This window comes from Tyto alba, unplaced genomic scaffold, assembly GCF_018691265.1.
Source record: "Tyto alba isolate M040663 unplaced genomic scaffold, T.alba_DEE_v4.0 Super-Scaffold_29, whole genome shotgun sequence".
NCBI classification, from domain to species: domain Eukaryota; kingdom Metazoa; phylum Chordata; class Aves; order Strigiformes; family Tytonidae; genus Tyto; species Tyto alba.
In genome coordinates, this window is record NW_024881303.1 from 1,550,867 (window position 1) to 1,695,045 (window position 144,179).

Consider the following 144,179-nt stretch of genomic DNA (forward strand, 5'->3'; position numbering starts at 1 on the left):
GCAGTGCCCGGCTCTCTCGGTGGCGTTGGGCCCGCGATGCTCTGGCAGTGCCTGGCAGCAGGGACGCGGTGCAGGTGCCCTCTGCATCTACCCCAGCAGCGCCGCCTCGGGGTTTCCCTGGGAAGTGGGAAAGCCACTGTTTCCTTCTAATGCTCTTGAAGATTTCCTATGTTAAATATTATTACCTATTGAAAATAAGGTGTAGACCACATGTTATGTTCCCTCTCCCACAGCTGAAAGTGATCTGTTACTTTCAGAGGTTAATATTAGAAATACCCAGGATTTTTATTTAAATATCGTGATGATCCGTTTGTATTCTGAAATCCTGCTAAATGCTTTTGACCCAAACAGCTGCAGTGAAGTGCAACTCCTATCTATAGCTATGTTGGCTCCTGTGTGGTGGTTTTATCTTTATCTGTGGAAAACTAGGTATTTTAACGACAATGTAAATGGATCAGTGTGTCTGAATTTATGTAGATTGGCTGCCATTGGTTTTATAAATTCCTTTACCTGCTTGCCCCCCTTTTTGTTTGCAAAACATGGAGGCAGAGCTCTGCACAGGGCACTCCTTGTGCTGCCTTTGTTTGCTCCCTGTGCCGAAACAAGCCCCCGTGGCTCGGAGCAGCAGGCAGCCGGCTCCCGCACGCCTCGTCCCGCGGCTCTGCTGCCTGGATGATCGTGGCTGCTCCCGCAGAGCGGGTTTTGCTCTTGAAAAGCCGAAGGAGCAAACCCCGTGCCACTGTTCAGCACTAAATGGGGACAGGAGCGTCTGTGACAGCTTGCCCGTGGAGCTGAGGGGCTGGGGTTTGGCTGGGGCGATGCTGTGTGGGGCGGCGGGCCTAAATTAAATCAAAAAATGTATGGGGTTTAATTAATTTGTGTTTCCTGGGGGAGGTTGATAAATGCTAATAAGTGCAGCTGGGAAATCATGTGTATTTCTCTGCAGTCCTGGATGCCTCGTATCATACACGACTGTTCTGGAAGCACAGTAACTGTCTGCGTCTCGAAGCAGAGCTTTGTGGATTTTTGTGCTGAAATGAGCACCTGGGCCTTTGAAACACAGGTGGAAGGGAACACGGCCATCTTATTGCTGGTTTTAGGTTTTCCAGGGAGCAGTAGGGTGCCTGTATTCTGCAAACAGTTACTCGCAGCACAGTGTGGCTGGTTCAGGGAGGAATTAGGTGTGTGTGTGTGATATACACAGCGTGTACAACTCTCACTTGGCGTCCGGGCTGCTCACATGCTTTTTCCTGTTTGCTTGCATGGAAGCTGCTAAATGGACTTTTCACCCCTTCCCATCTGACTGTGCAACCACCCCATCCGTCCATCCCGCCGTCGCTGTGCCCCTGCCCAGTGCTTGCAGGTGTGCTGCAGCACGGAGAGCCGATTGACTTGTCAGTCCTTTCTGCTTCGGCAGTGTGAACTCCCCGCAGAAATCCTGGGCATGAGGAGACAGTCCAGTGCAGCTGGCTTTATTTATTAACTAATTCTTTAAATATCTTACTGCCTCCAAAACTGGATCCTTCTGCTTCACTTTGTCCAGGTGACCTCTCTCTGATGCAGAGAGGATGGAGTTTTCAAGCCATTTTACATCTTTTTTTTTGTGAAGGAATGGATGCATATCCACCATGCAGGCATGCAGAAGAGAGCAGTGACAGCTTTCAGCTGTCCTTCTTCTTAAGCAACAACAGACATTTTACAGCTGGAACTAATTTTACCTTAGTTCTTTTACAGCTCCTCCCAGCCATTTAAATTGTGGGTGTATGTGAAAAATGGGATTTGAAAGAAACCCAAAGCACTGTCCCTTCACCTCACCCGAGCACTCTGGGCTGCAGCCGTTGAACTTTGTGTCTCCAGACGACTGTGGTTTGTGCGTCATCTTCAAATGATCAGGGACTGCAAAGATGCAGCTCAGCCAGATGAACATCACCCCCTTTGCCTTCTTGGTGTATTTGTGTATCGAGGTTTGTCTGGAATAATTCCTGGATTATTGGCCTGGAACTAGTGCCAGAGTCACCTGTAATGCTAACAGACACTGAGGTGCTTCCAAGCCGTAACACTGATGTGGGGTGATCTTGTTAAAATTTGAGACATTAATTTCCAAAGACAATATCCTGAAAGAAATTAGTGTGCTGGAGTAGCTGGCATGATTTTGAGAGAAGGTTTCTCCATTCGGTTCACTCGGACTGAGCAGATGTGCTCGCAGGTCCCAGTGGGCACCTCCAGCCCTCCCAGACTTCCCCGAGGGGGGTCCGCTGAGGCAGGGAGCTCTTGGGGTCTGTGTGGGCCACGCGAGGGCACAGGAGATGAGACTGAGGAAGATGTCTTGGCAGTGGAGTTTGCGAAAGTTCCTGTTTCTTCCTGCACAGCTCCTGCACTGGGGACGGTGAGCCGGGACGCTGGCGGGGATGGGAGCGAGCGGCAGGTTGTGCAGGGGATGGGGCATCCCGTGGCAGTGCCCCTGAGACACAATTTCAGTGCTCCATCTTAGCTGATGGCAGGAAGGGTAGAAGGGAGGGGTGTGTGGCACCATCCTCTCTGATCCATACCATCGCCTTGGCTGGATGGGAGCGCAGGGGGTTGTGCTAAGCCAGCCTTGACCGTCTGTGATGCTCGTGCCACAGGTGGCAGAGCTGGTGCAGTTTGCTTCTGAAATGGTCATTTATCATAACGGAGTCGGTTTTGTGCTAGGCACTAAAAGGCTGGATGGGAATTTTTGGTGGATTTGGCTTCCTCGGGCATCTTAGAGCAGTGGCGTCCCTTGGAAACGGGGTGCTCAGCGGGGACGAAACGCCCATCCAGCTTACTGGGAATGGCATCAGCGTAGTCTCTTCAGGGGAGACGCAGGACAGTGTTAATCCTTTGTGTCCTGACACTGAGGCTGACCTGAAATACTCAGCTCTGGTCATAGCTATGTTAAAGCTTCATGACCAGCTTTGGAACGGGAAGCTCCGCGGGAGGAACGCGGGCAGGCAGCAGCAGCAGTCTGGAGAACTCAAAGCCCGGAGGGGTATCGGAGGGCTCATCCTTGTGGCCTGTTACAGTGACTCCGCTCTCAAGTATTTAAATCATTCAGGTGTCACCTCCAGACCTTGCAGAGGCTGGGCGGGCTCGCTGCAGCTTCCCTGTGTTGCATTACCGTGGTGTGGGCACACACAGCCAGCTGCGGAGAGGAGCTCCCCAGCAATCCTGAAGAAAACAAGAAGTCTGAAAACACCTGGGGTGGTACATTTCTCCTGCCCTCCTCCTACTTCTCTGTTTTACCTCCGGTCCTGATGTGAAAGTGCTTCTTTGGAAAAATAGAAAGCAGAGGAGAATGGTGTGATCTGGGCTCCCTGCTTTGCTGTTCTCTGTTAGGGAGTTCAGGTTGGACTCTCAGCGAGCCCCAAGCACATACCGCTGGGGTAGCTGGAGCACCCAAACCCCGCCGCGAGCCCTGTCTGGCGGGCAGCTGATCACCACCAGAACCAGGGTTTCAGGCCGGGGTTGGTGCCAAGAGGATGCTGTGCCACGCTGGGGTGACGTGTGGCTGTGCTGCAGGTGGCACTCGTGGTCCTCCTGACAGCAGCCACGCTCCGGTGCTGGCAGCACCCGTCTGCACCCACCTGGGAAGGAGCTTTGGCACCCGCTGACCCCGGAGCCTGTGCGAGTGCTGGGGCTGCTGCCAGGGGGGCTGGCTGCAGCCTCCCGGCACGGCTGTCCTCTGTGCACACTGACACGGCCTGCTCTGCCTCTGTTTTGAAGATTTTTCTCTTTGTGGTTTTCTTCTCTTGAATTTTCCCAGTGCTTGCCACGTTGTTGCAAAAAAAAAAAAAAAAATAAAAAAAAAAAATGCAAGCATTTAAAATTAATGCAGCCTTCCTTGGTGTAGGGTGTGTGGGAGAGCAGTGCATGGTGCAGTGATGAGAAACGGGCTGAGGAGATGAGGGATTGCCAGAGAAACTGCTGTGGCCTGGCCTGCCCTGGGACCCCTCTACCTCCACACCACACGTGCTTCAAGGGGGATTAACTCTTTAACTGGCATTTGTATTTTGCACATTGCCTCAGCAAGCTGTTGGGGTGATGTTGGGTCATCTTTCCCTTCTGCTGTCCCCAAAGAACTCCTTCCTTAATCGTGTAATCATGCCGTCCCTCAGCACTGAGCTTTTTGCATCTGTCTCCAGCTCATTCTTCCCCACCATGGCTTCAGAGTGGGCACGGGGAGCTGCTTTTTGCTATTTCTGGCCTGTTCCCCTGTGCTCCGGTGTGCTTTCTGGATCACAGACCCAGGGAGGGTCTGCTCAGAGAAGAGATGGCTGCTCCAGCGTGGAGGCTCTGCCTTGCCTTCTCTTCTGCTGAAAGAGCTGGATGCAGAATTGCTGGGCTTTTCATTTTCTGCTGGCAAACAGGTCCTCCTTTGCCTTTTGTTCCTCGCTTCTTCCTCCATTTCTCTACGTAGCCTGCTCTGTGCCTTTTGGGAAAGAGCCTGTCCTTCTGAGAAGAAACAGAAATACTACCTTCTCTTTTTGTTTATCCCTAGCCCTTCCTGCCATTCACAAGGAACGTCTCTTGAACTCAGCTCCTTTATCCACAGGACTTGCTACTACACGGCTGAAAGTCAAACAGTCCTGACCTGGTGTTGGACAAAGGTGCTCAGAGCTTAAGCCAGGAGTTCCAGCTCTGGCAATGATAAAGTACACTAGTGAAAGTCGTGTTTAAAGATGGAGTGCTTTTGCTGCTGGGAGGGTATTTACCCAAGCTGGAGGTCTTCTGGTGACCTCTGGTGATGATCACCTGAGGAAGCCAGCAGGGTCCTGAAGCTTTCCTGGTACCGAGCACACAGTGTGTGTCATGTTCCATCCCATCCCAAGTGCTGGCCACTTTCTGAGATGAAAGCTGAAAAGCAAGCAAAGAATTTATTCCTAAAAGGAAAGTTGTCCCAGGCCCCTTCTGGTGGCAAATAGAAACTCTGAAGCATGGGATTAATACAACGTTGTGCAAAGATATAACAATTAAGGCACCCTCCAACCCTTACTCGGTTCCTCAAGGTATTGGACACCTTAAGACTTGTGATATAAGCTTTCATTCCTTGCTCTGGCATCTCTGCTGTCCCACTGCAGAGCTGTGGATGTGAGTTTGACAACCTCTGCCTCCCAGCAGTTTGATGCCCAGGCCTCATCCTGTGTTTGGAAACGCAGAGCTCCTCTCCTGTGAGGCCTGGGGGCTTGCTTGTCATTTCCAGCCTAAATTAATTCATGACTAATTTATAGCTGTATGAGGTTTGTCCCACTATTACACTTTTCCCCTTCTCAGATGTGTTCTCTCTCTCGTGCTTCCTTCACAGAAACTCATCCAATTTCTTCCCAACCGTTTCATTAGACACACACAAATTAAACTGGGATAATCTTTATGTAAACAGCTTTCCCCCTCTTTCTTACCCAACGCACAGTGGACAGTGAGTTCTCGGTAACACGCAGGTGATCACTCGGTGCTGGTGGGTGTCTCTGGCCAGTTCACGTGGCTCGTGTCCATCTCCCTGGGAAGGACCCCCCCGTACAGGCTGCCCAGGGGTGAGACGGTGGAGCAGGGTGGATGAGTCCTCAGCGTGCAGCCCTGACTACCTGCTCTGCATCCAGCCTGATCTTACAAATCCTTCCCCGTGATGGGGTTAATTGACTGCATTGTGTCTTGAGAAGGTAAATTGCTGACAACAGCCCCATTTAAGAAATGCTCAGAAGGCAGCAAACAAGCAAGTAGGTAACTTGGCAGTACTGCTTCAGCCTCAGAAGATTTATAGCAACTAGAAATTGTTTTTCGCTATTATCTGAATATAGAACTAATCATAGTTTTATTGTGCTGTAATGGAAGAAACTGTCTTAACGAAGGCCCTTCTTGTTACTACCGCTGTTAGACCTTGAGCTATAAACCACTGAACCATCCCTTCATTAATTGTGTTAACAACCAGTGCAGCTATGGTAATCGGTCCTATAAACATACTCCAGTTTGTTCAGAGTGTCAGCCCAACAGGGCAGTGGCTGCGGTGTGTTTGGACGCTTCTGCTGGGGTTGGGGGAGGAAAAAGCCATTTTTCCTCCTGGCAGCTCTCATCACTGCCATAACTTCCAGTCATCAGCATTCAGGATGTTCTCCTGGCATATGATTTATACCGCGGCTTTAGAGAGTGGGATTGGACTTGGCAGGTGCTATTCTTGGGGACAGCTAGTGCCATGTTAATAAATTTCAGGAGCCAAGGCAGCAGAGAAAACAAAATCTCTTTAAGTTTGTGTAAATTTACAGGGCTGGGTGATGGTCTCTGTGGCTGCTGTATGCTCCAAGGAGAGGGGAGACTGTGCTTCAGGCTGCAGGGAGCTCCAGCCCCACTCTGGGTGCTGCAGCAGCCCTCCCTGGGATAGCACAGTGCTTTTCTGTCAGGCGGATAATGGCCATCCTCACCTCAGAATGCTCGTAGTCCCATGCAAAAGCCCCACCAAGGGTTTAACAGGGCTGAATTTTCTTTGGGAAGCCGGACTTGCTCCTTTGAGAAAACAACCGCCCAAGTTTAATCCCCCAGGAGAGAAGTATCTGTGAGGAGTCGCTTTTAAAATAGCTTATTCCAAGTTGAAGCATGTTCTGGGAGAAGGTGCTGGTGTGTGGCTGGTCCTGGGTCTGCCCAGTGAGCACTGCTCTCCTCCCGGCCTGGGCAGGAGCTCTGCGTGACCACCCAGAGCCAAAGGCTAAGGGACCCCTTCGAGTGGTGTCGGGGGGGGGATCCTTTCAGCCTGGGGTGGGTGGGAGGGTAACGGGGAGATGAAGAGAGCTTTAACCTCTCAGCAACCATGAAGCAGAGCAATTTCCAGAAAAAGGACATGCGTATTCGAAAGGCAGCAGCAAATGCTGGGAAGAGCAGCGTGCCCTTAAAGTCAGGGAGCTGGGAGCTGCCACAGCATCATAAATCTCCTTGGCTGCAGCATTACAGCCGGTATTACCCCGTACAGAGGAACAGCCCGTGCTGCTCTCTATCCCTCCAAGCCCACTGCTTGTGTGCACAGTGCCCCGTAGTGATGTTTGTGCTCTATGTGCCAATAAAAAGCAAGTCAGCACAGCTTTTGTAATGCCAGGAATAATATTTTACCAGTGATATTGTTGTACTATGCAACAGTTATAAAATTTAGCATCTTCCTCAGTCTTAGATGGATTAATTTACGTTCATATCTGAGGAACACGGGTTTGTCAGGAAGGCAAAGAAGAAAACACATGGTTTGGCCTTGAAGAGTTAGCCAAGGGCAAGCGTGAGCATCGGTGCGGCACTCCTGGGTGTGCAGAATGGATGTTGGCTTTTGTAGGATGCTCTGAGTAATGGGGCTGGTTGTCTTTCATGGGCCTTGAAAGCATATTCCTCACCAACACTCACTGCTATGTGGGGAAGAAAGTAATGTGATGGGAGGTAGGAGGAACCCAAATGGCACCTACCACCCTCTGGCCCACCAGACCTTGATCCTGCACTGTAGTATGGAAATACCATTGCACAAAGATATTAAAAATAGTTCACGTCATCACTGCGTGATGGGCTAAAAACTAAGGGTTGAGCAGTTCCTGTGCCAGGCTGTGATTTCTAGCAGCATGCCATGTGCATGGGGAAATGCTTACCTGGGCAGCTGTATTCTGTGGATGTCTGCAAAACTGTCCATACGTGAGTCTCCTTGAAAACACAAGATTTGCCATATGTGGAACAAAATCACATATGCACAAAGTGAAATATGGATGAACGTGATTTCAGAAGGCAGCGTGCTTTTCTGCGTGGGTCTTTCCATCCAGAAAAGGATTTTTCTTGATCTCAGTGCTTGCAGGTTTTGAATGCAGAGCCTGAGGAGCCATAGCCTCCCCTGCAAAGCTCCCCGATGCCGCTCGGGCTGTGTGAAGGTGCTTGCAGCGTGCTCTGTGCAGGACAGGGGGGAATCTGCTGGCGGAGCAGGTCGGAGGTGGCACCTGTAGCACGGCGAGGCCACCTCTGCTCCTACCAGGGTTAGTGTGTGCGTGGAGGGGGTTTTGTGGGAGGCTAAGGGCTGCTGAGCTGAGCTTTAGGGGAAAATCCCCACTGATGCTCACAGCCCAAGTGCATGTGAATGTATTTTGAGTGATGGCGTGTTGCAAAGGACGAGGAGATTAATAATATCCACATCAAACAGGCCCTTGTTCTGTTGTGGCTTTGCTTGGGTGCATGTCCAGTAATCATTTTGCTTTCTCCTATATATACTTTTACTCTCTTGTTCTAATATGCATAAGAAGTCTTTAAAAAGTATATTGCTAGAAGGGCCTGATTGTCATCTTGCCGGACTGGGTGCCAGACCCAAGTCATGCCTTGCTAGGAAGGGTTTTGCAATGGCAGCTCTGCAGAGCCCAGTTTCACTCCACACCGCTCTTGCTGCGTGATGCGGCGCTGCAGACAGCCACCGCGCACCCTTCCAGCTGGTACCGTGGCAAAATGGGTAATTCAGCAACTCTCACGTGGCCCCTGCTTGTAATGAAATCAGGAAGCAGATGAATTTCCAGCACTGCTGTCTGTAGAGACATCCTGAACAGCTCTTCAACTGATGCGTCTGGTTTCTGTTCTCCCTTTGCTCCTCCCAGACAAAATTATCTTGCAGCTGATCAAAGTCACAGAGGTAGTACTGAAGCCAGAACCTATCAGATATCACAGTTTTAGGTAGATACCTAGATTAAATCTGATTACATTTTCTAAGAGTCATTTTTGCAATGGATCCCACATTTCTGAATTAATCCTGTAGTCTGGAATTCAGGGTACGTACTGAAAACTTGTGTTATCTTACTCTTCTCTTGAAGGTCAGTAATACATTAGTAAGTGTGTTCTTTTGAAAATAGGCTTTAATTTTCCCTCTTCAACCTTTTGATTGGTTTGACATTTAAAAGGGTAGAAGGTAATTGGGAGGTTTATTATATATTTCTAATACAAGATGAGAACATTTAAATACCTTGGGTAGAAAGTGCACACAAGAAAACAGACAGCTTGCTGGGGAAGAAGGAAACAGCAACCTTTTTCCCTACCTCAAATAAAGGAAAGCTGTAAATGATTGACAGCAAACCGTAGTTAATAAAGGAAAAACTGAATCATAATTTATGAAGACTTGTTTTCTCTGTTGACTATAGTTTGCTGTCAATCACTTACTGCTTCTTATTTTAGGCTGGAAAGAGATGATGGGCTTTCTTACTACATAATCTGTCCATCTTGCGCAGTGTTTTTGTAACCTAAGGAAATTTTTGTTTTCTTTTGATCCTACACTTAAAAGAAATCCATGACAAATGCCTTCCTGTGATATCCTAAACTTCTGAATGCCCATAAATTAATGAGAGTTTGAAAGAGAAATAGAACCTAGATTCCATAATTCCTGTGTGCATATTTCAATAGTTTTGTTTAATTATATGAATTAAAATTCATGTTATAATTACAGCTGGATGAGGAAAACCTCTAAAGATCTTTCTTTGAGCTTCAATGAATACAGACCCAGGAGTTTGAAACTCCCTCACCTGATATATATGGTGGGGAGCTCCTGGGTTACCGGAGCGGAGTAAGCATGTCACTTGACTTTGGCATGGAGATTTTAATTTTGTGAGTTTTTCTGAGTATAAACCACATTGACAGTTCCTCTTCAGTGCCTTGGTATGAGAGTGAATGGACTTCCAGGAGATAATGGACCAGGTTAAAAAAGTAGATATTTAACCGAACTGATGTCATGTTCCATTTTCTTGAACTTCTTGAACCATCTCTGTCCCTTGGTAATATTGGTAGGCTGCTCCTATTTAAGAACAGAGCGTAAATGCCACCTGCAGCTACACACAGGCTGGAGCAGCAGTCCCTAAGCTTTACTGGGCCATCAGAAGCAGCAGCGCAGGGGAAATGCTTTTAACAACATCATATCTTGTCCTCGTGGTTTGAAGAAGCCAAACAGTGAAGATCAGCGTTGGGTGGCTCTCGCTGGCGGCGTATTGAATCGGGACATGGGAACTATTGAGAGGGAAGATACTTGTGGCTGGAGAGGTCTGTCTTGATCTTCAGAAGTCTAAAGCATCCCTACTGGGAATTACACTGGGGTGTCTGCGTGTTTAACTTTAAATAGAGGGTTTCTGAAACTGCAGACATGTGAGCAACAATTCTTTTCTCCGTCATGGTGTTGAACATCCGCTGTGACAGGCAGCCTCAAATCAAAAGCGCAAGTGGTTCTGTCTCTGAGCTTTGGTGGTGGCAAAATCTGGATCCCCGTTTAATGGCAGCGCAGTGTGAGGACTCCTGCCTGCCTTGGCTGCTCGGATGCCTTCTGCCAGAGTATAAAAACGAGCTGGAGCTGTCTCGGCTGTCCCTAAGTGTTAACAGGGGCTGCAGCGGTGCTCACAGCTGAAGGACGCTCGGGTGGCTCTGATTACAAGAGGTGCCACGCCGTCCCGTGCAGCGCGTTCGCAGCCCTTCTTGCCTGAGGCGCGCGTTCTCCGTCCCCGTGGGAAGCGGGGCCCTGGCCAGCCGCCCGGGCTCGGCAGGTTCACTGAGGTCCCACCCGTGCTGGGAGCCACGAGGCTGGGGGAAGGTCTGGGGATGGGGCTGGGGACAGCTCGGGAAGGCGGAGGAGGGTTTGGAGCCCTTTGCCAGCGGAGATTTCGCAGGTCTGGGAGAAGGTGGTGGGGCAAAGGGGGAGGATTTCTCCATGCTTGAGGGGAAAGCAGCTGTTTCTTAAACATTTTTTTGATACAAACCCTGTTTAGTTTTGGATCCTTATTTTTCTTACAAGGTTTCTATCTCCTTTTCTGTCCTGCAAAACACCCTCAGTACCACCCCTAGAATTCCTGGGGTTGCTTAGAAGCAGAAATGCCATTTACAGGTCAGAAAGATTATGTTTCTAAGACTCTTTGGCAAGCCCTTCCTGATGATTGTGTCTTACACGGAGCTGTTGCAAGCTAGCAGGATGATCTCATGCTGTTCTCTGCTCTTTTTGGTACTGTTGCTTGAAGGAAGTGCTCTTCCAAACGCTTGCCTTCAGCGAGTGCTGGAGCTGCAGCTCTAAACATGCCAGGCCTTGCCACGAGGATGCCATGAGCTGTATGGAGCATCTCAGGAGAGCACAGATCCTCTCTCTCCTGTGTTGTGCCTCGCTGCTTCCGTGCTGCCGAGCAGAGCGTGGTGATCTTAGGCAGCCACGCAGCTCAGAGTCTCAGCCCTCACTCGGAGCTGTTCTTGGCAATGAGAAAAATCCTCATTAACTTCATCTCAATTATCATCCCAAAGTTTGGCTTCTCCTCCGTGGCTTCTTGAAGCTAGACACAGAAACTGCTTTCTCTAGTATAGTTGTCGGAGCGCTCCAGATTTCACAGAACCATCCTTCACTGGCCTCTTGTACCCTTCCATCCGCTGTGCCTGCCACCTCCTGGGCAGCACACAGGGCGATGAAAGTAAGCAATGGCATGAGTCATAAACTGGCAATATTAAATCACAATGAATTGTGAAATGCTCTCTAGATTTAGTAGCACAAGAGATGTGTTTCTGGCTTGCCACATGACTTCTGCTGTCTTCGTTCAGCCTGTTATACCTGCTCGCTGGTGCTAGTCTCACTTCAGAGGTATCCAGCAGGAATAGCGGGGTCAGATGCTGCTTCTCGTTCCCTTCCTGCAAGGAGAATATTCAGAAGATGCCAAAGAAAGGTAGAAAGTAGTGAGAGCTGTGGTGTAACCTTTACATCCATGGGTAAGCTTGCCCCTGCACCTGACTGCATGCACTGCGTGTGCAGTCGTGTTGAGCTGAGCAGTGGGTGGGTGGCACAGGTAGCTGCACCCTTTTCCTGTTTTCTGAGCTCAAAACGCTGTGTCGGTGCTGCTGACTGGTCTGCCGGCTTCCCAGGCAAAGATCGCGGGGGCTGTCCTGGCTGTCAGTGGGGTTTGGAGTCCACAGGGATGTGATGTGCCTGGCGTTGCAGTTTTCATCTCCGAGAGCAGAGCACGTAAATTAAGAGAGGCAATCAGGGAGCGTGTGCCTTCGAACAGTTTCTGCTTCGCTGGTGAAAGAGGTGACGAATTAGAGCTTGAGGCGTTCACTGCAAACTCCAGGTGTGGAGGACTCTGATTAAAAAAAAAAAAAAAAAAACCAACCCAAACAAAACCAAAACACTCTGCCAATGACAGCAAATTCTTAGTCCCATTCTAGCAAACCTGCCTCGGTGCTCGCTGTCTGTGCCCAATCCCTGGCGGTGCCCGCTCTGTCCCGGGTGACATGACTGATCTGGGCAGCCCAGAGTAATGTGCCCCGGCAGTCTTATGGGCAAACATCGGAGATTACTATCGAGGAAGAAGAGTAGTGCCCTCTCCTGCTGAAGTTACAGTGCAGGTGGAAAAAATGAATGGGGAAAGTGAGAAATAGGAAAAAGCAAAAATGTGTACTTGCACAAAACCCCGCTTAAAGCCGGCTGTGGAACAAAGTTTCCCTCTAGAAACAAAACCACCGACAGCACGATGAGCTGTGCGAGGAGCTGTAAAAGCTCACACCCCCGTGCTCCAGCCATACCCAGTGGCTGTACTCCTGCACGGGGCTGGCGTGTCTCCGGGCTGTGGGGGCATGGGGGAGCAGCTGACCCCCCGAGTCCTGCCAGCAATGGCAAGAGCAGCTGCAGCACAAACCTCGCTTTTCCTGGTGAGGAACCTTAAATCCTGACCTAGGTGAACACCAAGTAATTGATACGTTTCTTTAGGATATCAGGAACTGCTTAAGAAAAAGAAGCGCGTTGCTGAGGGAGATCTGGTGCAATCTGAGATGGATTTACTTAAATATAATCCAGAATCATTAATAGAGAATCATGCTTGGTAAACAATTCTGCCTTCTCTCTTTTGGTATTTGTCTGCCAGGCAAATACGTTCAGATAAAAAGAAAAACAGGGTCCTGGATCAAGTCTCAAGCAAACATTGCTCATTATTGATTGTAAAGTTATAGATAATGCTTCAGTGGATTTTCTTTTCCTTCTCTGAAGCAGTTATTATGACAGATCACTAAGTAGATCATACAGTTGTTTGGGCTGGCAGGGACCTCAAAGCCCCCCCAGTGCACCCCCCTACCCCGGGCAGGGCCCCCTTCCCCCAGCCCAGGGGGCTCCCAGCCCCGTCCAACCTGGCCTTGAACCCTTCCAGGGAGGGGGCAGCCACAGCTGCTCTGGGCACCCGGGGCCAGCGCCTCACCATCCTCAAAGTAAAAGAATTTCTTCCTTATATCTAATCTAAATCTCCCCTCTTTCAGTTTAAAACCTTTACCCCTCGTCCTACCCCCACCCCCTGATCCAGAGTCCCTCCCCACTCCTGCTTGGCATGCTCCCCCCACCCTTGCTGCATCTATCTTGTAGCACGAGGATAATTAACCAATGAGGCTTTGTGGGTAACGAGGGGAATTTTTAAAGTTAACCTGTGCTCCCAGGGGAGTTGGAAGGGGCAAATAAAATATCCCTTCTACTGACCTCACTCTGTGTCTTGAATAGGTGATTTTGTTGTATAACAACGGGATTTAGAGGTCAAGTGCTGCACAATGATGTGTGACTGCACCCGTTCCAAACTGACCTGTCACTTGACCTTATCTATACCATCTTTTATTCATTGCTAATATATTTTCGAGTGACAATGGAGGGTACCACAGGAGAGGTCTTGGGAAGAGGTTGGTTACTAGCAGAGCTAAGCAGTGAAACTGGGATTTGAAAGACAGCTCCAATTCCCAGCTGTTCAGGTACAAGCTCTGTGTGCCGCGTTAGCCTCTGTCTCTCGGTATGATACTTACCTCTGCGACATTTGATGCTGTTTGCTGGCTGATTTTTGGAAAAGACTTATTTTGCTATGTCTACAGTGTGACATATTAATGCTAGCTTACCGGTGAGTCTTGCTTGTAAAGATACCTGCATTAAGAGAGTATTTGTGCTAACCTGTAAAGCTAGGAATTTAATTGTCATAGAGAGAAAATGGCTCTTTTAAAGTGAAGAGAGAAGATTATAGAAGATGGCATCATCAGCTTCAAATAATTGTTGTTTTGCTAATATTTGCCTTTAGAAGATGATGTAAAAGTTTCTGTCTTAACAAATAAGCATATCCTATACAACAAGAGTGGTATAGGAAAGTTAATACTCTCATTAAACATTTATATTGTTGCTTCTGACCAGAAAAGACAGAGTCAAAAAATACTGGCTGATGGGTTTACAGTAACTAATTCAGCAAGCCCTGGTCAGATTGCAGGGGGATTTTAAAAATGCCTTTTTCAATGTGCCTTCCTGTTCTCATTGACTTTGCCTTGCTGGTGAGATGTGCTGTAGTGAGAAGGGCCCTTGAGTTACTCCCCACATACTTGGTTTTATTTGGACCTCTCTCCTCTTGCCTTCTATTTGCTGTGCTCAAGACATTTTATTGCTCACGGTGAGAAATTTCTCTCCTCTTACTTGTTTTTTCCAGGGGTGGCTTCTGTGACGATGCCCATGGCAGACTGTCTGGTGCATGCCTGCAGGACCCACCAGTTTGGGAAAAATAGAGGTGCCAGGCTAGACAGCCCAGTAGAAATAAGCATCTTGATGGGATAATTTAAAACATTTTTGTTAGGAATTGCTGTGAAAAGGGAGCCTGGCTCATCGCAGGAGCCGCCTGGTAAGCCAAGGCAACAAACCCTTCTGATGCAAACGGCAGCAGCATGTGTCTGAAGTCAGATGGTGTGAATCCTTTTCTGTGAAAGCATGCAGGAGCACGGACAAATCCCACTAATAGCTATTAACGTTCTCTTCATTTTAACAACAAAAAAAAAATCCCCAGGAAGATTCAATGTAATTATTCCTATTGCCAGGTCCAGCCTAAGTAGAGGCTCCCCTCTGAATTCCTGTATCACTCCCCAGAGTAGGCTTCCCAGCTGCTTTGCAGGGTAGAGCTGGTGGAAATCCCTCTCACCGCATCCGCAGAATATTCCTGTAAAACCTCCAGCCTTAAATTGCGGATGTTTGACCGAGGATGATTCCCCTGGGTTACGGCCTCAGCTGGGCTGTGCGGGAAGGCTCTACGGCAGGACAGACTGCAGGATCCTGCTGCCAAGTAATTAGTGTCACCTTTTCACACTACCTGGAATTTTGCACCGCGCGTTGGTGGACTGATAGAAACAGACAAAATGCATCAAACCGTGATTGGTTTCGGATCCATTCCTGCTAGAAACAAGGTTAATAAATTAAACATTGCAGGCTGTTTGATTTCTTTCTTACAGTATATTACTTATTGAAATCACTTACACATGCAGACTAGGTCTTCGATTTTTGTATGTTTGCCAGCTTTTCACCTGGAAATATTGAAAGTGTCAGCTTCACACACCAAGCCTGGTGTGATGGAGGCTGTGAGCAGCACAGCCCCCACTGTGGCTGTGGAAAGAGGCATCCTGGAGGTGCTGCTGGGTCAGCCAGCCTCCACGTGCTTTGCCTCCTGCACTGGGTCTTGGTAAGAGTCCTGCCGACACAATACTCTCTTCTCTCTCTGATCGTCTTGTCTCATTTCTGAAAGGCTCATCGCCGAGGGGGGAAATGCTTGCCCAGTTTTGTTGGGTTGAGAAGAGCAATTGGTTAATCCCACTAATACTCTCAGTCTTCGCGTTTGGCACGCATGTCGTTCAAAATCATACGACAAAATGAGTACTGTCTTCTCTTTTTTAACGGGGATCGGCTATTCTTGAGTCAGAGGAGCAGCAGGGACTCATGCCAGAATTATTGGCATCCTACTGAGGACCCCTCTGTCTCCCACGGTGGTCCTCAGTTCTCTCTTCATTTAAAAGGATTGAAAAGACAAAAGGTCTTTTTTTAGGTATTGGGTCTAAAGCTGGTTGAACTCACTGGACTCAGTTGGCTAGATTTTTTTGTTTGTTTTTAATTTCACCCTATGTATGAAACGGCCGTTCTTGGGGAACTTCTGCTGTGCTACATCTGCCCATAAACTTCCTCAAGAGTAGAGTCTTGAGTTTTCCTTATAATGATTAGAATAAAATGGAAGTTTATCAACTCCCATTTTAGGAGTAGATAAAAAAATTCAATCCTGTGCAATTAAAGATTTCCCAAATAAATCTGCTTAATCATTGCAGTGCTTCCCTCACAGGATGACGTTAGTTCTCATGGTGGATTTGCTGTTGCAGGAGTGCTTCCAAGCTCTGCAGAGGGATGTGGCTGATGCTGGTACGTGGGGTGACTCTTCTCACGTGAATGCAGTCACTCCAGGGACAAATCTGGCTGCTAGTGGGTCTCATGGGAGGATTAGTTCCTTACTGAGTCATGTATTATCTCAGAGTACAAACCTAACTGGTCTTTTATAGTTCTTTGCACTAACACCTGCAGATGTCTGTGCCAGCATGGGGCCTTGTGGCTGAAATGCATTTATGACATTTGAGCAGGCCTGTGGTGTGAGTTCTGTGGGTATCGCACTTGCAACCATACAGAGCCTCTGCTAAGACATCTCAAGAGAACAAAGTAAAGCCAACTCAGAGGATTTCCCGTGGGGTTTATCCACTACCGGACAGCCATGGGCCGATAATTCTTGCATGAGTCCCTGCTGCTCCTCTGACTCAAGAATAGCCGATCCTCAACTGAAAACTGGGAGGAAGCGAGGAAAACACCCGACTCCAAATCCCCCGGACAGTAATTTACACAGAGGAGCTCTTGTCTCATGTAAAGACAGCAAGGTTCCTGACTTGCAGATGGAAATCATGTCATTTTTTTTGATCTGAACACGTAGGGTAAATGCCATGCCAGGTTTGGAGTGGAATGGTGAGCATTATGGTGGTTTCTCCACAGACAACGGATGAGTTTATAGTCCAGCCTGTACTCAGAGAGCGTCTGTGAACTAAGACTGTGTCTGGGTAAAACTAACCCAGAGCTTTGGGGGCTGTCGGGAAGCAGAATGAGGTCAGTGTCTTCGTGCAGCTCTGCTCCAGGTAGCAGTCATACCTTCTAGATATTTAACAACAGCAGCTCCTGATTTGTCTTTCTGGTGAGTGCAAATGAGACCTGTCTGGCTAAAGCCGGGGGAAAAAACCAGCCTCATTCATCAATGAATGTGTCTGTTGTGCTGAGTTAGTGGAGGTGCTCCTTTAAGAAAAGCATCTAGAAAACTTTCTGCCTGCTCTCTCATTCTGTAGTTTTTGTGGATAAGGGATCTGAACACCCTTTAGTTGGCTCAGGAGGAATTTCTGTTATTACCATCGCAGACATAATGACAACATTAATAATTTAGTTAATTTAGCAGACATGCATAATTATTATTTCATTCTTTTCCTTATCTGAAGGATACGGTCTTACTTTTTATTAGTGCTGGTGATCACAGTGAAGATTCTGATATCAGGTGTTTTTTGAATAAGTAAAGATATGCAGATCATGGAACATTTACCACTTGGTAGTTTTTGTGATTGACTTTTTTCATTTTTTTGTTGTAATAGAGAACAATAAAACTAGTCTAATATGTCCTGGTATAAGCCTGTGAAATGTAGAGTTTATTGAGATTTCTCTGTAGTGCAAACAGGGGAAGTTTATAGGCTTGGAGTTAGACACAAGTTCTGTGTGCTGCCTGCAACTGTGTGTTTTCTGTATTAACAGCTAGATCAAAGATTATCGTGTAGCTAGTTAAAGTATTTTGAAGGCTTCTTGGCCCTCAATAAGATTTTTTTATCTCCTTAGTTTAATAGGAGACCAGTCTGAGAAGCAATCTGATTTGGATTTGGCTTCACCTTTGTAGTCATGCAAAATAAGGTGATATCAAAAGCACCTGTTCTGTTTTGGGGTTGCAGCTAAAACAAAGGTAAGTAGATCCCATCACACATCTGCTGTTGCTGCCGTGTTAATTGTGTTTCTGTTTGGGTGCATCAAAAAATCCAGGCTCCCCTGTATGAAACAAGTCCAGGGACACTGTGTGGTTGGGGCTGGGAGGAGGCCTCGGTGTAGCCCCTGCCTCCTGTAGAATCACTTGAGCGAGATGAATTTGGATCAGTAAGAGGAATCATCTGTCTCTGTTTTACCACTTGAATGCTCAAATACTCAAACCTTCGCATGCACTCTCCTCTCGGAGCATAGGTTCACCTGCGATTGAGAAGTGGATTTGAGATCCTGCATTCAGAGCAGCTGTGCAGCCCTGCTTTGTCCGTTCTGCTGCAGGCTCCTCAGCACACGCAGGCTGCCAACGTGCATGCCCAGCACCGAGCCCCATGGGATCCCGCTGGGGCTGCGCGGGGCTCCTGGTGCTGAGAAGGAAATACAGCCGTCAGCGAAAGCTGTGCGCTCTGCCTGGTTTTGCTAACGTGCAGATAGAAATGAGATCAGCCTCCTCTGCTTGTCCTTGGGGGCAAAAACTCCCAAACTGAGCCAGGAGCAGAGAAGGTCTGCGGTGATGAGAATGGGTGCCAGCTGGTTTGCTGCTGCCCAGCTGAAGTTGCGAGGGCTCGTGCCTACCTGAAAGTGCCTGGCTTACCTCTTGCTGCTGTGTCCTCTCCAGTCAGCCACTGCTCAGCACCAGGGCATGGGGGGAGGCTGATACAACCTCCCCTGTCTTCCTGTTCCTGTCCTATGGGGCCACCATTTGTTCCAACCACATATACATTTGAGAAGTGACTGGCTCCTTCTGCTGTGGCCGTGAGTGACTCAGATGGTTTTGTAGGTCTTAGACTGAGCTACAGCGAAACACAGCAAACTGCACGAGCTGTATTGTGAATCTGTTAATTCTCCCCAGGTGCTGCTTCCATAGTCACACACCAATGGGGGAGTCACTTCGCTGTTGATGGCTTGAAGTTGGTCTGCAAAGGAATGGCACGGAGTCAGTCTTCTGATTTTTCACAGCTAAACAGGCAAGTGGTTTATCTCTCTATTCCGAAGTTAAATCCTTATTCCAACTTTCCAGCTTTGATAGAACTCAAATCTCAAAAGGCTGAAGGTCCCAAAAGTCCTCAAATGTCATTCTTGAAACTGCAAAGACCCACCTGCCACCCAGCAGCTGCCTTGCCCTGCTTTGTTTGGGGTGCAGAACTCTCAAAGGGGTTGTAACAGTGCTGGTGGAATGTCCTAAAAACTATGCTACAAAGTCCTCCTTCCTCTTGTGGCTTCTCTTTGCCCATGACTTGCTGCATGGGGCACAGCAATTTAGATGTTGTGCTCGATATCTTACATTATCTCATTCTTGATGTCTGAATGGGTTTCCAAATCCTATGTTCCTTATGGCCCTTTGTGCTAGTGAAGAGCTAGTGCTCTTCAAATATGCTTTGGAAGTCTCGAATCAATTGAGGCTATCACCCAAAAGCATTCGATAGCCCAGACTGGCAATGCTGATGAATTAAAGCAAATAATGGTATGTGCTTCGAGTGTTTCAGTGTCACAGCTGCTCTTGTAGCAAGGGTCCTGACGTTCACGCAATTCCAGACTCAAGGACAGGCAGAAGATTTATTTATGTAACCCAGATGACACTTGTCTTGGAGTTTATTTTATTACTCGGTTTTCCATGCTGCATGAGAAGCTCATTTTTAACCTATTTCTGTTGTATTCTTCCTTGCTGCAGCATCTCAGTTGTGCTGATTTCTTCGTGTTATTTTTGGCTGTACTTGTGCAGGCAACAAATTTTGCTGTCATGGGCTTGGTTTGTTCCACCAACAGTGGCTGTTTTACCCTTGTAAAAGCTGTAGAAATGCTCATTAAATCCCTTCCAGAAGTCATGACCAGCAAATGCCCGCTGGAGGCTGAAACTTAAAGTCTGGAGCTGGGTGCTGAGGCTGGAAGTCGCTGGACAGAGCAGCCTCCATGAGTCTGGGCTTTTCTTTCTTGCCTTTCTTGTGTGGGGCTTCAAATGCCTTGTAACTAAATAATTGGCTTTGGTTTTCAGGAGCAGGGAAAATGAAAGGGAACTGTGGCTGGGTAGAAGAGAGGGTGCCCTCTTACTGCCTTGTGCTGGAAGGCTGCAGTGCCAGTGGTGGGTGACACTGGTTTATTCCCCTCTGAAAAGGCTGTTTGGCAGCACGGTTACTGCTCACTGTGAGTCTTTGCCGCTCAGGAAGCTCCGTGATGGATGAGGACCCCATTGCTCCAGTTGTGTACAAGTAAGGAAAAATGACAATCCATTTTGCAGAAGATCTTCCATCTCACTGTAAAATCACAAGCAGGCTGGAGGAGGAAAAAGATGAGATGAAACTGTGGTGCTCCGCATTGCGGTAGGACTTGTTTCTTGAGTGCTGCGAGTTGCGCGGCACCAGTTTTCCCATGCGTGAGAGTTAACCGGAGCAGCTGGCCTGCAGATTGATTGCTGGCATATACCGCCAGGGTTTGTCTTGCTCTCCCACGCCCCACTCCCCGTAACGTCTGACTTGTCACCCTCAGGTGTGCTGTCCTCACCCCACTGCAAGGGCAGGAGGATCTCCAAGTGTATGACTTGACTTCGCAGATTTTCCTTCTCACCTGGCAAGGGACAGTCCTGGTGCGGGTGGTTTTCTAACCCGGCTCTGTGCTGAATGGGGCAGCGTACGTAGGAAATAGTGGTCAGCCGGAGGTGCTGGGACTGTGGTAGATTCCTGGTCTGTGGGCAGAGGTTTCTGACGGCACTGTGTTTCAAACAGCAGTGCGGAGGTCGCGTGAACGTGCATCTCCTCACCCTGCATTTGTGGATAACAGCTTTAACCCTCTCAGGTTGTTAGAGAGGTCGGGACATAAGGTTCGTTTGGCTGATGGGATGACGAGCAGGTGTATGCCAAAGCATTAATCCATGAATCTGTCTGCTGCTGGTAGGGAATACTTTAAAGCAAGGGAAATAATCTGTAATGGGGAAATCAATGTCCCCTCATACTGAAAATACCCTTCTTTTATTTTCCTTTGAGTTCCTACAAAAACAGCGTTAGAGTTAGTACTCTTTTGATCTGTGATGTGAATTAATACTAATACATGTGGCTCTGGCATTTTGCTTTTAAAATCACCGTACATCCAAACGGTGCGTTGTTGCTTCTGCCTGTGATTTCAGTGACTGATTAAAAAATTCATTGCAAAGGATTCCCTGGAAAGATGCATGCCTGACTAACTAAGCATCTTTGGAGACATTAAAGAAAAAAATTGCTCTCTAATGGAGGAACACAAGCTTTATTCTGACCCTTGTGGCTTTGTCACTGTTTTGGGGCTTTATTGTTGAAAAGTAAGTATGTTCTGTCACTTCACTAAAAAGGTTTCACTTGGTTTCCTGGGAGTTTTTCTTCTTAACATATCTTTCTGAGGAATTTGACAGCTGAGAAGTTTTTGGAAGCAGATTCAAAACCTGGTGCTCTCTTGCTGGGAATAACCTCCTGAAGTGATGGAAACAGTAGGAGGTGGAATTAATAATTCCCTTCCATCCTGCCCTTTCGAGGTGAGGCAAGGCGAGGGAACTGGAGCCACGTTGTTTTAGTCTTCAGATTCAGTAGTTTGGCATCAAAGCAAAGCTCAAGATAACTTTCACCACTTTGTTTGGCATTAATTGGTTTCTAGTCTACCATGGGAACCAGAGGGAACAGATTAAATCCTAGAAAATGGCTGACAACAAAGCCTCCTCCTTAGAGGCACGCAGAACAACGGCATAATCCGCTCAGCCCTCGCCGTGAGCTCTGCGGTTCGGTGTTTGCTTCCCTCCCTGTGGGTGTTGGATACGATCGTCAACATTCTTGGTCTTGCCAGAAAAAGTCCTTCATGCACTTCTGAGTGGCTGACTTGGTTTTTGGGAGCTTGAATTCATCTAAATCAAGACAACGCTTCTGAAATGATGATTTCGCTGTTTTCCATGCTATTCAGCAGCAACTCTGAGGTGAAGAGTTTTAAATTGCTCGGAGCAGTGTTTCCAGCTTCTCTTCAGAGGTGGGTTCCTGCTCCCTGTTCCACTGAAGGTCTAACTTCACATTTATCCCGGAGGGTGAGTCCCAGGAGCCCTTCATCTGACCAGGTCAAATCTCTGCTGCTCTCGTGGAGCAGCACGTCCCAGCCTGGTGCCCTCATCCCTGGAGCAGCGTGGCTGGGGAATGGGTTCACACCTCTCCTGGCCTCTAGAAATTCCCATCCTTCTTCTTGGAGAGCCGGGCAGCGGTGGGCACATCTCCTCTCTGGGCATTGCTGTATATTTAAGAAAAACCAGGTTTTGGCTCAGTTTAGTGTAAGAGCAGATGGCTTAGGGGAGTGATCAGGTGGACAGACGAGCTGCCAAAGGCATTGGGGCTGAGGGACAGAGCTTGTCTTGGCTTTGGAGTCACTGATGGGAGCTGCCACTGGTGCCTGGTCCTGCCCTCAGCAGCCTGTTCCCAGCCCCTTCCCGGGGGTTGTCAAATCACTTGGCTCCAGACGCTGCCTCTAACCAGGGGGGTTTCTGCATCTGCCTCTGTGCAGTGGAGCTGGAAGGAGAATGTCTGCATTCCTTCTCAATTTAAAAAAAAACAACCAACCAAACAAACCAAATCCAGGTGCAAAGCTCCAGCGCCGGCGCAGCTGTCAGAACACAGGGTGCTGGTGTACTTTTACATGGCTCACCATTTTGTAGGCTGGTAGACTCACTGCATTCCCAGGTTCTCTCCGATGACACGGGAAGAATTTACAAAAACAAGCATGTCTGTTGGCAAAATCTGCAGTGCACAAAAAGGGAAGGGTCTTGATGTTGTTTGAGGTTTTGGTTTTAAGACGGGAAGAGCTGCTTCATGTAGGGCCCAGGGAAGACAAAGCACTCCACGTTTTTCTCTGGGGGAGCAGATGCCCTCGGAGTTTCCTCCAACAGCCCTCACGGCGGCAGCTCTACTTAGAGCATCTTCGTGGAGCCCTTCATCACTGCGGGACTTGTGAAGAGAGTTACATCAGTACAAACCCCACAGTTTCCTCTTTTCCAGTGACAACAAAACTTTACTTCACCTCCGCACTGTGTCATCTCAGTCCCAGACTGGTATCCTGGACTCTGTTATCACAACTAACCATGCGTGGTTTTTCCTGGAGCTGAACTAACCAGATTAGCGGTTGTGTTTTCGTCCCTTCAGCTGTGACCCCTGGCATGGACTGGACGAGCTGGCAATAAGGCTTTCCCAGCCATAATGAGCTATCTGTAATGCTAACCTTCTGTGGCTTTAGCACTGATTAGCAAAAATCAGATATATCTTCCTTTATTATGGTCAGTGCATGTGTTATTGATTAGGTGGGGGACAGCCTTTGCCAGGGAATTTCTCAGGCTTCAGGACTGTTGGTTTCTTGGTCTTGTGCTCTTCAGCTGGAAATTATGCATCTTCTCTTCTGAATATTGCTGGGATATTATGTTTGTGTTATGAAAATACAGGACCAAAACTAGTTTTTGTCTTTTTAATATGAAGTCTTCTACCTGACAGAGCTTCACATTTGATTATTACAAGGCAAAATGACTGGAGTTTAAAGCCCTACCCTGTACCAGCACTAACTCGCTCAGTATGCTGGAGAGGTCCTCAGAGGGTTTGCAGAGATATTTTTTTTTTTTTTTTTTTTTTTTGTTTTAATGAATTACTAAAATATCCAGGAGGCTCTTCTGGAGCACTTATTGAGGATAGGTATAGCCAGGCACGTTACTATTCCTGATAACTATCTCTACACTTGTGGAAACCAACCAAAGCTTATACTGAAGTGGATGGAAAAAAAGAGAGTCTTATAGTGCAGTCTCAGGTTCCCAGATTGGGCCAGACGGAAGAATGTTAATGAGTAAATTAGTTAAGGGGGTGACTTCACCCTCATTTAGGCACTTAGAATAAATGTTGATGTCTAATTTCAGTTTCTTCAGTATCAAGTGCTAGTTGCTAAGGGCTCTGGTTCAATAGGTGTTGAATTTCCCAGGGTTTTGCTTGCTTCAAGAATTCAGTTGGTCATTTTAACTTTTTGTAGTATTTAATTGATGGCTGAAAACCCCAGCGTTTTCTACTTTGTGAAACTAGATTTATTCATTATTTTATGTACTTACATTAAAGAAAGAAGCTCAAGTGTCTACTCGACGATCACTTTGTTCTACCATTTTTTTTTTCAACAGTATTGTATGGATTTAACTAGCCAACAAGAGCAATATGTCCTCTTTTTTTTTTTTTTTTTTTTATTGTCAAAAGGTTTCTTGAACTGAAAATACTCCGGAAGATGTGTTTGAAGGAGATAATTGTGTGGTAGGGAGTGCTTACCTTCACCCTCCCTACTTTGCAGGGACCTCACCACCCTTGTCTCCTCTGCAGCAGGTGTCTGCATTTTTGTACTCTTTTAATTGCATATTTGTTTATGGGATTGCTTAACTGCTGAACTGTTAGCTCTGAAGAGGTTGGCTTCTGTCTTCTCAGGGTGATTTTTCTACCTCCTTGGCTCCTTAGCCATTCCCCTTCTCTAATGTTGTAGTTTAGCCCCACAGATGAAAGGTTTGATGTGATTTTTTTTTTTTTTTTTTTTTTTTTTTGGGGTAGCTCCTTCCTATTGATCACGCGGGCTGCCTCTGCCCCAAAATCAGATGCAATGTGGTCTAACAGATGGCACAGGGCCATTCCCACCCTTTGTTAGCAATTATGTGGTCTTGAAGCCCCTGGATTCTGGAAACGAGAGGCTTGCAGAACCGAGGGAGCTCAAACGGCATAGAGCGGGGTCGCTGTGCGTGGTGCTGCCGGCGCCTCGGCTTGCCGTGCGTGCCAGGCAGAACGAACCTCAGCTATCGTGCCTGTTGACAATTTGGGAAGAAAAGCTGTCAGAAATCAGCAGTCTGTGAGATTTGCTACAGGACTTACTGCACTTTCTGGAGCAGGTCCAGGCGAGCGGTTCGTTACCTGCAGCCTGACACTAGAAGCAGATTCGGGAGGTGACGCGATGGCCTCGGCGTGGAGGAAAATGTGTCTAGTGAGAGAGATTGGTAGTGTCTGAAACGGGTGCATCAGCTTAAGTGCTGGGAAGTTTGGGCTTGTTTGTCCATTCTGGGGTTATTTTGAACGATCTGAATCAAAGAAAATTCTGCGGTCCTTCTGACAAGTAAATGGAAGACCCGGATATAATGCGAATGGTTATTTTAACAGTGACCTAATCATCGCCTGAACCTTTACATCTGCTTTACTTCTCTGTTTATATTTTTATAGGTGTCTCAACAATGTTGAAATGCACGTGTAAAGCTCATGTAGAGAAATGAGTGTTACTGGACAGTTTTATATCCCTTTGCAGTACTGTAATGGTTCTGTTGCAGGTACGTTTACAAGCAGTTTATGCAAGACACAGCTGAGGGATGTGGAAGTAACCAACTTGCCAACCCATAGGCTAGCACGTGAGTTCCAGTGTGAGGGACAGTTTAGTACCAGCTCCCTGACTAACAAGCGTAAGATCTTCATGACTAAGGTGATGGCACCAGTAAGGGAGCCAAGGGCACACCAGCCTCAGCCCCCAGCCTCTTCCTGTGTCCCAGCTGCGCTGCAGTCTGTGCAGGCACAGGGATGTTTATCTGTGCTTGGCATCTCTTGAGGTTCGCAGTGTAAAGATGTGTGTCACGGAAAAGCCTCTAACAGCAGGCGTGCCGGGATGCCGGTACGAGAGCCAGCACTGGGAGCTGCTGGGGAGGAAGGGGTCAGAGGGACCCTGGGTTGGCACAGCACGAGCTGTTGGGCTGCATCTGAAATCAGCCCCGGTGGGACGGCTTCCTCGGGAGAGGTCAGGAGACCAACCGGTTTGTGACCCTACAAGCGCTTCACGGATCACTAATTACACTTGTTTTTGATAGACTCTCTCTTGTGCCCTGATCTGAAAGCACAATAAGGGAAGTCAGCAGCAGCATAACGACAGGAGCACTGAAACTCCTTGGAGCTGACGGGTGGATTGGGAAGAGTCTGTAACAAACCGTGGTGCCTCAATGAACCTTTCTGGAGAGGTTTTTCTTTTTTTTCACATGCACAGAAATTGCCGGTGTCCTGATGCTGAGACCATGGGTCTCCAGTGGGTCAGAAGGTCAGACTTCATGGGCGAAGGCTACTAATACCTTCTTGTTCCCAGCAGTTGTGGCCATGGGACCTCCAGGCTGGGCAGGCTGGCAGGAGGTGGTGCCCGCCGTGCCCAGGAGCATCACTCACCTTCCAGCTCTGCATCGCAAACAGTGATGACAAACGGTGTCTCTGCAACAACGCTGTAGCCAGCCAGCCCTTCCTGGAGGGAGTACGTTAATGAGCGTGTCTACTTTTACATTAATTCTGACAAGATTTACTGGAGCTCGTTGCTCTACAAGTTCCCCAAATGTCAGCAGCCACGAAGGCCGGCGCGGCAGCAGCGCTGAGGGAACTGCAGCTCCCGAGGTTTGCATGGCCACCACGGGGTGCAAAACCCTTCAATAAAGTGAGCCGGTACGTCAGAGCCTAGAAGTGGCACTGCTATTGATTTAATGCCAAAGCATCAATTTGACAGGGTGTCTTCCTTTATAGGGGTTTTGAAAATAGTATTTTGAGAAAACAAATGATAAGTATGAAGCGCACGGATGACAGACCCAGTGCTCTTCTCTGGGATGCTCCTGATGGCAGTACCCCACGTGGGGCTTGGTTTTATTTTGAGTTGCTGGGTGAATTTCATTCCCACATCTTCCTTTCCCCTCTCCAGGCTGGAGGTGGCTGGTAAACAACATTGGATGGCTTTTGATCTGCTCTCAGTATGCCAGATGCATAGGGCAGGGCTCAATTTCATGAAGCTCTAACATCAGCCTCCTTTTTTAAAGAAAACAGCCACCTCTAGCAAAAGTTGTACACACTCTGCTTTCTCAGAAATAAATATAAGCAGTGAGCTTTGGAATCATTATGAAGTCTGTACGTGTTGCATGGAGTTAAAAGCCAGGTGTCACTCCTGTCGTGGTTAAAAGAAGGACTGTTGTGAAATTCAAGGGCACTGGATGTATCACTGAACAGTTCCTGGTAATAGCTTTTGGGAACACAGTGTTAGGTCTGTAGTCTTCTGTTAGCTACCTAGAAATGTGACACTCAGCCTGGGATAAAATACCCTCTGGCAAAGGCTTGTTTGGTTTGGATACTAGGTGTGCTTTCAGACAGAGTGAGCTTATTGTCCAAAGCCCCGTTTTAACCAGAATGATTCTGGTGATATTAAAAGTAGTCCATCACGGAGAGATTGGAAATGAAAACTGCAGAGTGAACATACACTGAGTACAGTTACTACCAAGGCTGTGCTGTGAATCCAATATAGGTAGTTTTTCAAGAGATGGGCCAAAAATTTGACAAAGCTTCATTCAAAGCTGGTTTACAGCAGAAGTTATGAGTAGAGGTGCTGAGATCTCTGCAAAGAGACTCTGGGAGATCCATGGTCTGGTTCTTTGGTGTTTTTTTTTTTTTTTTTTTTTTTGTATTTTCCAGCTTAACATAAGCTACTGAAGTTGCATCTTATGTTAATTTTCTGCAAATCTACATCGCCATGAAATAAATGAGGCAGATTTTGGAATAATTTGTTCAGCTGCTGTGATTTTTAGGTTTCCAGTTTTGTTCACTGAACAAATTCTTAATTATCTCAGGGCATTTGAAATGCTCTACAAATCTTTCTGCTGTCAGGCTTATTTCTGTGAATAATGTACAAGCCTGTCTCCTGGGAGGCTATCTATATTTGAAAGGTTTACTAATGGGTCATCTTCTTTACTGTACATATGCAGATTTATAATTTATGTCAGCCTTTCAGGACATGTGCCTGACTCTGGAGCATCCTGGCAAATGTCGCTTCCAACGCACTGCGGCGGCGGCTCCCCTGTCTCTGCGGGTCTGCTAGGGGAGCATCACCCAGGTTTATCCTGAAAATCCTTGGTCCCCCCGTTCCCCAAATTAAACACTGAAATGTTGGGGTGCTGTTCCACCTGTGAGCCCAGGAGGGAGGATTAGGAGCTGACTTGTTAAGGGACCAGCACAGCGGCATGTCTCTGTAAGACAGCTCTGTGTGTGTGTTACTGGTTTCCTTTCACTAGCCAAAATGGTTTTGTTAAGACGCCTAAAGTGGGAACCCGTCTCATTTCCTGTAATTAATGTAACTCAAAATAAGTATTTTCCACCTAAAGCCCTGCATGTCACACGAAGAGAAATGCTCCTGTCCATATTTCTGTTTTGCACCAGGGACTGCAGTTTGCAGAGAGAGGAGAAGCGCTTGCCAGCCATTGCCACGCAGCTGTGTCTGAGGAAGAACAGAAAATAACCAAACCAGCAAATCTAACATTCAATAGATGGTGTTGCAAGTGTCTGGGCTTTCACAACACAAACACACACACAATGTACCAGGAAAGAAGGAAGAAAAATACCCTTTTATACCAAAATTAGAGTCTGTATTATCCCTGCAGCTCTGAGCGAAGAGGCTGTGTGCCATGGCAGGACACCCAGGTGTTCCCTCGCTGGCAGCATTTACCCGTGAGACCTTTGCAGTCTCTTTCTCAGCCTGACTCACACACCTGAAGGAAAGTTAATATCATTTTTCTAAAATTCCCTGTCCTAAGGAGGAGGCATCCGGTAGCTCAGCCCCTTCTTCTGTTATAAAAATAACAGTTAAAAAAGATCTGAAATGACAAACAACAGCAAACCAACAGGCAAATGCTTTCTGTTGAAAAAAAAAAAACAAAAAAACAAAAAAACAAAAAAACAAACAAAAAAACCAAACCAAAACAAACATTATTCCCAAGCTGTGTAAAGTAACTATTTGATTTCTGAGGGATGCTGAGCTGGGACATCCTCCATCTCTGCCCGGGTGAGCGTGGCCAGGCTGGGACATCGCCATCCCTGCCACACTGCCAGCAGTGATTCTTTGGGAGGTTTTCAGTGCAGGTCTGGATGAGGCTGGGAGCACGTGCTGTGCTTGTCGGTGCTGAGAGGTAGCGATTCACAGCAGTGTTTTCTCCACCGCTCCCCGGTACCTGACGGGGCCGTCGGTGGCTTCTCATCTTGCCCTCGGACACCGCTGTTGGCTGAGCCTGCTCCTCTCCACAGCATGGGAGGGTCTGGCTGCAGAAATGCTGGGAGCAAAAATCAATGCTCTAAAACAAAATTATAATATCTGCTAATTGACCTTAATAAAAAAAAAAAAGATTGTAACAACAAATGCCAACACTGCGGTCCAGATCTACTCTCAGTAAAGGGCTGGGTTTCAGGTGGGGCATATTCCAACTGTGTGTTTAACCTCTAAAAACTGGGGTTTGGGTCTCTTCAGGACCCGGGGGTCACTGGATACCTGTGGCCGCTTTTTATAGACATGACACATCCCAGTATTTCTGCGCTGTGTTTTGCAGCTTCCCCTGACCACAGGGAGCATCAGGGCAAGCGTTGTACATAAAGCTGCACGTAAAGCTGGGTGGTAGCCAGGTCCTAAATACTCAGCTTGAGAGACAGCATCAGGAGTTTTCCAGGAGGGGTGTCATCGCTTCGGGGTACAGCTGGACAGAATTTTTAATAACATTTTTGTGTGTATGTAAATCGTTCTCCTGTTTTAACTAGCTGTTGCAGCATATGTTGCTCTTAGAAGAAACTTTATGTCACTAAATCTCTGAACTGCTGTGGTACTTCCCTGCAACCAACCACCTCTCAGGCAGTGCTGTTACACAAGGACCTGCCTAAAAGAAAAAACAAACAAACAAACAAACAAAAAAAAAAACAAAGAACCACAGAGAAATTTCTGACGCTGGCATGTTTACTGCACCAAAGAGCCTGCCTCTGGTATAGGTTGGGGTAGATTTACTGTACTTTTCCGATTACTTTGTGATTCATTGCCTTTCTCAGTGCATTTTGTCATTTACAGCAAGTCTTGCTGCCGTCAAGGCTGGGCGTTAGCGGTATCTGTTTGTACAGTGTGATGTGGGGAGCACCAGGGGCCGTGCGAGGCAGCCCGCTCGCTGGGAGCTGGCTGCGGAACCCCCCACTGCTCCTTTCTTCTTGTTTTCTGTCATTTTGGTGGAGGTGAATGAAGGCTTATGGTCGTTGTCTGTATGTATTGAACAACCTCAGTCTTCCGATGGGATCGAACACTATTAATGGCCAAGGAGCAGCCGTGCGTGCTGGGGATGCTGCTCTCAGGGGGATTTTAGACCCAGTCAGGAAAAGCTGGTTTGCTCTGGGCCCCGAAGCGGGGAAAAAAATCTGTCATCATAACCTTGTGAACCGGTTCTGCTATTAATGCCCAAAATATCTCCTTTTAATGGATGTTTAGGGGAAACCCCTTCAATAATGGGTCAGAGAAGCTAGAGCAGAAATACTCGTTTTCCTTTCTCTCCCTGCAGATGCTTTGGCCGAGGGGTCTGTGCTGCATGCGGTGGCTTTGGCTGGGCTGGGTAAGAGCCTGCAGGTGGAGGGGAGAGTTACGTTTGCTTGCTTTTGTCTTCCAAGTTTTGCCATTCTCACCTTTTTTCACCTCCCACGTGTGCCCCCGTGCGTGGTGTGACGGGGGGAGCATCGAGGGCTCCGTCCCATCGAGGAGAGCGTGCCAGAATGGGATCTGTGATGCAAGGAGCCCCTCACTCCCCCCTGCTGCTCCGAGCCCTTGTGATCGCCAAGTAAGTAAATAGTAAAGCTTTCACAATGTTTTTTGATCGAAGCAATTGGTATAATGTAAGTGAAGAGGAGGGTTAGCCTGTATTGAGCTTCCTCCCACAGTGATTACGGCGATCAGTGGGGCTCTGGTGTCACACTACCTGGGGGCTGTAAAGTGAGGGAAAAAATACTTTTATGCTTGCTGTGTCTCCGTAGATTCAAGAAGCCATTACTGAGTGCACATACAGAATGAATCAGCAGATACATGGTGTATATTGCCTTCTTGATGGGCTTGCCACTCATTTGGTGAGGAAAAAACCCTCACGCTTTCTTACCAAGATAAAAATAAAGCTTAAATGATCCCTTGGCTTGGTCTGGGATTCATGGATGCGCTGCAGGGGGGTGGTTGGGCTCAGTGGCAGGACAGGCTCAGCTGTGTGAGGCAGTGCTTGCAAACTCAGGTGTAAAACCTCTCTTGGCTGTAGCTAATCTAAGGTAGTTCCTTCAATAAGGGTGAAGCTGAGATTTCACCTAGCTGTGTCCGCGACTCAGGAAGAAGTCTAGAAGGAGGGTAGAAACCAGCTGGTACTTTCTCATCTGTTTATTGATAACTTCTGTTGAAAGGTGAAAGCCTGTGTAGAGAGGGCAGGGGGTTGTTAATGCAGTACCTCAAACGTGTTGGGTTGGGATCAGACCCGGCTTGCTGACAGCTCGAACCCAGGAGGTGGTTGTATGAAAGGCTCTGAATGGTCAAGATGAGCTCGGTGAAGGCAGAAAGATTTGGGGTTTTTCTTATTAGAAATACAAAAAAACTTTTAATTTTGCAAGGCTTTCCTACTGGCCTTGTACAAACAGACAGGACGAGTCTTGGGTGTCTGTATTTGCCTGGCGCTGCTGAAAGGCAGCCCCCTTTTCATCACCTTGGGAGGAGGAATTGGCTGGGCACTGCTCTTTAGCGGTGTCAGGAAATCTCCTGTTTGTATGGGTCACTCTGCATTTACCAATGGTTATGAACCTGTTTTTATTGTCAAAGTGTCTTAATGCTGCAGCTGTTTTTTTCTTTAATTAATTCAGGAGCAAGAACAAAATATAATTGCCTGATTAAGAGTCAAAGCACTCTTGAATTCATCCCCATCTCTTCCGGTGTCAGGTGTGAGGCTCATTATTTTCTGAGAGGAGACTCCTGTTTAGGCTAATCCAATGCAATTAAGCATGGATCTACGTGTAATTTAGATAATGTAGGACTGACACTACTTTTTGATGAAGCTCTCCATCAGCATGCTGGCCTCCATTTCAGTATAGATTCTGTTAATAAGTAAGGTGTGCCTTGGTCTGTCAGTCAGATGTTATGGATTGCTCCCTCCTCACTCCATTAATTTCTTGAGCTCAGCATCCTGTTTCCTGTAGCCAACATCCTGCCACGCAGCGTGAAATGCCTGTTTAATTAACCAATTACCTATACAGTGTTTTTCACAAGTTTGTTACGTTTTGGGCTGCTTATAGCGGATACAGAAGAGTTTGTATACTTCTGTGAGTGTTATTAATTAGAGTTAGATATGGTGTTATATTGGACCGGCACAAAACCGTGCATTAATGGTATTGCAAAATTCAAGCTCGGAGGAGCCAGAATTAAGTCAAATTAAGTCTAGCAAGAATAAATGGCCAGGATTAAATCAAGTCATGCAAACCCCTGATTTAATCTTTAGATTTTTCTGGGACGTTGTATAATTCTTGTGACCACTTATTATCATAAAGACACGGAGGGTTTTGGCAGGGGTGCGCTGGGTTTGGCCCCCTCCGTGGGTGCCCAGGCTGGCCGGCGCTCCCTGAGCAAGCAGCCCTGAGCTTTTTTCCTTCCCCTGCCCCCCAGGCTGCTCTGTGGCGTTCTCCCATGGGTTTTTTCCTCTTACAGAGATCCGTAGTGCCCATCCAGTCCCTCACTGGCAGCCCGGCCATAAAACAGGTTAAGCTGGGCAGTGGCATTTATTTTTAAACTATAAAATAACAGTAATCTTCCTCAGGAACTTCTGATGGCGATCCTGTTATGGGTGAAATGAGTACATACAAAAAACTCTGAGTAGGGAAGCTCAGCCTGTGTGGATGCTGTTTTGCAAAGCTCACAAGTGACTGACGACAGCCTCCCCAGCAAGGTACCATAAATTCAGCCCTAGGTGCTGCTGCCATCACAAGGCTTTCTAAAATCACAGTGCCGACATTAAATCACTAAACTTAGCACAAAGAGATTAAAAACAGACCCAGAGGGAATACGTACGAGTTAAATTTGTCCTCTAATTTTATTCTAATTCTCCATGTGATTGTGGGATGCGTGAACCCACACAACACTTTTGAAGCTCTTTGATAAAATGTTGATCTAACATAATGGGACCATTTAACCCCCAAATTATATTCAGAATAGTAAGCAGTTAATTATAGAAATGTCCCTAGCTTTTAATTAGCCTTTCTGGGCAAAGATGATCCATCAGGAAGCCTTGGTCACCAATTCATGCGGTGACCTCCTGCATTATGTGCCAGCAGAAGCCCCCCAGCCCCGAGGGGGGAGCCGCGATGGGGCTGCTGGGATGCGGTGCCCTGCCCTCGGCAGGCTGCAGCCTGACCCCAAACCATCCCCAGATTCCAGCACAAAGCTTGTTAGTAAAATAACACTAATAACTGGCCACAAAATAACTGGCCACAGTTCAGAACCCAAACAGGAAGAGGGTTGATATGTTGGAAGAGTGGGCATTCAAGCGGTGAAGGGAGCTATAACCAGGTAAAATGTAGCAAAATAAATTATATTCCCCAATAGCATTTTAAAACTGCTATTTAATTTTAGAAGGGATTATAATTCGATAGGCAGTAACACACAAACCCCGTGTGCGTTGGAATGGGAAGCCTTAGCAGTGCCCTTCCTTTCCGGGTGGTTTGAGGAGATAATCTGATTTTGAGGAGGACCTGGGGCTGGCGTGTGCCCCGCTCCTTAGGCGGGATGCGGTGCTCCCTAGCAGGCTGCTCCTGCCAAATCTTCGCAGGACTCTTTGGCCAGCCTGAAATGCAGCATCTGCCCGGAGCCCACGACAGCCACGTCAGTTCTGCGATGGAGAAGGCCGTTGCGTGGGGGCCGATGATGTATTGCTTCAGAGCAGGAAGGGGAATTTCTTGTAGGTGAGGGCGGAGGCTCTGGTGGCATGAAATTCTCCGAGGCTCTGCTCGCCGTGGTGCCGTTTGGCAGGTGCTGAGAAATTGTCTTTTGCACAGTAAATATCTCCAGCCTCTGCTGTGCGGTGCCCGGTCCTGGCACCACTTTGCATGTGAAATACCCCCATTACCCTTCAGTATTTCAGCTCTTGAAGCAACAGATACACCTCTTGCAGCCAGAGGATGACCTGCCTTCCAGTTGTTATTTAGATCACATTCATGTGCTGGCCATAGTTATAACCATCAATCTTCCAGCAGACTTCTGCAGGTGAAATGTTTCTAATACACATTTTCTGAGGACTCCAAACCAAATAGCCACCTGAGTCTGCAAAGAGTAAGGCTCAGTATATTTTGAAGTGGTGCCGGGCAGGTGTAATTCCCATGCCCCGCCAGCCCCCTGATCCCCACAGAGGGGCAAGGGCTGAAAGTTGTGTGATCTACGTGATGCCTTTCCTCGCTCAATCATTTATTTTTAAGCGGCCTGCCGCATTCGTGGAAGGGGTGAACGTGGCAGGTTCTGGGGGAGCCAGCCGTGCCCCGCGCCGCAGTGGCTGCGCACCCCTCCTGCGCTGTAGCTGGGATGAAGGTTTTGGAGTCCAGCTGCTGTTCGCTGTGGCCTCCCCCTGTTAAAATATCGTTTGAAAAATTTGTTTTGCCTGTTCTCACAATGCCTAATACCTCCCAATATTTTATCATCACTGAAATGGCGCTTAGCTGCCTGTCGTGCTGGCTTGCCATCAAAAAAGCAATGAGCTAAACACCAAAGTACACAGAACACTCCTGTTGAAGAGCAGGATTCGTGATATTAGTCTTACGTACGTACCTTCTCCTCTCCTCACTTGTGCTGGGCTTTGCTTCAAGGTGTCAGATTATAACAGCACTCTCGTTTGCTGTCTGTGTTTTAATAGTGGTAATTGTTTGCTGTGTGCCTCTGGGGCCCTTCTCAGCAGTGGTGTTGTCACGGGGCTGTGGCGATGGCACCGCTCATCTCGAGAGGGAAGGGGGAGGAGAATGAAAATGCTGAGGGGGATTCAGTGCCGGCAGAGCTGTAACTGTGCTGCGGCTTTTCAAAATTCCCTCCCGAGACGCTTCCTCGGGCACCCTGCAAACCTGGTGGGCAGCGAAGCGGGGGGCAGGCCGTGGGTCTGACGGGGAGCAGGGCCCTCCCCACTGACCGTCGAAAGGAAGGTGACTTCCATTCTCATGGATGACTGCACGTCTTCCTTCTCATGGGTCTTTGGGCACGCATTAGCAGCACACTGTCATTTTAGTGTTGTTTTTTTTTTTACTTCTCTTTTGTAAACTTCTGCCTTCTCATTGTCTGTGACTTTGTGTCTCGTATTCTCTCTACTTCCCATCTTTTCCCTGACTTGGAGCTTCTAACACCATCTTCTTCCACTGTGGCCTTCCCTGTCCCTTGCTGGTGAGCTGAGGGAACCCCTCACCCCGATGCTGGTGCCATACAAGTCTGCCTCAGGATCTTGTGGTGTTGACCTTGTGTCTGAACTAGCCCACGCCTCTGATCCACTGGCTCGGCTCTCCCACAGGCTTTGGAAAACCTCCCCGTCTATACTGGTGTATTTCAGAAAACTGGTTAGTTTAAACATCATACTTTATGGTTTTCTTCACAAATACAGGGGCTGGTGATGCTATTTAAGACACAGGGAATGGGCCCACCCCGAGCTCAGCTGTTGGAGACCTTCATCTAAGAGTCCTGCTTTGCTCAGGGTGAGTTTCTGGCAGAGCAGGGCTATACACAGACTCTGCTCCGGACCGGGTGCCGAGGACTTGACCACTTTCATCACCCTTAGCAAACCCAGAGGGAAGGCGTATGGCTAAATCTCAGAGCAGCACTTTGAAAAATGTGCGAGTGGAATAAAAGGTAGTGGGGAAAATAACGTTCCATGCCTCTCTTGCTGCAGTATACCCAACAAATGCCAATTTAACAGGAAGGAAATGCAAGGTTTAGCAGTTTATTAGTGTGGTTAAAGACCTGCCACACCAACTACTTTATCTGAACATGAATGACAGGCATTGCTGTATCCACACTCAGCTCATGTCTGCAAAGAGGAGATTTAAGGATGGATTAAAAGCTTTTAAAAAATAACATGTAATATTATTACAGACCTCAAATCAATACAAGAATAGATTCTCAGGGAAAACATATTAAGTGATGTCCACATCTGGAAGTCCCTGAGCAGTTAAAGTTCCCCAGCAGTGTGGGGCTGAAGGTAAGTCCCAATGCTTTGATTTTTCCAGCCAGCACAAACAAATCTGTGCTGTCTTCTTTCCATGACACCGGTGCATCTTGCCACCAAGCCTCTTGTGCTTAATTTGACCTGTGCTTCTGGTCTGTAAAGCTAGCCTTAACAGCTTCCAGTTCTTCTGGGGCCAGTGTAAAATGGTTTTGATCCCTTGCTCAGACTTTTAAAATTATCTCAATTTGTCCTCTTAAACCTTTCTGTGATGTTTTTGTTATAATTCTGTAACCCCACAGAGATCAGTATCATGGTGTTTTTAAACCAAAGAAAGTGCTCAATCTTAATTTAGTAGCAGGGGCTTGGAGCAGACTGCACTGACGGCTCTTTGCTCATCATCTTAATTTCATCGCTGAGCGCTACGTCTGCCAGCCACAGACCACACTTTGGCTGGGGTCAGGCAGGTTTTTTTTGGTTAGGGTTTGTTTTGTTTTGTTTTGTTTTGTTTTGTTTTGTTTTGTTTTGTTTTGTTTTGTTTTGTTTTGTTTTGTTTTGTTTTGCTTTGTTTTGTTTTGTTTTGTTTTTAAAGCGTTACAAAATGTTTCTCAGCCACCAAGACCTGCCTGATTTTATGTAGCTTGTGAATTCTGTGTCTGAGACTGCAGCGATAATTTTGGTGGGCTCCAGCGGCTGTGGGAGGGCAGAACCACCGAGCTGCTTTTGGCAGTGCTGGTGTCCCACCAACCCATGGGGTGTGATGCAGAGCTCGAGACGGGGCAGGTTTTACGTGGAGTTCATGTATTGGGTGGATTTTATCCGGCAGCTCTGCCTCTGTCCGGGGCAGGCTGCAGCCTCCAGCTCTCCCCTCCTCCGGCTTCTTTTTCACGCGAGACAGCATGGCATTTACCAAACCTCTGTGTGTACTGTCAGTGCTTGGTATCTTCCAGCGAAACAGCTTCAGGACGGGACACAAACCCAAAGGACTCTGCAAATGATGGGAAACTGGCCTTGAAAAATTTACCTTTTTGTGTGTACAAGTCAGTGAAGGTATGCAGATGCATGACCAGTAAGCATGTTAACTTGCTCTGGGATTTGCAGGGAAGTGAATTTACAGGGGACTTTTAATGAGTGCTCCTCTTTGGTAAAACCAAGCATAGGACGCATTTAGGATGACTACAAGAGGCTTTATCATTTCTAGGTTTCTTTCTTATACACTTCATTTATTAATCTGTTGATTTTCTATGTTCAGAATAAGTTTATCTGCTTGCCCAGTGGTGTGATGTCCAACACTGGCATATCTGAAATTAATTCAATGTTCATGTCTGCATCTATCGGGCTCTGGCCACTTTGCAAACACTCTGTAGGTTTGCAGACTCTCACTGCAAGTTTTCTTGTCTGAAAGACAAACAGCTACTGTTTGGTATTCATTGTTTGATGTTTCAGGTACTTTTGGGGACTTCAGATCTCTGAGTGCTCATTTGAGGGGTTTTCTTTTTCTTTGTCCAATGTTCAGGCACTGTCCACCTTTCCTACAGATCATCATGAGCAGGATGACTTATTTCTTGTGCTCTTCGTCTTGCCACAATACTCATGAGATTAATGCTGTGTCTGATTTTAGGTTGGCTTGAGTTTTCACCCGGTATCTCATCAAGGATTCCTACAACGTGAAAATGGCAAGGTTGACTCTTCAGCCTGAGATATTTTACAAACTTGCCTGAATTTCCACCTTCCCTTTATACAGATCTAAACCTTACCTGTTGTAATTGATGCCTTCCTACGGAATGCAGCACTGAAGCTCATGTAACACAGCTCTGACGTTCACCCTTTCTGCCCGAGGGAACCCAGAAGCTGTAAAATCCACGCAGTGTTTCTGAGGTTTCTGTTGCCGGGAGCAAACCCGCTGCCTGCGGGAGGGAAGCTCTGTCGCCTGTTACCCAGCATCTCCCACGTTTCCAGAGAGCCCACTCACCCGGGGGGTTTGCCTCTCTCCCGTTCTGCAGGCAGCTTGGATTTGTAGCTCAGTTCACTGCTGGTGTCGGGAGTTATTGGGAAGCCACTTCAGCCAAAAAGCATACCAAAACCTGCCTTGTTAAAGCCACCTGCTCAGTAGCCTCAGGCATCTTTTCCTGAGCAAAAATGTATTTTTTGCTTTGTGTCTACACAGTAGTGGGTTAACAAGACAACCACAAACAAAACTCAGGGGTCTTTTAGGAAATGAATATCTGAGTCAGTCCCCAATAGCTCGCCTGAGTGCGTGGGCTGGCTCGCTCCACGGCTCCCACTGCATTGGCACTGCAGTGGCAGGTTGTGTTCTCACTGTATTTTTATAACCTTTTCTGTCTCTGCCTTCCTCCCTCTGGAGCACTTTCTCACCTGCTGAGGTATTCATAGGTTTTGGCCGTTTACATCCATCCTGTCACCTCCTTGTGTTTACAAATGGTGGCTTTGGTGCTTTATGCAGCTCCGGAGGTTCACAGCGGCTGTAGCCACTGGCTGGAATGATTGCAATTATTAAAGGCAGGCTGTCGTGTAACTCACGGCCCAGCACAGCGCAATTCAGAACCTCCACCGCAAGCAAGCAGCAACTTTCATTTTCTCTGAAAATACGTGTCCTGGTTTGGGCTGAAATAGAGTTAATATTCCTTTTCAGGGACTAGATGAGTGCTGTGTTTTGGATTTAGCTTTGGGTTTGGTATGGGAAAATGCTGATAGCACACTGATGTTTTCATCTGCTACCGAGACTTCAAGGACCCTCCGACTCCTCGTGTTCTGCCCGTGCGCAAGGGCACAGGGAGCAGGGAGGGAGCACGGCCAGAGCACCAGATCCAAATTGGCCAATGAAATATTCCATATCATGGAACGTCATGCTCACTATATAAAGGAGGGGTGGTTGGGAAGGAGCTCTCTCTCTTGCTTCCGGGATTGCGACTGCGGGATCTTGGTATCTCGGGGTCGTTGGCCGGGAACGGGCTGGGGATTGGTCAGCGGGTGGGGAGCAATTACGCTGTACATTGCCTGTTTATATATTTCTTTTTGTTTTCCCCCTATCATTGTTATTGTTTTTGTTTTATTGCCATTATTAAACTGTTCTTATCTCAGCCTGCGAGTCTCCCTTCACCCCTCTAATTCCCTCCCCCATTCCCAGGTGGGGAGGGGCAAGGGAGGGTGACCAACTTTGGGGGTTGGTTACCGACCAGGCTCAAATCACAACAATATGTTACGGGAGCAGCCGCAGGCGAGGAGGTATTCGGGTCCTCAGCACGTGAGGGTGTGCAGCACTCCGCTCCTCCCGAGGAGCCTTTCTCGCCCCCAGGTCCAGTTATCTGTTTCTGCCATCCTCCCCGCTGATGCTCGGGGGCAGGATGGCTCAGCAAGGACGTCCTGGGGACTGGGACCCATCTCCACACACACCAACATTTGGAGCATTATCGCTGGCTGCCCCAGCTGACAGCCTGGAGCTGTGCTCTCTCTTGTGTGGACTTTGAAGTAGCACTGAACCTTACCCCTTTGGGCACATCTCCTCCTCCTGCTTACAGAAATAGTGTCTCCAGAAATTATGTTCTGTTCATTTTTTTTTTCACCAAAAAAAGCCATGTATTCCTAAAGGGACACCTACCCAAAGCATTCTCTTTGGCTCAGTTGTCAGATTATCTAGGAGCAGAGTGTCTTATTTCAGTTTATTTTGATTGTCTGTCTTAGCTATCTCTTTTACTGGGGGGGGATAGAAGGGCCTGATAGTTTCCATATTTCATCCTGAGCTTGAGGCTGCTTTACTGGGTTGGCTACATTAAAATGTCAATTCCTTCAGTAATACTCTCAGGTGGAAATCAGCCCCTTTGCAGCATGTGCTCAGCATGGGTTGCACTTGGAAAGGAGCAGAGCAAGGTAAAGAATAATTTAAAATGTCCTCCTGTTTTTGAAAGTCATACGTGGATCTGGAATGTTGGATTAGATAGCTGTGTTGTCTCATCTTATGCTGCATCAGCATTACCAGTACCAAACACTGAAACAGAGGTGCGGGCTTTTTGTGTTTGCAATAGTAACACCGTGACCATTAACGTTGCCCTGAAAAGCTGATCTAGCAGCAGCTTCCCATGAAAACATGGGGTCTCTTGTTACTGATGCCCAGGGCGATTTGATGGACGAGCAGATCTCACGGGAACTCCCTGCGCTTACGGGCGGTTTTGCTTCTGTTTTATCACCATAGTGCACAAGGCGTGGATCGCATTCCCCAGTCTGTCCTGCGTGGCTTGCCAATTAAATCTTTAGTACCAGTAAATGAAAGCGGGATTCAAACACCCTCTTGGCAAAACACCCGCAGGAGCTGAGCGTGCATGTGGATGCTGTTCTCTGAATATTTTTGTGGCTGATCTTGTCGCTGTGTCAGAGAGAGGAGCACTACCAGAGATCACAGTCTGGCTGTGCCCGTCCCTTTGCTTCCACGATGTAGCTGACCAATGTAGGACCGTATTAGAGCCAGTATGGAAATGTCATCTATCAGTACGTAAAATATGCCCAGGTGTTTCTTGGTGCCTTCTGCCTTACATTCACTGCATTGGGGGCTAGTCTGGATCAACATGGAACAGCATCGTATTGGCACACTTGTGTCCAAGGACAAGAGAGATGTGTCTGGCTGTCCTGCAGATAGACTGGGGGCTGTTATATAGTTACTTACAGCAGTTTGGCTGGTACGTGCTCAGTGGAGAGTCAGGTTAGTCACATAGTGCTTTATTTATTGATAACATTTCAATCCAAACTCTTTCTGCTGAAGGATGCAGTAAATCCATCCACGTTACCCCGGTGTGATGAATCTTGGTGTCTTGCCTATCAGCTGGGAGCCAAGCTACACCTCGTTTTGAGACTGGATTTGTCACCTTGGCTCCTTCGCTGGGGTGACAGCTTGAACAGGAGCAAAGCGCTAATCCAGAAGTGAGGAGGTGACAGGAGATTTATTTATCATAATCCAGTAGCTGGAGGCCACCAAGAGGTGCATTTTCCCTAACCTGTGGTTTAGGTAGCAGAAAGCTCTGTAGCTGTTAGCAGTCGATGACCAGCTTGTCCCAGCAATTTAGGGAGCAGGTCTTCTTCTCCAGGGATGCAGTGGAAGGAGAAGTGACCTGGCTGTGGCACAGAGCGAAGGGCTGGCCCAACGCACCAGAGCTCATCGTTTGGAACTCTGCGTGGCTTGAAATTTGGTTTGAATTTCAGAATTGCTTCTGGAAATGTCTTTACTGAGCGTTGCTCAGTCTGCCCCGCGCAGCCCTGCCGCGCACAGCCCGGGTGTCCCTGCAGCAGTGGTGCTTTCCACAGCCAGCTCCGTGGCTTTGGGCACTTTATCCCGAGCAGTGGAGCAAAGCCGCCGGCACGAAGCCAGAGCTGGAGCTGGTCATGTTTGAGGCAGAGCTGCGATGGGGACAGGCTGAGCAGACTTCTCTGCTCTCCTTTCATTTGCAGATTGTAGGTCACAGCAACAGTTTTTAAAGGCTTACTCCTCTGTTTGATGAGCAGGTTGTGTTCCCAAAGGGTCGTGTCTCGGTGCTGACATGGGCTCGGCGCTACTCGACCATCTTGTCTGAACCAGTGGAAAAGGAAGCAGAGTCCCAAACAGCAAGACATGGACCAGCCGCTCCCTCTGAGAAAAACACTGGGAGCACTGCCCATTTGGGTAACATTGCCGACGGTCAAGCTGGGACAGAAAAAACTCAGCCAGGATTGTCATTGAGCCAAAAGCTGTTAGGGATTCAGCTGGGGTCAGGTGAAATGCCAGGCTGCTCAGAAATCCCCTGCTGCGCAGCGATCTGAGGTGCAGGGCTTGGGGATGTGGGGGTCTCCTGTGGCTGCCGCGCGCATGCTCTGCTAGCAGGAGTTCTTCAGTGTAGCATTGTGAAGAAGAGAAGTAAAAAAATATCACTTGACAGCTGAGGGAACGGGTTAGGGAAGGCTGCGATACTACTCCTGGGGTGACAAGTAGCACTTGTCACTGCCATAGTCAGTGCCGTCCCGGTGTGCTCCCAGGGGCTGCCGGCTGTTGAACCCAGGCTCTGCCTGGAAAACCACAGGAGCCCGAGGAGGGCAACTCAAAGGTACAAAACTTTTAGTTTGGTGAATAACTTTACCTACTGATTCCATTAGAGAGTATGATAAGAATAATGCAGAACAGATACGATAGGATTCATGGTTACTCTGATATGAAATGTGTGGGAATGATGATTATGTGAGTACAGAATGAAAATAAAAACAAGTGCGAAAGAAGAAAAACACTTATGTGAGATCAGCATTGGAGATTCTTCCAAATACATAGGTAGGGGAGCTGCCTGCTGGGGAAGAAACGTGCTTCTGTTCAGCAGTGCCCCGAGAGGAGGCTGCGCATTGGCAGATGGACAGGCTGCAGGAACGGTTCAAAGGGAGAAATACAGTCTGGATCCTGACCCTCTTTTTATGTTAAAAATAATTTTTAAAAATGCCATAACGTATTGGACATGACCTTAGTGTAAAAAGGGTAAGGGCTTCTCCTGTCCTTTTCCATGTGGAAAACCCAAATTTATCTGCTGTTTTATGACCAGAAAGCTTCCACTTAGTCTATGTAAAACTAAGGTGACCTGAGCTATCTGTGCTAAGCTGTTACCGTGATCTTGACTTTCAGTTCTATTTTTAAGCATTCAGATGCACTATTTTCTGTTGTTCATATTCTAATCCCTGCCCTGGCAGAGCTGGGATGAAGGGCTGAGTCTCCACTGGGTAGCAGTTTAGCAGAGTTGCAGGCTGGGAGCAGGAGAGCTTCTTACCCATGCTCAGTCTTTTTGTCCTGATGTCTCTTCCCTTTAATTGTCATTTGAAACACAAGCAAACCCACAGTACAGATTTCGAAGGCAGTGACAGGAATAACCCCGTGGAGGTGGAGCAGAAGAGCTCTGGTACCGGAGAGGAACCAGGCAAACTCTCCTAGTTTTGACTCCAAAACCCTTTTTCTTTTTTTCCATACAGCCAGTCTGGTTTTCTGGTTGTGGATCTGTGCCAGTGACTTTGTGCTTTCAGGGATTTTCTAAGCAAACTGAACGAACTATCAATATTGCTCTAACAGAACATTGGTGTTTATCTCTGCCTCTTAGGAACACAGATTAGATTACCGAGTTTAAATAAAATACTGTAAACTCCTAGAATACCACTAGCAAGTGTGGTTTGTGTTATGGGGGTCGGTGCTGGCTCAGGACACGTTGCTGTTACGTGCCTTTTGTAGGCTGGAGCAGCCACTACTCATCTTTGGTTCCGCGTTGTGCCGAGCTCTCCTACCTGTGCAGGTGAACATACAGCACATCATGTAACAGACTATAACCTGTAAAAGAAAACAACAGAGAAAAACAAAAGAAAAAGAAAATCAGGGCTATATTGCAGTCTTCACTGATAAGCTGGAGACACGTACCAATGGAAATTGAAGTCTGTTGGAGAATGGCTCAGAGACAAGGGTCCTGAGCCCACCGAGCAGTTGTACGATCAGAGCCTGCTCTAGGGGCTGATGCTGGGCCTCACTAGGGTTTGCCTGCAGCTGCTCGCAGCTGCTGATACAGGAGGAATGTCAAAGACGCTTCAGCCCTGTGTACCGTGGTGTGTCGAAAACAGGTTAAGGGGAATTGGGAATAGTGGTCTGAGAAACCCAGTGGTATGGTAACAGTGGTCTGAGAAACATTGTGTTATGGTACCGTTGTGTATCGAAAACAAGTCAAGAGGAATTAGAAATAGTAGCATGAGAAACTTAGTGTTATGAGAAGCTTGTGCTGTAAGCAAACTGCAAGTAGGTGGACCGTGCGAATACGACCTTTAGAGCTTAAGCCAATCAGCTAGTGACTAGTAGGCATAATAATTATCATTGTCTGTATAAATATATGTACCCTGGACCAATAAACACACATGTAGATTGATGCTCTGCCTTCCACGTTGAACCCATCTCGGCGTGTCGTTCGTCTGCGGCTCTGCAAATGTCCTCCTAGAGTAGCAGCCAGGTGGAATAAAGCTTCAATGGGCTACCCAGTACAGAAATTCCTCTTTCCCCACTATGTTTTCTGCGGAAGGAATGTCTTTATTTATTGAGCCAGCTGACAAGAAGTACCAGTTAAAATTGGGGCTGGGAGGATAGCTGCATCTACTGTGATTCCCCAGGAGCCTGAAATGAGCCCTGACACTACTGAGTCTCTGTCATTTGGATCTGGAGGGAGGGACCAAAGGCAACCAGCCCCTGCACTGAGACTTGCTACATCCCGACCACAGGGACGTCTTTAATATCATCCAAGAGCCTGTCAGAGATTTTTTTCCTCTAAAACAAAGGTAGCGAGGATTCAGATAAAATGAAAGCTTGACCGAACAGTTTACGTTTCATACGCCCATGCTGGTTTTATCTATGTTTTTGGTATCTCTCGTAGAAAATAAAAATGTTTTTTAATGACTCTTTTTTGCCATGGGATTAAGCAGACCACAGTCTTAAAAATCACATGTAACATTGCAAAGTGATGTTAATAAAGTTTTTGGCTTTCTGGACTTATTTATTCCACCGATGTTTAGAAAATCATCAGAATGACTTATTTTCATATTAGATAGGATCTTGTGAGGTGTTCTGACATGACATCAGGGGTGGTAGCGGAGGTGGTTATTCCATAGCAAGGGTAGTGACATCAGTGTGTGTGTGTGTGTATGGCAAAGTCATTTTTATTTGTCTGATAGAAAGGCATACGACTTTTCCAATTCTAGACTCTATTGCTAACTAGAGGAAGAATGAGATAAATTTTTACCTACCTTTCTTGGAGTGACGTCCCTTTTGGTTTTAGCAGTTGTACTCCTAATAATTCTTTGTATTTCGTAAAGCAGGAGAGGGGCATGTCTTTGAAAAGAGGTGCTGTACTACTCAATATTGTAAAACGAATGCAGCTGAGAGAGTCTGGCTCACCTGGCTCTTGAATTTTGTTGAGGAGGAATGTGGGCTGGAGAATTTCCCACAGCTGGCTGGAATTTGCTGAATTATCATCATTTTGGCCCCGTAGTTCAAAGCAAAATGGCTCCAACAGGGTCCTTACCGAAGCTCAGGACGAGTGCTCTCTGCCAGGTATTTTCTAGCTTTTAACAATTACCTCATACAGAATCTGTGGCCAAGTTACAATTTTATTTGTGCTGGGCAGCTCTAACAAACTTCGCCTTCTGATGCCAGCTCTTTTTGAGAAAAACAATCAACTTGGTTTCTGTAGAGGGAGATGGTTTTCACCCATTGGCTTTGTTTCTAAGGGTATGGAAAATCTGTGCGTTTATTACGTAAATTTATTTATACATGTGTAACTTTATAAATACTCATTATTTCATACTGAGGGAACTGCCTGGTTCAGCAAGTGGGAGGTATGTTATCCCTTAGGGTAGATATTTGATGGGGTTAAACCTCCCCGGGCAGCCGGTGAGCACTGGAGTCATCCGATCTTTTGAAGTCTCCGCACATCAAGCAGGAGGTTTCTGGCAGGCCTGCTCCCAGCATCTTCCAGGGGCTCAGGGACTGGTGATGTGCCCACTGCAGTACAGGCCCTGTTCTTTGTGCTGAGATTTGAAAAAAATCTCTTCTTAAGTAAATAGTGTTTAATTTTGGTATATCTGTGAGAACTCCTACAGGTTCTTGTGTATTCTTGGCAGCTTTCTGTTTTTTCTATTTTTTCCCTTTTCTTTTAAGCCAGCAATATTTTTAACTTGCTGAATTAATTATATCAACAAGTCAGTTGGGCTGTGCTAGGTGATATTGGGTGGTGACCCCTGAGATAAACCAGGAGTAACTAGCTGGCATGCCTAGCATCACTTCATGGGGAACCCCATTCCTTTTCCAGAGCCAGCAGTTACCCCGTGTCTGGGCTCTGCACTGTTTCTGTCAGCCACGACACATCTCTAATCCGATCTAAGATTTTCTGTGAGAGCTGATATCTTGCCACTGGATTTGAAATGACTGTTCCAGGTTTTTCCTGTTCTTTCTGACAGTTTATTACAAGCAGGAGGTAATTACTTACAACAGTTTTTGTTGTACATCATCCCAAGAAACAAAATATCAGAGGGCTAGTAGAAGGAATGACATACAAATTTACTGTGAGTAATGTTAATATAGCAGATTAACTTTATAGTGGGAAATACTTAAATCTTCTGGATTGTGGTCATGTTTTAGCCAGCTGTGAGGCTGCCTGAGCAGCAGGTGTGGTAAAGTGAGGCAAATAGTGTAAAGATTTAAAATGAGCCTGGATTACACATGGTTTAGTTCTGTTTTGGTTTGGCTTTGTTCTGTTTTGGTTTGGTTTGTGGTAAGCACAGAGGGACAGGTACAGCACACTGACCAGTGTTACCTTCTACTTTTTAATATTCATGTACATTCCACTTACCAGCTCTTCTCTTAACCATTCAACAATGTAAGTGACATCTCCAGTGTCCTTTGTCCTCCCTTACTATGTGCATGTTGTATGGCTTTAGGTGAATTGCTAAAAAATTTTATTCTCTATCTGTACAATAAAAAAGACTTTTTTTTTCCTAATTCTTAAGTGCTAAGAAAAGTATGAGCTAAAGGCTGAAAGAAAAATATTAGTGATATACGTAATAAAATTTCTAAGATCAAATTGCAAGCAAATGAAGCGCAGTGCAATAGTATTTGAACTGAACAGATCAATGTCTTTTCCATGGGGAAAGCACTCACTCTGTGTAGGAAGGCATTTGCTGAGATCAGAACAGTGTTTCCACCTTAGAAAAAATGTTGAGCAGTTGACAATATTTAAATAAGTTAAAATACTTTTCTATTCCCAGTTGAAATCTCAGTATCTTAAATATCTTTACTATCAGCAAAATAATATGATAAAGTAATGGTGCAGATTGCTTCCCTCTTTTTGACCATTTCAGGTTTACTTTGTGGTTTTAATTACCTCGAGCTTTGAACAAAAAAATCTATTTTGAACTGAGAGAAAAAAAATCTATTTCAACTGGGGATTTGCTCAGAAAGGAAGGAAAAAAAAAAAAAAAAAAAAATAATATAAGCTTTTTGGACCTTACCGTTTTCTGAGAAGTGTAATTATGGACCTGAAGAACTTGGGCAACTTGGCCAATGTGCAAAGGAGTCATGTAGCCTCCCACGGTCCGTGCAAGGACTTCCCTCGCTGGCGAAGGGGCTGGCCAGGGTTGCATTTGGAGGGGCCGCGGCCGCGGCTCCTTGCCATGCGCTCTGTCTCTGTCTGTCGTTTCCTTTGGTTTCAGGTGGGCAGTGACTGCTCTGGGTCAAGCTCTGAGGATAGTGTTGGGGTTGGGCTATGCAGCGTGGTGCAAGGGAATTGAGGGGGGCGGAAAAAGCAGTATTTTCTTGTTTTCTCTGAGTGTGACCATCTTCACCACATCTAAACTGATCCCACTGGTGCCCCTAATGCCTCAGCCTGGAATCCACTTACAGTTTGGGAGGTTACTCTACATCATACAAGCATGACAGGGGGTTTCACTAATAAAATATGAAGAACATACATGTTATTTTAATACACAAATGCGCGATTATGACTTGATCGCAGCTCAAGGATTGCGTGTTCTTAATGAAGTGAATGTTGTCAGTGTGGGAAGCAATAAAAATGAAAAAAGTTACAGAACTGAAAATTTAATATATATGATAATACACATAAATCTATTAGAAAAAGTAAAGCAGAATTAATTATATTCCAGTACCCAGAGGGTGAATAAAAATGGTAAAGAATTAAGAAATAAAAAATTCATACTGTAATTAGAATTTGGCATACTAAAATTAGAGAAGGTGTTTTCTGATAACATCCAGAATCTTTTCTAACAGAAAACAGTGATGGGAGCAGGGCATGTTAATTATGCACCAGAGTCTTAAGGTATGAAACCTATACACAAGCTTGCAAAGAGGATTAAATATCCAGTTAGATTTGTGTGTAAAAATTTTTAATTTTTCCACTTTTTATATCCGTATTACATTTAAAAAAAAATTACAGAGAAGCACAGCAGTGCATTATTTATTTAGGCATTTAATGAATAACAAAGTAATAGCTCTATACAAAATGTAGGTAAGCCAAGAAATACTTTTATCATACCCTTATATATCCACAACATTAGATAACAAGCAGATGTTTTACAGGGGAAAACTTGCTACTGGATTCCAAACGAGCCAGCCCTTGGTGTGGTGTTTGCTACCTGCTGCCTTCCCAGCCCACAGGGTCAGGTCATGGGGAAAAACACATGGGTGGTTGTGTCCCGGGCTTTTTGGTTCAAATAACAGCAGGTGATGTGACTCTGTCTGTTGGGATGTATCCTGCTATAGCAGGGGGGTCTTCCCAGCCTCTCCTTTTTACCACACAAGGTTGAGCAAAGCTGCGGTGGTTCTGCCCTTTGCAACTCACTGCAGCTTACTGCAGTTTTTAGTTTATACTATTTGGTCATCCGTTTCCCCTGCTCAGCTAATCCTTGCTCCTGTGCAAGAGCCAGCTCTGCTTGCTGTCAGAGCTATCCAGATATTGGACTTGGGGGTGGATCTTCATCACTGTCAGCTTTGCCCAGGCTTTATCAATGCCTGAGAAGAGTTTATCAATAAGCGTCTCCTGCCTTGTAGGGAGGTCCTCTGGCGATTTCCACCATCAGACTGCTGGCCTGAGAAGGCTGTCGCATCCCGCTCGGACAAGGGAGACAAGTGACTTACATTTGTAAAGACCCAACAGAGCAGACAACGGTGAGACAAGTCTCAAAGTCCAGGCACAAACATTTATGAATTTCCCACAATCTACTAATTGGATACACAATAATTGGCGAAGTATATAATGAATGATGGGAAGCGATATTGTATACCTTGTGTTACTTAATGGCAAGAAGGGAAAAGGGGGAAAAGAAAGGAAGAGAGATAGAGAGGATAGAGATCACTGGTCCGGGGTGCTGCGCTGGTCCTGTCCGAGCGCATCAGGGTTCCATCCATCCTGCTCCTTTCTCTCTTGCTCGCTCACTCGCTTGCCTGCCCCACTCCTCACCCCCCCCCAGTTTATACACACCTCCCCTGGGCCCGTCCCCTGGCCGACCCCCACACCCCATGGCTGGGGAGGGCTAAGGGGCTTCGTGGGGTGATGGAACTGGCGTGAGCTTGTCAATCTTGGCCAGCACATTCAACTGTGAGGTGCGTTTGGTGGCTGATGGAGCAAAGGCCGCTCAGGGGACCGATGGCCCTTGGAGCTTCACCCGCTGCGCCAGAGCAGAGCCGTCCTGCCTTCCCAGGACTCCCTCCCCCAGCCCCCCCCGGGCTATTCCGTTCACCGTGTCGGCCCCAGACTCCACATTATTCCCCCCGGGACTCGAGTTTCGCTGTTGCGAGTGTTTGAGGCATTCCTCGGCTCGGAGGGGCTCCGCTCCCCCCATCCCTCGGCTCTTTCCCGGGCTGTTGCCCCAGCCCCTGTTTCGGGGAGTCTTAAGCTGGCTCTCACACTGGGTCCGAAGCTGAAGGAGCCAGGAACTGTAGTCCCCCTTCTCATGTGTTCACAACCAAACGTTGCCCTGGGGATAGGGCAGTTGACGTTGGTGGCATGGAGTGGCCTCGCCGATAGTCTGGCCTGGCCTGCAGCCGAGGGCGAGGCCCTGACCCAGCGGGACCAGTTGGGTTCCCACCAAGGCTGGGCAACGTGTGTCCATGGCTGCCTCCGGGCTCGCTCTTCAGCGGTTGGGTGCAGTTTCTCTTTTAGTTGAGTCGTGCATGAATAAACGCCAACAAACGGTTAATTAGCGTGTTTCATAAGTGTGGGGCACCCTGAAACACTTCAAGGACATTTTGGGGAGGCATTCCTGTAAGGTCTCATTCTTGTGGAGGTTGGTAGGGAAATCAGGGTTAGGGGACGAGGAGGACAACTGCACTGGCTGCTGTGCGTTGGAGAAAGGTAAGGCAAAAGCAGCTGCTTTGAAATATTTTGGCTTTTGATATAATGTAGCTCTGATTACTGCATATTTGCATGCCTGAGCAAGATATCAGTGATACGAAGAGTCAAAGGTAATAAACATCTGTATTTGCATCTTCCACCTCTTAGTTAAGTAAGAGGTAACAGTAAATGATGGGAGATGTGATGCAGAGAGGTGTGAAAATCCCCACCCTAGATTGAATTGGTGCTCTGTAGATGGTTTGCATACAATACAAAATTCGAGTGCTGCCAAGAACTTACCCTGATGTTGGGGTTTGGGTGTGGTTGATTCTGCCCTGGGGTAGCAGGATAAATTGGGTTATATCTCAATCTTTTCAAGTACTAGCACCTGTGATTTAATGGCATCTTAAAACCACACCAAAAAATGAAGTCTTGGGCTAACCTGAGTTGATTCAGCTGGTGAAAATTGTTTGTAATTGGTGTCATGTAAGCTGAACACATGTTGGTGTTATGAGCTGTAGCCATAGGAACCTAAAATGTAACTTATCCTCTATATGGGGATGAGTTTGTTTTAGTGTTTGCCTAAATACATTTAATTGTCATCTTGGGAGCTAATTGGCATCCAGAATGAAGATGGTATTTGATATATAATAGGCCTGATACATGATTAAGAAATCATACAGTAATGATAGTACTATTAGCACTGATATTAATAACTAATGTTATAATTAAAGCTGCTTCTATATGATAGGGACAAAAATCTTCAATATTATTTACAAATATTAATGATAATAGGTGGTGGATGTGGTATGGAGAACAAGATTACTGTTGGAATTGTAAAAACGTTTTGTTTTGATGGGCGGTGTCTGTTCTTACATTAATAATTAGTCTTTTGTGAAGGGTTGACGGGTGACGGTGGCAGAGCCCTGGGGTGGGGAGGTGTTTGCTGGGCCCGAGATGTCACTGCCGTGGTTCGGGGCCAGTGGTGGGACGCGGGGCCCTGTGCCACCCTTGTCTGCAAGGCAAGAGGGAGAGCCTTGGCCCCATGTCCCCCCGGGTCCCTGCGATCTGCGGCACCCTTCCTCCCACCCGCTCGAGTGCACCCCAGCACTTCCAGCCTTTGGTGAGGGTTTCAACCCACTCCAAATTTATGATGGAAATAAAGTGCTTTCAAGCAGTTATTTTCAATGGAAACATTAATTGTTCAATTACAGTAATTATAATTGCATGCTACCGAAGTACTTAGGAAGAGGAGACTACTATATTTGCTAAAGTAGGCAGCATCTAACCATTAGAAAAAGAAATTAATCTGAAACAAAAAGCATCTTCAATTTAGGCCCACCTCTATTTAAAAAGACTCTTTAGGACTCTCATGTAGCTCCCAGAAGAGATTACCAACACAATTGTTTTTTGCATTAATAATCTTTCCAGTACGAATAATCTGTTAATGGAAGCAGAAGAGCACCAGAGGTTTGGTCTAATCTGACTTTTCTCCTCCCAGCCTCGTGAACTGTGCCCGCTCTGTGCTGTGCCTGGACCCAGCAGGACACACTGGGCCAATGTCATTTTCTCCGTGTGCCCTTGGAGCACAGCTGTGCTCCCGTTCTTTTGAGTTCCCCCCAAATTTTACTGCATGTGTTACTGTGCTGGATGTTGGGCACTGCGGCGCGCGTGGGAAGAAAAGTGGAAGATGAGTGTCCAGGAAACTTTATTTCAGTAAGACCAACTTCACACCTGCTTTTATTTCCATTTGAGTTGGTTACTGCAGGAAGGAGTGTCCCAGACAAGCTTTTTTCCCAATCGTATTGTCTTCAAAGGAAACAAATTTTCTGAAATTAATTCTAATCTGGTAAACGGCTGTGTAACTTGTACAGCACACCTGGGAAAATGGTGTAGGAGATTCTGCACCAGCAAACACTTCCAAAATAAGTGTTGAAGAGGCATCTTGAAGTTTTCAAATAAAGATATTCACTCTCTTTCTCCTACTATCCACATGGATGATATCATGTTTTGCTAAGCAGTAGTTTTTAAATAAGACCAGAATACATCTGGAGAACATTTTAAAAAAAAAAAAAGAAAAAAAAAGTGAAAAATTGTATTATTACAGCAAGTATTGTGTTGTCTTTCTAAGAATCACATAAAGAGAATAATACTTATCTGAATGTAATTGAAACTTTACATCACGGAACTGGTCTTTAAAGCAACCGTTGAGCCAGAGCAGCTTTGCAGTAGTGGTTTACACTGCAAGAACTGAGAAAATATCTCCAGTTAAGCACTGCCCTTCAGAAAATGCTGCATCCCAAGCAGGCTTTTCAGGAGTGTGATGGTCCTGATGATCTTTGCACCACAAATGGGGAGTGATTCCAAAGAGAAACAGACTGTTTCTGCTCCGAGTTCATAATTTATTTTGCCTTCCCACTTTTAGATCGTTGGTGCATGTAAAAAAGGCAGCTTCAGCGAAATGGGAGACTAGTTTGTCCTTGATCTCTCAATCTGGATCCTCAGGGGAGAACAGTACAGCTTCCAGGAGAGGCCTGGAAATCAGCTCTTAATGCTACTGGAGATGAGATATTGAGGTCAGTGCCAATATTGCTGTCTGATGCAGATGTATAGACCATATATCAGAGTCCTCCATTGACATTCCCTACTGCTAACCCTTTATAGGGATGCTACTGTTCAAGGAAGATTTACCTTTGCTGAGACACCCCTTTGTTTAATTACATTACCCTAATTAACTGATCTTGAAAGTTGCCCCCTCTGTTTCTTACCTGAAGGAGGACTCGAGGGGCTGTACCAGTTGCCCAGGGAAAAGCTGTTTTCTCTCTGTACAGGGTGGCCCTCTCTCCTCTGGGCTGTCCTGCCATCAGGGCGTTGGGGAACAGGGGTGGCCAGTGCCGGGCAGGGAGTAATGTTGTGGCAGGTCACTGCTCTGCCATAGGTCAAGATGACTTCCTTCAGCACCACTCCTAATTTCTGGTGAAAATGTAATCTCTATTGCACTTATGCCACCTAAAAAAAAAAAAAAAAAAAAAAAAGTCATCTTTCTATTGAACTTTAAAAGTTTTAAAGTTCTCAAGAGGACTGCATTCCATGTGTCCCTTCAGGTACCATCTTCTTAAAATAAGTGTTTTATCATCCCATTGCTGTCTCTCCCTGTATCTACAAACACATCTGGTTTATGAAATGCTTGTTTGAGAGTCAGCTCAACAGAAGATACTGACTGACTGGGGAGAAACAGAGACGACACAATCGTTGTGTACTTCTATAGTTTCCCTGTTTGATCGGGATATTCTTGATTATTTCTGCTGTCTCATACACCCTCCCCCTTATCAGTAAAGTAACAGGAAGAAAATTCCCAGTAAAGCCTGGGAACCTTCTCACCTTGCTGCCTGTGCTGAAGTTTCCAGCAGCCTCGGCTGCGCTCAGATCTAATACAGGTGAAATTTCCATTGTTCCCAAAGTTACTGTTCCTTGCTGGCTGTGCCCTTATCATAAGCCATCGTCTTCACCTCCCTGTAACCATGTTCTGCCTTGTTTCAAAAGAATCTTTCTCTTGAAGTATATTTTCTCCTTCTTAGCTTTAGCTGGGATGAGGAAGTGGGAGCCTGTGTTGGAGAGAGGGAAGGGTTTGCGCATTTTCCCCTTTCATATTTCAAACGGGGCTCTCTGCTCTGCTGCAGTTGTTCTTTGCAAGCCTCAATCTCCACAATGACAGACTGCCATGCCTTCCCCGAGGCTGGCTGCGCATGAAGACTTTGAAGAATACAATGAAAGAAGGAGGGTATGTCTAAGAAAACAGTTTTATATTTTTTTTCTGTAGTCCATAGCCAGGATTTACCATGGGTGATCAATGAACAAACTCAACATGCAAATCAGGCTCTTTTTTTTGGGTGGTCTCTATCTGATTGCTGTCTCCAGGAGTTGTTGACTTATTTATTTGCTAAACACCTAACGGTATATCCCGTGTGGTGGGAGACACAACCAAAGGGAAAAGCCCTGATGTTGCTCCAGGAATGCTGTGATCCTTCCAGTGGTTTCCCATTAATAAAAGGAGTGCCGTTTCAGGTTGCTGCCAGCCTTCCAGAGAAATAAATGCTCATGTGGTAAAATACGAATGTGCAATGCATAGTCCTCTAATTGCTTGTAATGCAAATTTGAACAAAGGGCAATACAAAGACAGCAACTGTATGAAGCAGACAAGAGCTGAAGCAGTACGATAAGGAGCAAAGGAAGAATCGAGACATTATAGCAATTCTTGTAATACTCTAAATAAACATCTGTGATATCTGCATGTAATTCTGATATCAACAAACACTGGAAGTGGAATTAATGTGAGAGAGGCAGAGATCCCTGCAGCTTAGCTTTCCTGTGGCGGCAAGTGTTGGGAGCTCATGGTGCCGAGGCTCAGGCAGGGCTGGGGTCGGAGGGAGCTGTGGAGGGAGAAGGCAGCTCCTGTGGGTTTTTTTGCAAAGAGCACATGATGACGAGGGGCCAGCAGTTATCTGAAGTGAGCCAAAGCAGGTTTCTTCTTCCTCATTTACCCATCGCTGGTGTATGCTGGTGGGACCGCCCTGCTCTGGCAGGCACTCTGCCCTAAACCCAGCTTTGCTTCCAGTTCTCCCAGGCAGGAGAAGGCAGCATGGCCCCAGCTGTGGTCTCCTCCTTCCTCTGACTATCCATGGGTTTCCTTGGAGGCAGTGCGTGCTGTCCCCTGTCTCTCCTGTGCTGTGCTCACGGGACATGGCGTCATTTACCCAATAGGGTGGAAGAACAAAGTGTTATGGCTCTGAAGTCCTCACATTGCTCATGAATGACATGGAGGAAGACAGAGAGCAAGGAAAGCAATTTTTTCCAAAAATAGGAAGAAAAAGAGGAGATGCTGAAGGTGGGGCTGTGGCATAGATCAGAGGGATGAGCTTGAAGTTGTGTCCTAGAGGAAAGAGGTATATGGAGATGAAAACCACCAGTAGGTGGCAGCAACGAATGGTGGTGAACTGTCATTTCCCAAACTGCTTGAGTCACAGGGCTTGAGGATTTCTGGCTCTAGACAAGCTCTTAGTCTCTTGTGGTAGTACACCTCCATTTATAAATAAACATTAACTGAGAAAGGATAGATTCCCAGTGTCCTCTCTCTGAAGTTCAGTGTCTTAATTTCCATTTCAGAGGGTGTTTTTCTTCCTCTAGGTTGCATCTCAGTGAATACTCAGCCCTTCCAACAGAGCAGAGAGGTTCCACCAGAGGATGGTGGGAGTCTTGCACAGACCGATAGCTTTCTGTAAGTCTGTCCAAACGAAGATGCTGTTTTTGTCTTAGCTGCCTTTTGTCCTTGGGAGTGTCCGTGTGCCAGGGCCAAGGCTGGTTGTCTCTCTGGTCGTATCTGATACCCGTAACTGAACTACCTCTGCTCCAACAAGCCAGCAAGAAACCTTTGCCTGTAATCTTCATGAGGGATCTCCCATGTCCTGAACCATCTGCTCCTCTGCGGATGCTGATCTGAAGAAAGATAGGCTGTAGAGAGGAGAGTGTGGGAGAAGATAAAAGAGAAAAATTAAACCATTTATGAAACTTTCATCAAAGCACTGTTTATAATGCTGAAGGGAATGCCGTCTTACCTTGACACAAACTTCATTCACAAACTAGACTTCATTATTTTTCAGCGTTATTTCTGAAAGACTTTGTCAGCAGCTTGGCAACTTATATAGACAAGCTCATGATTTACTTTCTTCTGTGACTAATCAAAATACTAAATATGGGCGTTTATGTGCCTCATATCATCCTGAAGTTTTGTGCATGTAATTTAAGTTTGACTGAGTAGAGAAAAAAAAAGTAATAAATAGTAACATTAGCCCTGCTATTCTTTCCCTATTCAGAACAGGAAGCTTCTCAGACATTATAGACTCTCTAAAATGCTGCTGAAAAGTGAACAAAAAGCCTGAGATCAAATAACTTCAGTAGAAGCCCTTTGAATGATTCTGAAAGCTAAGGGTGAGTGTTAACATCATTAAATTGAGTCTGGATTTGATTAATGTCTTAGGAACAGGGATCCAGTTTCCATCCTTTCACACAATTTGAAAAGAGTGTGATTACCTTTTGATTTTGAAGAATAAGTAATTTTGTTTACTGGCAGGGAGTAAAATTGCATAATCGTATGCACATGCGGGTACATTTCTGTTTGCCCTTCAGCAATGTCAGGGGGCTGCGTGAACTCTGCTCCTCGCTGCAGAGCTAGTGCAGCGATCGCCGTTACATTTCGTGCTACAATCCCAAGTAAAATGTATTGCACGGTTTAAAAAGAGAATGTGGGGGGGCGTGTGGTCCAAACAGAAAATGCAAACGGAAGATGAAAGAAAGAAGCAAGCCCTACCTGGTGGCCAGAGCGTGGGGACTCCCTCATGGGCACAGTCCTGCCGAGATGCCAGGCTGGGCCTTCCCTTTGGCCACGGTCTTTGGCGGCTGCGATACACCAGTGTACGTGTCTCTTATCAGTTGCAGCTGGTTAGTAATCCAAAAAAATGCCTGATCCTCTATTCACACGGCGCTTGAGGTCATGTGTCAGTGATTGAACGGAGGCTCAAGGCACAGCCACGGTACAGGACTATTTGTGAGAGCAGGACAGGCAGCCCTTCTCGCCCATGTCGAGCACAGCCCTGAGCAAGGAGGGCACAGCCTGTATCGAATGGGTTTTGCTTTGGAGGGACACAGTTCTCATCTTGATTTTTCCTGGAGGCACTACATGTCCGGCCATGGTTTCTGTCAGCAGGAAACCAAAGTTTTTCACAGGCAGGTTTTATTTTGGGAAGTGGGTACAAAAGGAGTTAGGTGCCCAAATAGCTTGTCCCGAACCTGGCACCAAAATAACATAAGCATAGGGATAAGGATGATCCACTCCCTCGTATGATTTTGTATAGATATAAATCAGAGTCCACTCAGTATTTGTGTTGATAAGCATACTTACATGCAGTGTATACCAACAAGAGTGCACGCTTCTATTAACTAGCAAAGCACACAGCTATTTTCTAGTTTCAGTCCCTCATTATCCTTTATGACAGAATCATTGAGGTTGAACAGGACCTCCTGAGATGATCTAGTCCAACCCCTTGCCCAAGCAGGGTCAGCTGGAGCAGGTTACCCAGGACCACGTCCTGCATTTGCTGACTGTAATTCCTGTCGGCATACTGAGCGTGTAGATGGTAGTGGTTCCCAAACTATGTTCTGTGGAACATTTATTCTTCCTCAGACTTTTTATTTGCTTTCTGGAAAGAAAGCAGGTAGCATTTGTTAGGCCAGACTTGTTTTGGTTTCCAAAAGCTGAAGCAAGAAGAACTTTCTTATTCTGTTTGATTAAAAGTAACAAATATGTATGTGTTCTATCCTAAATATTTTATGGGGAAAAAAAGTTATGTTCTCTTAATACTCACGTTAGTAGCTAATACTGGCACAGCAATTCTATAGCTGCCCACCATTTCCCGCTTCAAATGGGGCTTGTGCTGCTGGAAGTGTTAAAAGCATCTTTGCTGAAACCCTGCACACCGTCCTGCGGGACACGGTCGGCGGTGCAGCGAGTTCATTGCTGGCCACAGACCACTTCCACAGGGAAACGTTACTGGCCAAACTGGAAAGTGAATGTGGGAGTGGAGCTCTTCTAATCCAAGTTAGGCCCCCGCTTTCTTCCTTCCTGTCTTAATCCAGCAAAGGCTGACCTTTTTCCCCCAAATAATGAGTGACTTTGCAGTTTTTCTGGTGAATAGCAGGGTGTGAAACCTCCAGCTGCTGTGTCCATGCTGCTGTGCAGGACCACAGATCACCTGAGCTTATTCTTCTGAGCAGAGACCATCGCTGGATGCCAGAAGAGCAATCAGCAAGGTCAAGCATCCCAAGCAAGGTCTGTGTATTACTGCTGAGTGAAGAAAAACTGAAATCATGGGTTTGGATGGGATGTTGAAAATGAAAGATGCTGAGGAAAGACTGTGAGACCTGAGCTGATATCTCTTCTGCCCATGGGGAGCAACAGGCCACCTCCGAGGATGCTACGATCACTGGTGGGTCGGTGCTGCTGGCAGGTATCTGCATCTTCCCAGGGGTTATAGTGGGATGCTGAGGATGCTGCCTTTCCCACTCAGCCTCCCCTGCCAGCTTCCCAAAGCTGCCTGAGAAGAACCCAGGCCTGGGGGTGCACATCTTAACGTACTTCCTACTTGTCTTAACCTAGACTGGCTCTATTCTGGCTTGTGTGCCTGGAGAAGGTCTTGGGAGTACGAAGGATATCTTCTCACTAGGAAATGGTAGCACAGTGGCTTTTGAAAGAACTGTATTTCTACTGTAGAAAATGCGGAATTCTTAATTTTCCCTTTTGGGTAGAGTTGGGTCTGGTTTTTACTTTCTAGCAGCTGCTCAAAAGTATCTTCAGTAGCTATACAGATGGTATTTACAGCTACAGATGCTTCGCATCAAGAGTCCTCAGTCCTCCCTGGGGTTGGGCCCAGAGAGACTGAATGCAAACCCAAGATGTCATTCTAAGACTACATTTCACAATGCATTGACAATCCAGGGAGACTTGAAAGGCGGTAACATGGTTTCACTGTTTTTGAAAAACTGCAGACATTTCTATTAGACAGATGCTCACAGTTCTGCAAGGCTGGACACTTTTATTCTTTGTACTTTCAGACTTCTACATAAAGGCTAGTTCCAGCACAAGAAATAACAAGAAATTGCTCCTTAAAGAAGAAAGGATAAAGCAAGATAAAGAACTTCAAAGCAGATACCATTACTATGTATCTAGAAAGAAACAAGAAACTACGAGGCGGAATCTGCTATTTAAATCTGCTAAGATTTTCCAGGGAGAACACATTTATCTTATCGACAATGGGACTGAGCAATTTCCTAGTTAATGTGAGTGAAATATCCAACAAAAGACAGGGGCTTTAATAGGCAGACTTGTTGCTTGATAGTTTCAGATCTCTACATGGGTTCAGCAGAAAAATATGGTTTATTGTAAAATGTATAAAACTGAAAGTTTTATGTCACCTTAGGAAACTTTCTAAAATACTTTGTTTCTTCAAAGGGGATCTGGAAGTTCAATTGAAGTTTAGAGATGACACAAGCTCTCATTTGGAATTGGCCTCAAAGTCTTTTTTTTTTTTTTTTCACCAGTGGTTTTTAAGACTCTTTGACTAATACAAAACCTGTAATAAATTAATCTCCATACACTGTAGTTATAGCGGAATGAGGAAATTAATCTAATAACTAATCAAAAGCCCTTTGGATGTAGAGAAGGACACTGCAAGTACAACTGTAAAACTTTTTTTTCTTTTCTCAGTTCATAGTTTTGAATTGCTCAGAGTCACAAAACTGGTACTTGCTTGATCACGAGGTCCCACTAGTGCAAAACTATAGACTGATCTGTCCAAGTGCATCACCAGCCCCATCCAGGTGTTAGAGAAATCAAGTATTTCTGGGTTACCTTTTTCTTCTTCTTAACATCAATCTGTGTACATAAATGAAGGCTCCTTGGGTAGAGTCATGTTCAACAGCTGTAGCAAGCACAACCAACAGATCATGACACCACCACCAGGGAAGAGGTATATTTTAATTTAGTAAAGCATGCTAAGGGCAGGTTCTACCGTCAACTTCATTTCTTTGCTGGGTCATTTCAGATGTGACCATCTGTCTCCTGTGAGAGCGCTGGAGCTGAGTTGCAACAAGCTGGCTGGAAGAGTAGTTTGGCTGCGGCGTGTGCTAATTGGGAAGGACTGGGGTAATTTGGCATTCTCAGTATGACACTTCAAAGACCAGGCATGAAATAGCACATAGTTTTTAACAATGAATGATTCCATGATGTGTAACAGCAAAAGCTTCCTCCAACTTGGGCTGTGTATCAAGGGAAGAGCAGGCCACTTAAATTTATAGGCAAATCTCTCAGCAGTATCCAATATTTCCCATGACTCTGCCGGGGGAAACCCTGCAAGAGCAGCCAGAGCTCAGCGCCCAGGAAAAGTGCGTGGTTGCCTGGAGAGCAGGCTGTCTCCATTCACTCACGGAGCTGCTGGGAGCCCTGTCTCCATCTCACCGCCCACCCCATCATGTGTGAAGCGTGGCGAGATGCTGCACCTTTTTGTTGGGTGCTTCTACAGGCATTGCTTGGGTGAGGTGATGCACAGGAGGCCACTTGCAGTGCGGGTGTCAGCTCTATGCCTTGAAGTGCACTCGTTGATGGGAACCAGTAACTTTGACACTTAACAGGGCCCAGATATGCTTAGAACCAGAAAGCTGGAAAAAGCCAGAGAATTCTCACAGCAATACCAACCATGAGGCCAGCCTGCTCGTCTAGTTGTGAAACTTTGGGGACCTGCAGTGCAGCTTTGCCCCTCAGACATGGAAGGGGAAAAAAAAAAAAAAAGAAGTCTTTCCCATCCTGGGGAAAAAATAGAAAATAAAAGCTCAGTGACAGTTTTGGAAACAAACCAACCAACCATTTTATAACCTCTAAGAGCTTTGGGTCAAAATGGTCACAGCAGGACTCTGCAGTTAATTGGCAGATGGAGTTGTCTGAGGAAATTGCAGAGGTAAAGGCAGATGGAAATGCATCTCACTTCATGGCAGCAATTTGCATCTTGCAACCATTAGTGTCCTAATGCTACATCCTCCTCTAGGCTACAGGTCATACAGTGTTTGCTCTCTGACAGCTATTGGCACATAATCCCGAGTAATTCAAGTAGCTTAATTTTGTTAATGGTTTTCCTTTAAATTAAAAAAAAAGAAGGAAAAAAGCTAGAAGGGATGTTAGAGGTAGTAGGTATTCATCTGTAGCGTGCCTTCATCATTCATACTCTGCTGCAGCAGGTTCAGCTTTGTGAAAGGCACCTGAGTGAGTCCTTTCACGTGCACCAGCATAAGATGGTGACAGAAAGGCACCTTCTTCCACATTGCACTGCTCACGTAATTTAGTAGCATCTTCCAGCCAGATCTGAGTACTAACAGTCCTGGTCTCAGCTGGGAACGAGTTAATTTTCCTTCCTAGTAGCTAGGACAGTGCTGTGTTTTGGATTCCATGTGGATTTGGGATGAGAAGAATGCTGATAACACCCCGCTGGTTTCAGTTGTTGCTGAGGTTTCCAGGCCCCTCCACCTCCCCGTGCCCTGCCCGTGCGCGGGTGCACAAGGAGCTGGGAGGGAGCACGGCCAGAGCACCGGCCCCAAACTGGGCAGTGAAATATTGCCTAGCATGTAACGTCGTGCTTGGTATGTAGAGGAGGGGTGGCTGGGAAGGAGGGGTTCTCTCTCCCTTCCAGGATTGCAGTTTTGGGATCTTAATGTTTCAGGACTGCTGGTTGGGAATGGGCTGGGTATCGGTCAGCGGGTGGTGAGCAGTTGTGTTGTGCATTGCCCGTTTGTACTTCCTATTACTGTTATTGTTTTATTTTATTTCAATTATAAAATTGTTTCTATCTCAACCTACAAGTCTCCCCATACCCCTCCAATTCCCTCCCCCATCCCCTGGACAGGGGGAAGGTGGGCGAGCAGCTGCATGGGGTTTGGCTGCTGGCCGGGTTCAAACCACGGCAGTCTTTTTTGGTGCCCAACATGGGGCTCAAAGGTTTGAGATAATGACAGATCCGATCAGAGTGTGTCATAACAAATTCGTTATAAGCATTCATTGTATTGGCTTATCAGTTGCTTGTCATGACACTGATCTATCAGTTCCTAGAGTTGTGGATTTCATTCTTACAGTTGTGCTGTGCATCACCTCACTTGCTGTCTACAGCCCCCATCCTGCTGCTTGCCACCGTGGGAGCTGCATTAAGATTTTTGCTTCTCCATACTACATTGCACTGATTTATGGCACAATAAAGTTGTCAGTCCTGAGATTAGCCCAGTGTTTATGGACAGCATGGTTGTCACCTCTGTACTTCGGGGTCATCTAGCAGATTGGGTTAATAATTACACCCTTTACCTTTTCTCCTTGGAGAGAAAATCCACGGGGGAGACACTGTCCTTCCCCTTCTCCTCCAGGCTACTTACAGTAGTGTTTGAGAATTCGTGAAACTTTGAATATCCTTGGAATGTTGACACTAATGTGATCATCTTATTACTTGGAGCCAACATGTCCCTGCATGTGATTTAGGTTTTGTTCAGGGTTAAGCAACTATTTAAGAGTATCACCTGGAGATCTACCCCAAGGCTGGAGAGTTAAGAGTGGCTGGGGGTGTGGGACAGCATGGGCAAGTGACCAGGACAGTGGGCACCTCCGGTGTTTTGGAACTTCACCACTGAGCAAGTGCATAATTCTGAAAAAGTAGTAAAATATTTGGGAAAAATATGCTGTCACCCTGGTAATTTCAGAGCAGCAATAGATGCTGGACAAGCGTTACAGTGCTCATCCCAAACACTTAGTGTTAAATGTGGGGTTAAATTAAGACCATTAAAAGAGCTCATCTTCTCTGAGACTTTATAGAACAGTGGTATTTTGTGAGGATTTGAGGAACTGTGAACAGTAAAGCAGTGTGGGCCTCTCTCCTGCTTCCTACATCTTGCTCACGGGCGAAGGAAACACAAAATGAAAAATTTTGCTTTGTGCAGCCTGTTCACCACAGCCGTGCAGATGGCCTGGCGGGGGGCAGTGGGCAACCGGCATCTCTGTTGCCCATCACAACTCATTTTTAGCTGCCAGGGACAGTCCAAAATCTCCAGTTCTCATACAGAAGAAATTGAAAGGTAAATAGTTTACCAAATTCAGACCTTGATTCTCTGCTGTTCCATCCAACTGGAAAATTCTGGCATGTGTTTTCTGAAGGGAACTGGTTGCCAACTCTCATTTGTGTTTGCCAAGCCAGCGAAGTGTTGTCCTTCCTCTGCTCAGGGAAGGATGTGCTGCCTTTGCTCCTCTGGAGTTGCATGGGACATCTCACAACCTAAAGTCCTTTGCAGCACTCAAGGAGTCCACCAAAACCTGGCTTCTGCATGGGTTTTCTTTTGCTTCGTGGTTTTCTACAGCTGATTTCATGGGCCTAACAAGGCAGGTACACTTGAAAAGCAGTTTCTGTTGGCTGTGGTCATACCTGAGTATTTATCCTTACGGAATTACCAGCTGTATCCCTCTGACATCTCCAGCCCTTGCTGGCTGAACTCCACTCGTGGTGGTAAGCTGTGGCCAGGCTGCTGGTGTTGCTGTGAGGATACAAGGGCAAAGCCTTGTGGGCCCCTGCGGATGTCCCGCTCCCATCCCCGGTTTACAAACAAGATACAGCAACAAACCAAATCTTCCGAAGCACTGGCAGAATATTACGTCTCACTTGGTAGATTTAGCATGTGACTTTGCTTTGTGTGAAGAGCTTTGTGTTTGTTCAGAAGAAATTAGAAATTAACTATTTAAAAGTTTTAATTCATTTTTTTTTTACACCCCCGTGCCTCTTCTCCCTCCATCACTGCACTGTGCAGCTGTGTGCAGAGAACCACAGTGACAGTAATAACTTGTCTTCGTACTTCTCCAGTGCCTTCACCGTGACAGTTTTCACACCTCACAAGCATTAATTTATTGGTGGTTTATAGTGCCCCAAAGTATGCTCAGCACATTCACAACACGTAATTAGATGTATCTACCTCTGGGGAGTCTGCAGTTGAGCGATGCAGTTGTGATGTGGACGTATGTGCTCCTGCAAGGTGAGACATCGTAAAAGCCTCCCTGCCGTGGGCTCCGGAGGGCTCAGACGGGAGCGGGTGATGAACCGACGGGGCTGCAGCTCCACTGCCTCTTCGCCTGGTGCGTGGAGCAGTAGATGATCTGACATGAAGTTATAACCCATTGATGTTACAAGCCAGGAGTAAGATTTCCCTCCCTCTGCCTTTCTCCCAAGCTGTAGCAGATTAGAGGATTTGAGTCCTGTGCCCCGCAGTTCTAGAGCAGCACTCTGTGTTTTTTGGACATGCATGACTTTTCTGGTAGCTCTCAGTGCCTGTCTGTCATCATAATGTTATATTCCATGTTACTTGGCAGTGCTGGATCACTGCCTCTTTCAAAAGCCAGCCTGTATATTTGCCAGTTTTTATATCTGTCCCGAAGCATGAAAAGCAGCATCTTTTAAAGTGGAGGTTCTGCATTGCCCTGACTGCTCTGTCAGCATCAATTATTTTTTCATCTAACCAGACCCCTCTAAAATCCTGTTTCTGTGCAAAGCTTTTACACCTGCTGTTATAAAGAATGTGTTTGCCAGCTGGAGTTCAGGGAACTGAATTTCAGGTTTTTAGCCTTGCACAGCTTCTGCTGTGACCTGCAGTCCTTCTGCCGCCGTTCAGGACAGGGACCTTTTCCCAATTGCTTTGCAAGATTATTGATGACATTATGGATATGTCATAGACCTGCTTTATTAAACACCTTCTTTCTTTTCTTTAAGGCAATGAAGTGCTAATACAGCTTCTTTAAGATTATTATGATGATAAACAAGATAGTGGTAAAAAGTATGTAGGAGTCCGAATCTGCAAAATGTAAAGGGGGTTGTGGATCACAAACTCCCTTTTTTTTTTTTTTTTTCTTCACAAATTGAAATAAGTTTCACTTCCATCCCTGCAGGCGGAAATCAGCTTGACCCAACAGCTGTTTTGCAGGTGTATGGTGCAGTGCTTTTGTTCTCTGTATTTTTGGGTTTGTGTTTGTATCTCACTGTAGCTCATGGGGATGGCTTGAGCCCTTTCTTTAGCTTTCTGTGACTGCTTGGCTTGGTTCCTCTCATCAACACCAACAAAAATCTGCTGTCACTCATGTTAATGCGGGGATGCAGAGAAAGATAAGATTTCCCAAATTTTACCGTCATTTTGACTGAATAAATTGGTATCTCTTTGACTTATTCAACCAACTTTTCATAAGTAGCTTGTCTAGCCAAGGGTTGCCACTGTCCAGTGGGCAAGTGGCATCAAGCTGATGGAGCAGCTGACAAATATGATGTTGGACTCAACCCCTGGCTGGTATCATCCCTGAGGATACTCAAGGGGAAGCTGGTCTCATTTTTTTCAGTGATATATAACCACTTCTACCTCTTCTGTAAATGTGAACCTGTTTCTACTTGCTTGTAGATTTACAGTTCTCTAGAATTATAATAAAATTTACAATCTTGTTATAAAATACAACCTTTGTAGTATGCTAAACAGATGTTGGGCACTTGCTGCATAAATGAATTTAAAAATATTTAATAAACTAACTGTGTTTAGATTTTGAACTAAAGAAAAATGTTGGTTTTGATCATAATCAGTCACGCATGTTTCTAGCAGTGTACATACTACACTGCTTGCAGAGGAAGCCTACTTATAAAATACAATTAACCTTGCAATCTGTATGTATAGCTCATAATTTTAATATAATGAGGTTAAATATTAATTTGATTAGTGGCATTGGAATTTCTCAGGAATGCGCCTCCTTTATTTTACAACATTTATGGAGTTTGCAGGTGTGAAGTATTGCAAGTATTCAGAATAAGCTCTGAATGACCTCTTATTTGAATTTAAATCGTGACTGAACAGGGATTTTAAATGTCAGGATGGCTGTTGTGCTAAAATAAAGAAAAAAAAAAAAAAAACCCGCGGCATTTGGAACGATTGAGGCCATCACCACCATATTTCTACCTTGGGCAAGTGAGAGTGAACTTTCCATCAGCAGAGCTAAACCAGGGGCTGGGGAGAGGCGCGGGAGGAGCCGCTGTCCCCGTCCCTGCAGCTGGCGCGGAGTGCCTTTGGCCATTGGCCATTGGCCATCGGCAGAGCAGCGAGCAGCCACCGCACTGCCAGGCAAACCCTGCCCAGCTCCAAGGCATCTGCCGCCGTTTCTGCCCTCTGTTGTAGGAGCAGAGCAGGAGGCACGGTGCGAGCCCTGCTGCCTGCAAGGCGCTGCTTCCTATGGCTTTCCAGACACCTGGCCGGTGTATTTAGGGCCTGGCAGTGCTAGCCTTTTGTTATGGCCTGGACTGGGAGCCCGGTGAGTTGTAAAGGTTCTGTGAGCCCCTCGGGTTAAATTAAGGCGAAACACCACCAAACGACCAGTTAAAATGTTTTACTTGCGGTAAAAACAACTTAAACTTGGAAAAGGATAGGAAGCAATGGGGTCTTTCATAGATAAATCTATAAGAAAAAAAAAGAAAGGGAAGAAAAGAAAAAGAAAGGAGAGAAAGAGCATCCAGATCACCACCCCGGGTCCCATCGTTGTCTCAGGTCTGGTTATCTTGGGTGCTGGGTGCACACACAGAAAAGGTTTTTGTTGCCTTATAAGTTCATCTTATCAGCCGATTTGCATACCAGACCAAGAGAGGCAGGTATTTGGAAACTCATTTCCATGAGAGACGAGGTGGTCTTGTTCCCTCCTACCACCTTTACTGCTTCCTCAGTTTTTTCTTCTTGGGTAATCATCCAGCCTTTAGCTTATCAGCCTTTTTGGCCCAAACATATAGTTTCGTTTGAGGCTTATCTAATGAATTTGGCACTACAGCAGCAGGGAGTGGAGCCGTGCACCCTTCCATACACTCCTCCTTCCCTGGGCAGCTTCCTTAGACTGATCACAAAGGCCACAACTTGTCCTTCAGGCTTTCTGTGTTGAGGAATATTTGAGGCATTAGCTCCTTCAGTTCCTTACACCTTTGGGGTTTGCAAACAGATTTGCTGCTCTTTGAGTTTCTGCTGGTAAAATCTTGCTGCTAGTCCAGAGCAAACATCAAAATCCTGTGCTGTAACCCTAATGTTAGAGAAAAGGGCTTTTCTTTTCTTCTTTTTTTCTTGAGTAAGGAGGGTGACTGCAACCAGGATGGGGGATGAGAGAGCTGCAGCAGCACAGCGGCGATTCTAGGGGAGGATGGTACCTGGGTCTTGAACACCACGTGTTGTTTGGAGCTGGTTGACTCCTACCAGGCTGCATATTTGTGAACTATAACTGCCCTGTCCCCGTCACACGGAGCCATGGGCTTCCCTCCTGCACCGCAAGGGAGAGCAGAGCCTCCCTCTGCCACACATCCACATTCCTCTGCCCCACTGGATGTGGGGTGATTTCATCCTGAGCAAAAATAGCACAGGCACTCGCTGGGTGAAGTCAAGGAGCGGAGTTAGGACATCAAATGATGGATGAGATGCACGTTAGGAGGAGACTGCAGTTCTGAACTGGCCCTTGAGCTTGTGAATGTAGGAAAAGCACAAGTTTAGCACAATGCTGTGAAGAGGTAAACAGTTTTGTCATTGTTTTGGTCACAGGAGGTGATGGACAGGAGTCCTGAACCACCCCCTCGGTGTGTGGCGGTGGTTTCTGTTGTGAACAGAAGAGCAGAAGACTCGATGTTACTGGAGGAACAGGGAGCAAGCAGAGAAACTTTTTTTGAAAGAGAGGTTGGCGACCGTGTCAAAGTAGGGGCAGGATTTAATAAAAACCTGGGAGTAAAACATCGCTGTTAAATCGAAAATGGGGCATTATATTCCATTCATTGTATTTACAAATTGAGGAAGGAAAAATAACTGTGAATAGTGGCCTGGGTGGACATGCTGGGGTGTAAACATTTAGCACATAGAATTGAAGAAACAGCATGCCCGGGGGGGTGGTTTTCATCAGAAAATGATGCTTTTAAAAAAATGTATAATTAAGAATTGGTTTGAGCATTTTGTGAGTCAAATGTATTGTATCTGAAGTGAATTTTGAAAAATTAGAAGTAATAGATATGTGAACAGGATGCTGAAAGTCAGGGAATCGAAACTGTTGACCCAGTGAAATGTAATTGAAAATTCAAATCAAGAAGTAGAAGGGAGAGAGAAGCCCTGGTGTGATGGGTGGCCCTGTGGAAGGGTGGCCTTTGGGGGTAGGGAGACCTGGGTGCTCCCCAGGGAAGTGTCTCCGTGTGTGACTAGGGAGTGCCATACTGACACCTTTGGTTGTACCAGGAAGCCATAATTGTTTTACTCCTAACCACATCCCCTAAAGCATTTTACATGTTGAGATGTTAACTGGATTTGAAACTAAAATTTCTACAGTCAAGTCAAGAAGCCTGAGATGAAACAAAGCTGCCCAGTTTGTAGTGGGAATGATTGCTGTCAGTGCAAAGTAGTGCTTTATATTTCAAGGTAGTTTGTTATGGCTGGGAAAAACCCTGACAAATCTACATTTTTTAATTACGTGTGGCCTGAAAACCCCAACGGACACACTTTGTATTCAGAGAGATCTATAAACACTGCTGTTTGCGTGTGTAGTTTTTCTATAAGACTTTAGGGGGAAAAAAGTGTGTAGAATTAATGTTTGCCTTATTGAAATGGCATTTACATGGATAAACATGGCATTTTCCAATGGAGAAGTGATTAACGACGAGGAAATACAACCTATCTCTGCTTATCCATTTTGGATATTATTGATCTCTGCCAGTGGGTTACCCATGACTGTGCTCACTTGGATGCAAACCTTCTCAGTGCTCACTTTAACAGCCTGTTTATCAATGATAGGATCATCAATAACTACATGAACTGTTTGTCTTATCATCATTTTCTCCATAATAATGAACCTTTAATTTTCTCTCCTCCTATAGTAGAATCATTGTGAAGGTTCAAAGCTTACATTTCAACTGTGCTGTTGCAGTTAAGAAGGCTATTATTCTTCATAAATTGCTCTACAGAGCTATTAATGTGCGCATCTACTACTCAGAAGTAATGAGATAAAAGAAGCTGATGGGCCCAGGTAGGGAAGGTGGTGGCGTGTTACGATGTGCGCTCTGATTTCATTATGGGAACCTCTTGTTTGTCATTTTCATGAAAAGACTTGTTATAGGAAAGGTGAAAACCAGGAATAATTAACATGGTCCTCTATAATAGCTAGATGTTGACTTTTTTAATGACACTAACAAGATTTCTTTAGTCCGCTGTTTGACAAGACAAAGGACAAGATAATGCGTTCTCCTGGGAATTCAAGCTGGGTGAGGTGGTATCGAAAGAAAATTGCAAGGAGATGGGTTTCCTGACATCTCAACCTTTCCAGCCTTGCCTACAACGGGGACGAGACCCCTGGGGAGCTGACGGCGGCACTCGCCCTCCTTTGAAACCTCTACTGTATGTGGTTTGCCTGGTCTGAAGCATCATGAACTGTTAGGGTATTATCTGCTGAGACTTCTCCTTCCTCTGTTTAATGCATGACCTGAAACCTCGCTAGAATGTGGGCATTTTGTTTCTACTTTCTGTTTAAAAGAAGTTTAATTAGTCATTTATCTCACTGCATAATTAGAGATGCTATTGCCATTGTCTGGACTACTTCTATCTATGTCTGAGAAATCATCTGTATATACACTCACTGCCTTTAAACCATTATTAATGACAAGATTTATATAGCAATATTAATAACCTGTCCCTTTTCAATCATTACACTTTTTGGACTTTGAAGGTTTGGCTCTGATGAGCAGTCTAATAAAAGGGCATGGGGAAATGTAATTCACTTATTAATAATTTGTGATGTGCTCTGCTAAGCATCTAAAGATCAAGATCTACAGAAAAGTTTTGAAAAAGAATCCAAGCTGTCACTTGATTTTAATCAGGAGCTGAGACACGCTTCGGGGCATCTTATGAAGAGAACAAAACCCACGTGCTTCCTGTCTGCAGCACTGCTTTGTAAAATACCATAGTGAAACCCAAACTAAACTCCAGCTCCCTCCAAGGAACCTCAACCTCACAGTTCACCGCCCGGGTCTGGATTTGTCGAGGCAAAGAGGGGTCCTCATGGGCAGTGCAGCTCCTCGGACCTCAGGGGGAAGCTCACTGCAGACAAATTTTAACACAGCTTCAGTTTTGGTATTGTTAATCGTTATGAGGTACTGGGGCACACACTCACCTCACGTCTGTGAGCGGTGATGCACTGCAGCTGCCAATGCCAGATTCCCCCGGGGAGAGAAATTGGGCTGTACCCCCGCGGCAGCATGAGGTTCTGGAGGCTTCTCAGCTCACTTTTCATCTCCGGTTGCATCTTGGGTTGTGACTGCAATAAACAAACATATTTGTTTATTGTTATTAGTATTAATTCTGATTAATATATGTGCATTCTTATATGAAGCTGGTGAAGGGTCTGGGGCACAAGTGCTGGGAGGAGCGGCCGAGGGACCTGGGGGGGTTTCTCCTGGAGAAAAGGAGGCTGAGGGGAGAGCTGATCGCTCCCTACAGCTACCTGGAAGGAGGCTGGGGAGAGGGGGGGGTCGGTCCCTTCTCCCAGGTAACAAGTGATAGGACAAGAGGAAACATCCTCAAGTTGCATCAGCGGAGGTTTAGTTTGGATATTGGGAAAAATTTCTTCACCAAAAGGGTTTTCAAGCACTGGGACAGGCTGCCCAGGGCAGTGACTGAGTCACCATCCCTGGGGGTATTTAAAAGATATGTAGATGTGGCACTTAGGGACCTGGTTTAGTGGTGGGCTTGGCAGTGCTGGATTAACAATTGAACTCAATGATCCTAAGGATCTTTTCCAACCTGAATGATTCTATGATTATATATATATTCTTACATACATATATAGGCAGATGATTTTCCAGTACTGATTAGCTGGGGGCAGGGAGGGTGCGAAATCTTGAAAGTTCAGCATTGCTCTGCTGGTACTTTTGGTAGAGAAGAGTACACTGCCAGGGAGATGTGGTGGATGTGAGAGCCTGGAAAAATGGACTTTGCTGCAGTTTTTTAATAGGTTGAGTTTGCATTTGTCAAGGTCCCAAAAGGGATGTTGCAGTGATCAAGATGAGAACCCTGCTGGTAGTCCTACCTGTGTGGGTGGATGTGAAGAGCTGTAATTTAGAAAGATTATTCGAGAGAAAAAAAGTGAGCAAGAATTAGATGCTGTCTGGGTATGAGTGCAGCTGAAGATAACAGCCTGTTTTATGGACTCGGGGGAGAAACTTTACGCAGTGACTGTGAACAGAGTGTTTAGCAATCTTGGAGGGGCTGGTGGGACTAGAGCTGAAGACAGGGCTGGGGAGGTGCCACCAGGACAAAAGCAGAGGACAGATCCAATCCAATATCTGGGCATGTGCTTATGGGAGGAGTGGGAAAACCAGCATGGAGAGGGGAAGGAGGATGGAATGGGATGTTGTCACAAGCTGGGGAAGGAGGATTGGGCTGTGTCACAGAGATACATGGCAAGGATGAGCAAATGTCCCAGGCACACCAATCAGGGACTGCAGAGCCTGGGAGGAGTTTGGAAAGGCTCTGCCTGTGCCCCCGGTGTCGGGAGCTGGAGGAGCAGGTCTTCTCCTGGCCAGAGAGGAGGGAGAGGTGCACAGGCCCCCACGGAACGGAGCATGGGAGGACCTGCTGAAGGCATCCTTCCCAAGAGTGCTCGGGTCTGAAACCATCCTGTGCCATCGCTGAACACAGGCACATGGAGAGAGCTCTTTGGAGCTCGACTGTGCACTGGAAGAGCTAACGATCCACGTAAAGATCCTTAATCCTTTTCCTCAGGGCAGCCTCAAAAATTCTTTCAGAGAGGCTTTTGCCATGATGAACTGACCTACAGAGCAGCGGAAAGGCAGCCGAGCGGGATCCATCGCTGACTGCTACACAGGCTGCTGGTGATTTTTTCCCTTACGGAGGATGAGAGCACCGAGCCAGAGACACTGCGAAATGGTGGGGCTGGGTCAGAACGGTTCTGCATCACTCCTGTGCCGTGCGGAGCACCGAGCTGTGGTGCGTCGCGGCGGGACAGTCACCAACATCCGCGTTGGTGCGTAGGCTTTGCCCCCCCGAGGGATGACAGTATATCAGCTTGCAGCGCCAAACTGCTCCGGAGTAATCAGAGTCTGTTGTCGTGGCTGAGAAGTGTGGTGGGCCCAGGTATTTCGGTCATAATTCTTGCGCTATCAGGGAATAACGCTCATGGAACACAAATTACCGCTCACAAATTAAAGTGGAAGCTAATAGTCTCTGTTTGAATTAAATTGCCTGAAGTTCAGTATTAAAGAGCGCCGTCTAACCCAAGCTATCATTTTATTTAAAGTGCTCAAGCAGATGCATTTCCATATCAAGATTTCTCTGTCAACTTGATTGCTTGTACTATTATTTTTTGTACTTAAAATGGCTGCAAATGCTTTCTCCGGCCATTTAGCATAACCAGGCAGTGTCCTGCCACAGCACTGAGCTATAAATGAGATGGTGGCTTCTCTGACTATCTTGTTGATTTTATTGAGCAGCTAATCAGCAAGTAGAAATGCTAAAACCAGCAAACTGCAAAACCAAACTGTGTTTCATTTTGTGTAGACGCATGCATTTGTTTTCAGAACTTTTTGGGGAAGCAGTGATACAGCTGGCCTCCTCGAGTGAAGGGAGAGGGGTATGGTCGGATTTAGAGAGCTGTTTGCAAACTGATTTGTGATGCACACACTGGACTTACTGAAGGGTGGGTTCATAAAATATTTATACATCTCTTGCTAGCAGATTCCTAATGTGTAATTTGCAGGTCTTTACTTTTCACCTCCCAACCACAGCTGCCTGAACTCCAAGCAGAGTTCAGTGGCCATGGGGACTTAGACACTAAGTTTTTGATCAGGGTCTGTTCATACCATTATTCATAATGAAGTACAGTTAAAACTGAACATAACTGAAGTACCTGGTGAGCTTGCACAAAAACAGAGACTTCACTTAATGGTTTGTCAATTTTATTGTGGTATCATAAAACTTCTGCAAAAATGATGTGCAAACTGTTGTCCATAGGAAGTGGGTGGAAGAACATGCTTGGGTCAGCCCTGGCTTGAGCTGAGCACTGGGATGTGCATTGAATGATGCTGCTCTAGAGTCATAACTCCTGGGTTTAACATAAGGGAGGTTGTTATACTTAGGCAACTGCCAAAACTGAATTATGCTACTTGTTATGTTTCTGATAAGAGAAATGCTTTTAGCAAATTTAATTAGGGAGCTGCAAACTTTTTTGAAATTTAAATTAGCTCATTGACAGCGAAACTAGAAATTATATGTGAATAGATTACAGCTTGTTTTCAAGTATTAATAATTGTTTTACTGATCCAAAAATAATACGGTTTGCGTTTTGCAGTCTGCCTAAAAACCCCCGCACCGTGTACCAGCGTTCTGGCTGCAGCAAAGCAGCGGTGATGCAGCAGCGCCCTGCAGAGCCGCTCCCGCTTGCTGTGGGCAGCACAGCTCTGGAGAGAGGGGGACCAGCAAGGGATGTGGGGTTTCAGGTGTGCTTGGAAGACTTTGAGAGACCACGTCAGGCAGGGATTTCTCCTTTGCACTCCCCCTGGAACGTTTCCTCCTCCCAGCATCTGCTGCTGCCTCTCCCTTCCCCTGCAGCGCAGGACGGCGTCCAGCAATCTGGTCAAACCTCACGTTTCCTTCCTCTGGGTGCTTGTCCATCTCTGCCACCTTCCCACCCAGTAGCCCCCATCCAAGTGAAAACTTGTGGCCTGTCAGAGAGAGAGAGGCAGGCAGGGGGGACTTGCTGGGAGACCAGTGACTTTCCTGAAACTGGACAGGCTTTCCAGAGGCGAGGCGGGAAAGCATCATTGCAGATATCTGGCGAAATGTCCTGGTAAATGCAAACCAGGAAAGCCTCTGCTCTCAGCTTCAGCAGCACATCGCTGCCGTCAGACTGCCCCGAGCATGGGAAGCACACGGGAAGGTGCTGAGCTGCACAGGGGTCTCTCACGGTCTGGCACCCCACCTTTGGGGACTGGAGATCAAGGTTTGCCACAGTGCAATTGCCGTAGTCTGCAAGGTGGATGAAATTAGCAGCCTGCCTTTCAGAAGGTGGGTTGTCACGCTTGCTGTGGGCTGGCATCCCACTGTCCCAGTGTCCTAAATCCCACAGAGAATCATTGCTATCCAAATGTGAATCAATAGGATCTTAAAATTTTCACTGAGCTCCTCTGTCAAGGTATTTAAGAACTTCTAATATTTGTGAATGCTTAATTAAGCATGCTGTAACGTGTGAAAGTCGATGATCCCGTTACTTTAAAATGTGTGTTTTTACGTCATGCATTCCAAGTGTGGTACAAAACCCATCAGAGCCAGGGAGAAGTCAGCCAGCTGATGGTCTTTCACACGCCTAATCCACATTTCTTTGCGGGGCACCCTTCATTTTAGAAGGCCACTTAGTAATGAAATGGTTGCAAGGTGTCTGTAGCTCTTTTGTCTCTCTGTCAGGGAGAAAGGAAGAGAAAAGCCACAGTGAAGGGATGAAGCAAAGCAGAGACCTGATCGGCATCAGGGGAGCAGTCAGGCTCTGATGGATGGGCCGATATTCTGCTCCATCCGAGGTGTGAGGGGAACTGTGCTGATGTCTCAGGACAGGACTGGAAGCCACTATTGTGTCAAAATGTGTCTTAAGTCTCAAGAAGGCATTCCTGTAGGTTTTACAAAAGGCTCCTGGGAACATGTCCATATTTCTCTACTCTTGATTTTCCTACCATTATACCTACCTGTACACACAGCCTTAGTCAAGTGCAGTTGCACAGGACAATATAAAAATGTTGACAAGATCACCCAACTTTTTTGTGCTGCTACAGCGTCCAGAGTTGTGTTCATGGACCACCCCTGGCAATCCCAGGCCTTCTACATGTGCAGGATGGAAAGGGGCCTCTGCAAGACAATGTGCAGCCAGCAGTTGCAGGTAGAGAGGGGTAGGAGGCGAAGAGACACACAGCTCAACATGGTGAGCAGTGGCGGAGGCATCAGGAGCTCAGTTATAGGTGTTGTGGCAAAGCAGAGTAGTAAGGAGTGATGAAAGAAGTCATACATTGCTTTGTGGATGTTTATGGGGATTTCCTCCAAGTCTCATATGTGGTAGGACAATGAGTAGCAAAGTCTTTTCGTTGTCCTTATGAGAATAGTCACAGAAGTTTTCTTTGTTTCAGCAAAGAAAACACTAACTGTAGCTTTTTTTTTTTTTTTTTTTTTTTTTCCCAAGGTGAACAAGCCTTAGTTTCCCTAATCTCTGTTCATGATCATTACAATGTCCTTCTCCTGGGCTCGATTCCTGACCATCCTGGTGTCCTTCTCCTGGGCTCAGTTCCTGACCATCCTGGTGTCCTTCTCCTGGGCTCAGTTCCTGACCATCCCGGTGTCCTCTAGGCTCAATTCTTGACCATCCCGGTATCCTTCTCCTGTGCCTAGCTCCTGCCCATCCTGGCATCCTTCTCTCTGGCTTTCTCCATGAATCCAGTGCCTCCCTGGAGTGCCAGTGGCCCCTTGATGCCAGCTCAGAGGTGCCAAATGGAGCAGATCCCTTGCTGGGACCTGCTGCCTGTGCTCCTGCTGCTGCCACACAGAGTGTTGGCCTCCCTGGCTGCAAGGGCATCCTGCTGGCTCAGCCTGCCCACCAGCAGATCTGGGCTGCTGGTGCAGCTGGGCTAGGCAGGACCTTCACAGGGAAGCCAAGTAGCTTATCTGCTCACAGATAATTTTCATGCCAACAAAAAAGAAAAACTGAGAGACATGATGGATGTAGAAAAAGAGACGTAGTCTAATGTTGCTCTCTGTTTTATTCTGCACTGTTTTGGTTTTTTTTCCCAAAAAAAGGATCATAGGCAAGCACCTCTGAATATAACTATGATATAAGGTATCATTAAGTAATGTTGGTTCTTTGACCTGCTGTTGAGGAAAAGCAGCTTTTCCTTGATGACTTCTCTGTGTAATAGTCAAAAGTTTTGCATTATTGTAATTAGTGGCTTAAACTTGTGTTTATAAGTTAATAATTTGAGATCTTACTTTAAAAAGCGCTTGCCTTCAGAATTTTATATCAACAGCAAGCTCTGGCTAGCTCGTATATTCACTAGCAGATAATGACCTAAAAATTAACAAAATTATATGCTCATGCAGTCCATTCACTTACTCTGTGAGCCAATTATTCTCCCCTGTGGATGCAGGAGGAAGAGAATACTAAATTGAATCTGTGACCTGAAGGGCAGAGGGAAAGAAATTTGTTTGTTTAATGTTAAAAGGAAAAACCACTCAGTCCTCCTACCAGCCGCTGCTGGGAGAGTATATGCATATTTCAACATGACCATTTCATGAGGTTCTTGTAACTCTTTCCTCCAGTCCTTATCTTTTCTTTGGAAATTTTACACTAGCTGGGGCAGGTCCTGTGTCTGGAATGCACCCGAACCAAAGTTTAGACTCCAGCAGTAGACCAAATACATGAAAAATCTAAGGTTTGGTTATATTAATGAGCATTTAGATACAATTGGCATAGATTTTAAATGCCCAGTCTAAAGCCCTCATGGAGTTTGGAAGGGTATTTGAGCCCAGCCTGCCCGCAGGACCCGAGGGCAGCAGGGAGAGCCATGTTCCCTCTGGGATGCTGTAGTGGCCTTTGCTGTTTCACAGCAAGAAATTTCTGGGGAGTGATTCTGGCCTATGGCATATGGAGAGATGTAATTATCATATATTGGTTTAGTCTGCTTCTGTGCTAGCGGTTCATTCTTAGAAGACTAAATCAAGCTCTCAGCTCTGCCTCAAGAGCTTGTTCCTCTTTTCAGGCTTTTTTTTTGCCCCTTTGCACTGAACCTGACACAGTTAGCCACTGATGAGGCGTGTAAGTAGATGATGTTGCCTGTATCTAGGACCTGGAGAAGTGCTGGAAGGCAGCTTCCCCAGCCCAGCCTAAGGAGCTGGCTGCTGTGGAGCCATTTAGCTGGTGCAAAACGCAGATGTGGGCAGTGTTTTCTGTGCTGTCTCCCACTCGCAGCCCATCTCTGCGTTCCTCCATCTTGGGCTTTCCCTCTGGCGCCGGTGCTTCGGGTTTGTGTTGCACCAAAGCATCATCCTCTTCTCAATTATTCCTCTTCAGTGAGGGGTCTCGGCAGTCCAAGGACTGAGGGGATGCCTACCTCATTTTTTCATTTCTCCCAGATGTGAGCTATGCCAGCTGGAAGCTGCCTGTGCTCAGCAGAGATGAGACAAAGATGTGTGTGCACAGTGGGAGCCAGTTTAATATTTCCAAGTTGATTAGCATAATGCTTTAGGATTCCTTTTAGCTTTGTGTAAAAAGGCACAGAAATTGCAACAGGGCCGGGAGGCTGATGTTGCATGTTGGCCATGGTAAGGCTTGGACAGGGAAGGGATTTTTTTTGTGGAAGGTGATGGATGTTCCCTAGTTGTTTTGGAAGCTCCGCAGCTTCTCTGGGCATCCTGAGCCAGTGTTTGACCACCATCCCAGGAAAAAAGTGTTTTCTTGTGTTCAGAAATAATTTTATATTTTTTAATTTATGCCCCTTGTCCTGTCATTAGGCACTTAGGAGAGGAGCCGGGGCTCCATCATCTTCATTCCCTCTCATCAGGTATTTATCCACGTGGATAAGATCCTCCTGTATTAAAAGAAAAGTGTGACTTGCAAATTACAACAGCACTGGGGCAGGGTAATTTGTAATGAACTCCAGAGCCACAGTAACTCAGAGTGGTCCCTCTAGACCAAAAACCTACAGTGTACACATTTTCTTTGGGGATTTTCTCTTTCTGCCAGAAATATCCTTGATAGTGAGACTGAAATCCTGTGAGGTTCATCTGCTGGGTCAACGGGATAGTGTGCTTCTGTGGGAGAAATAGATGAATAGTGACTAATTGTGAATGACCCTGAGAAATAGCTTTCTTAATTGACAAGCTCAAAGTAAGTCCTTTTTCTTGTACGCAGTAAAAGAAAGATGAGCACTTAAATTCTACAGTGTCGTGCTTCAGGCACATTATGGGGCAATTTTGCTGTTCACACGTATTATATGCTGAAGGTCATGAGTACAATTCTGTGTTTGATCTTCCTGTTGATGGAAAAGACCAGAGAGGTGTTGAAGCTGTGATAAACTGTGTTGGTTAGAGCGATCTCCAGCACAAGTAAGGAAAATTTTAGTTATCCTAGAAAAGCTCCAAGAATAAGAATTGTCTGGTGAATAACTGAGGAGGTCAAAACTTTGGCGGTCCCAGAAAAAATAGGGATTTTGGTTTTGCCCTTGTGGAAAGGACTAATTTATTGATATGTGTCAGGGGAAGAAATGTCTTTTAAGATTACCTGCAGGTGATAAAATGAACAGAACACGAATCCTCTGAAGCTCTGTCGCAGATATGCCACTCTTTGTGATTGTTAGAAAAGTTCAAAAAGTGAAGTATGGACAGCTGCATCATCTGAGCACAGAGAGAGAGATGAAAAGGTGATGTACTTCACTGAAAAAAACAGAGTGGCTGCAAAACACTGAACATGTCAAGATACTCTGCAGGCACTCAGTGTTAACACAAAAGAGCATCAGATTCTGCCAAAGAGGTGTATTTGTATAAACGTGGTGAATAAGCTGGTAAGGATCAATTTGTGCCGACATCACTTAGTCCTGAGAAGTGTTTTATTGTGGGCTGAGCTGGGCTCTGCCTTGTGAGCGGCTGGAGGTCACTGCCAGCACTCCCTGATCCGCTCAGCGGCTTAACTCCTCTTGCTTTCCACCACAATTTAAGCTAACAAGCTAATTCTGTCTGAAAGCAGATGGGCTCTGGGGCAGTGAGATGGCCTTTTGCAACCACGCAGCTGAAGAGGAGAAAACAGCACCCAGGGAAGGGGAAGAAATAATATTTCTCCCTGTCGTGGTTTAAACCTGGCTGGCAGCCAAACATCATGCAGCTTCTTTCTCACCCTCCTCTGCCTGGGGAATGGGGGAGAGAATTGGAGGGGTCAAGGTAAAGAGAGTTGTAGGTTGAGATAAAAACATTGTAATAATTGAAATAAAATTAAAATAATGATGATAATAATAATAGAATATACAGATGAGTGATGAACAGTGTGATTGCTCAGCACCCACTGGCTGATGCCCAACCTGTTCCTGGCCAGTGATCCTGGAAGAGGGAAAATCCTAAACCCACAATCCCAGAAGAGAGAGCGATCTTCCCAGACAACCCTCATCTATACACCGAGCATGATGCTGTATGATCTGGAATATTCCCTTGGCCAGTTTGGGTCCGGTGCTCTGGACGTGCTCCCTCCCAGCTGCTTGGGCAGGACACGGGAAGTTGAAAAGACCTTGATTTCTTAGCAACAACTAAAACCATCAGTGAATAATCAACATTCTTCTCATACCAAATCCCGCACTGAATCCAAAATGCAGCACTGTTTGGTTACTAAGAAACAAAATTAGTTCTAGCCTAGCTGAAACCAGGACACCTCCTTACTACTCGAAACCAGTAAAAAAAGTGGGAAGAGTAAAGAAGTGATTAATCTCAAGTAGAACTGGGGCTGAAAATGGATCAGGATAAAACTGATCGTGAAATCCCGCTGCTGCGGTGTGGCCGGACCGCGAGGTGCCCAGACCCCACCAACTGCTCCCGCTCGGGCTGTGCCGGGACTGGGGCATCTTCGCTTTCCTTCTCGCTGTCCTGGGGCCGTTCCAGGCCATTCCCATCGCGTCTGTGTGTCCGCTGGTGTTTGTGGCTGGGGGAACCTGCCCGGGTGGGGAGGAGCGATGACGTTTTCATCTTCCATAAGAGAGCTCTAGGAGGGAGTAACGTCATTCAGCAGTGGCATTGAGCCATGAATGACATTCCAAGTTGTATAAGGTGCTTGGTGTCTTCTTCTAAAATTCTAGAAGACAGCAAATGCTGTTCTTGACTCCTTGGTGATGTTGTTCAAGAATCAAAGGACCAAAAAGAAATACATGGTGCAAGAAGCTATCGCACAGGACCCAGCCATGTCTGTGGAGGAGTGAAGTTGAAGACCTTTTCTTGTGGGCCTTATCAGCTGAGAAAATCCCAAGGACCAGATTTTATACCCTGCTGGGTTTAAAGCACTGATTGAGATGACGAGATGAGCAAATAAAGTGGAGTACAGGAAGGATATTGTGGTTATCTTTAGTTAGGGGTTATTGAACTTATGTCTGCTAGGTTTGTTTGCAGGACTGTAAGTGTACTATTTAATAAATGAATGTGTTTCTGGTTAAGAACTCAGAAGGGTTACCTGAGCTTCCTGGGAAGTGTGCCTGCAGGAAATTTGTCCCATAACCTCAGGTGAGCTTTAAGTTTTTGTCTCTGTGGGTCTAATACTAGTTAGGGAAGGAGAAGGACTTGTTCCTACTCCATCTTGAAACACTCAGCAGTGCCAATGAAATAGCTAAATCGAGTCTTACTCTGGTGCTGTGAGGAGCTTGTCTGACTTAAAAAAGAAATCCTTTTAGAAAACAGTGATTTATGCTGTTCTGTTTACTGTCACTGCTTCATCTCAGGTCTCTTCTTAATAGTCTGGCGCGACCCTAAACATAGGTTCTTGCAAAGACTCATTACACTGCACACTGGAAGGCTTTTGAGGGGTAAAATACAATGGTTGCTGTGCCTTTAACTTCGGTGTGAGCTGAAGGGTTGTGAAGCAGATACATGTGTGATCACAGAACCATTTCTGTACTGTAATGATCGGGACTATTTTCCTCTTGAACATGAGCGATTTTGAGGGAGAGCTAGAGCCTTCAGTGTGGCAGCAGCAAACACTTGAAAGTAATTAAGTCACACAGGGCTGGAAGAAAAACAAGCACCAGTGTTGCTGGCTCCTCCTCTGGATGGGGGGATCTGCAGAGTCTCCTCTCCCAGTTTATCCCCAGTGCTGCTCTGGATCCATTGCCTTGCCAGCAGCGGGGATCCCTGCCGCTGGGTGCTGCCCTCCCCATGGGAACTCCAGCCCAGCTCCTCCCAGAGTTTCTTCCTGCAGTCCTCCAGATAAATGGGGCTGAGGGTGGGGAAGCTCTCCAGAGCAGGATGACTGAGTGCAGAAGCTCTCCAGTGAGATATTGTGGTCACAAATTATCTTGAATCAGTGACAAAGGAATTACAAATCTGCAGAAGTGCACTTGTTTATGCCAACAGTCAGAGTCTCATGCCAGAAATGGGTTTTGCAAGCAGAAATGGCCGGGGACCACTGGTGTAGAGGAGAGAGAAGTGTGATGGCACTGAGGGATGGCATTGAGGCTTGGCTCAGTTCCTGCCCTAGCTGTCATCTCCCGGATGGTACACCTTGCCTTCTGATCTCTCAGACACGTGTCTTGGTGTTTCAGGACCCAGCTTTGTGTCCCCCCTCCCTCCAGTGGAAATACCACAGGTTTTGCTCTGGCTTCACGGTATCTGTTTATGCAAAGTGAAGCAACTCAAGGGAAAGGAAAAGAGTCTCTCCCCCAACATAACCTGGCATTGGTGCACTGCATTGCACGTTTGTCATCAGGCCTGGGTAGTGTGATTCTTCACCCATGGAATAATAGCGTGGTCCCTCATTTTAATGTGAAGATGAACCCATGTGTTTATATGAAGATGATCCCCTGACAGCTCTGAGGAGTGCTGGACGGTCTGCCCAGTTTGGGCACTGCATGTGAAGAGAGATGTGGGCCAGCTGGGGAGGATCCAACGGGGAGCAGCAGAGACAATCAGAGGTCCAGGCAAGGTGTCGTATGAGGAAAGATGAAAAGAACAGGAAATGGTTAGTCTGGAGAACTGTGATTCCAGGGCACAGGGCAGCAGTCTTTTTCACATCTACAGTAGCTCCACCAAGGAAGGAATAACCTGCTTTCTGTGGCTTTTGCAGACAGGACTAAGAGTGATGAGACAAAATTGAAACAAAGAGGAGCTGAGTTAGATATGGTGGAAAAAATCTTATTTTTCTACTGTATAATGAGAGCCTTGGAAATCATTAATATTAGAGATTTTACAGTAATGGATGGACAAACTGTCAAGGACAGCCTAAATCTACTTGATCCTGCATTGGGGTACAGGGAGTAGTTGGCCACTTTAGGTTCCTTTCAACCTTAGGTGTTATGATTGTTAGTTAGTATTAAATGTCTTATAATGTGCTAGGTAGTAACTTTTACGATCAGGATGTAAGGGGCAAACTCTAGAGCAGCAGTAGAGGTGGAGTTGTCATTTTTTTTTTTTTTTTTTTTGAAAATGACCACAGAGAGATTGTCTGAGCAAAATAGCATCAGATTTCAGCAGCCTACTACAAGCCTAGATCATCCAAAAGGTCAATCAATGCATCAGACATCTGTAATTAACAATTCATTAAAAGAGTTGTTTTGTCCTATCAAAACTGTCTCAGAAATAATATTTTTCCTTTTCATGTTGAAACTTCCCAGCACCATCTTGGCCGTAGTGCAGCTGGCAGGCACTAAGCATTGCAGGACGAAGAGGAGCAGTAGGTAAGGGTGAGGGCAGCGCGCCTGGAGCGCTTGCTGCAGAGAAAAATATATTATTTTTGTAAGAATGTTTTTGGTTTTTTTCCCCTCATAGAACTTTGAAACAGATGACCCTAGAAATGTTATTGCAATTCATCACATCATATTCTTCAGTGGTTTAGGCACTTGATTTTCAGTCAGCTTTTAATAGATCATCTCAAAAATGGCTTAAGGTTTCTTCATGACTTTTCATTACACAGAGAGCAAACAGATGTGTTGGGCTAGAATTGTATTTATTATAGATTAATGGCAACACTGCCTGAAATAATCAATCTTTGCAAGACAGAGCACAGAAATAAAAATTGCTTGTGTGCTTTGCTTTGTGTTTCAGTGACTGGAGGAGTGTTGGGTTTCTTTGCCACCTCTCTCAGGCCAGAAGTCTTGAGTCTTCACAGTTGTCCTCCCAGACAGAGTGTAAAATATTGTCTGCTACCGACCACTGCACTGCACGAAAGAAGAGGGTTATGGGTGCCTTGGGCAGGTTTGTGTTCAGCCTGGTTAACATCAGCTGGAGGACTGCTGCTGTCAATGGCATACTTTGCAGACAAAAGGAAGTGCAGATAAAGAGCTTAAACCCAGGGGTGATGATTCATGTTATGTATTGCTGCATCCTAAGTAAATGGTATTGTGAAGCCTTGTGAGGGGTTCTGGGAGCGCCTATGGTTTGTGCACAAATCACCAGAATAACAGTATCTTAACCACCCGAGATTATAGATAAACCAAATATGTTTAATTAATGGGCATGACCCAGGCTGAACAGCTCAGGGCTGTGGGATACGGGCTTATAAGTTATAAAATAAGATCCTTTTAGGACTCTGAATTGATTTAGACCAGTTCTTAGATTCAAAAGTCAAGAGCTCTGAAGAAATATCTAGGCTATTGCTTTCAAATGCTTCCTGCTTTTGAAATGAAACTCTCATTGAATTTTCATTTCATTGACACAATACTTTAATCCACTTGTGCACAAAGGTGGGACAAAGTGGCCATTTTGAAACAAGTCTTTCTTATGTATGAGTTTTTATTGAAATATACAATAAATATATGTAAATCTTTTAAAAGTCAAATCATAGAGTAACACGTCATGTAGATCTAGAAATAAAATCTAGCCTGGATTTTGCTTGGGCTCAATTTAAGACAGCTTGTGCCTGGTTTTCAGACATGGTATTCATTTTCCATTAACCGCCATCGACTCCAGCTGGGTTTACAAAGGCTTCTTATTCTGGAGCAAAACAATTCAAATGAAGTGCTCCTGCTCCCTTTTCTGAAGCAGTGTATGTGGAAAATGGAGGTTCAGAGTGTGTTTGCTAGAATTGCAGTAATCCAGCCCAAAGTACCTGTCTCCTGCCACCTTTGGGAGTCGGCAGAGAGTGGCAGAGGGAGGTGGTGGAGCGGGATGGGTTGGAGTCTGCTGCGAGTGGGAGATGAGCCCTCCTGTGCAGAGCCACAGCCTCACCGTGCAACAGCATTTAGCCATGGTCCAGATGGGGCAACTTTATCTCTGGGATCTTACAGCTTCTCTAAAAAAATTGAGAAATTCGAGGCCTGTGTAGCAGCCTGGCCTGTTTGAACTGGGTAAAGAAGTGCCAAAGGCTGTGAGTCTCCCTTAGACAGCCTTACGCTGTGTTTTGGCACTGCTTCCTCAGGTCTTGGGGAGGATTGTTGCACACTTCCATTAATATTTATCAGCCTGCTTGATTCAGGGCAGCATCTTCGTTAATGGCAAATTCTCCTTTGCATACACACATACACCTACTATTTGTTGATAAGGGAGCTGCTGTCTGAGTTCATGGTAATCATCTCCCTGGGAACAGACAGGCAGCATTAAGGTTATAGGTGCTTCCAGGAGGCGTGTGGCTTCAGACTCTTCATGGCCATGGACTCCAAGTACTCTCTTCATTTTAAACCTTTGCAGTTTAAAGCTGGTGAAGAGTCAAAGTCTCCCACTTGTTCTCTGGGAGCTAGATTCTGGTTTCCATTTAGTTGTTCCCACTGTGCTTCTTTAACTACAGCCTCTCGTGTGGGATCCCAGGTAGCAGCTGGTATTTTAAATTCTGGAAGTTGATTTACAAAGGGCTCAGCTCTAACGAAGTGTCTTTTCCAGGCAGAAGGCTGCAGGTATGGGGCACCTCGCATGTCAGCCTTCCCTAGACTGTCAATCCCCAAGACTCCTGTGCTGGTTTTATCATGGGTCAGTTGGACAGAACTGAAGGTAGCTTCACCTCCGGGAGCATTTTACGAGAGGTATTGACATTTGCTGAGGTTGGTGGATCTGCTGCGGTCGGTAGGCAGAGTGAAGTGGGCACCATTCAGCTGTATGCCGGTCCCCCCGCCCAACTTTCTGTCATCGGGCATCCTTCAGTGCTGCAACAGAGATTCAGTCTTGGGAAGCAGAGTGGGCTTGCTGGCAGCGCCCACCGTACTGGGGGGAAGGAGCCGGGGAAGAATGCAGATCCACTGGTGGAGCTGAGGTGGGCTTTGTCCAGGCACTGGGCTGGTGCTGTGGGCACAGCAGCATCGGGGCGGGGGGCTCTGGGCAAATGCACGTGTCCACTTGGTAATGTGTCCTCTGGAAGAGAAGTACCATGCTTGAAATTCTCCCATCTATCTCATTTCCAGTGAAACTGGACTAACATCATCGATTTATATTGGCAGTACGATCTAAGCGGCATGTTGTTGCTGCAGAGCAGTATTGTGCAACCACATTTGTGAAAACACGGGTGACATGTAGGTATTTTCTCACACATAGTCATTCTTAGCAGAAAACAGAGCACAGAGCAGAAACTGAAATAGGCTCTTAAAGGACGAAGCTGGTACGAATGACTGAGTCAGTTCCCATGAGTTTCGTTGGCACATCCCTAGAAGGGTCAAAACAAAATGCACAAGCACTGCTCCGGTTGCTCCTCCTGGCTGATCAGGTGGGCTAGTTGAATTGCAGAAGCCGAAGGATTTTACCTGCCCGCCTTTACCATGGAAACCCGTGGAGTTTGTTCCTGTGCCCTGTAGAGGGATGGCTGGAAGGATCGCTCAGCTAGCACAAACCCACGAGGGCCAACGTTCAACGTGGAGGAGCGGGCAAGGAGGTGATGGAGAGCAGCGCTGGGGAGCCTGCTCGGGGGCCGATGCAGTGCACGGGCAGGTGAGCGTGCCATCTGCCCATCCTTGTTCCCACGCTCCCATCAGCGGCACCGCAGTGTTTGTTCCCTAATCTTTAGGCAATTATGTTTGTTGGACACAGAGGAAAAACATCTGCCATTTCTGTTCAGATTAGCTGCTTATCATGCTGTGCTTTAAATACCTTCAAATGCTATTTTCTCTTTCTATCTTTTCACCTTAGCTAAATTATTGAAAAATCTGTCAAATAGTTTCACACATGCATTTGGCCTTAATTAAGGAAAGAGGAGATTTTTTAATTGATTTTAATATTATATTACAAGTACAAAGCATTTCCAACAGCCTGTCATGGGACGTCTAGCACAAGAGTAGTTGAGGCTCTCTGCAGTGTTTTCTGTTGCTTCAACCCAGATTGCTAAGGGAATGGGATGTCTGTGGAAATGTTGTTGAATCTTCTGGATATTTCAGCCAAAGTTGACAAGGAGAAGTATCAAATGTTGACTTGTGGGAAGGTGTGTGTTGGGAACTTACCCTTAGATATTAGTGTTCCTCTGCTCACAGAGTTACTTAATCTTAATTATTTTCTTTTTCCTTTCTGAGATCCTGTACTGCACAACCCACTGCCACAATGTTTTATAGTTTAGTGCTAAAGGTAAAACCTAGCCTTTACTTAAAAAAAAAAAAAAAAAACAAAAAAAGAAACCAAATTCAGTGCCAGCCTTTATTAGGCTCCATTTAATGCCCCCCATTGTGCCCCTTCCCAGAAGCAGACATACCTTCATGCTAGTAGATCTTCCGGAAAATAATTTTTCATTAGCCAACTTGGAAGTGTTTGGGAACTTTTTTTCTCTTTCAACAACCCAATAGCATTGTCAATAAGAAAATACTGAGAGTAGATGCTTCATGTAATGTCTTCCAACTGTTGTATGCAAAACAATTTTTTCATCTCCATCTTGCTCCCTAGAACAATGCAGTGATTTGTAATACACTCAGATTTCTTATTATCTCCCCCCTCCCCCTTTTTATTTTTTTTTCCAGAATGGGTTTCAGCTCCAGATTAAAGCCTTGAGAATAAAATATGATAGAATCATAGAATGGTTTGGGTTGGAAGGGACCTTCAAAAGTCATCTAGTCCAACCCCCTCAATGAGCAGGAACATCTTCAGCGAGATCAGGTTGCTCAGAGCCCCATCCAACCTGGCCTTGAGTGTTTCCAGGGATGGGGAATAAGCCCAGTGTGAGGAAAACTGCAACAGTAGATTAAGAAAAGAACAGATTTTATTCAGTTGCTTGTGTTCACGATGTCAGCAGAGCCCAAATAAGTCTGTATCATGGCCAACATAAGTCTAGAACAAAAGAGCTGCAGGTTTTGGCTTCCACTTAGAGCAGAGCTCAGTAAAAGAAGAAGTAGGGGACTGAGAAATATTAAAGGCAGTGATGGGCCAAACCCAGTCTAGGTGAGACCCTCCTGCAGTGAGCAAAGTTATATCAGGGGTGAATTTGACCTCGTTAGCTTACGTGGATGCCTCTTGTCTAGAGCAAAGCTGAGCGGTCGCTGCTGGCCCGTGCTCCCCCGCCCCTCGCAGACTGGATGCAAATACAAGCAGCAGGCGGTCGTCCCATTTTGTGTCTGTCGAAGTATTAGCTTTGCTTGAGCGAGAAGCACTTTTTTCTTGTCAATGCACAGCATATTTAGGGCATAGACAGTGGGCGTGCAGTCAGAAAGGTTTCCTAATGTGTTGCTGTTAGCGAGTCATTAACGTTACCAGCAGCATCCCCTCGATCAGTGCGGAATGGCGTTTCAAAGGAACCCAAAATTTAATGTGCCCAAGTCCTCCTGGCATTGTACAGGGGCAGGTGGTAATTCCCTGGCCTCCTCGAGCAGCTCCAGCCTCACCCGGTGCCTGTTCAGACTCATGACAGCTCTCCCAGGTACAGAGTTTGTGTTCAGTCTCTATTTATACCTTTGTGAAAAGTGGTGTAAATAAACTGCTAGACTAATACGTACTTGGTGTTCATTTTATTAGAAGGAACCAAATAAATGGATACCCAGAATCAAGGAAAATCAATTTGCCACTGTAATTCTTACAGACCAAGAGATATTATTTTGAAAATCTAAAATTCATTGAAATACCTACAGTACTGGCAAATAATTTGTTTTCATATTAATGAATAATTTTTACACTGTTAGTATCAGAGCTTTGAATGAACAAAACCACTTACAAAGAACAGCATGAATTACACATGATTTCAATGCTGCTGTTATGAGGTAATGGAAAGCTTGTCCCAAGCTCACAGAAAGCAAAAGCATTGTCTCCCTTGGTTCCTGTAAGCTTTGGATCAGGACCCAGTTGTATAGGTTTTCTTGTGGAATGTCACTCCTGATTAACAGGTGTTCATTTATGGGCTCCTGCTGTTTCGTGGAATATATCACAGTGTTGTATAGGAGCTGTAATCATGTTATATTGTAATCAACAAATGTTAATCAGGCAATTCTTAGTTTTACAGGTCCAAAATGAATTCTGTGTCTCATAGCATCTTTAGAAAAATCGTTGCAATAACCTTTAAATCTTTACCAGCAACACAAAGTAGGTCTGTGGCATTTAAAGCTTTTCTCCAGTGGCTGACCCATCAACAAAAAAAAATCAAAATAAAGCAAAGCTTCCATCCCTCTCCTCATGTGATGATTCCATTGCACAGTAAGTTGCCTCAGAGAGGTCTGACTGCCCCAGTCTCATGAGATGCCCACGTACTAAACTGGCCCTGAGGACCAGCCTGAAGCTCTCAGCGAGGAACTCGGGGGCACTCCACGCCACCGCGCCTTCAGTGCTTGGGTTGTGAGAAAGGGACATTGGAGTGGAGCAGGATGGAGTAAAGGGCACACCGGGTATTGGGTTCCTTCATCAATAGTTTCTAGAGAATCTTCCTGTTCCCTTTATGGCATTTTCTGTAGGGTGGGTACAGCCAAGAAAACTCCTCTCTGAGGTCTGTCAAAGAATGACTTTTCTCCTGCAGGGACCAGAGGTGAGGAGTCTCATCTCCTGGTGTTATTCCTATAGCTGGTAGTTCTTTATGGTGCTCCTTTGCTGGCATAGGGCTCCTGCTGTTGTGGTTGCTGCGTTGTGATAATGAGTTGGTCCCTGGAGGTTCAATGGGCTGTGTTCGCTTTGCAGAATTTGGTAATAGTAATTAATCTTGGGCATTTTGCTGCTGTAATCTGATAGTCTAAATGCCTAAATACTGTTCCTTTCAGTCCAAAGCAAAACAGTTTTTTGGGTTGGTTGTTTTGTTTTTTTTTTTTTTTTTTTCTTCCAATGCTGTATGTTCATTATTCATAACATCCCAGGCTGCATCCTGTACAGAAAATGAAGTGTGGCAGTATCGCTCAGTTTTCATTCACACACTTGCTGTAATTGAGCTTTACTTTAACCCTTATCAGAAAGCTTAGTGTAAAGGTACCAGGACAGTGATCAGGCAGAGGCATCTAGGCAAATCTAGGCAATATTAATACATGAACTAATTTGTACTAAGGTTTAAAGGGTGTCTTTTGTCTTGTATGGAGTAGTCATGGGGTCCGTGACAAGGAGAAGAGGAACACAAATGTAATCATTGGACTGTAGTAATTGGGTTAGGGAACCGGTGCCCTGGCCAGCCTAACTCCAGCTCATACAGATCACACACAAAGGAGCCAAACTGAGCCAAGACAAAAGATTAGTCTTCCACAGTTAATGAGTAAGGAGATATAAAAAGTTTCATTTTCTAAGTGCATCTATTAAAGAAGTTCAAATGAGAGCTGCACAGCTGGATGAAAGTGTGCAAGTATTGCAGAGCTTTTGTATACACTATACAGATGGGTATGCTGTAATGCCATAGGTAGCACTAAGAGCTACAGCTCTTTGGGAGAAAGATTGGAAGAGTACTTATGCTTTACCTGCAAATGGAACCAGTTTCTGAGAATTCTCTAAGACTGTCAAAGGATCCTCCTTCACTCCAAAAATGTCAAAATGTTTTGAGTGTAGAAATGGCTTTTTATTCAGAGCGACACAGTAAGAATGATATCACTGTTTCAGTGTTGTCAAAATGAAATGTTTCCCTCAATGCCAAACGTGTTAATTTGCTGGGTCCTGGAAACACTGGAAAGGTCCAGGTCCCTGGCCAGTTGTACAAATGGCAAATCACTCCAAAGAGCAGAATTTTCATCCTCTATAATACCGATTTTCATGTTCACATCACGTCACTGGCTCTGCTTATATCCGTCTCTTTCCCACATCAACTGTTTTGTCAACAGGGAGTTTAGACAAAGAGAGCAAGGGACTAGCCCAGGATCACCCTGCTCGCATTTTCAAGGCTTCTTTTGCAATCGTACCAGCTAGAGCTGAGTTTTTATTTGTCAGCTTGATGTTCAAGGTTGCTTTTTGTTGTTCAAGGTTGCCTTGAGGTTCCATTAGCACAGTTTACGTAGCACCGTCAGCATCAAGTCACATCTGTCTGATGTCAGAGAGATACCATTAAACTAAACAGCCTAGCAGGAAAGGTTGCATGTGTTTAGGAAAGTGAGCAAGTGCGTACAGGGAGCACTAGTTACTTAGTGCAGCTAATTTACCGCCTGATTCAAGTCAAGGAACAAAAAGGTCACATAAATGAGAAAGTGCTCCATCTGTTTTTATTATTTTCCAAGTCCAGTGCTGTGCTTTGTCGTGTTAAATTATATGCAGCAAGCCCCTGACAAAGGAGATAAAACAATTCATTTGCCATTTGAGGTAGACTGTTTTTGTTGTAAACAGTTTGATGGGCTGACATTGACGGTTTTCCCGAATTTAAATCTTACAGGCACCCTGAGGTTTCCTCAACATGACTCAATTACTAAAGCTGAATTTTAAGTAGAATCCCTTTATGTGACAGTTGCCATTGAACGGTGTCATGGGGAGGGGCGGAAGCTCCGAAATGTCAAGTTGTCCCTAGGAAAGGCTCTGAAAGATGGGCAAAGCGGGGCTGCAGATGCTTCCCGACTCAGCACCCGCCGGGGAACCGCTGCAGCCATGAGCTGCCCGCAGAGACAGATGTCCACTGTGCCGGCTAGTCGCTTCCTCCTCCCCACATTTGCTCTCTTGGAAGATGTTTAAAGTTCACATAAATTACTCTTTTGGCAAAGTCTGACTCTGCCCCGGGCAGAGGGACTGCTCAAAGCAGGGGAGCACAAAAGCACCTCCTGAGCACGTTTGGATGCAGCCACCCTGTGCAGGCACATCCCAGCAGAGGGGAGGCACCCAGGGGTGCTGGGTGTGCTCCCTTCCCTCCCCGCCCCAGCCCCAGCTGTGCACTGCCCTGCCAGATGTGGTGTGCAGCTGTGCAGTGCAGCCCCACGCCTGCCAGGGGCACTGAACAGGCTCTGCTGCCGAGGTGACTTTTGTCTTCTCTTTTTTCTTTGAGCTTCTTTTTCGCTTTTCACTTGTCAGTTGAGCCAAGGGAGTAACGCACAATATTAAATAATGGGGTAACATCCTTACCCAAACTTTTCCAGACTTTGCTACTTAAATAAATGACTAAATGTCAATAATTTTCTGCCCCAAAATCTCAGATGTTGGTATGAACAACTTTTGTTGAAAAAAGGAGAAACCAGGAAATGTGATCAGATCTGCTAGCTGACACCCCTCATCAACAATCTTCATATTTTTCTTCCTTCTTGGTATCCCCTTCGCCTTCTGCCTCTCTCACTCACCTCCATCTACACCCATCTTCTATTTTCACTGAACCCCCAGCCTGCCCGTTGCTCCCCACTGGCTCCTGCCCCAGGCCGTGCCCAGGGACCGGGGGGCACATTCACGTCTGCTGTGCGAAACGCTTGTGCTGGAGCAGTGCTGTCAGTGGGGGTCACCTCTGGGCCCCAGGGTACCACATCCCAGGTTAGGAACCCACAGCTATGCCCCATGGGTCTTGAAGAGCATGAAGCTCACCGGTTGAGCAGGGCCACAGTGTCCGTGTGTCCATGAGAGCTGTGGGACGGACCAGCAGATGGATTTGTGAGCTCGTGGCCATCTCCACCGACGCTTTGCCGGGGGTGACCCTGCAAGTGCTGCAGCTCCACCAGCGGCAGCGTGGCCGCACCTGAGTGCCCTTGCCACCCTGTGCACCCAGAGTGAACAGTTTACATCTGAACAGGTACGGTTCCCAGTTAATAACAATGTTCTTCTCCCAGAGATGTCTCTTTTAATCTGGTTTCTCTCCTCGCTCTCTCCAGCCTTGCTGATGGTCTGTCATCCTCTTCTGTGATGGAAGTTGTTACCACAACTGTTTGCAATTTTCGACCTGTAAGGCTCTGTGCCTCACTGCTCTAATACATAGTTCATCTCTGTTATCTCTGGCTGTGACACATAAGCCTGCTCCTGCTGAGCTTAGAATGATGCATTTTAGCCAATCTCTATAATCAGTCGTTCAGCCCCACCTGTTTTTGAGATCCAGATGTGTTTCAGTTAAATCCATTGTGTCACAAGCATTCTTGGCTGAGCACTCCATCCTTTCTTCACCTCCATGCCCATTTCCTTTTGGCCTTTAAAATGTGTTTTCTCATGTAGCTTGCTATGAAAGTTTTCCTCGCTGATTAAGGTTCCTGTTCTCTCCTACTGAGGGCTGTTTTATTTTATTGGCTCCCATGGAAATCATTTTGAGTGCTCAGTGGCCACCATAACCACTGTGTTACATATGCTGTTATGAACAGAGTGTATCTAAGGCAGGGGGGTCAGTCTAATGTGAATCTAAACTTTATTTAGGCTGCAAGCATTGGCTGATTAAAGACACTGAAGGTCTGCAGAGTTTTGTCCTGGTGGAAGCAGAGATCTGAGCCCCATAGCTCCCGTGAGTTACCTGTCTCGCCGGGCTGTGGGAAGGAACCTTTAGCTTTGCTTCACAGGCAGCACCTTTCGCTCCCCTCTGAAGATTTCCCACCACCAGCAGCCACTTCCTCTCCGCTTCCATTTCTCTGAACCTTTACCTGCCCTTTTTTTCCTGGCTTTTCACTGCAGTGCCTTCTCCTGTGTCAGTGCAGCCATTTCTTTCCTGAGTTTAGCAAAGTAATCTTGGAGATGGTAGATTTTCATGTTATATATTCTCATAGGTCTCCATGTAGCAGATTAGCACCTGTCAAGTCTCTCTGCGGGTAATTCTCATTTCAGATAATTGGCAAAGATTTATCTTTAAATGTGTCTTGCTACTGATTTGGATGCTTTTTGAATTGAGTTCTCAGATAAGAAGTGGATACTGGATACTGCTTGGAGAGGCATCCTGGTATCTGCTTTACCAAGGTTAAAGCTTCATAAAGTCTGTAACCTTTTGGTTTTGACCCAGCTACTGTTCTTACAGTACGTAACAGTGTTGTAAGACTCTGGTTTTGGTTTGATCCAAAGAGATAACAAATATCCTCAAATAATATTTCAAAATAATAGAATTGATCCAAAGAGATAACAAATATCCTCAAATAATATTTCAAAATATTAGAATTGATTACCAAAACCTTGAGGTTGCTATATGGTCTGTGAATATGCATGTACCTCTTTGTCATTGAGTATGTTGTGAAGTTTAAATAAATGTTGTATAGCTTCTTATTAGACAAGTTTTGCTTCCTCAGATTAATACCATAGATAATGTAGGTGTATATATATATATATATATGTATATTTAAAATTGAGAGGACATTTATTTCTCTTTCCAGTGGCAGAAATCTATTAGAAGTAAACAAATTCTTTACTCTTATCAGGGCGCTTTGTGTTGTCTGCATTTAGAGATAAAGCTCCACTATTTTATCACGGCGTGCGTGTGCATCTCTAGCAGTGTTAAAGGGAGATCGTGCTGCATAATGATGTTACAGTTGGCCACGGTGACTGGAAATTCGTCTGAAACACATGTTGCATGATAGGTTATGGTTCTTGTTTTCTTTTATACTTTTCCTCCACACATTTGTAAAATAACCACAGTTTTCTGGGAGTTTGAGCTTTTATGACTTTGTCACGAGTACAGCGGAGGTCAGCGGGGTTGTGCTCAGCAGCGAGTCGCGCGTTGTCGGTGCTGTTAATTAGTGAACACTCTGCCGCTGAAGTCGCTGCTGCTGCAGCCCCTTGAAATTGCTCGAGTTATTTTTGGGGATAAACCCATTAGACTTCCAACGCTCAGATTTCCTTTCCTTATTTCACCAAGTGAACATGATCTTCTTTTCAAATCCACTGAGAGGTTCTACCCTCTGTTAAATTGCTTCCCTCGGTCTATCTGTTGTTCAGGTACTTTACCATGCCATGCAGGGTGCAATGAAATGACTTTCAAGATAAGCTATTTATGCACAGGCAGGGTGCAGTGGTCATCAGAGAGCAGAAGAAAGAACTGACATCTGTAGAGGGGAAGAGAACCAGCTCACAGCGAGGACTTTCTAGCATCCACAAGACCTGCAAATTTATCCAGAGGTCTCATAAATGGGAATGATTTGCACAGGAGTTGTACGTTTCTTTCTGTTTAGCTTCTGGCATCATCTAGTGTCATCATTCACCAGGGAGTTAATAAGTACCAGTCAATTTTGTCATTTTGTGTTAGGAAAAGAGCTGAACTCTGAAACAATTCCTCATGCAACAATCAAAAAAAAAAAACCCAAACGCCCAAACCAAGACTAAGTGGTGAGCAAGCTCTGAGAGCACAGGAGTAATGCTGGTGTCACAACACAAGAAGTTGTGGTGCGTGCTCCAGGGTGGACGTGTCCAGGGGGTGCGAAATGGCACAGCATGGAGTGGTCTGTCTTCTCTAGGGGCACAGGGAAGGGAAGTGTCAACTGGAATAAATGAGAGGCTAGGAGGAAGGGGTTGAGGCCTCAGAAACAGGAGGATATTCCAGCTCACAGGAGGCGGAACCCAGCCACGGCAGGGAAGGCACTATACAAAGTGTTTGCAACCAAAGAGCTCAGCCACCGTTCTGGGTCCCTACAGACCGTGGGGCACTGAGAACATGCTGTCCTTGGAAATCTCAGGTCCTCACCACTACCAATTGTTCTGACCACTGACTGTCCTGGAATAGAGAAAGAGGTATATATATATATATATATATTTATTTTTTTTTCCTTTGCTGTTTTTGAATCTACAGATAACTTGTTGATCATGGTTGACATGGATGAGTTATTTTTAACTCTTAATTAATTAGCTAATTTGGTAGTTGTTAGCAGTTAAATTCCATTCTGTGGTTGCAAAACCCTCAGAAGCCCTTCAGGAAATAAATTCCTCAGCAAATCCGAACTGCAGACTTACTGAAAGAAATAACTACACACTAAGCTAATTATTAGCCTTGGGGCGTGTTTGGAAAATTATGTCCAGACTATTATATAAAGACAGTGGTGGCTTGCAAGGGCTGACAGTAGAAAATGGCCTAGGTGTAGTGTGGTCCCTTCTTGGGTCTGAAGCATGCTTTCAGCACAGGCTGTAGCAGAGTAATGCCATGAGCCAGCTACAAGGATGACGTACATTGTCATTGGATAATTTTACTTAGACAGTTGATTTCCATGTCTTTCCTTTCTCAGAGTGGTTTATTGTCATCTCCCATGACTTCCCAGATAACTAAATCCCACAATTCCCAAACCACTTTGGGCTCAGTTATTTGGGATGCAAAGACAGAAGCACTGGCAGTTTGAGAGCTGCATCGTGTAATTACAAAAATGAGACATTTATCTGAGAAGCATAGCACATCTTAGCTCCGTTAGGACAACTGCATAGCACCCTCAAGGAGCTTCTGGCACGGTTTGTTCCCCATCAGCTGTCCTCCCATCTCTGTCTACTCCAGGAACTCCAGGGAACTGTCATCCTCCCTTCATGCAGCCCCAAGATCGCTGCATCTCATGTCTACCGTCCCTTCCCTGCTCGTCTCTTCACTTCCCTTCTCACTTGCCTCTCGCAGCTCCTGACTCTTGGACCATCTCTCATGGTCCTTGTTTAATTTGCTTTACTTGTGAACTTACCCAGTTTCTTCTTCCCACGTCTCTGATGCACTTTGCAGAATTGTTCCTCAGTTTCTCTCTTCTTTGGGAGTCTCTGGTTTTCTTAATTGTTATCAGTGACCTTTAGTCTGATAGTCCCCGCAGCTTTCCTTTGGATTTCAATCCCCATTCTTCGTTTTCATACATACATTTCCCCCCAAAACCTCTTCTTTCTATTAGGCTCCTGACTGTGCATGAACCTCCAGCCCCTGGACCTGTGGAGGCGGGAGGAAGGTGGAGCTGTGACAGGCTTGCAGCTCCTGGCACCTCAGGGCACACGATTTTCCAGTCAATTGAGCTGTTCCATTTTTTCTGCTTTGCATTGAAATCTGTAATCTCGGGCCCCTGACCACTTGGAAGATTACATGAAGTTTTTGAATGAGTGACAGCAAAACAAACAAATGGAGAATTACGGTGCTTAGTAGGAGACCTTGCTTCCCTTGATCTGCAAGAGTTAGGAAAAGTTCACGTATAAGAAACTGCCTCTCTGTTCAGAAAATAGCCTCAAAGCGGTTTACTCCAAATAACTAGGATCCATAAGTCAATTTTCAATCCCCTTATCATAGGTGATGTAGGGAATATGAAAGAAACAAGGCATCACAGTATTTGTCTTTTATTTTTAAGAGTATAATAAAAGATTTATGACATTCCTGGTCAATAGGAGGAAACTTCAAGGTCGTTTAATTTGTCAGACCACTAAAAAAATATCAGCAAAGTTATAGCACGGGCTCTGGCATAGCAGGGTCCAAGTGCTTACCCCTGTAATGGAAAAGAACAAATGTTAATGTGTCGGTATCTCAATTCCAAATTATAATTGTAGTTGTATGTAATGTAGCCTAACTGGCAGGTGAGAAATAAATGCTTTAGAGCTATGTTACTTCATGCATGAAAATTTTAAAAACTGATCTGTGAGAGTTATTACGAGTTGTCAGGAGCCAGAGCACGTGGAAGACAAAGTGTGAGCGGGCTGTGGCAGACAGCAGCTCTGTCTGAAGAGACACACCATAATGGAAAATCACAGAATTCCCTCTTAGCCGGTTCAAACAAATACGATCTTGTTTTACACTCCAGTGCCTTCAATTGCCTAAGAGAACAGCATTTTTTAACATCTAATTTGAATCATCTGACCTACTGTTGTGCAGCTTTATGTAGTTTTGCTGAGCAAAAAATTAAGTAATCAGTAATGTTTCAAGCTGGTGGTGTGGTATTGCATACTTAAGTTTGGTATAATAATGTTCCTTCTTCCCAATATGTGATTTTCAACTGAATACTTGATAAAGTCTGTTGAGATATTAAACTGATGGAAGACTTCAATATCTAAAAGCTCTCATCTCCAAGTATTGAGTGTACATTTCTTCAGCCTCCTGTAGTGTGCTATAGGACAAGCGCCCTTGTGTTATTCAACTGCAAAGTCTGAAATATATGTACGTGTTCCTCCAACAAATATAGCAATCCGATGGTGGTTGCTTAAATTTTAATGCACAGTTTTTGTTAAACAACAGAATTCTTCTCCTTTAGCCTCAAAGCCTCATTCGTGCCTGTCACATTCTGCATCCCAGTGACATGAATGAATGGGGAACTGAATTCAGCACCCTATGAAGAAACCCTGGAAGTCATGAATTGTCAGAATCCTTAATGAGTTATTTAATAACAAAGAGATAATTTGGTTGGCAGGGGATGTTTCTATCACTGATAAAGGGAAAACAACTCTCACATCCCATGAAACAGAAAAAAAAATCAGTTAAAACTTCATGAGGAAAGTAAAATATTTTTCATTTTCCACTATAACATTTTAAAAGAAGCAGCATTATTTCATGGGCTTCTTTTCACTGAAAGTGTTCTTTAAAAGTGTGAGCAGTTCTTAAAATGACATATCACAAGAATGAATTGCTTGTGAAGAAATGTGAGCCTAAAGAGGAGCATGGGAGGTGGGGATAGAAAAAGGAGAAATAAATTGCCCTATTCATTCCTTTTCTTGACACCTTTTTCCACTTCCCATCCTAATTGTAGTCTGTGAAATGCAGTTATCCTGTGTCGACAGCTCTATGCAGAAGCTCTTTAAGTAAGTCTTCACCTTTCCAAGAGAATCATTAGGTTCACAGGATAAGCGTTTACCTTTTGAGTCCATATTAACTATCAGTATTTGAAACAGAGAGACCAACAGCTTCATATAGGCCCTGGTGTTGCAGCAGAAATGCAGAAAATTGCTTTGCTAGTGTCTCTATGTAGTAATTTTATTGAAATTGATAAAAAAGGTTTGCTGATTCTCCATCCTTTATAGGAAGAGTGGCAAAAAGACACAAAATCTCTCACTGGAGTTACGATACAGAGACTCCAAAACAAGCATGCTGCATTTCTAAGTCTAATCCTGATATATAGGCTTTTTTTAAAAAAGAAGCAGCTCAGTTGCATGTGAAGTCATTGGAAACATTAGCTCTTAAAAAGGCTTTGGGAACTTCAATACATTACTGATTTTTGGCTTTGGTTTCTAACACATGTAGGAGAAAGTAGTCAGCTCACGTGGTCCCAGCGTTAAACCAGCAGGTTCGGAGTAAAAAGCTCAGGACGCTCCTTATCTGATTTGTCCACAAAGAGCTTGTTTGTGCTAGTAAAGAAATTGCAGTCACGCTGACCTGGCAGTCCTCGGGGTTACCTTCTTCAGCTGCTGAGGTCTGCCTCATCGCTTCATTGGAGAGTGCTGGTAACCCCTCTCCCAGGCTGGCCCACCACCCTGGCACGGGCTGGGGTCCGCACCCAACGTCTGGCCCCAAAGCTGCCCATGAGTTGTCTGGGGACAGCACGGGTGCCAGCCCAGGCACACGTGGACCAGCTCTTGCATGTGAGTTTTGGTGGTGTTCAGTTTTTGTCGTGCAGACAGTACCTCCGGGGACTGTAACAGCCAGGTTTGCAAATGAGTGACGGCACGTCGTATTTCAAATGTAAAATTAGCAGTTGGCAGTGCTGTGGTTCCACTTAAGCATGTGCCCAGCATGTTCAGTGCAAGAAAATCTCTCACCAAGGTACAGTATGAGCCATTAAGAGAATCACCCCAAAACTGGACAGTGATGTTACGTGTTTAATAAGTTTCTAATATTCTGTATAAGATTTTCTTCTAGTCCATGTCGCTGCTGCTGAGAAAAATGTCCTGCTGTCCATTGTTACATTCCTGCTGTCAGTCTGATTTTCCAGGGAGAAGGACTACTTTTGCTGACCACCTTTTCACAGGGATTTCCGCAGAGAGCATGGTGATTCTGAACTGAAATGATGTAACCTAGGTGTGTAGCACACGACAGTGTTGCGGAATTTCTCCCCATGGGATTGAACTGAGTGCCAGCAATACATTTAATCTTGGTCTTCAAATGAATTTTCTGGGAAGGGGAGGAGGACGTGAAAGCCACTAATTGCATCCTGGCTGGTCAGATGAGAGTGCCCAAGAGAATGTGCATTTGTTGTTCATGGCTTTCTGGTTTATGGAGTAGGACAGGTAGGACAGCGGAGCTGGATTTGTCGCACAATCGTGGTATTATTTTGGTCCAGGTACCGTGTGTGTGTGAAAGCAGGCTGATTCATTCTGACAAAGATTTGCAACTGGTCCTTTTAATGAATCAAAAAATGCAAAGCAAAAGCCACCCTCGACTTCGGAGCACTCCCTTTGTTCATTTTGACACAGTGTAAAGCAGCAGGTTTTTCTTGCGTCTTTTATACAAAACTCTAGATCATACATATTTAGCCTGCTCTGCAGTCACCTGTTAAGAGTAGTATCTGATTAGCCCACACTGCCTTGAAAGATTTATTTATATTAACAAAACTCCTAGAAAATACAGTCTGACATTTACTTTGCAACCGTGATAATTTCCAGTCATTTAGCGCTGTGATTTTGGCTTCCTATTGTTTTGTTCAATACCCCCTTCATCAAGAGCCTGTGAGTTCTGCCAGAGACCCCCCTGCAGTCACCAGGACCAGAATTACATGTTACAGCGAAAATCTCTCTTTATGGCAGCTGGTGATCAGTGTTGCCCTGAAACATGACTGATGGTCAGAGAACTGGAAATTGTATATGAGTGGGCTGAAAATTACCTATCCCTTAAAAAACAAAACAAAACAAAACAGCAGCTATATTGCAACGGCCTGGGGTGGCAGCAATTTCATGTAGTGTGTGGAGCAACTTTTCCTGTTACGTATCCTGAATTTGCTGACATTTTGTTTTACCAAAAGGTCCTCTGTTTTGTACCAAGGTACAGGATTAAAAGGAGACATGTATGTGTTCAGGAAAGGGGTAATGAGTTCACTAATTAACTTGCTCCTGAGCCTCTGAGAAGAGGTCAGCTCCTTTCCAGTTCATCATTGCTCCTCACCCTTGCTACAACATGTTCAGTGATGACACCGAGAGTGAAGGACCCATCAGTGTGCAGCTGCCCTTGCTCCTGCTTGCCCGTGATTCCCGTTTCCTTTAGGAGACATTTCCTCCCCATGGGACCCATGAAAGGTCCCCACCTGAGTACTTCAATGGAACGCTCCGTTGCAGGAACGGTTCTGCCTTCTGCTCTTTCCCTGGGGAGGCAGCGGGTGCCTTTCGAGCACGTTTTGTCCAAGCAGATGGAGTCACCTGCTTGAGGATGAGGTGACACACGCCCTGGGGCTCAACGTCACCATCAGCGAGGTTTCCCCTGACCTTAAAGAGACTTTATCCCATGGGACCCATAGGGTCCTTCCTAATCACTGGAGAGGAACAGGTGTTTTAGGGGCCCAGTTCTCCTCCTCCTGCAGTGAAAGCCTCATGTAGGTCACCTGAATTTTGCACCTTTAAGGGGCCTCAGGTAACCAGCTGGATGTGGCTGTCGATGCCCTGGTTCACACCAGCTGCGATGGGTGCCACCATTGCCTATACAGCAGTATATATAGATACAGAAGTTCTTTAGAAACATGCCCTGTCTGACATACAGCACCTCCAGGAACAGAAAGAAGCGACCTGGCTGAAGATGCCGTGTTCCTGTACGTCCCAGCAAGGGGGACATATGCCTACGCCGGTTATTCCTACACCCCGCCGCATCACTCACCCCCACTCTGTTTTAGGTGAGAAAGTGGCAAATCAGACCAGCACTGTGACAGCGCAAGGCCGTGTGAGAAGTCACCAGGACCAGGTCCTTTGGTCTCACCTGAGACTTGGGAGCAGTTCTGGAAAATAACTACTGCTAAGGTGAGGGAGCCAAAATTTGGCTGGAAGTGAGGAGCGTGTTGTGTTTTATGGCAGGGCAGATAGAGGAAAATCAGAATGGCTGCTAAGTCAAAGGCAAGCTCTAGGGTAACACTGAGACAAAATGGATACTTGGAAAATTCAGTCTGATGAGCTAAAAAATGTAGAATTGTCCCTTATGAATTTAGATATCTGGTCATTTTAACTTGGGTAATCTTTTGCTTGAGCATTTAATCATGCTAATGCTATGTGAGTTGTTATCTATTATTAAACCTCCTAGAGCTTTTAAGCAGCAGATGGAGAGAAAGCTCAGCAAAGTCACAAATGGGTCCATGAGAAGCATTGCTGGACAAATACCAGGAAAACCAGCTGTGCTATGGTGAAATCTGCATTGCACCCATGGAATAAGTACCTTACAATATTTACAAATGAGAGACAACCTCTAAAAAGCATATGTCTCTGCTAAATGTCTCCCATTAGAAATGCAGGAATTCCCATTAGTCCTGAGAAAACCAATTCCATTTCAGTTGCGAAGTCAATATTGCAAACTACTGAGTTGTAATGGCGTTAATTGTATTGCTCAAGAACTTTTAAACCACATTAGTCTCATTTAATTCAACTTAAAGGAACACAAAGAGAATTGAGTTCTCTAAACGTGGTCAAGTCTATTTTCCAAAATGCTCTTTTGAGTACAATTCATGTTACACAGTGGATGACAACAGCAAGAGGAAATTTCTCTTAAGTAGATGTAGGAAGCAAACAAACCCAGCTGAGATTTCTGTTGATGTTCATCTAGACTGACGGGGCGACTCCTCTCTTGAGGAGTTTAACAGAATACAGTGAAACCTCATTTGTAAGCTTCCTGGGCATTTACTGAGAGGTTTAACTGTCTGAGGCGCGACGGTTCTCCCAAGGACAGGTAAACTTCTGCTGTCATTCCCCCATACACTTTATATGGGATGTTGTGGTTCTGCTGCAAAAGGTCAATAAAACCCCCAGTCAGATACCAAGGGAATGCGTATAACCACATTTAACCCCTGCAGGGAACCCTTGGTAGAGACTTGGTCAAGAAGTAATGAGGCCATGGATGTACAGGTTGCTCAGGACTATATTCAGATGTTGCCTTTCTTTGAAAGATCTTGGCTGAGAGCTGGGTGAATGATTTGGAAATGTATTACTTATAAACATTTGCTTTGCCCATAAGTATCATTTTTTGGACAGTTTATTATGGAGGGACTGGAGCATCTTGCTTACAGGGAGAGGCTGTGAGAGCTGAGACAGCTCAACCTGGAGGAGACCCAAGGAGGTCTTGTCCATGTGGATAAATAGCAGGTGGGAGGAAATGATGAAGATGGAGCCAAGCTTCTCTGAGAGGTGCCCACTGACAGGACAAAAGGCAGTGGGCACATAGGAAAAAACATTGACATTCCATCTGAACACTTTTTTCCTGTGTCAAACACTGGTGCAGATTGCCCAGAAAGGTTGTGGAGTCTCCAGCCTTGGAGATACCGAAAACCCAGCTGGACACGATCCTGAGGAACCTGCTCTGGATGATGCTGCTGGAGCTGGGAGGGTGGGCTGGGTCACCTCCAGAGGCCCCTGCCAACATCAGCCATTCTGTGAAGAGCTGAACTGGTACGTCTTGGCAAGCACATCACTCTCTCCAGTTGAACCTGGTAGTGATATTAACAGCTATTCTTGTGCCAAGACAATGAAAAATTGGTTTTACATCTTTTTTTTTTTTTTTTTTAATAGTATTTGCTTTTATTTAAAGCTAAAAAAGATTTATAACTTGAAACCTAACAAGAAAATTTCCCAGACATGCAAAACATATCAACAGCTAATTTTCTTTTTGTAACTTTTTAATTTTCTTTCCACCATATGGCTTAAATTGTGTGTGAATTAATATTATTCATAAATGCAGTACAAATAGGAATAAGACCAATTATAGCAAAATATTCACCATCTTTTTAATCTCTAAGGTTATACGAAAGGCTGTTCTCTTGCAAATTTAATATCTTAACAAAAATCACATGGTATGCAATGTTTGACTTTTGCCCTGTGGTACTTGTCAAGTTTGCAATATTGTGCCAACAAATTAACAAGGGGTATATTTCAGTGAATTTTCATAAGCCAGAGGGAATCTGCCATTTGGCTTCGAAGTGTTTGCAGCATGCTGCATGAGTAATTTGGATCTGGTAGGATTCAGCTCAGAGTTTCTGGTATCTCAGCTGGCACAGTCCTTTCTGGCTTCTATTTCGGGAAGCTGATAATTGCTTTGGGCTGGCTGCGGTGCTGTGCTCTCGAGTCACAGGGGGGTTCTCTTCTAGAGTCAAATATACAGTTTGGATATTGCTGTAGAGCAAATTACACTGGATTTCTAAGGCCTATTTAGAAATGAATAACTACAGAATGGTCGCTTGGCAATGATTCAGTAGCGTATCTGTTAAAACTTTGTGCGTGGCTATCATCAGAGCCTGAGGTCACTGGTATTTGCATCAGACCCCAACTCCACCCCTCCTGGTATCCTCATTCCCACAGTGACTTAGAGAAGAAGAGACACAGACAAATTTAGAGTGAAATTTCCACTAACCTGGCTTGCTGCCGGACACCTGCAGCTGAGGAGTTTCATAAGCAAAACCACTTATCTTCATTTTTTTTTTTTTTTTTAATTTCCCTCGATTGACCATCTTTCATAAACTTGTGTAGTCTGTAAGAAGATGATGACACTTGCAATAATTGGTGTGCTTATTTGCATTACATAATTAAGCAGAGACTAAGAGGTGCCTGTTCAGCAATGACAGAAGCCATAGACCTGCAAGTATTTCCAGAAGCTGGGTCTAGTTGTCAAATCCAGTATCATCGGAGCTTGTTAGCACGATGAGCTAGGCTGGACTTGCTGCAGCAGTTAGGGTGAGACACTTTGTGGTATAGACAATGTTTTTGGTGCTGCTAGGAGAATGTGGGCCTTGCTAAAGGTGTGTCTGACCCAGGCTCCTGCTGGTTGCCACCAGATTCTTGAGAACTTGAATCAAAATTTGGGCTGAGTCCTTGACAAGCTGCAGTGAGGAAATTGTCAGCCAGTTCCTGCCCCACCTGGTGGAAAGGTCCCGAGAAGATACTGGAGGGAGACATTGTCTGGTGAGAAATTGCAATGTACCCTTTTCTCACCTCAGTTAAAACACAACCTCTTTTAAATTAAATTTATCTGAGATTAAACACAGTGAAAAAAGTGTTAACAGCATTTTGCTGCCAAAAACTTCAGATCATTTTTCCTACAATTTTTCACCCAGATGACCATACATCTCCTCACTAATCTCTTTTGGTATTTGCAGTTTGGTTCAATAAGACCGCTCATTTCCTTTCTGGTTGTTGGTATCCTCGCTGTGTTATCCTGTTGCATCTGCAGCCCAAAGATGTCTTCTGAAGCTTAAACTTCAGTTTGCAAAACCGTCCTGCAGTAGCGCATCCCCACGTTATCAGCACAGTCCACTTCAAGGCACCGTCCCCTGGGCTCAGGTACTTGCTCTCGGGTTCATCTCTGACACTCTTAGCCTATTTGATTTGAGTATCACGTGTTTGAAGTTTGCTGTTTGTGCTATTTGAAGACGTGCAGACCCTGATTTTCTCATATATCTGCCCGTATGAGGGTGACAGCCCCGTTCAGCTGGTGGAGGCTTTCCCTGGCTCAGCATTGAACCTGTGAGACAAATCGGAGGATGCTACCTAGGAAAAGGTAGGGAAAAAATGCACCCTTTTTTTTTTTTTTTTTTTTTTTTTTTTTTTTTTTTCCCTCTTTAAGTGATGGAGAAGCTCCCTCTGCCAAGGAAAATAAGTTTTCTGTAGAACCTGAGGCAGATTGGCAGCAACCATAGTCCTGCCTAACGCCGTTCAAGATCGTGTTGCAGATCCAGCCCCGTGACTGTTTAATCATTAAAACAAAATCTCTGATTCTAAGAGTTCCTTGTGGTGGGCCATTATGTCCAGAGACCAGATTTTAATACACAGAGCTGATTTAATGAAGTGAGCTTGACTGAAGTTGTGAGGGACATCAACAAAGTCTTTCTAGAAAAGAAAACAGTTTTGCAATAAATTAATGCCATCTGGTGCTATCTATGTCAGACGGACTCCCTGCATCTGTTACAGCCACAGGAGAGGAGACATAAAAGAGAAGAATGAGATGAAAAACAAATAATACATCGCTTCTGAATTGTATTAAACCTCATCTCAAAGTGGCCTTTTAAATATTTTCCAGCATAGTGAGAAATACACAGGGATGCTTGAAAGTGTGTCACCAATTTTCCATAGAGAAGACTTTCTTTATTTTGTTGTTCTTTTCCTTTCCCCACCCCGACTCTTATTCAGAACCTAAAGGTTCACATACCAGCTTCAAGGTACTTTGGTTTTAAATGGGCTGCACTGAAAATATCCATGGCTGCTTCGATAAATTGTAGTGAATTCCTTGTGGAGAGTGCGGGCTTGAATAGAAGCTTTCATCTCTCCTCCCTCTCCAGCTCTGGTTCTTTGCAGCTGGAATTTTCATTTGAAATCTTGTTCCCCTCCCAGCCATTTGGATCCTTTTTCTTTGAGTCTGGTTAAATGTACGGGGTTTAGTTAGTAAATGTTCAGCCACCTCTGCGCTGACCTGCGGCACAGCGCAGGGCTGTTGTAGGCGTCTGTAGGAAATACCTGCTAAAACCCTCCCCGAATCACATCCTCTTGTGACAGTTCTTAATTGCACTGGTCAGTTATATGAGAGAAAAATGAGACTGTAGAGTAAAACTGATACTCGTACTTTAGGTTAGATTCTCACTGCTAATTATTTGATTTCCTTTATACCGTGTTGACGTTTGGTACCCAAATCCTCTTCTTTATATCACTGTACTCAGAGTGCAGGTCTTCCAGCTGGAAGTAACAAGGAGTTATTAATCTCACGTTTACCTCCTTTGTCGTGATGCTTTGGATGCTTCGAGTGTAAATCCTGTGCCCAGTTCAGGTGTTTGCTGGCTGTGTGTTCATGGGCTGTCTGCAGGGTAGGAGTGGGATGAGCTGAGGGTGGTGGTTGTTCTTCATCCTTCAGGGTCAGACGGTAGAAACTGAAAGAGAGGCATCTGTGGTTTGAGAGGTGATATCTGAAAGGTTTTTCTGTTGTCCTGGGTTGAGTGAGTGGTGGAGTTTTTTGGTGGCAGGGGAGGGGGCTATCGGGGTGGCCCCCTGTGAGAAGCTTCTCGAAGCTCCCCCAGCTCCACGTCAGCTCCACTTCTGTTTGGGAAATTGAGCCAATCGGCTGCGCCGCTGCGATAACGTATTTAAGAAGGGACGTGGTGACGGGCAGTGGGACTTGTGAGGAGGAGTTGCTGCAGCTGCATGAACACCAAGGTCAGTGGGGGAATGGAGGAAGAAAGGAGGGGGGAGGTGTGCTGCAGCAGAGACCCCCCTGTATCCTGTGGTGAGATGGCAGGGCGGCCCCCCCCTGCCACCCATGGAGATCTACGGTGGAGCAGACATTGATTTATGGCCTGTGGCTCCTGCTCGGGAAAATCAAGGTTCTGTGCCCGAAGAAGGCCGGGGTCTCATGGGAAAAGGCAGCCCCGCTGCTGTAATTCAGCGCTGGGAGGATTGCAGCATGCGGGGCAGTCCCACGCCGGAGCAGCTCGGGAAGGGCTGCAGCCGTGGGAGGGAATCCAGTCGGAGGAAGTTAGTGACCCATGACGGAGCAGTGTGGGGAACGCTGCGGCCCGTGGGAGGAATTCAAGTCGGAGAAAGTTTGTGGAGGACTGTCTCCTGTGAGAGGGGGACCACGATGGAGCAGGGGGAACAAGTTTCGGACACTCCCCTCACCGAAGATGAAGGAAGTGGCAGCGCTGACTGCACCCCCCATTCCCTGCCCCTGCGCCACTGGGGGAGGAGGTAGAGATATCGGGAGCAGAGCTGAGCCCGGGAAGGAGGGAGGGGTGGGGGGAAGGTGTTCTCAAGGTGTGGCAATGCTTCTCACTGTCCTACTCTGTTATGTGTTGTTAGTGTCTGTAATAAATGTATGTTCTTTTTTTCTTCCCCTAACGAGTCTGCCTCTTGCTCGTGACCATAAAGGGGGGTTTTTCCCCATCCCAGTCCTATCTTGAACCCCAAGCCTGGCTCTCTGTCCCTTCTCATTGCCGGAGGGGAAGGGAGAGAGAGCTGCTGCATTGTGGTTGGCTGCCAACCAGGCCTAAACCACGACATCTGTATTTCTCAGAATCAGCACTTCCCACCTGCTAAGCTCGAGGCCAGTGTTTTGGTCGCAGCTCTGGTTTTGCGTTACCTCATGTCCCCCGTGCTCGGCGGCTTCGCCCCACCGTGTCAGCTGCTCTCAGCAGCCTGCCCCGGTCTTGTGCTCTGGGCAGGGAAGGCAGTGAAAGGCATCAACGCAGCTCCTGGTTTATTTCCATCCCTCACATTTCACTGTGGCTGACAGGCGCCTGTCCTCTGTCATGCGGCTCAGGCAGCTTGCAGCATCCCTGCTGATGGATCCGAAACTGCGCTGGTTATCTCTGAGCCCTTCAAACACAAGTGGTTCATCCCTATTTTGCTAAACAGAGAAAAGCGAACTATGTTTTTGACAAAGATGCCAATTTCTGAGTGTGTTAGTTCTCCAGAAATCCTCTTCTGCCGTGTCTCAAGTCGGCTGTCTGGCTGCCAGGGTGCGATGCTAAATCGCTCCCAGCCCTGGACCACGCGCTCTCCTCCTGCCTTGCCCTGGTGCTGCCTTGCTCCTGCTGCCAGAGGGACAGGGCAGCTGGTTATCAGCTTGTTTGTGCATCTCTTAAAGCCTTTATTTTAGCTTTAATGATATTTAATCCCAGACAAGTCTGCTGCTGTGCAGCATTTCTAGTGTACGTTTAATTGCACCAAAGTAATTAGTATTATTGAAACAAATTATTATAATAGTTACATTTCCCTTTTCTCCTTCATAGAGGTACAACACGTGCTAATTGCTTTCATAAATAATTTAATCTGTTTATCTTAATTTATTTCTACTTTGTACCTAAAATGACTTTCCAGAACATTAGTGGAAGATCTGTGTCTTTCTATAGCCCCAAATCTTTACAGCTAACGCACTCTTGGGCATAGCGACGCAGTGGCAGTCACACACTAAGAAATTCTCATCTCCTTTGTCCATTTTTATTTTCTCTTAGGCACTGACATTTGCACTTAATTATAAATATTGTCTAGAGCACGTCATCCATCATTATTCAGTAGACTCAAGAGGCTTTTTCTTGTTTGGGGAATTGGAAATACATCCACTTTGGAAATTGTGAACCAAATGTGGTTTTTAATGATTTTCCCCAAACTCTTCAGAGTTTCAGAAAAAGTTTGCGATAGGGAATATCTAACAAGTACTTCCAGGACTATCCAGAGGATCATCTACCGTAGCTGTCTCCACAGCACATTTAATACTGTGAAAGTTCAGTATAGTCCTTGCTTAAAATTACATAAGGAATGGAGCATGTGGATTTCAAGCATTCATTAGGGAGAAGAGCAGCATTAATGGTTTGATGGATAGCTTCACTATCAGCTCTTGAAATAATTATGTTTGGTAAATGGAATGCATAAAGACCTCAGCAGCGAGGAAGGGCTATGGTAACGCACGGAGCCGAGCGCACGGTGTTGAGCGGCTGAATGGCAAAGTCATTTTTTTGGCTGCGAGTCGTAGTGGCGCAGCCTGTGCTCTGAGGCGACGCTGCTGATGCCGAGGCTGGACACGGGGTGGTCTTTTTGGATCTGCTCTCACAGGACCTCGGAGTTTGCATTTCAGAGCCACACTTCTCCAGTGAAAGCAGATATTTGTAGCGTAGGGGGATTTCTAGCGAGCCCAGTGATTTCATATCAAAGGCAGCTTTCTAAAAGTGGGCTTGCAGTGGAGACGGACTCTCAAGGCTGCTCCTGGGGAACTGTGGTGTGTGCAAGATAGAGCGCTGCTTCACACAAAATCTTACTGCATTGCAAAACATTGTGTGCCCGAGCTCCTGCCATTGAGTGGAGGGAGTTCGAGAACAGTTTTCTGACTTCTTTCCCTTTCACTTGGAAAATATAAATAAATAACAAATAAATTCAGCTCAGCCATATCTCCTGGAAGAAGAGAGATCAAGAGTTGTGCTATTATCATTGTGATTGCAGGCCAGGAAGATGCTAAATTTGCACATCACAGTTGTGACAGCACGTTATCCGTCTTCTCACTGAATCACTCAGATGATAGCAGAAACCCATTCCTTAATTAGCGCTTAAGCATTCATTGTCTATTTATTTGTTTTTATCTTGCTATTCTCGCAGATAAGCGTTCCCTGGAAGAAGAGGCTGTTACTCCTGAGTCTGCGTTTAGAGAAGTCCCAGATCTCTGTTCGTTGGAGGAGCCCAGCAGCAGCCGGAGGGGACGGTGCCGGTCGCTGCCATGCCCTGGTCACGGAGGTCCAAAATCTCTGGCATTGGGGGACATGGGTGACACCAGCACAGCTCCTTGGCAACGGAGTGCCTGCAGGCAGCAGCCATGGCTTTGGGGAAGGGGCTGCCAGGGGTCAGACATACCCATCCCCTTCTAAAAAACTTTGGTAAATGGTCCCAAGTGGTCCCCAAAAACAATGGTTTTGTTTCCCAGAACGTGGGAGGTCTTGCTGGGGAAGCCCTGGGAAGCCCCCAGCCTCCACCCGCACCCACCCAGCTCCTGCCACCCCGGGGCTTGATTTGGGGAGGGGAGGTGTGATTCTAGGGAGGGCACTGGCTCTGGGTCAACGGCAATGTCGCTGGTGTTTTTTGAAGGAAGCTCCCCAGAGCACTGTTTTGCGGGAGCCCTGGTCTCAGTGTGTGTCTTGGCACCCCAAAGTTTCACACAGGGAGCAGCAGGACCTCATGGCTCAGCCTTTCGGGGCTGTGGTGGCAAGGGCACGGCGAGAATGAAGTCGTGCTGCGAGCGCGTCCGTGATCCCCAAAAGCTTTGGGGTGCTGGTGTGAATAGCTGAAACAGGGAAGGCTGGTCTCCTTCATCTTGAACTCACGTGCAGGCAAGCAGGAATTCCTCCCACCCCATCTCAGTGTTTCACCTCCTCTCAGGCACGTGCCTCCCGGCGAGGCTGCGGTTCAGCCAGCAGCACTGGCACGAGCTCTCTTCTGGCTTCCTTTAGTCAGCAGCATCTTACAATCAAGGAGGTGAGGAATTTTCTGTGAAGCGCTGTGTTGACGATGCTACCTATCTGAAGAGGCAACTTCTGGATTCATATATACATTATCAGCAAGGATGTATTCATCATAGCATTAGTGCCGAGGAGCTAATGCATTCTGTTTATGAAATATTACAATTCTGAGCCAGTGTGTAACAGATACACACCGGAGTTGAAGTATTGGTATTTGTCTGTGCTCTGCAGCCCTGACTGAATGTACACACTTTTCCTTTGCAGAGGGAACAGTTACCATGCTCTGTTTCTTCTCTCATTCAGGTTTTAACCCGCCGTGATTTTATCAAGTGGCACCACTCAGTATTTGCAGAATTGCAACCAGGAAACGAATCATTAGTTTTACAATAAATTACATTGGAATGGGCAGGACAAAAACAACAAAGGGAGAATAACTGTGCTTAGGGTAAATGTTGGTTCTGGAGTTTTAGTGGTCTCACAAAATCTATCACAGCCAATAAGGACAAACATTTTGCTGAAAATCTCTTTGGTCATGGGACACAGCGGCTGAGAAGTGAGCAGGGATATTACTGAAATGGATCCTTGCAGTGTGTCCAGTCCCCAGCTCACTGGAGGCCTGGTTGTTTAATTTGTGGTGGTTTCTCTGTGAAAGGGGACATTGTGGTTCCCCAGAACACCGAGGTTTGCTGTGTGTAGGAGGCAGCCCTGTTCCTCCAGCTCCGGGAAGAGCAGGCTTCAGACCCATCTCTGAGCTGTGCTAAGTGTGGGGAAAGCAAGAAGAGGTCGCTGAGGAGCTCTAACATATACAAAAGATTTGCAAAAACAAAGGCACTGCTTGAATATTCCTACTTTTCCACGTGGAGATGCATCGTGCACAAGGCCACCTCTACAGCAAGCTTCGCGCGGGGTCTGGAGGGATGCTGGGAGGGCGTGCTCTGGTCCTGCCTCCAGACAAGTGCAAGAGGGGCCCCTTTTCTTCCAGAGCCGTGTCCCAGCTCGGTGTGACCCCCGAGCTGCACCCCAGGGAGGCTCCGGGTCAGCAGGTGATCACAGAATCGCAGAAGGGTTGGGGTTGGAAGGGACCTTTGAAGGCCATCTAGTCCAACCCCCCTGCAGTGAGCGGGGACATCTTCAGCGAGATCAGGTTGCTCAGAGCCCCGTCCAACCTGCCCTTGAATGTTTCCAGGGGTGAGGTATCTACAGCCTCTCTGGGCAACCTAATGATGTTCCACCATGGCCAGAGTGCTTGGGGATGTCAGCTGTGGTGCGGGTCATCTGCTGTTGCCGCAGGGCAGGGTTTGTTTGGGGCTCTTTGGTGGTCAGGTTGGTTTTTGAGCAGTTAGTGGGGACAGTGTGTGTGTGTGCAGTGACCCTGCCTGCATAGAAAGTCTGCTACCCAGGCCACGAGCCCACTGGGACCTTGGAAAGTTGGGATAACTGTTTCGAAGCAGCCTCTGAATTCTGCTCAAGTGGCAGTGATGTGATGCTGGTCTTGTGCTGATGTCTCCATCTCCGCAAACCCCATCCCTCTGCAGCACGGCCCCCTTGGGTCCATCATGCTGTGTGCCTTTCTGCTATTTATTTTCCTTCTCTTTCAAATGTGTGTCCTTTTTTGCTCTCTCTTTTCTCATTTGGGCTGGATTAGGAATGTTCTGTTTGCTGTTCAATTAAAATGGCCTCTCAGACACTGCAAAGTTCAAATAGTTTTAGTTTTTGCCTTAAATATATCTTTCTGGATTTAATGGGCTTTGCAGGCTATAGTTTCAAAGTGGCTATTAATGGGATTTGGACAAGGAACTTGTGCTTTGTACTTTTAAAAATAATGTAAGAAATCCTTTCATTGGCATTTAATTTCATCGATTCAGGCATGTCAAGAGGTATCTGTCAGGCATCACATTAAGAACTTGGCCTGTAAATGATGGGTCTGCAAAGTGACGGCTGCAGTACATCTGGAAGATTCAACAGCAGCCTGCTAATTAGCTAAAATTACTGGCTTTTGCTTTCTTTAACGCTATTACTATTATTATTATTATTATCATCATTATTATTATTCCCTGGAGAGTGTCTCCATGGCAAATCTCTACTGAGATATAAAAGGTGATAACAAAATTGGCAGCCGGGTTAAATTCATCCTGCCTGCGTGACAGTGATGTGCTGGTCGCAATACTCCTGCTGATCTGCCACAGTCTGACTTCATTTCCAAGATGTCTCAAGGATTGGAAGATTCACATGCCATTGATTTGCTCCAAACCTCTACGGTGGGGTTACAAATCCTGTTTGAGACGAGGCGATGAGGTGCCAGCCTCCGCCCCTGCCAGCGCTGCACTGCAGCGTCCTCCGACGAAACATAAATAAATGGAGTTTAAAGCCTGATGGATGGGCTTAAACCTGTCCTGAGAGCACCGCAGCTCATGATTCTGCAACAAGTGCTTGCTCTGAAGGGCCTTACGGTATATTTATTAAAATCCACTCGAGTCGGTTGTGCTTGTTGGTGTTTGAAGGCAAGGAGAACAAAGAAGGTGGTGGGCTGCGGAGAGGCGAAGCCCTCTCTTCCTCAGCCTCGCCTGCAGCCACCGCGCTGGTTTGCGCTGCGGCTCGTGGCTGCAGCCGCTGAGCGAGCCTCCGCTGCTCAGAGCGAGAAAAGGCTGCAGGTGGGGACCTCCAAAAAAAACGCTGCGCTGAGCTGGAAGCAGAGGCTCAGGATCGTTTCTATTTTCTCTGAACCAGCCTTTGCCTCGGAGGGCGCGAAGAGGAGGACGGCAACAGCGGGCACGGTTATGGTGGTGTGTCACAGTGGTGACGCGTGGACCCGGGTGGGTTTTAACCCAAGCGCTGTGGGTTGGGTCCCGGGTCACCGTGACCCCCTGGGAGGCTGCGGGGCCGAAAGCAGCCCGAGGTGAGTGGTGGCGAGGGGCACGGAGCCAGTGCTTGTGCCTCCCGTGGCACGTGCTGTGCTGCTCTGCGCCGCTCGTCCTCCGCACACAGCGCTCCACAGCAAGTGCCGTAAGAGGCTCTTTAATTAACCAGGTAGGAAAATACTTCCACTATCATCTCACGCAGCCGCATGTTTCTGTCCCTCGCAGGAGGCGATGCTCGCTTTCTCTTTGTTCTCTCCCTAAAAGCCAATGACTTGGGTGGGTTTGGGGTGGGGCTGGCTCCCACCAGTGTGGCTCCAGCACGTGGATATGAGCAGAACTGGTGAAGGCGGTGGGACGGCGGTCCCTCACCAGCACCTGCGAGTCACGGAGATGCCTGCTGCCCCATGGGGACCTGTGGCACGGGGAGCCACAGGCAATGGGTCAGAGAGCCACGCCAGCACGTGACTGGAAACTTTCAGAAGCCTTTTCTAGAGGAAACCCCGACTTCAGGGGTCTGCACGCATCTCAGAATGCTGGTGCTTTGCTGTTGGCTCGGGTGAAGGGTCCCTGCTGGAATTTCCTTTGGAGAAGAAGAGCAGCCCCAAGGTCTCTCAGCACCCCTTTAAAAACAGTCAGACAACCTCACGTTTGGGGGATATCCTGTTTTGAGGTGAAACGTGGGCAAGTCACGACGCAGGGGCACACGTCCGCCAGCGACATTGTGTGCCACGCGTGTCTGTCTGTAAGACACACTCGCGCTCTTTGCACTTGCCATGGACGGGAGGTGACGAGGTCTGGCACAAACCTTTCTCCCTGTTGCCTTGTCATCTCATCTCCAAAATAATAAACGGTGCGGGCCGGGAGGCAGCGGGTGGGCAGTTCCACCAGCCCAGCGGGGCTGTGCCAGAGCCAAGAGTCGGCGTGGTGGTGGTCGAGCCCAAAGCGGTCATTGCTTTTGAAAACAACAAAAGTGATTGCTTTGGGTGCTTGCATGTCTCTGAAGCCCTCTCTGAGATCACAGGGAGAGAATGAAAGTCGTGGCGGGAAGCAGAGCGATATCTCTGCATTTCCTACAGACGTGTCCAGTGAGGCCAATCTGCTTGGTGTTTATTAAAAAAATGGGGTGCGGTTAAAATGCAGGTGTCCTCTTATTAATGAAGAAAAACAAGTGACATGCTCTTAAATGAGGGGAAAGCAATTATCATTTACTCAGATGAATCGGCTGGTGTTCCTCCCTGCCGCTGCCATTCTCTGTAGCTAATGAAAATATAATGCATGTTGAAGTCATCAGCAACAAATTTTTGAATTGCACATTGTACTGAGCACAGGTTTAATAGCATCTTCCTGTGAAATGACAAGCAGAAATAAATGTCCTTCAGAATGATTTATACCCTGGATTAGGTGCAGGTTGTAAAAATATACCAAGTTTAAATCACTGTCAACCTTGAAACAACAGCAGAGAAGGTGGTGACCCCAGTTAAAAAGTAAACAAAACAACTGTGTTTCTCGATAGATTGAACTGCAAGCTGTCTTTAAAAATAAAATCTGTGACTTTAATGTTGTCTGCTTTTAAATTAAATGGGAAATGGGGGTGGCGTGTGTGTTTCACAATTACAATTCAAAACAGCTGCATGGGAAACCATCAGCCATAGGAAAGACTTGAAGCTAAGTTAAACTGCTCTTAACTGGGAAATACAGATACGCCGGGAAACTAAAACAGCATGAGGAAGAGTTTTTCGGAAGGAAGAGTAAAAAAATGTTTTTACCTATTTGCAATCTAAAGAATTTTTTCATCTTTGCTAAAAACTACTCAAAAAGCAGAGTACCTTCCTCTGAGGCAGCAGAGCCCTTTGCTGCCAGCACGAGCAGCCTGAGCTCGTGTCTGCGGGGGGGCTGGAGAAGCTCTGAGTCCTTCCCGGTGCTGAGCAGCCTCAGCACCAGTGGAAACCCACGGACAGTTACTCCCAGAAATGCGTCTGGTTGTCTCTAGGTGAACACTGAAAGACCGGGTCCTGCATAATTACTGGATGCTGGAAACTTGTTTTCCCAAGTTAATATTGCAAAACCGGATCCGAGCTGCAAACAAACCTGTGTCCCAGCACGGTAATGCCGCGCTTTGTCTCCGAGTAGCTGAAAGTGTTTCAGTGGCATATTTTAATATCTTTTTGTCTGTACCTGCGAATTGCCATCAGGACCTTGTTTTGCTGCCTGGAAAGTCCCTTCTCCCGCTGTCCTGCAGCTCCAACCCGCAGCTCGGCCTGGAGCTTCCCAGGGCTGGGCCGGCTGGAGCACACAGTCAGGTTGCCATGGCAATGCAGCGGCCCTCCATCATCAGGGCAATACTTAATTAAACCGTTCCTTCATTAGATGCCTGAGCCCAAATGAGAGGGTCATTCCTAGCTTTCCTTCAGTTTAGCATTATTTTGCAAATATCATTGATTTGTGTTCAGCTGAAAGAGAACGGCCGGAATATGCAGCTCTGCGACCTGAAATTTTCCTGCTGTTTTGTCTTCTTTGGAAAAATAAATAACCAGAAAACCAAACCCCTCAATTTATGCGCTAATTAACGCCCTGCAGATGATGGCAGTGCTGGCCGGACCATGGCAGCCCACTCACATGTAGAGGGGGGGTGTTGCTTTAGTGGTGTGAAGGGGGTTAGAGCTGCCCACTGGGATTTTGGTGGTGGGACGTGGGTCTGCCTCCTTGCCCTGCCTGTTGGAGCTTGTGCTCACCCTGGCCATGCAGGAATCCCTGGGTATCCCACAGTCTCCTTGTTTTATTGCCTTTATGAGTTCAGGTCCACATGAATGCAGGGTAAAAGGAGGTGGGAGCAGTAAAAAATATATGCATTTTTATGCATGAACCTGCCCAATGCTTTTTCCAAAACTAAACGCACCTGAAGAGGAGATAATCAAGCACTTTGTTGTGGTGTGAACAGGGTCAGGAGGAACTGCTGAATCCTGCACTGCCGTCACCGGCGTGGCCCTGGGCTTGTCCCCTCAGCACGGGGAGGTGCTGAGGCTTTCGGGAGCAGGATTTGACCCACACGACATCTGACAAAGCTGCCAGGGGGCATGAGCCCCGCTGACTCGGAGTGTGCCCCGGAGCAGCCTCCCACCAGCAGCAGCGGGGAGATGGCTGGTGTCCCGCCGGTACCACCATCCCTGCACTGAAATACCTGCTGCTCCCGCAACTGGGCATCTTGAACCCTCGTGGCAGAGCTAGAAGAGAAGTCGCAGCAACATTTCTTTCTCTCAGAACACTTCTTTCCCTCCTGAGCTATAAAAGCAGGAGTGAGACATCCAAGAGGAGCTGCAGATGTGGAAGGAGTGGTATAAATTCAGCGCACGTTGTTCTCGGGGCCAAGGATGTATTTCTGACCGGCTCATCCTTCTTCTTTTGTTTTTCCCCAGCTGCTTTGCGGGGACAGTTCAATTCCACCAGAAAGACCGAGGGACACACGGTGTCACTGCAGAAACATGACTCACACTGGCCCGACCGTATTTTGGCTTGCTGCCTGCCCTCACCTGCTGCTTGAGAAACTTCTCAGTCACATATGTCCCTGGCATAATCTTCCTCCCAGTAAATGCCATCGGTCCTTGCCCTGAACAGGCAGAGCAGCCGAGGAGGATGGCTGGGACACGAGAGCCAGCCCTGTGCCACCCCCGGGGCTCTGGAGATGTACAGGTGTGGAAGCACCCCCCTGTGTCATATGGCCCTTGGGGGGTTAGAAGAAGTTGGGAAAAAAAGACAAAGAAGTTGGGAAAAAAGGCAAAGGAAGGGAAAGACCAGGGTGTCACAGGGCAGAGCTGGAGGCGAGGAGCGGGTGGGTTTTTTTTGGGGGGGATGCTTTATTCCCATCCACTGAACTGGCCCAGCAGAGCCCTCCAGGGCAGCCCGCGACGTGGCCGTTTCGAACACGGGCGCGTGGCGCCCGGTTGCATCACAGCTGCTGTGAATATTGATGCGGCCATTTAATGATTTGCCTTCTCCCACAGCACTTCCAGGAACTGTCTGAAATTAGTTTTAAAAATTACTGCTCCTGGTTGCCTTTTAGCAGTTTTTGTGCAGCATTAAGTTGGTTTACACTGACGGGTTAATGCCTGTGTGAATGCTAATATGTAACTAATCTCACAAATGCAAAGTTAAATATGTCTCCGTTATTATTATGATCATAATTTGATTAAACAGGTTCTCACTGTTCAGTCCAGAGAAATAGGTGACTGCATTGTGTTTGCTCACGCATGGTGTTGATCTATGTGAGTGGAATTGGGATTGATTATGAGGCTATTTTTTTCATAAAAGTGCATTATTTTTACAGTCCCTTCAGACACAGGGAGTGCATTTTGCACAAGGAGCTCTTGGCAACATCTTAAAGACTCCACATATTAGGATGCACTAGAAACCGGCAGACTAAAACAGGCAACATTTTGACACAAACATGGGGCTGCAGAATGGAAGAGGAGCATCCCAAGGAGGGCAGGACACAGCACAGCCCGGCTCCTCATATGGATCAGAATATTTTGCTTTTTCCATCTTGCGTGGCAGGACGGGTACCACTGTATATGCAATCAATGCTCTTTCCAACATCCCATCTCTGCTCACGGAGAAGAACTTTGAGCTTTTATCAAGTTTTTTACCACAGTTTATAGGCAGGAAGGCTGCCAAAGTACAAATGAATCAATACTACAGTGTAGAGTCACAAATGAAGTTACTGTAGAGGATGATTAGCTAATTGCAGTTAATTACTTTGAAAACATTGCACCCAGACCAAACAGAAAGTATCATAAAGAAATTATTTTTGTCACTTCATGTCTAACAGGTTAATACGGCTCCAGCCATTTTCCTACAACTAATTCTTTGTTTGCTTTACAAGCTGATACCTGCTGATAAAATGCTTTGCTTTCAACTGATAAATTATCTTAATTAACTTTAATTGTTTTCAGACAATTTTATGCAAATTGAGACATTTAAAGAACAGAAGCAGAGATTTAGCTGTGGCTTGGGAGATGGCTAAGGAGCACTAAACTTTTCTCATAGCCCTGGGCCTTTTATTCTTAAAAATAAGAATGAGCACCCTGGGGTGCGATGCTGCAGTGAGGTGGGAGGGCAGCCGCATACCTGTGCGTGGCACGTGAGAGGAAATGCCACCACAGATTATTTTCTCAGCCTTTCCCCAAAGAGATCAGTTGCTTCTCACCACTGGCCAGGATACATGCTGGGGTCTTATTCCCACCCCTCCTGACAAACAGGAGGCACTGAGTGTGGATTATCTTCCTCGTAGCTTTATTCCCCCAACTGCTAAATTGCTACAGCCTATTTTTATTGGCGATTTTCTCTTTGAGTGTAAATTTGGCCGCGCCTGTTGCTGGGAATTCTGACGCCTGACAAGGATTTTCACCCTAAAAAGGGGAAGCGTCTATTGCGAGCACACATAGAACCAAAAGATCCTTGAAGTGGGTGTATTCAAGGCCAGGACAACATTTTGAGCTGTTTACCAGCAAACTGGATGCGCTAGGCAGCCCATGTCTGGTCCTGAGCACCCAGCAGGAGCCCAGCAGTCCCTGAGGGTGCCCAGCTGAGGCTGCCCAGCAGCAGCAAGATCTAGGGCGTTGTCCCATGACTGCACTGAAACTCTGCTTGAAAGGTAAAACCAGGTGTTTTCAGTTTTCATCAAGGAAACTATTTAATTAGGGTGTGGGCTGGTGCTGTGAAATGGAGGAGAGGGGGAGGGGAGTTTTGTTGAGAGCTCTTGATTGTTGGTCCTGGTAAGTGCTGTATTCTGCATTTAAAAAAACTTTTTTTTTTTTTTTTTTTTTCTCACTCCTTCTGGTTGAGCTTTCTGCTGCTTTTTCTCTGGTATTTCAGTTTTCCCCGTGTGTTTATGTGCTAGGGAAGAATGGATGTTTGGATTTAATGAGGGGAGGCTAAGCTTCCCCAGAACTTGCTTCTTGCTGTTGTGGGTATTATGTGTTGATGTTTTTTAGTGCCAGATTAAATGTCATTTGGGTATTATGGCTCTCTTTCTCTGGAATTAAAGAGAGGTGCCTAGGAACATTATACTTAGTGTTTTCTTTTTTTAATATAGGATCTCAAAATGTTAATCAGATGAGCCTGTAGCATACAGCAGCCCTGGGACTGGCTGTTCACTTTGTGAGATAAGTCCTTCTAATAATAACTTCAGTGGAGTGAAAATGTGTTTTCATTTAATAATTCAGGAGGAAAATGCAATGTTAAGGTGTTAAGGCGAAGACTTCTTTTTTCAGGCTACTAGAAGAAATGACACTGAGTGTTGCAAAGTAAGAGCACTGTCATCTTGCCATGGTTAACTGGGTCAAGCTGGTCTTTGTGGGGTCTGCTCTTTGCTGGGGTTGTGGACAAGGCAGTGAGCTGGCAAACTGTGCACTTGAGCTTGAAGTGAAACAGTGATTTTGGTACTTATAACTTTAGAGAGTCTGTTTTTACTGCAAATCAAGTTGTGGCAGGTGAGGTGCATTCTGATTTGAATGGAGGTGGCAGAGTTTTGCTTTTCCTTGAGGAGTAAGTTGCTATAGCAGACTTGCAAAAACCCCTTTTGTGGCACCAGCAGCCTAGCAGAGAGCAGTTCTGTAGCCTGGCAAGTTAGGAACTCCTCTGTAAAATCCTTCCTCTGTAAAATCCTGCTCTTGCAGGTAGGAGTGGAGGTGCCCCGTTCTTTGGGGGGGAGGGGGGCCTTGCAGGCGAGGGGTGAGTTCTGGAAGCACAAGACCCCAGCTTGTTTGCAGACAGACACAGACCCACCTGCTTGCTGGTCCCTTTGTCACGGCCGTGTTTGTGTGTCTCCCACTGGGGGTTGTGTATGGCTCCGACCTGGTCCCATCACCCCGAGAGCTGCGGGTGGGGAGGTGGCAGTCACCCCCCGAGCTCCCAGCTGGAGCCTCACCAGCTGCTTACGTGGTGCCAGCCCGGAGAAGAAAGAAAATTGAATGTACCCATTCCCCATCCTCCCTACCCTTCAGGTGCCTGGCTATCTCCCAAAATCAGGAGGAGCCTGGACAGCCTGCTCACAGGTGGGTGCCAGACTATTGGTGTTAATGCCTTCCTCGAGTCGTTCTCAGCCTGGTGCCTTCTGTAAAATGGCTCTTGATCAACACCAAAGCCACCTTAAACAAATGACAGTGAACTGTAAACTTTGTCAACAAGCTTCAGGTTTTGCTTTTATGATTTCAAAATGTTAGTATTTCTCAAAAATTACCAAGGCAAGAATGATTTCCTTGGTTCTCCCATGTGGCTGTTTGGTCGTGATATCTGAGTGGTGATTACTGTCTTTAGTGGGAAAAATGATCAAGGACAAACTGACTGAACTCCTTGTTCTAAATGTCAAATATGATTTCTCCTTTGGCTCCAGATTCATAGTGGGTTTGGAAACTAAAAACTGTAGAAAATCCTAGAGTGGAAGGGACCTCAAAAGATCATCTGGCTCAACCTTTCATGGGAAAGGGAGCTGCAATGAGATTATCTAGGTACATCCTTATCTTGCTACTACTTGGAAACGTATCCCAAAAGCAAAACAAGCTTTGCAGTATTGAATGAAGTCTACTCTTGATGGGATTTTTGTTTAATAATATCAGCCACTCTTGATTTCCTTTATTCTCCAATTTACAGAGGAAAATATTAGATTGCCATGAAACTAAATTACATCTCATAAAAAGCATAAGCGAAAATGAAAGCCATTGACATAAAAAACAATGTCTTATTCTAATCAGTACCTAGAACTTGAGAATTTGCTTTTCTCAAAAGTTTTCATTTGCTGTAACCTGGGGATTTGGCTTGTCAGTGTGTCCAGGGTTCCCTTAAGTACTTTCAGTTTGGTTAAAAGCTCTTTAACATCAGACTTTAAGTTTGAAATACTTGTGCTGCAGTCATGTTTTATTTTCCTGTACAGTAGGTTTACCTTGTGTGTGTATGGCTTCCACCAGCTATGTACGATAAAATCCAAAGATACAGAAGAAAATGAGACTAAGATCTGTCTGTGCATCTTTGATTATTGCTTTTCACAGCACAGGAAACCTTGCTGGTCCCCCACCCCCAAAACAGCATTGGCTCCTACACAGTTGAATGAGATCTGCAATGGTTGGAAGGTGGTTTTCTCAACACGACTTTTCATATATATACGTATATGAGAACTTGTGTGAATTGGAGGTGAAATTAAATGTACAGTTCAATTCTTACCATTGCCAACTTTTTTCCTTATTATTTCAAGCAAAAAAAAAAAAAAATATTTCTTTTGACCTGTGATCTTTTCTTGCAGCAATTGCCTTTATGACCTTTCCTTGTGATTTAAAGATTGAAAACAATAATAGTTTCTCAGACTTTGTAGCTTATAATCTCTATTTATGATTCAGAAAGCAGAAACGATGAACTATGATTTATTTGCTGAGCAGTTAGAGCGTGCCAGTGATGCTTATTTAGACTATTTCTCCCCTTTTCTTGACCCAATGTCTAACAAAGTCTGTTATGCAGCCTCAGCCATCTGGCTTTCTAAAAGAGCTCATTGGCATGTTATGCAGCTCTCTTGACTGAGAGGAGGCATGTACAATCCCAATTTAAGTAAAACAGGATGTACTTTCAAAAAGTTAGGTATACAAGCAAAGACTGAAATTGAGAGAACTTTATGCTCTTTCAGTTTTTGTTTGGCTAGAATAAAAAGCATTATTTGCAGAGGAAAATGTCTAGTTGGGACAGCTGGGCATGCATGTTGCAGTTCAAGTCTTTGTGTATAGCATTAGTGCTTCACATGCTTTAAAAACTATTTTCAGCAAGTTAAGAAGCATCCTCTGGTCTGCAGAGGAAGCTGCTGAAACCACAGTTCTTTCCTTTTCCTCAATCATAGCTGTAATATAAGGTACTATTTGAAACTAGTTGTTCTACTTTTTCTCACTTAAAATTCTTGCATTGCCTGAGGTTTTTATCTTTGATTTCTTAGATTTAATTAAACTTCATTTAAGTGTGAATCTGGGGTCAATGAGAGAAAAGGGGTCTAATGGAATAAAACCAAAGGGACGTTGTGTGTGGCTGTGGGAAGAGCAGAGCTGGTGTGAAGCTGGTGTGCATCCCCCAGGATGCTTCAGGAGAACCCTCAGCCCCTCTTCCCATCAGTCAGTGTTGGTCAGATGAGTTTACCGCTATAGATACGTGGTTTGTAGATCTAAAAGGCACCATCTTTCACTGCTGCAGTCCGTGTCTCCCTTGCCTGGTTGGGGTTGGCTAGCTCTTAATTTGATTGAAATTCCTCACCTGCTGCTTTGGCTATCACCGAGGTGACTTGGCTGTAGATGTAACAGCATTTTCTAAAAGTGAGGAACGAATGAAGTGTAGCAGAATGAAGGGCAGTCAATAAAGAATGAGATTTTACAACTGCCCTGTTGTTTAAAGCGATGTATAATATTCTGTCAGTTTAGGTAAATCAGTGGGAGATGGAGATCGATGTGCTTGTGAGTGCAGGGTGGGGAGAGGAAGTTCTGTGAGTGTGCTCAGTCCCTGCTGGGGAATAGTGATGGCTGCGAGGGGCTGATGCCTAGGCAGTTAGATATTACTGCTGGTTTGTTTGTGGTGGTGTTTTTTCCTTCCAAAAATGTCAATAGGAAGTAGATATAAATTGAAAGCAAAGCTATGAGCAGTTCCCAAGGGCCAGAGGGAAAGCGCTGCTGAGGAAAGAGGAGTCCTGGTCCTGTGATGTATAAAGTGATGGAAAGCCAAAGCACTTGTACTGTATTTCATCCCTGTCTGGAGTCACCTGCACGTGGCAGCTGCAGGAGTGTCTTAGCATCAGCAGCTCAATGCTTGAGATAACTGTAAACTCAATGTGGAGCTACAAAGAGGCCCCAGAAGATTTCTTGGCAGGTTTTCTACTCCTGTCACCCAGCTGTGTTGGGAGCTTTGGCTCATGGAGAGTCAAAGCAAAGCGGAGGAAGCATTTTTGGGGTTGGGCTGAGTCAGCCTGGGCAGAGGGATGGTTCCTCCGCAGCCATGGGGGATCAGGCTGAGCCTGAGCCCTTGGGTCCAGTGGGATCCCTGAATTTAAAAGAGAAGGCAGTGCCTACCAGGGAAAGGGGTGTTTTTCTGTGGAAATCTGGGGCTTGGGCTCGTGTCACAAGCATTCCTGTCTCCTGTGACTGCCGTGCTGATGAGTTGGAGATAGATGGCTTGGCCTGGCTGGGGCATGATGGACCACAGTGGGACCACACTGGAGGCGATCAGTGAAACCATAACATAGATGATGGTAATCTTTAGCATGTTTTCAGAGAAGTACTATCATTTGCCGCGATTGAGAGACGGAGACCCAGCTCAATGCAAGTCAGGATCTACTTTATTGAACACAACAACCGATTTTATATTCCAAACAGACAAAGAGAGACACGTGTTTTAAGCTGATTGGCACAATGGTTAATCACCTAATACATATTACAAAAGTTGAGCTCATGATTGGCTAACGTCTAAGGTCAGCTTGACTTTTTCTGCAGTTAATTTTCTGCTAGCTCACAGCATTCTTCTCCTTAACGACTTCTACTTCTGTTTCTATAGCACGTGCTTATCTCTAGTTACGAAACCAGCCCTCCTGGAAGAAATCCTCCTTAGCCCCAGGGGTGTAACAGTTTGCTTACAGAGTATGCAAATTACGAGACGCCAAGTTGAGCACGTCCTTGCTGCTAGGAGAGACCAGGCTGCCCCCGACAATCATTGGCATACATCTGCTGCTTTGAGACCATCAGGTCCCGTGCTTGCTCCTTGCTTTATCCAAAAAGAGGAAGGATCCTGACACCACCTTCCCTATAAATGAAGCAGAACAGCCTGGGAGCCCTTTATCTGGACTGTGAGCTTGTACCTGTTGCCTTCAGTTCACCTGTGGATTCTCTCATCCAAATTCTCTTAAAAGATGACAGATGGATCGATTTTTATTATGGTTTTTGATTGTTTAAAAGCGGCATGCTCAACATGAATGTCTTGCCAAGGTGCTGGACTCTTGCTCTCCCCGCTCTAGCAGGTGATCTCAGCAGGGTGGACGTTTTCCAGAGCCTTCAAGGGAAGGGGAGAGAGACATCTCCATTGAAAACCTGTACAGGGATTTCTTAAAACACTCGAATTACTCTTATAAATTCTGTTATGTGAATATGTGTTCCTCTTCTGCACATACAGATAGTTTATATCTAAACAAACTTCTGGAATAATTTCCCTATACCAGGATGTTTTTTGTACTAATTTGGAATCAAAGGATCTTAACATAATTGCTTATTCAAATAAGAATGTGGTTGTATATAAAATATTTATATTAATTGGGGAATTAATTGCTTATCTAGCAATGCTAAAATAACCGTTTTGTGAATCTCAAAGATGAGAACAACCTCTCTAAGGACTACTAAAATGAAGAGACCACATCGTCTTTAAGGTTTGTTTAAATTTAAAGGCTCTATTTAAGAATTATTTGAGGAAAAAAACCCAAAACCATTGTAGCACAAGAAGCCTTTTATGCAGGAAATAAGAGTGTTTGAACAGAAATTCATCTGCTGTTTAAACCTCATGGAGCTTAAGGAAAACTTCAGAAGAATAAAGTGCATTAAGAATGTTTGAGTCCTAATCGCAGAGGTTCTTCAGGGACATCTTGCAACACAAAACAGAAGCAGGGTGGCTGCGGAATTGTAACTTCTGTGTTCACGTTGTGGGTGTGCAAGCGGTGTATTTCCAGGCTGATAATGCTACCAAGGCTGCGAGCGGTGACAACAGCTCACAGGATCGGGCTGCTTTGCTACCCTCAGGGGGAGGTCACAAAAAACCTATATGTATCTTTCTAAATCGTTGGTTTGGTGCTGCATTTTCAATATATTTCCCTATGTGTTGATGTCCAACAACGTATTTACTTATTTTCGCCCCCTTCAAGACCTTTCTATACAATGAGGTGCTTTCTTTTATTTAAGACATTGCTGGGTAATGTCTAGCTTGTAAATGACTTTTTTAAAAGCAATATTTACCAGAGGTACTTTAGCTTTATTGGTTAAGATCACTTTTAGTCTACCCATCTAGACACTGTAGTATGTTTTTGGCAAACCAGACAGGATTAATAAAACAAAATTCTTGGCAGGTTTAGTGGTCAGTTATAAACTGAGAGAGGAATTGCTCATCTTTTAGGGATAATGGGGTGAAAGTAAATATCAAGGAACTTAATATGTTTGTTCCTGGAGAGTCTGATCATCTCTTCTCTAAATTTCTGCAGGAACTTGCATGTCGGTAATAAGCTCAAGAGATTTTTTTTTTTTTTTTTCAGATTCTTTTTTACAGGAATATAAGGACAGAGCTGTGAGACTGAAGGGCTGTAAATATGGTATCTCCATTTAAGAATGGGCAGGAAAAGGCATCATTACAACTGCAGGCTTTTCAGCTGGCATTATTAAGCAAGACTTTATAGTGGTCTTTTATTTAAGTATAATTATAGACAGAAAGACACATTTTTTCCTTGGATTTATCAAAACCAGTCTGTGCCAGATTTCCATCCCAAACTGGCTGCCCAGCCACGGGTGTTTGCTGATGCTCCTTCTTGGATCATCTGGCAACAGCTCCTGGCTTTTTGAGCTGTGCACAAATTAAAATGTGTCCTTCTACCTCAGCTAACATACTGGCACCCATTTTTTTTGCCTGTTCCCCTCCCGTACTGAGGGAAGAAACTCTACCTGCAGAGCTTGCAGGGTGTGTGCTCTCTCGGGTGCTTTTTTGCATAATGTGCATGTTTCTGTCAGTGGTATGTTTCTCTTTCAGTGCTCTGATGACAGCTGATTTAATTAAGAAAGTACATCAATCACTCATGTATAACAACTACTTTCCCTGTTTGCTGGCAATAAAAATCTGCTTCAAGGTGAGGACCATGTCGTCTTCCCTTGGGAAGGGAAATATCTTGCTCATTAATTTAACCAAAAATAAGAATAATAAAACTCATCCTAGTTTCATTATTATTTTAAGAGGAAGAATAAAGAAATGGGAAACCTGGCTATTGTGCCAAGCACAGAAGTACATGTCACATTATGACAGAAGTAGATCCTTGGACTGCAGGAAGGAAATTGATAGATTTATAGAGAAATGAATTCAGAAGTTATTTTTTTCTCAGTGACAGTAATGGGAATGACTTGTGGGTGGCAGCTTGGCTTTTCAAATCGGAGCCTTGTCATTTTGGGTAATCTTGATGTTTTGTCTATAACAATTTTCTGGAAAAATAAGAATATGGCTGCAAGGCTTCCTTTAGTCAGGGAGGGCCTGACCGGATGCTGTGCTGGAAAATGATATATTGTGTTTGTGGCTGAATTTAAAAAGCAGGGAATGTCCTTGGGGGCCAGGATGGGCGGTGGCAAGTGGGTGATGTACATACCATCCAAATCAGACTGTTGGATGCTGTTCCCTGCTAAGCCATGACTATGGGATGGCAGGAGCCCAGGTGGAGCTGGGAACTTCCCTGCTGGCAGGTTATCTTTGCCCACCACTCCCCTCCAGAAACACACAGTTCACTTTCTGGCAAAACTCATTAAATAAGAGGATTTGTTCCTATTGAGAACAAATAAGCCTTTAGTGAGGCCGCGGGTGGTGGTTGGTGATGGGGACGTCTGCGGGGCAATGACAGGGAGGACCTGCTACCCTGGCTGTTTTTTGATGGCCAAAGTGAGCTTTGGGGGGGTGATCACAGGAGGAGAAGGAAGGGGCTGATTTTGGGGACCTGTGGGGAAGGCCTTTGAAGGGACTTGCGTGTCCATCAGCTTTTTCTCTTTGGTGTTTCTTTTTGAGGTCTTGGCGCACAGGCTCGGATGCAAACCCACCTGCCCTCTTGCTGTGGCTCCATCGCTCACGGCGCGTTCCGGCGAGGAAAGGCCGTTCCTCACGGTGCCTCTAACTCACGGGGAACAGATGAGCCTGTCAGGGAGAGAACAATCTGCGTTTGTCATCTCCTACCTGCCGGGCTTGTGTTTAGCTGAGTCTGACACGAATTCTCTGCACTGAAGGGGTCAAGGACCAGGCAGGGGCAGCACATGGCTCATGCTGGACTCCTCAAGCAGATCATGTTTATTTTTTTTGCCAGAATTAGAGGTTTTGTTAATTTTCCTCCTCTCTCAGTGCTTGCTATAGAAGTATGGGGCCAAGGGAAGTATTAAGTCTTTATAATAAGACTATAAGGTGTTGTCTGGTAGGTGTCAGCTCGGTGTGGTTGGCAGAATTAATACAATCCATCTTGTGCGTTCAGTGGCCAGTGCTTGTCGTGCAGGCTGTGGCACTCCCTTCTCTCTCCTGGTAGCAAATAGTGGCTCTGGATGAAGCTGGGAACAACTAAAACAGATCCAGAGCAAAGTAAGCTCGGAATAAATGCATCTTGCATCATCTAAACGTGTCTGATTTGGCAGCATAATTCAGCAACACGAAGTACCTCAGCAATTCACCCCGTTTCAACAGCGCTGTTAACATGAACCTAAATCCAATTCATGTCCCCAAAGCTTAACTGTGTTTTGCAAAGAGCTGATTTCTCAAAGGTGGTCTGCTACCTCCTGGAAGCTTTGCCCCACAGGGAGGTGATCCATCTGATTCACAGCTGGGATTTGAACAGCCTGGATTTGATGCTGTTTGAGGGTGGGGTAGGAGAAGTATCTTCTTCAGAAAGTGGAAGTAAATGAAAAGGGAGTTTTTTGATTGTTTTGGTGCCAGTACTGATATTTATTTTCCTTTCAGCAGCACATTTTCCCTTGAAATAACAGAAATCTCTTATGAACCTGGAAACCTGTGCTAAATAGGTATAAAAGGTAATACAGAGAGGCTGATAAATGTTTGGGTTAAAAAAGGGGAGGGGGTGCAGTAGAAGGTGCTGGAGAGGTCAGGGGTGCTGCATGACTCCACAGGCAGGACCTTGTGGGTCAGGAGCTCCAGCTGGAGTCTGCAGTGAGCTTCTGAGGCAGGTAAGGTTCCCCCTTGTCTGCCCAAACTGGGCTGTCCCAGCCAGAACATGGGTCTGGGAAAGCATCCTTCCCCTCGAGTCAAGGTGTGAGGCTGTGGCTGGAGCACTGTGTCCGGTTCTGGGTCCTGGTACCAGAGAAACAAGGCTGTGCTGGGGCTCATAATGAGGTGTTGTGGTTTAAACCCGGCCAGCAGCCAGACACCATGGAGCTGCTGACTTGCCTTCCCCTGCAAGGGGAAGGGGAGAGAGTTGGAGGGGTAGAGGTAGGAAGACCCATAGGTTGAGATAAAACCAGTTTCATAATTGAAATGAAATAAAACAATAATAGAAAATAGAGATGGGTAATGCACAATGTGATTGCTCACCACCCAGCCTGATCCTGGAGAAGTCAAAATCCCCCAGTTGCAATCCTGGAAGGGAGAGAAAACCCCTCCTTCCCAGCCACCCCTCCCCTACACACCGAGCACGACGTTACATGCTAGGCAATATTTCACTGCCCAGTTTGGGGCCGGTGCTTTGGCCGTGCTCCCTCCCAGCTCCTTGTGCACCCGTGCACGGGGAGGTGGAGGGGCCTGGAAACCTCAGCAACAACAAACCAGTGGGGTGTTATCAGCGTTCTTCTCATCCCAAATCCACACGGAATCCAAAACACAGCGCTGTCCTAGCTACTAGAAAGGAAAATTAACTCGATCCCAGCCAAAATCAGGACATAAGGCATTGTATTTCTGGCAGAAAGAACCTGATGGGGGATGTGTTGGTGAGAGATCTGGGTTCATCTCAGTTCTGCAGGGACAGGGCAGAAGTCACAGAAGGGGAAAATCTGATTAAACGTTAGGGAAACCACTTTCCACACGAAGGCAATGGAACACTGGCATAGACACCTGAGGAGGCAGGGGTAGATCAGCCAGTGGGACAAAGCCACTGGTGGGGTGGTGTTTGTCTGCTGATCACCATGTGTTTTAAGTGCAACAGTTCAAAATGGTCAGATGGCTGTAAATGTGTGGGTAAACTCAGCAGCAGCAGTGTTACTAGTCTGCATGTAATAAAGCAATTTTTCCTTCTTCCCCCACCCCCCCACCCCTTTTGCATTTTGAAACCAGAGAAGAGGGAATTGCAATGAAGACTTTGCTTCCTTGTCATTGTATTATGCTTTCTTTTATCCAAGTCAAACCTGACAGCTTGAAAAATGTCATTCTGCTGGAGTTTATGTTCTGTAAACACAGAGATGAAATGGAGGCATTCGTTTAATACTTGACTAACTGAGTAACACTTAAAAACTTCATAAAGGTGCATTATCAACTTTGAAATGTTCCTCTGAGAACATACCTTCTGCAGTTTCCAAATACTGAAGCCAAGCATATAAATGAGATCCATTTAGAGGCATTTTAGTGAAGAAATGTCTTGCTTGGAGAACTTAGTGACACTGATTTGGCTGAAGCTTACTGGATGACAGGGGACCTGGTGTTACAAACACTCCTCCAACACGGTGTGTTCCTGGCTGCTTGCGCTTCTGCCACAGCAGGATGTGTTTCCTTGGGGTTCTCCGCTAGGTATGGATCCCATACCTTTGGGTAGCCAAGGAGTCCCTTATTTAATGCTCTGGGTAGGAACAGACAGGCACTTCTGTGGACTAGTGACAAGGATGGCCCAAGCGTAGAAAACCTGGTAAAAATTTTCAGCCTGATAAGACCCAAGAGGGGTGTGAGAGAGATCTGCATCAAGGGACTGAGTAACAATTGTCGACTGTGTCTGCTGCAAGATTGTCAAAACTGTTTATCTGGGGGATGGAACAAGCATAATATACAATTAAAAGCCAATTATAGATATTTTTTTCCCCACTTTCTTTAGTAGCAAATAATTCTTGAGCAACGGATGCAAACTTATTATCAAGGAAAAGAGGAAGCACTTGGTTATGGCTGGAAGCCTATGTAATTCTGAGAAGTGTGAAAAACTTTGTAAACAAGCAGGAAACTGAAGTAAAAATTAATTCCAGCCAAAAGCTGCCATAAAAAATAGTCAAGAAATCACTGGTGCATTTTAATAACTGCTAAAAGGAAGAGGATAAATACAGTATTAATTTTATGACTTATTTTTTCCACACTCCAGTGAACATAAATTTTTGTAATTGTATTTACTGGGCTTGGCTGTGTTTGAAAGATAAGGGATAATTACATTTTTGCCTGATGGGAAGGAGCCTACAAAATTATACCTTTTTTTTTTTTTAAATGTTAACAATACTGTAATATTAAGGAATTCAATCAGATACTAATGAATGACAAGAGAAAGTGTTATCAGTGAGTAAGTTCCATGAACTTGGTCTGTGTTCTGGGAACTTGAATGTATTCTTGTATTCCACTGTAATTATGTTTTGTTGCTCAGACCCGACAACCCCCAGCCCACTATAGCTGCATTGGCTGGGTGGTTGTTGCTTGCGTGACCATACGCTGCACAACTGGGACTGAGTATTTTACTGCACTTTCAAGTTTTGACTCAGTTTTCTAACTGTTTTATTGACTTATCTCAGTGTTGCTTCCCAGGAATTTCTAAGTATCAGGAAGAGATATTATTAAATTAATTCACAGCACTGTTTGGACTGGAAAATTACATGGGAGCCCTGGTTTTTATGAATTTATAGTGAAGAGATTCAGTGTAGGTCTACACTTTTTACATCCGGAAACTATGTGAAATGCCTCTGCAAAACCCAAGCACGGAACCTGTGGGTGGCTGTACCTACAAGCAGCAGGACAGAAGTGTAGGTCAGGGGCTGCCTGAGTGGGAGGAGTACCTGTGTTGGGCCTGTGGCCTTGGTGAGAAAAGACAAAGTATTGCCCATCACTGAAACCCTAAACCTAGGTGCGAGTTCCTTTGATTTGTGAAGCAGGAGGTTACAGTAAAGAGCTGCTCAAGCTGTGCAAAGAAATAATAATCACAAAGATTTGTAGAGCTTTAAATGGTAAATTGTCGGTGTAATGGAGAAATAATGCTCTACTGGTTGCTAAAATCCTAGTAATAGGAAAGCCCAAATTTTCTGTAGCTCTTAATGTAGCGCAGTATGATCTTAACATGAAAAAGAAGTTACAGGTGTGGCAAAGGTGCCAGGGATGCTCACAGCCGTTGCCAGGTCCTCATGCGTCTCCTCAACTGTAGCTGACACCCCTGTGCCTCCACGTTTGGGAATTAGTCCCCCGTGGAGCGCAGGGACTGGGCAGTACGGTGGAGGGGACTTGTTTGGGTGCCCTGTCCCCATCACCCACCGTGGGGTGGGAGCATGCTGGGGCTGAGCATCCAGAGGAGAGTCCTGTTTTTTCTGCATCACCCCTCAAGGTGGTATATGCCTGCCACGATCTAATGCCAAAACACTTTGTTTGTTTTTTTTTCTCATTTCTCTTGCCTTTGTTTAACTTTACACTAGGTGCAAAATGGTAATGTGGTGTTTACACCTTCACTCAAGTGTTGTTTTTGTTTACTGATCTCACAGGAAAACCACCGTATCAAATGTTTGGTTTGAACAGCCATAATTCCTGCTGGATTTAATAATCTACTTGCAAAATCAGCTCTGATGTCCCTGTTGTGCTTGCATGTATATGGGTCTGTAAACACACACACAGAGCCTCAATTTATCTGGTCTCTCATGGGACTTTACATGATACTTGAATTTATGTCCCCTTATTTTAGCAAATATTGGAATCAGCTTTGCTAGCTTTTAATTTCTCTCCTTTCCTTTTTCTTGACGACTGCATTATTAAGTGTTCTTAACCAATAAACGCATATGCTGCTCGTAACTGTTTAGAAACAGCAGTCTATTAGGAATATCTTTATTGCTAATGCCTTAATTGCCAGGAGGAGCAGCTCATTCAAATATATTGGTTACCCAAATCTATTTACCTGCTCTATGAAACTAGACCAAGTAACGAGTGATAGTATGAGAGGAAATAGCCTGAAATTGCACTGGGGAGATTTAATTTGAATATTAGGAAAATTGTATTCACTGAAAGGGTTGTCAGGCATTGGAACAGGCTGCTCAGGGAAGTGGTGGAGTCACTGTCCCTGGGGGTTTTTAAAAGATGTGTAGTTGTGGTGTTTAGGGACATGGTTTAGTGGTGGGCTTGGTGGTGCTGGGTTAACAGTTGGACTCAATGATCCTGAGGGTCTTTTCCAACCTACATGATTCTAAAAGCCTTTGATTCTGGGCTGAGGCAGTCAAGGCCCAGGGAGGAAAATAACTTCAAAAAGTAGCTTTAAGATCGGATGTGGAACACTCCTGAGAAGGTGGGAGCAGAAAGAGGTGTGGAGGGAAATGGCTTTGCTCTCCCTTATTGTATAGGAGAAATTTTGTTTTATATTGCTCTGCAGGGTTTGAGGATAAGTGTTTGAGTCTCAGTTAATGTACCAGGTATCCAGAGAAGGGTTTGAAAGGGTTGGAGTGCCTCTGGGTCTTCTCCACCTGATGAGACTACTGTTCTCCCTTGCTGCAAAAGACTGCATGACCATGCTAGGTAAACTTCAATGGTTATGGGAAAAGATCACCTGTTTCAGCCTTTCTAATTTTTCTTGATGTCCCTAATAATTTGGCTGAGCAACAGAAAGAAATATTGACAGACATTGTGTTGGAATAATTGCAGTGTTGTGGTGTATGCTGGTGGAATGGAGGGTAATGAAGGACACCCAAAGGGTAGTGAGGGATAACGGTCTCTGGGAAGATGCTGGGGTGCTCCACCAGGAAATCACCTCAAGGATTGTATCTTCTCTTTTGACTTGAGTAGTCTCCTTTGGATTGGAGCTCAATCTTCCTGTCCTGGCTCCTCCTTGACTTCAGGTGGATTTTTTTTACCCACCTGCGTAGAGGGGATTACACCTCCACTTGCTCTTGGGTGAAGCAATGCTCCTAAATGTAGGCTGTTTAGCTGGAGTAGGTTGGTGAGGTGCACAAACAGCAGTTAGTACTCATTGCCTATGGGTCTGTGCTGGGTTTGAGTTGCAAAGACTGGTGAGAGCTGCTGCTATTCAGGACCTTGTGGGTGTGAGAAGCTGCCATGGCTTCTTGTCACCTGGATGTCATAAGGCGTCAGTCTGCTGGGAAGCAATTCCAGATTCTGCCATTGACAGGTAAAACTGAAATTACCTTACATCAGCTGGTCCTCTTCACTGCAGCCACCAGGCAGTCATGAACAATTTCCAGAGTGGTGAGGCAGAAAGCTCACAAGATACAACCATTTGGAAAGTAAGACCTATAATGAAATACACTCAGAAAAGGACAGTTACTTCAAACTGAGAGTTCTTGGAGTGCAATAATCACATTGACTGCTAGGCAGGGTTCAGGAGAAAGTTGGCTGTTTAACTCCCTTTAAGCAGAGTAGAAGTTACTTGATGAATTCTCCATAAAACTCTCTGAAAATCCACCTCTTAAAGTTTAAACGTCTCGAAAGAGAGGCCGTTTCTAGTTTGAATCCTCTGGAGAAGGCAGGTAGCATCACAGTGTGGCCATTTGGCAAGCTTAAACAGGTGAGGATTGGAGAAACATCTTTCTGTGGCTCCCACTGAAACTATTAAAATGTTCAGAATATAAAGCCTGGTTTGTTTTTTCTGACTTGCTGTGCTATTCCTTCTCTGATGCTGCATGGGAAAAGAGGAAGCCAGGGGATGTGACTGCATGCAGCGCAATACTGTTTTTTCTTTCTAAAACTTCTTTTTAAAGGTTGGGACAAACCCAAAGTTTACAATGGGAACCTATAACAGGGTGCTTCTGGGAGGTGATAATAAAATAATAAGTTAGCTGTAATTTGGTGAAATAGAAAAGGCAGAGGACAGTTGAATGCAGGAAAATCAGTATTGACATTAGCTAAGAACCTTTCCTTTTATGTCAGGAAGCCAATAATAAAGTCTAAAGAGAAGGAAGCTTCAGCAAACTCCTGCCTCTTTTTGATCTTTAGAAAAGGTAGTGAACTTTATTCAACTTCTTCAAAAAGTGCCGAGGTAGCCTTCTTCTCTAGCCTGGCTGAGCAGGAGGTTGTGGTGACTGTCCAAAAATCAACAAACTCTCCAGACTTGACCTTTTAAAATCCAAGCCTTATTCTCCCTTATCTTCAGATTCATTTATATGTGAAAGAGCACTTGGAGTTAATCTTTTGTTTCCCCTTCTCAGGTTTATATCTAGCTATACAGGTTGCATAAGTAATTAATAATCAATAGTGCTCACATGAGCTGTGTTGCTAAAAGAAAAGCAGATCCACAGAGAAGAAAAAATAAAGTATTCAGTACAATATTGTTGGATGAACTAGATGTTGTTAGATCGCTACCAGTGCAAAACAGGACAACTATTGTGTAAGCCATGTGGGTGCTCTGTCTTTACAAATGGATGAAATTTGCTCTGAAAGTTATGTTGCTTTAAAGAGTTTTTGTTTTGTTGCTTTTTTTTTTTTTTTTTTAGCTAAAATTAAAAGAAATGATAAAAAATTGTAGCTACTCACTTTCTAGAACCCATATGCTGCACGTTACTGGGAGAATATAGGATCATTATCTATGGAAACTAAATTGGCATCAGTCATTTTGTAAATTTGACTTAACAATAGTGGTATAGCATGATGTCCCAGCAATGTGTTATTTGACCATGTCCCATATGCAGGTTCTGCTGCCCTGTGACAATTTATTGGACTCTGGAGCAGAAGGGAGTCCTATATCCAGAGGTAAACAAAGCAAAAGGGATATAACTGCCCTTCCTAAACCTCCTAGCACTGGAGGTCTCTTGGTTCCAGCTCTTCATCCACCAGCTGTACACTGGTATGGCAGACACATGGGCCTGTGGTACCAAGGTCATGGTCAGTCTTTTCTCTGATTTCTGGTAGAGGAGGGACCTGCTGCTGCTATTTGCCCTGGTAATCAAGACCTTGGCACCTGTTTTTTGTTTTTGTTTTTGTTTTTTTTTTGTTTTTTTTTTGTTTTTTTTTTTTTTTTGTGTGTGGATTTTTTGTTGTTGTTTTGCCCCCCCCACATTGTGTCTTTCATTGATCCAAAGTCATCTACAAGAATCAACTGGCTAACCAAGGATTACAAGACCTGATGTGGGGAAATTGAGGCAAGGTGTGGGTTCCCCTACCTTTTAGCTTCTGTGTCCTTTCAAAGTGAAGTTGATTCAACTCTGTTAATTCAGCTTGTGATGTGCAGGCTTTGTGCCAGTCTGGGCTGCATAACTCTTCCAAGAAGAGGGATGACTATTGAGCAGGCAGTGCACAGACTCAGCAGAGCAGTTGAAGTGTATACTTCAATTTCCCTTGAGGTATATACTTTGGTCGATAGGATTTTAGGTATATGTAGAGCTGCTTCACTGAATCATGACAATCACTGGTAATATAACAACAAAAAAAAAAGGGTCTGAATAGGGTAGTTGTTATTTATCAGCTTTTTATTTTTTTTTAACTAGAGAACTGTTTCAGGTTGACTCAGGGCAGTGTGCAGGGCCCCTCAGCCCAATATCTAGTGGGCGGGTGTTTATTTTGCAAAGATACCTGCTGATAGTGGCATTAATTGTGCTTTCTGGGATATTGTTCATCGCCTTGGCCTCCCTTCAGTGGTCCTTCCCAGTCACATGGGCATGCTGCAGAATAAGGTCCCACAGTTGCTTTTTCAGACCATGCTCTTGAACTGTGGCATGGATACTTATGTCCCCTGAAGACCATCACTTGTTACACTTGCATCTCTTCAAGGCAACTTGATGAGGTCTTAGAGATGCTGATTTCATCTACTAAAGGGCTATTATTTCTGCTCTGCTATATAACTAGTCCTCAGATACCAGCCTTTCTCATTTGCTAAAATACCAGAGTACTTGGTTTCTGTTACCTGAAACCCCAGGATCTGGGGTACTTGGACCACTGTCAAACTTCACATTTTCCAGGCACCATGATCTCATGAACTTTGTCCAGCTTCTTCCTGGAGAACTCTTGGCTGGATGCTGTTCTGTAGAGTGCAACTCAGAGGTGGCTAGTGAGGCTGGGATGCTCCGTTCTCTTACTCGGGGGGCTTTTGCAGCAAATGGCATCTGCATGTATCTTACCACCACTCATTTCTGTCGTGTAATTTGTGTGAGAGTGAAACTATTTTGAGCCATTTCTAGGTGGGAATTGTGTATAATCTCTAAGTTCTGTTGTGTTTGGTTCCTGCAGTACATCTTCCTTCCCAGCACTGTTCCCTTGCACCATGAGTTGTTGAGTTCTTCCAAGACGTCTCAACCAGGTGGCCTGAGGACCTTCCTGTTTCCCGTCTTGCATTTTGCCTCCATGTCACAGCGTGTCCTCTCTGTGCTCTCTGGCTTGGACAGAAGGAAACTCAGTGCAACAGTCTGACATGGCCCACAGAGCGGTGGATGATCCAAGGTGATGCATGTGCAAGGCCACATCGTAGGGCTTATCTGCAGATCAGTTTAGATGCACTCTCGGTCATCCTAGATTTTCTTGTGTTGGTCTTGGTCCTTTTATCCACTGTATAGGAACTGTTGGTTTCTGATTGCACCAGGGACTAACTGCAGTTCAGGAAAAGATATTCCTGGGGTAATCGAGAGAGGATGGTGTCCTGCAGATGGGCTTGTCTTGGAGGTGAGATGAGCTCTATATACAACAGGCTATGATTTAAAAATACTCCCTTGCAGGTACTAGCTTCTGAAACCAAATTGGAATGCTTCCTGTTGGGCTCCAGGGACCATAGAAACCTGCTCAACTGCAAAAAATCAAATTACAAGTCAGTCTGAGTTTGCTCTGGCTCCTCTTGTCTGCTTCCATAGTTTTGAGGCATTTGTTCGCTCTTTACCTTCGTGATGAAACACTGTGCTGGGAGCAAAGGCATCATGTCCATCTTGCTTGGCTCAACTGCTACTTCTCAAACCCGTGAGGATGCAGGGGTTTTCTGTACTGGGTGTGTTGTTAGTAGATGCTCTCAGAACATTTATTCCCTCCCAAAAAGTAACTGGCCAATTTTATTCCTTTTTTAAATTATTTTTAAAATATTAAGACTTAGCTGGAAATGGTAGTGTGAAACCTTTTCACCTTGAAAGACTTGCAGGAATATTAAACTTTAAAAAAAATTCTTAAATTAGAAAATATTTTTTTTTCTATACATTTACATCAAGTTAAAGAATAAAATTGATCAATAGAGGAGGTACTTACGAGTAAATACAGACAGAATCTAGCAGGTTGTCAAAGTGTTCAGCTGGAAGACAGTAACATTTTTAAGATCATATACCTTTTTATACAGTTTTATTCTGTATTACTATTTTTTTGTGGCCTATTGTAGTAAATCATATTCTCACATACCATAATGTGATTTCAAAATAAAATTAAAGGTTCTATAAAGAAATAAATGAATTTAGAGGTTTATTCCAGTTGTGTGGCTCCTCCTTTCTCTTATCAAAAATATTTGTGAATTTTTCCCTGTAAAATGAATTGAGTTTCCAAGTCCTTTTAATTTCTCTGTGAACTACAATCTATAGTTAAATTTTTCATCTTGAAAGGTATGTTTTGGGGGCAATTATTTCCTTCACAGTGTGAGAGGAAAGTAACAAAACAAACTACCCTTTAAAAATATTTCTCTTTTAATCTCCAAAAGCTCAATTACTAATGAACCTGAAAGTTCAGTATAAATAGCAAACATTGATTTGTTAATTCACATTTGAAAATTGATTTTCTTTGCTTAGAACTTGATACATAATACTTAAGGCTATCTTCTTAACTATTATTTTGTTACCGCTTCTTATATTATTACATAATTTAAGGGAAAACTAAAATTTTAAAAACATTTTACATTATTAAGCTTTGTTATTTAAGGTCCTTAATGTAGAAAGATCTCTGACAGATTATGAAATGCAGTAGTATAGCTGGATGTGCAGCATTTTACAGTTTAATGATATGAATTAGAGGTTGAAAACAGCAAAGAACTGTGGTGCTGCATTGCTCGGTTCAATATTCTCTAGCGTTGGTATGAATTCTTGCTAGTGGGACTATTTTTGGTGTAAGTAGAAGTGCTTTTGCATTACTGTGAATATGATCTTTTTTTTTTTTTTTTTTTAATATACATATATTTGAAGGAACTGATGTTTTTTGTAGTGGTATGTAAGTAGTGGAGTTCTCTCAGGGCAATGACATTAGTGAAGAGATTTGTTGGTGTTCAAGCCCTACCTTTCTTCTGCAGCTTCACTGTTCTTTTTTTTTTAAGATTTACAAGCTTGGCTGTACAGTCCCTCTAATTTATTGATCATAAATGTACATGTGGACTTTGACTTCTGAAAGCAAACAGCTTTTGCCATTCTTGATTAACTTTTGTGGACATCTTTAATGTAGTCCATGAACAAAGGACAGTGTTTTGCTGGAATTCAAAGTAATATGGCCACACATCTTTGAAGGTTATGTCATCTTATACTTCTTTTATGCTGGCTGTATGTATCGCAAATCATTTTCAGCTAATGGACCAAATCTATCCAATATGTGCTAAGATACAAAAAGAAGGAAAGGGCTAAAAGCAGACAGAAGGACGCAGCTTGCAGCTGCCATGCCCAGTTCTCAAGCTGTCACTGAGTTTTTCTTACTGAGGACACTTAAGTCAATTAGGACACTTCTGACCTTCAGAACTTAATTTCTAAAATTCTATTGTACTTTTGGAGAAATTGAGGATTTGGTGCTGTGAAATATCTTTAGTTTTGTAACTCCTTGTTAGGAAGTAGAAAGCAAAGTATGGACCCTGGTTCATAGACTCACAGACTGGGAGTTGGGAGGGACCTCAAAGCCCCCCCAGTGCCCCCCCCTGCCCCGGGCAGGGCCCCCTTCCCCCAGCCCAGGGGGCTCCCAGCCCCGTCCAACCTGGCCTTGAACCCTTCCAGGGAGGGGGCACCCACAGCTGCTCTGGGCACTCTGGGCCAGCGCCTCACCCCCCGCACAGGGAACAATTTCTGCCTCAGATCTCACCTAAATCTGCCCTCTGGCAGTTTAAACCTGTCACCCCTCGTCCTACCCCCACACCCTCCCGCGTGTCCCCCACCGCACAGCTCGGTGCTGAGGGGGCCTCGATCCCACTGCCCGTGTCCCAGCAAAGATGGGAAACAGCGCCGGGCCCAGCCCCGACCCCCGAGGGACGGCGCCCGTCACCGCTCTGCACTTGGACATAGAGCCACTGACCACAACTCTGAGTGCGACCATCCAGCCAGTTCCTTATCCACTGAGAGGTCCATCTGTCAAATCCACGTCTCTTCAATTTAGAGACACTGATGTCGTGCGGGACAGTGTCAGAAGCTTTGCACAAGTCCAGGTAGATAATGTCAGTTGCTCTTCTCCTTTCCACCAGTGCTGTATTCCCGTTGTAGAAAGCCACCAAATTCATCAGGCACAATCTACCCTTAGCAAAGGCATGTTGCCCTGATCGTTAGCCAGTCAGCCCTTCAAGCCTCTGATAGCCTAGTTCTTCACTGTATTTCTTAGTTTTTTTAAAATGGATTAAATTGGATGTACAGTTTATTGTATGATAACCTTGGTTTTTACGTTGCTTAGACCATTTACTGGAACAATGCCGTGTACTTCTAAAGCCCTTCTCAATGGCCTTTATAAACTTGTTATGTTCAATCTCAAGGAAATGCATCATACAAACATAAAGCAAAAATTTTGTTGTTAGTATAATTGAAATTTTAACAGCTTAATGCAAGAATTGGTAGTAGTCCAGATACACATTTATTGCACAAAGAGAAATATCCATGCAGATGAAGTTTCCATAATAATGCAGTTAAAATTAAGCACACTTAGTTTCTACCCTGTTTTGTGGTGTTTTGCTCCTAGCTCCTCTAGGTGCTCTGGTTGGGGGTTTCACCTTGGGGCTGGCCATGGGGCGTCAGGGCGAGTGTCAGCATCAGGGGTCCTTTGCCAGGAGAAACGTGATGTCCATGCTGGTGATTTCTTCTTCCTCACACAGGACTCCTCCACCTGGTCATTTTTATGTCTGCTAGCATGCCTTTGTACCTATTTCTTTCTTCATGGGTCTTCATCTCTGTGTTGCATCCTGATATACTATGTGTGGTGGCACTTAAGAAAGTTAACGAAAGCAAAGAAACAGTTTGTTTTACCTCAAAAACCTGTTTTGTCCAACTCTAGATCTGCATATCTTTAATTGTCTGGGGGTGGATGGTTTGTAGTTGTGAGGTCTCCTGTGCTCCTCTTTTATCACCCCACACTTATACCACTCCCATACCTCATCCCAGGTCCCCATCTGCTCCTCTGCTGTCATACCATGTCTGTGTTTCTCTATAGTGCATCTGTGTTTTAGTTGTAAATATTTTATTGTATACAGAATAACTGCTTGTTACTGCTATGGATGTAAAACTATGGCTGAACCATACGGAGTGAAAGCAGATGAGTCACAGACACCTGATCAATCAGGTTAGCTGTAGCAGCAGTCTTTCTAAGTAAAAAAAAAAAAAAAGGTCAAGACAAGGTCAGGCAGAGCAGCCTAACAGTGGATCCCGAGGCCTTTGCAGACTTGGTACTAAGCTTGTACCAATGATGTATCACAGGGCTACGTGATTATGAACCACATGCCTTGTGTCCCCAAGCGATGTGATGCTCCGTGGCTGTCCTGTAGCTCTTCCAGGTCCTTGGGACCATTTCAGAGCAACTCTGATTTGTTTGCAGACGAGTGATGTCTAAGAACTTTTCTCAGTGCTTTACTAAACCTTATCTTTTGAGGTTTTGGGCAATTATGAGTGAATTCCTCCTGTCCTGAGCTGGTGTGAACCCCCAGAGCCTTCATCTCTTGCCCAGCACAGATGCTGGGAGACTGTGCTTAGCCATGGGAAAGCTCAGGACTCCCAGATGTAGCCAGAAAATGAAACCAGGTTTCATATTTCTTTAAAAACAGGTTGTTGAGTAAATAACTGTGCATGAAGTGGAACTCTCTTTGGAGACAGCTGGCCACAGCATTGGAAGATGTGAAGAGAAGATGAGGCTGATTTACAGTGGAAGGAGATGCAAGGGGGAGGGAATATTCCATTTAATGTAAATAATAAATCATGTCTCTGGTATATGAATCACAGCAGCTGAAGGGACAGTAGTGTCATGTAAAATCAAATTTCGTTCATTGGCTTGAGCATGCTTTTCTGGGGATGGACCTTATTACCTGTGCAGGGCCTTCTGTAGTTCCAGCAAGGACAAATGAGACATTGCATTTGCTAGCCTGCACCAACGGCCATCCAGTGTACTGGGTGGTTTGTGCTCAGGTTATGTGGGTCAACGACCATGGCTAGATATTAGATCACAGTCAAAGCCAAGACTGGTGTGCGACAGAGGAATGGGTGGTAACAGCAGTGAGGGAGGGACCCAGAGGCGGTCATCGGAGTATGAATATGTCTGGAATCTGGAAGGCTGTCGAAGGGATGTTTTTGCTGTATATTAAGCCATGATTGTGAGACACAGTTTAGTGCCTAACATCTTTTGTACAGCTGTTCCCACACTGTCACCTCACAGGTCTCTGGCTTAAGCTTGTCTAACACCTGGTGTAACAAACCCTCTGTGGCTAATAGGGAGGTCCCGTTATTGCAAGATAGCAGGGAGATCCTTCTACCTTTTCCTAAACACCCCCTTTGTGGCAGAGCCCCATTTGGAAGGGCTGAGGATGGGCCCTTAGGATTCGGGCACCACCCTTCATAGGGTCTAACTCATGGGTCATGAAAGGAGGTGAGGTAAAAACAAACCTGAGTTAGATACACAACATCTTTACAGCTGAGGTTAGGTGAAAAAAGTCTTGTTCACTTGCTTCCCCAAAATTCTTGCAGTGGTGCTCTGCATGTGCAACTATTACCTGGAGGGGGTTAGGTCTAGCTCAAAGGTACAACACGAGTACCCTTCCTTACTGAGAAAGTCCTCGAGTGGGTGGAATAAAGAAATGCAGGAATCCTGCAAATTCATGTGCAGTGACTTGTTACCGTGTTCTCCTGGTCTGGATGGAGCAGTACCAGAAACTTGGTGATATTTGCAAAAGGATTATGAAATCCTGCTTTGGGCTTTATGGCATCGAGATTTATAATAAACAGCTTGATTTTATGCATTTATTTTTATTTCCAAAGTTGATTACAGCCAAGGGAAGGATTTCAGAATAGTAGCTAATGATGTTTCTCGGGCCAAGCTGATGCATAGTGTAACTTCATTGCTTTGATGGGATTGCAGCAAACAATGCAGTTGCCTTCTCTGCTGTGGGAATGCAGTATGGTATAAATACGGGAGCAGGCTGAACAAAGGGAGATTAGGAGATGTGTTAATGAACAGGAACTATAGCATTAGACAAAACTAATGTTACAGTTGCTGCAACTAAGAGTGCCAACATGTTTTGTGTCCATGCTAGATGTGCCAATTGATCTGAAGCATAAACCAACTGTTCACACTAAACAGTGCTGTTTATCACCCACTGATTTCACCCCAGCCAGCATTCAACCTTTCTGCACAGTGATGTTGGGGAGGAGAGGGAAGCTGTGTTTTGCAAAGTTGTTTTGGTTTTTGTTTTGTTTTCCTTTCAACTAATTGCATACAGTGCTGCTACAGTTGGTTTATGGAAAATGCTTTAGAAGAAAATTGCTATAATGATAGAAAACCATTATGAAATGGCTCTTGTAATAGCTTTCCATGGGAATTTACAGGTATATTTAAAGGCTGCTGGGTTCTGGGTAGTTAAAAAGCTTTCTGAGTGGGGAGCCTTGCAGTCATTAATTTAGAGGCTAGACTCTGGGCTGAGCCTGTGGTGATCCCATTTGTAATCCAAGAGTTTTACTAGTGTTGGCTACCTGTGTGAGAAGTGTATTTCGGTAGATGGTCAAGAAGGCAAGAGAGTTGGGATCTGTAGAAAATTGGGACTTTGACGACAAAGCAGAAAAGAAAGGAAAACATTGTAGGCACGTTTTTCTTGTTATAAGCACAGTAAAAGTTAGCTAGGGGGATTAGTTGATTCTGGGATCTTGGTTCAAAGGTGCAGTAAACCTGGCCTTAATGTTTTTACTGCTTGATGTAGAGGACCTCGGCTGTGTGGGGGTAAGCAGTGGCCCCATATAAATTCACTGCACTTCGAATACATATATTCTTTTTTTTTTTTTTTTTTTCCCCAAACCCATCGACTTTATGCCAATAAGCCATGTTTGGAATCAGGCATTACATCTCCTCGATGCAGTCATTTATAGAGTGACCATGAAAGCATAAGCCTTGCAAAAACCTGTATTGTTGTGCTCTGGCTAATTCTGCAGATCTGTGACCATATGTTCACACCTCAAAGTTGGTTTTGTGTCAATAGTTGATCTGAAAAAAAAAAACATAGTAGTCTTACTGGTCACAGGACCTCAGCCTGAGAATAACACAGTTCCGTTGACATACTGACAAGATGAGGGAGGAAAATAGTAAGACAGGGTGTGGGGTGTGCTATTACTATTTTTTTTTTATCACATCCCACCTTCTGGGAGTTACTCGTACACCTCCAAAGGCTAGTATCACAGATTGGTTTTGGTTGGACAGAATGTTAAAGATCATCCAGTCTCACCCCCCTGCCCCGGGCAGGGCCCCCTTCCCCCAGCCCAGGGGGCTCCCAGCCCCGTCCAACCTGGCCTTGAACCCTTCCAGGGAGGGGGCAGCCACAGCTGCTCTGGGCACCCTGGGCCAGCGCCTCACCCCCCGCACAGGGAAGGATTTCTGCCTTACATCTCACCTATATCTGCCCTCTGGCAGCTTAAAACTGTCACCCCTTGAATAAAGAGTCCCTCCCCACCTTCCCTGTCCCCCCTTTAAGCCCTGGGAGGCCGCTCGAAGGTATCCCTGGAGCCTTCTCTTCTCCAGGCTGAACCCCCCCAAACTCTCTCAGCCCGGCCCCCCAGGGAGCTGCTCCAGCCGTCCCACGTGTCCCCCACCACACAGCTCAATGCCGTCGGGGAACTTGCTGAGGGTGCATCGATCCCACTGCCCGTGTCCCAGCAAAGATGTGAAATAATGCTGGTCTCAATACAGACGCCTGAGGGACCCCACTCATCAGTGGTCTCCACCCAGACATCAAGCCACTGCCCACCACTCTATTCCCTCTGTTCTGCCATTGCATCTCCTTCCAATTCTGTTGGATTAACTTGAAGTTATACCTGGAGGTATAACTATGCTGCATGGCTCTTACATGTGGCTGAGTATTTCTATATCTGAAATCTTGTCTACCTCCTTCAGCTATGCTACTTGATCAAATTAAAAGTTTTTATCTCTTGTAAGCACATGTAAAATTAAACAGCTGCTTAGCTGGAATACAAATTAGTGACCTGACAAAGGGATGGTGTCTGAAACTGTTTATATTTTGCAACTGATCTGGTTGGTCTAAAAATACATTATTTTTATTTATAAATGTGGACTTTTCTATGTCTATAGGTTTTCATAGTTACAACATCAGAAATACACTTTACTATTACCATAGAGCAGTTCCTCACTCTGTGCTCATTAATTTTTCTGTTTGCCCTGATCAGGATGGGTACGGACCTCACTACCATACTTCTGCTGGAGGATAGAGTGGCCTTGTATGTTCCCTGCCATCCTCATGTCCTCTTGCAATAAAACCAAGGAAGCCAAAGCTCTCACAGTGGTTTTAGTGCTAAATTTAGAGCCTATAATGTTCACCAATTTTAAAGAAATTTCTGATTATTTTTTTTTTTAATCCCTGTCATAGCTTTCATCCAGGTACTGCAGAAACTATTCCTAATCAAGTGAGCATCTTGTAAGTTATATATGCACACATGTGGAAGTCATCTAGCATAATGCAAGTTAAAGTTAATTTCCTTGCTGTAACTACTACAGCAAAGATGATAGTAATTAGAACAGTCTTAAAAAATCAATTTAAACTTGTAAGTGTTCTTTAATCAGCAGTAATGAGGTTAGGGAGGGAAAAACCCCAACCATTACTGTGTGTTCGGGCTAGTTCGGAGTGTGTGTGGGGGGGAATTGTTCCTTAACGTATTTGTCGTT